This window comes from Gobius niger, assembly GCF_951799975.1.
Source record: "Gobius niger genome assembly, chromosome: 5".
Classification (NCBI taxonomy): Eukaryota; Metazoa; Chordata; class Actinopteri; order Gobiiformes; family Gobiidae; genus Gobius; species Gobius niger.
In genome coordinates this window covers 11,777,129-11,921,307 of record NC_136856.1, presented here as the reverse complement: position 1 = coordinate 11,921,307, position 144,179 = coordinate 11,777,129, and the positions used below count along the sequence as shown (strand labels likewise).

General features: G+C 41.6%; 1 protein-coding gene across 3 annotated transcripts; it reads left to right on the top strand.

Moving 5' to 3' along the window:
* The first annotated feature begins 35,390 nt into the window (after positions 1-35,390).
* gria1a (glutamate receptor, ionotropic, AMPA 1a) lies at positions 35,391-139,981 on the top strand. 3 transcript variants are annotated; one of them, XM_079556191.1, is made up of 16 exons: positions 35,391-36,044; positions 36,228-36,362; positions 58,213-58,452; positions 68,035-68,219; positions 77,699-77,752; positions 84,422-84,580; positions 86,466-86,633; positions 88,347-88,451; positions 89,767-89,874; positions 97,298-97,504; positions 97,902-98,341; positions 124,487-124,685; positions 125,723-125,970; positions 131,514-131,628; positions 134,433-134,567; positions 138,679-139,981. In XM_079556191.1, exons 1-16 carry the CDS (start codon positions 35,957-35,959, stop codon positions 138,844-138,846), a joined length of 2,754 nt encoding a protein of 917 aa, XP_079412317.1. In that variant the 5' UTR covers positions 35,391-35,956; the 3' UTR covers positions 138,847-139,981. The 3 variants fall into 3 exon arrangements, with proteins under 3 accessions (XP_079412317.1, XP_079412319.1, XP_079412318.1); XM_079556193.1 differs by having other exon boundaries at positions 134,433-134,674; positions 138,679-138,822; XM_079556192.1 differs by having other exon boundaries at positions 134,433-134,724; positions 138,679-138,819.
* The last annotated feature ends 4,198 nt before the right edge of the window (positions 139,982-144,179 follow it).

The window sequence follows — 144,179 nt, the reverse complement described above, 5'->3', positions numbered from 1 at the left end:
TAATTGTATCTATACTGCAGTAAAGTAGAAAGTTCTGAGTGAAATGGATAAATCAATAAGAAAAATAAACAACTCTCATTTGTCCCACTGGATACAAAGGTCAATGAATATGCAAGAAAACAGATCAATATTTTGTATTCTGGTTTCTTGTGGCTCATTCTTCAGCTGGACTTCCACTAGATTTCAGGATTTTTACTAGAAAATGCTGCATGTTAACAAACTCATGTCGTTTCAATCTCTTCATGAGTCAAATCACTTCTATCTGAGACTCTTGAATTGGTGGCATTGAACTGCATGCCTTGTAGTGATGCGTATTTCATTACAAAACTGCAAATGCTTGACGAAGAAACCGTTTACTGAGAGAGAGCCAGGGAAGCAGGGCATGATGGGTCTATTGCTGTAAAGCCAGTGTGAATCCTCTGTGGATCAGATAAGCACCATGGACTGAATTAAGCTGAGCCCCCGTCCTGCCCGGTGACCAGGAGCTTCTCAAGTGGTCAAGAGGGAGGAGGCCGCTGGGAGGACGGATTACTGTTGGCTTCAGTGATGGTGCCCAGGAGCAGAGCTGCAGCAGACAAAAATCATGTAGGATGATGACATAAAAATGAATGATGATGTCTCACATGTGCATGGGCCGAGCTAAAAAAGGCAATGTCATTACCACGGCAGGGTGTATTTTTATCGACTGCTTAATTTTGTTCATACAACTCACCACCATTTTGTTGCTGCATCTGTCCCGAGGCGGCCAGTGCATGGAAATGAAAAGGAGAAGCGGCGTTTGAGCCGAACATATGCAGACAGTTAGCAAGTTGGGAGACTTTTCAGAGTCCATTAGTCTGCTCAAGGTAGTTTTCCCTACAGCCGTTAGCATTAGCAAGTGTAGTGTTATCAAGTGTAGCAAATTGTGAATACAGATGTTTTCAGCTGTTGTCAACCCATTCACCAAATGTAGGTCAAAGCCTAGTTCGAAATCATTAATGAATGTACAGACCTTTTGATATTTAACTTGAGATACTGAGATAACTGCCAACTCAAATTCAAGTTTTTGCTTTTTGTGTGGTCAGATATCAAGCGGCCAAGGGACTATACAGAGTTTGAAAATGTTAAAACTAAGTATTTTCTTCCTCCTATATGTTCCAGCAATGTCCTAATGTGTAGAATGAGCCCAGATCTATTCACCACAACTGCCTCTAAAATCCTGCACTGTCGCTCAAAAAGTTGTTACTTTGGGTCCGAAGTGCCGTCATGCACAAGCTTAAAGGGATGTTTCAGGATTTTTGACATAGGGCCTCATTTCCTAATTATCCAGAGTGTTGTTGATTTCTGGAGATATTCATATTTTTTCATTCATGCCGTCCTTATATTTGAAGAGTTTAGTGGTGCTAGGCTAGTGCATGTCTATGGTAACTAGTAGCCTGCATTAACAACAATCTGACCCAAGCACAGTGCACCTGAGGCAAATCACTTATAACACCAGACTACCAATATAAATGACTGTGTTGACTGAATAATTGTTTAAATATAACCATTTTGCATTTAAAAGAACTTATATTTGAGCAGCATCAGCTTCCTGGTTGTAAGCTACACAGCGGCGGAGTGATCCGCTCGGTTACCGGATCTACAGTAGTTTGTTTTCCAGCGGCCGGCATTACTACACGTGTAGTTCACAAAGGAGCTTTCTACAAATCAGATATGGCGACATTTGGACATTTTTTTATGCAGGCTACTAGCTACCATAGACATGCACTAGCCTAGCACTAGCCTCGCACCACTTAACTCTTCAAATAAAAGGACTGCATGAATGAAAAAAAAAAAAAAAACTCCAGAAATCAACAACACTCCGGATAACTAGGAAATGGGGCCCTATGTCAAAAATCCTGAAATATTGTGTAAGACCTGAGGTGGCAGTAGTGAGCATAAAATGACCAACTTTATTTAGTCTCTTTAAACTAATGATAAATAAACCACAGAGACATTATACTGCACCAGTTTTCATCGGTACAGGGCTAGAAAGTTCAGTAATTCGAGGGCAAACAATATGTGTGCATTTGTAGGAACAGGCATTTCTATGATTTCTATATTCCTGTTTGCCAGTGAGCAAGACTAAGAAGAGAATGAATGAGTAGCAAGGTGAGGAAACACGTCTTGTTTAGAAGTTCACTATAGAAGTAGAAATACACTTCTATAATCCTGCTTGCGTAAATAGGTTGGTTGATCATGTTATAGATTTACAGTAAAGGGTTGCAAGGCATTCTATTTTAAGTGATTAAATTAATGTTATTGACTACACACACACAAAAAAAGATCTATGTCAAGAAAAAATCAATTTCAGAATACATTACTACCATTCTCTCCAACAGTGGGAGAGGAAAGACCATGCTGTCGTGATTCTCATTAAGAGCCTCATAATCCTGCTAAGTAGCAGCCTCATTAGTCTCTGTTAACCAACAAATGATTTGGTGAGGCATGCATTATTCATACTGAGGATCTTCAGCCTGAAGCAATGTGCAAAAACAAAAGACTGATACAATCACTGTTTACCCAAAAACCACCAAGGACTTTCTCAGCTGTGCTCCAAGTCCTCACCTGATCCAAAGAGAGGGGCTCTTCAAGGTCTGTGTAATTAGAAAAGCACCCCATAGCCAGACTCTCAAACCTGTTCCCAGATTTAAATTTATTCATTCATTTTTATTTTATTCAGACATGACGAAGGGTACTATCAAGCTCATGGGCATGAAGCACAGACTTATTTTTTTTCTTCTCTTATTTCTTCCTTTTTCTGCAATCACACCAGCATTTTTACACCAGAAGGATATTGCAAGAAATAATGGCTTATTCAGTAGAATCCGCGTATGCTTTCAACACTGAAATTGTAAGAGTCAAAAAATATGAACAAACTCTTTCACTCCTTCCAGCTAAAAGTTCTTCTTATACAGTACGATACATGAAGTGTCTGAGAGTGAAAATATTCTCATCTAAATGTTCCTCGAAAGTTCAAAACTTTTTTTTTTAACAGTAAATGTGGATAAAACTTGGGAGTGTCACCTTCACAAAGAGCCCAGACATTTACATAATGTTCCAGAGAACTTTAATTTGGGTACTTTTTTTTTTTCTTGCTTTTTAGGGAAAATGACTGGACTTTATTCCTTTGAGTTTTGCACTGATTACTCCACCATTGTGTGACAGTACACAATTGGAGCAAATACATTTAGCATTGAGTCACTGGTGGCACTATATTTTACCTATACCCACTCCGATGCTAAACGTCCCACTAGGTATTAATTTGAAATCAAATTGCTTCAGGGCTTTAGGGGGAAGGCTGTAATTAAACTGGCATTACTCAATATGAATTTGTCACTTTGGAAGATGATCGAGCGGCTGCACACTCTTAGGTAAATGTGCATGAAATATGGGACTCTTTTGCTGCACAATGAAAATGGAAGCATGAAAGGCTGGCGTGGGATACGGAGAATGTTATTGTAAGGATTTTATGCAGTTTTCCTGTAATTAGTTCATGAATTAGGTCAGAAAGTGAATGTTAATGAACACACAAGACATGCAATTAAACACATCACGCCAGATTGTCACCAAACGTCCGTTATCCTGCGCTCGCAAACACACTCTCATTCATCCTGACCCCAGAGGTGACCCTAGTATGTTTTTAGTTGGATATGCAAACATTAAGAGGACATGCAAAGTCAGACAGAGGGGCCCCATCTGGACCAGAACCAAAACCGGGACTTTTTTACTGTGAGGTGCTGAACGCTGCCCCTTTGTGGTCCAACCTTTCTGATCACAGTTTAAGTGTGACATAAACACTATACAAGCTACTATTGTGCTGTCAGAAATCTGTCCAAAAAAAAAAGGTAGGAACCTTTTCAGGATCATTCCCTTATGTTATGGCTTTGTGATAATTATAATATTTTTGAAAGAATCATAATAAATTGTCCAAACAGATCGTTGAGCTCACTGCTCCATTCAACACCTTCAGATTCTTCTGCAGACTTTGACTTTGTTTCAGCATCAAATTACAGCCAACAAAAGCTACCGTATAGATGGATGTCTTTCTGCCAACCGATGATGCGTTTTCTCTGATATCAAAGCAGACGCAGCATTTGTTTGTGAGTACTCCTGTTCATGCATATTCATTACCTGTTGTTGTCTCCACTGCTGCAGCAACAAATTAGAATATTATAGAAATTTGACTGAAACACATGTGTAATGTGTATAGCATATTTGATCTACACTCACAGTCTGTTGGAGGTTAACCACTGTCCTCCTTGGACCACTTTGGATGGAAGCAGACAGGAACATGCCACAGCTGCTTCTGGAGATGCTCTGCCTCTTGGGCTCGACATGAGCATCAGCGATCACATCGTGCTCTGTTCCAGCACAGATCACACATTTATACCGATTTGTTAAGCTTTGAAATTGGAGAGTATTTTGGTTCACATTAATCATCATTAATAATTTTTTTAAATAAGGACAAATATACCGAATTTTGTTCATTAAAAAGTATTCTATGCAAATGTTGGCATGACATCATAAAAAAAAATCTTCAGTTTTGATCAATTAATTTAATGGTGTTGATTACGGAAAGTGCTCTATCTTGGTTTATTTGTTGATGAATGATTGGTTGTATTTAAGGAGACATTGCCTCCTGTGGATCAAGCATGTTTGCACATTATCAGTCCAACATACAAGAGTATAAAGCCATATTGATTGTGTTCTCACACGTTAAGTGTAAAAGAAGAAGAAGAAGAAGAAGAAGATCTTTATTTATATAGCGCCTTTCACAGACATATAGTCACAAAGCGCTTTACATGAGACAATTGTACATTCACTCCACACTCGGTGGTGGTAAACTACGTTTGTAGCTTCAGTTTCCCCCGGGGGAGACTGTCAGAGGCGCTTTCACGACTACACACGTCTGCGCCAACGGACCCTCTGACCACCACCATACATTCACTCACACACATCATTCATCCTGGCCTATTGTGCATGTTTTTAGTGGTAGGGGAAACCGGAGTACCCGGAGGAAACCTACGCAGACACAGGGAGAACATGCAAACTCCACACAGAAAGGCCCGTCCAGGTGGGAATCGAACCCGCTGCGTACCGTATAAACAATAAAATGATTGCAGATGATGTTGTTGACTCCAACAGGAGATAGAATAGAAAATCTTTTTTTTCTGTTCAGTCAGCAGCACATCCGCACATCTTTTAAGACAAACACATATATATATAATACGCTATTAGTTCATTTCAGGTCATTTCAGACACAACAGCAGTTCACCTCTAACAGAAGAAGAATGGCACACTGGGCAATCAGGGGGCTATATTTTATTCAGCACCCTGATGCCTTTTGGCACAAACGAAGTCTATATCTCTGACCTGAGGAGCTCATAGAGGTGGGACAGGGACAAAGATTTGTTTTTTAATTAACAAACTAGAGTCGTTTTAGCTACTTTATGTTCAAAGCTACAGTCAGATACACACTTTTGTCCTTGTAGAGCCACTTAGGCCTGGTGCATAAATCAGCATCACCATATCTAACCTATTGTGCAAGTTTTGGGTTGATGAGGAAAACCAAGTTGCAGACATAGCATGCAAACTCCGCAGGGAAAAACCCTCATGAACCCGGGACCTGAGGTGAGAGCGCAAACCACTCGATCACAGTGCAGTATGGAAATCCAGTTGTAATTGGAGTTGTTGATTTGTTTTTAATATTGCTCCACTCGTCATATACATGTAGCCGTGGCATCATTCCTAGAGACAAAAGGTGACAAAACCTCCTCCTCCGACATCCTTTAAGAGGACCTCAGTTTCCATAGGAACAGACTTAAAAGCCATTAGATATGACTCATGCAGTGATCAGCCGTCATTCATGAATGGTCCTCAAAAGTCACTCAATGGATAATCTTATATATGAATCACTCTTCGCGCGGTAGTTTACCCCATTTTCCCTCCCCCGATTTGAGCCACACGCTGACTTTGACAACACTTTCTTCAATGCATCTCATTTTTGCAGCACCAGGGTCCTATTCATCGTGGGATCAGAAGCGCATCTCGAGAGGAGATCGATGATGCAGCACAGGTTTTCTAAAGGAAGAATGGGGAAACGAGGTTGGGTCCAAGAAGCAAACACAAAGATGAGAGAGTGAGATTAGCGAGTGGGAAACAGGTACGCAGAATTACAATGGAGGAGGAGGAAGAACGTGGGCAATCTGATTTCACTGCAGTCGCTGATGTTGTGCAAAGGCCAATGCTGTTGCTGACTGTGAGGGCCCTCAAACAATCCAGGCCAATTAAGTGGAACAAAAAGGTTTTCTCACATCTGAAAATGTGCAAAACATTTGGTTTCTTTTGTCATTGCAGATCTAACAATAATTTGTGCTTTGGAGACTTTCTCAAGTTTTCTATTTGAGTAAAGGATGTTTTGCCCTTGATAGCTTTGGAGAGCCCCCACTACAATGTACACTTGTCCACTAATGGGAGCTCAAAAGACATAATACAAACTGCAGACTTTTTACACCAAGTGCCACCTTGTAACTCTTTGACCTTCCAAGTACATGTAGGCTATATTAGATTAAACAGTTATGGGTGAATAGGGGTGAAGAGCAGTAAGAGACATTCACGTAGTTGTTGTTTGGACCCATGGGAGTCAAACCTAAATGATATTGAGAACAGAACAGTGCTCTGCCATATGCGCATTCACAAGATGTCCCCTGAATATCTGCTTTGTGGAGATCCCAGATTGTTTGCTGAAGTGAGGGCACAGCAGGTGGATGGACTGGACTGTGATGACCCGGCTTTGGGGATGTCGTTCATGCCCCATTAATACTCATTTGCATAATGTTCCTCGTGGCCTCATTAAAGATGGCACCGCCACATCTCCTCCTCTTCCTTCTGTCGAATCACTTTTCTCTCATTCCTGTTTCTCCAGTCGGCCCACCCACCCTCTGTCCACCGACCTGCGCTCACTCTGCGTATCAAAACCGCATGAGAACGATAAGGCGAATCTGACAGTCTGCGCCCTCTGCACCTCTCATCCATCATATATAAATGCTTGGCTACCCTCCATTGCTATCACAAGACGCCCCATACCCATCCTCATTTGTTGCTACATGTCCTGCCTCCCTCTCCCCCTCGCCTCTGGCATATCTCAATGTGCTGTGGGCTACAAGCATGACTTCATGTCAGCCGCAGTTTAGCAAAGTACACATCTTTCCAGGAAGGCATGAATAGATTGCGTCTGTGCTTTTTTGCCACACACTCTCCTCCGGATTCCTGCCAGACAGTGTTAAGGGCCACATGCAAGCTTGTTAAAAAGTCCTGCGGAGCCTGCCAAAAAGTTTGCACCAACAAATGTCCCTCATTATTAAGTGACTGTTCATTTTTTTCAGAGGCTATTAAGTACTTTATGTCCCACAGTTGAGTTGTCAGTGAGGGATAGCTCAGGTTAATGCTTAAAGCAGTACTAAGTAACTCATGCCCCTAGAGGCCATAAGCGCCAGTGCAGGTGTCATAGCATGTTGCACTTTTTTTTACTCATTAATTGTCCGTGAGAGTAAACACGGCGCTGACAGAAAAGACAAAGGGAGAGTGGGATATTGTACATCCAATTACACAATGGAGATCATTTTTTTCACTCAAACTTGGCTATAAATACTGTTTAAGTGGTGCTAGCCCACAGTTAGCTTTGCCCATTAGCTGTTAGCTTCTTCTTTGTGATTCTATTAGTGTGTATTGGTGGCTCCTACCCGGTAGCAGCGAAGTTGCAATTGTGGTTTTCTGGCCAGAGACACCGGGGGAGATGAAACCCCCCCAATCATCCCATTAACACTTGCATTACCCCAGAGGGACGACAAACAAGATTTATTAAGGTAAACAAGTTACTTAGTACTGCTTTAAAAATTATGGATCTGTCTGTAGATGATAGGTAGCTGATACCTTCTACAAATATCGTAGTTTTAAATATGACAAAAATTGGTTCATGTAATATAGCAAATTGATATAGAATATATAAATTGGGTCTCATTGCATTGGGTCTTATGGTTCCCGAAAGGTTAAAGCTCAATGAGTCATGTAGTAGATGCATTTTCTCATTATATTGATTTGTGTTTCATATTGTCAACTCTCTCTCCAGGCTGAATTTGTCATTTTTGTCTTCAAAGCATAAGAAGTGCTCTTACATTTTTGTCATCTAAAGTACAAGTTAAAAAGGACATCAGGTGTTCATGACTGTTGAGCCATAATCCTGTGTCCATTGTTGCATAACTAGCCATCAATCTACTAAAAGGCAGTTACGTGCGTGTAATGTGCTGCAGCATCTGACGGCAAAGACCTGTTTCAACTCAACATTTTCATCTTTTCTCTGAAAATCCCTGTCCTTGCTGAATAATGCCATGCTGAATAATCTGTAACCCACTCACTGTCCTTCAACCTTATCTCGTCTAGAATTCAGTGCCAGATTTCCAACACTGCTGCAGAACTAAACTTAGCTCTCTGCTCCTTTCTCTCCCTCTCACTTGTTGAAAACCCTGCTCATATTCTATCCAATTTTCCCCCTGCACCTTTGATTTGTTTTTACATCTCTGCCCTCGCTTCTGTCTCCCCCTGTCTCTCCTCGTCTGACAGCTGTTGTTGCTTCTCGCCGTGATGTTCCGCAGCCTACGCCTTATCTGGGCATGCATTCATTTAGCTGCCATTAGATGCCTCTCCGCAGACCCACAGCTCTTCTGAGGGTGCCAGCCCATCTAAACGGCATAATTCATATCGGGCAGAGAGCATTGCAGATGGAGACGTAATGTGCTTTAATGCTGTCATCTGTGCACAGACAAATAGCCGGTCATTAATGCCAACACCGCTGCATGGGAAAAGTGGAGGCTGTTGTTATCATTTACATGGACCACATTACAGTGTAAGCACAGTTTTTTCCCGACATCAAAGGCTTTCCCTCGGCATAACGACACTTACCATGGGATTAATGGTGAAATGCAGGGTCTTTTCAGCTCCCCATGCCTACATATGCAAATTCGACTCAACTTCTAAACCTTTTATCTGGCTTCACTGGCTGGCATGCTTATGCCATCAGCACATTTCAGCGCTCACCTATCCACTGTGATGTCCTTCAAGCTGCTGCCTACCTTTGAAATTTGAAAGAGCCTGAAGTTTTAATTTATTTCATATGTTTAAACAGACTCGACACTTAAGTTGGATTAGGTTTAAAGGTCCTATATCATGCAAAATCGACTTTTTGTTGCTTTTAGCCATGTTGTTATGCTATTTCCTTATCAAAAACACCCCCAGAGTGGTTTGTGGCTTCATTCACGCAGCTCTCAGTAATCCTCCTGAATCCTGCTCTCTGAGCAGCTGCTCCTCCCTCTCCTGGTGAACGACTGAGTGTTCAGTTGTGTCGTAACAGCGGAACGGAAGTGCTCGACGTCTGTAATGTAATGTCTTAATTCTATGCTTGCGGCCTGATTTTAATTTGTAAAACAGCGTTTTCATTATTTCTGTCGTAAGAGAGAAACAAAGAATAAAAAAAAAAAAAAAAGAAGGACGTGCCCGAAGTGCTTCCAGGTCAGCTGTGGCCAAAACAAACACACCCCTGAGCGTCTGAACAGATCAGTCATGTTTGCGCTGCAGCTGTGAAGATGGAGCTCGTTACCTACTCTTGACACACCTGTTCTTTATTCTTAACTAACGATAATGTCACGGAGAAAAAGAAGCGCGTTTGGCTACGAAGACGAGGAGTTTATTCAGCCTTTTTCAAGAAGAGGCCACTCAGCTGTTTTTTTCTCCTGGATTCAGCGACTATCACCAAAATATTGTTTTTCTGTGACTGTCTCTGATGGATGTTTGGTGAACCTTCGCCAGAATCAAAGTGGATTAACTTTTATAACCAACGCAAGTCCCATAATGTAAACAGCGATGGACCAGAGTGGTGAGTCAATCCAAACGCGGGTTAGCTTGTGTGTTAGCATATTAGCATGTGTGTTAGCCATTTATGAAGCTGTGTTGCAGATGTCAACTCCGTATAACTGCATCGTGAAGTGACTTCACTTATTGTTGTTTATTTATATTACGGTAAAGTTGTATGCGCGGAGAGAGGGGGCGGAGTTAACTGAATCGAAGCGTTGTGTCTTCCGGGTTCGAAAAATACCTCCAGAAAACACTTATAGTTATCACAACAATGAGTGCTCCATAGTGGTAGAGGTACAATATATCATATAAATGCCTATACTTAACTTTGGAATGGCTAAAATAGCATGATATAGCTCCTTTAAAGCCACCCCGCTGAACTTTCCAGGTTACACTATGTTGCTGTGTTTATTTTTTAGGTACTTTCACCAATTTCACGTCATACTTTGGGTACTCCGGTTTCCCTTCCACTAAAAACATGTGCAACAGGTGAATCCTCCTTATGCGGCGTCCCTAAGTTAATTTCTGTAACTCCAAACTGTATTTCTTCCGTGTAGAACTTATAATGCCCTTATTAACTTTGTTTTTGGGCTGGAAGATCTGTTTAGATTCATCTACCTGTGTATAAAGTAATATAGATGGGTGCAAAGTAAGGCTGCCATCTTTTTTAATCCTGCCCTCAAAGCATTTAAGCCTGACTCCAATACTTTAGATTCTGAGAACAACCGCTGACATCAGGCTGTGATGCACTGACTCAAAAGCGACTGTTATCACAAAAAGGTGATAAATATCTGCTGCTGTGCATCCAGTCATTCCATGCACTCATATAGTTTTGGCCTCTAAAGTCAGCACAGTCAGTTGGTAAACGGTGTCTATTTGGAAACTGCCAGACTACTTTTGGCACAGTCCCATCACAAGAGTAAACACTCAGTGCATCCCTTGAGCCCTTGGGTCAAAACGTTCGCCCATACTTGGCATATGCTGAAGGAAAAGAAAAAAGAACGACCGTCTTAGTTTTGCCGCTGCCATGTTGCCATTATTAGCTGGTGACTTCCTCTCTGGTGTGATGGCTTTGTCAGCTCAGCTCTGATAATGTGTCTTCATATCACCTCTCTCAGGTCCACTCATACATATTAATTGAAACTCAAATTGAAGAAGCACCTCGGCCCCCTGTCACTGTGGCAGAGGTATTAATGGAAAGTCATTAACCTGTTAAGCACGGCCATATTACGGTGCTCAATTAGCCAACATTACACATGCATTTATCCAATTTGGGTAGAGCATTCAGACCAAACAGATATACTGTGAGGTCCCACCAACCGAAGTGAATGTGCCGAGGAGGGAAGTCAGACACAATTCATATGGTAAGAAATGATGATTCAGTGACGTGGCTGCATGAAGCACTATCTGGCTGCAACATCAGGCTCAGCAACTTGTGGACCCGCTGTGTCTTTCTCCGCTTCATTCTGGCCTTTTCCGAGATAAAAAGGACGAGGAGCTCCACGTAGCGTGAACTGATTCATCACTTCACTGCAGCGCAAAAGTCGAAGAAATGAAGCGGCCTGAGAGGACATCACACGGAAACATGTGGGCAGAGCATTTCACAATAAAGCACAAGGCTCGTGTTAACATTACGCCGAAACGTAGACAAGTGTCACATGGAAGTGTGACCCGGAGGATCTGAGAACAGGGATGGGGAGTTTTATGTCTTATGAGTGCAGTTTGGGTCAGAAAAGTTGTCATTTTGTCAGCGTCATGCCACGCCCCCTTTTAGTCGACTAATCACTGCTCAGAGCATGGTTTTGGTCGACCAAGAAAACCTTGGTCATTGACAGCCCTAATTTCTATTAAGTTCTACAAGAAAGGAAAACTCACGCTACCAAATTTGTGAAATGGTTCATATTGCATGAAGAGTGATGATGCTATCTTGTTCTTTACCTCTGTTGTCCCTTTTAGCCGTTCACAATGGTTTTGGGGGCGGTAGAAGCGCTGAGTGTTCACCGAGTAGATCGATCTTGGCTCCCAGCAGTGACGTTCTTGTGTCTCTACAGTGGTGTATGAATGTGTGTGAGTGGGTGAGCGACTCCTTGAAGATGCTTGTAACTCTCTTCCTTCATCATCCTTTCATTGTAGGTGTGGAGCAGCCGAACTGTCAGCCACAGTCTTTCACTGACAACATTCTAAAACTACCGCATCGTATATTTCAGTCTCTCTTGGTTGTCATTGCAGGTACACATGGCCTTATATGGCAGCAGCAGCAGGCAAATTTATATCTAAGCCTAACTTGGTCTGGGTTTGATGCCTCCACTAATTTATTACAATTACATTTTTGAAGTAACAGTACGTTAAGAACCACTTTTAAGCACTTCAAGCAAAACGCTCTCTTTCTAAGCACTTGTTAGTCTAAGTGTGTGATGTATTTGTCCAGTGTATTCCCTAAACCTCTCCGTTTCCCTCGCTGCAGGGGGTGGGGAAGTAAATGACTCCATTCTCCTGCGAGAGTCCTCCCAGTTGCCGCTGTTGTCATCGCCCGAAACTGCCGGCTCATTACCGCGCCACAAGCAGCTCGCCTTAATGTCTTTTGACTTAGCACTAACGACTGACTCCGCATCTGCCCCTGTGGGTCGGAGCATAGCAGACGAGCGAGCGCCATCCAAAAGTCAGGCTAGGTCTCCATTTGCCACAATTAAGCCTAGAGCCATTCTCATTTCACGACCTTCTTAGAGTTGCTCCGCCAGGATTTTTGATGTTTCACTCCGCTATTACAGAGAAATAATGCCCCATTAGATGACTCAGGAGACGAGATTCGACATGACAAGTCCAATCTGGATTTGCTCTTGTGTTTTCCCCCACATCACTCCATCTTGTGCGCAGCCTATACGGGGTAGGGGAGTAGACCATGCATATTTAACATAGCAAGATCTTCAAAGCTATATTCATTAGCATTTAGAGTGCTAATGAAAGCATGCAGTGCACTAGCATCTTTCCAGTTATCCACGCCTCCTCCCGACAATCCGGCACGAAGCCACCCACTGCATTGCACTGACGTCCTGCAACACTCCTTGTATTTTTAGTGTGCGCGAAAAATTCAATTAAGTCAAATGGGCTTTTAACTTATAAAAGGAAAGCGTGTGGGTGAGGTAGCAGAGGCCCCGCGGCGCTATTCTCTCCGCCAGTCGTCATCGCCACCCGGGCACTCTCGCTTGCTCGTCTTTATAGTTCCCGTATTGAATCGTTGCTCTTGTTCGAGCCTGAATGGGGAGGTGGAGATGGTTCCCAGGGGTGGCCAAGGTGCGGTTTTCATTCCATCACACTGGCCTCGTTCTGCTGCGTCTGCCTCTGTCTGCCTCCTCTGCTCTTCCGCTTGTACGTAATCGCTTTGAACTCACAGATGAGACAGGAAGTGGCTGCCTGCCTGGCTAATTGGACGGGAAACAATGTGCCGATCCATTTAGTGCCAGAACGGAGCAAAAAAAAAGAAAAAAAAAAAGAAAGAAGTGGAGGTGTCTCTTTTTTTTTTTTGCTTGTTTCTTTCACAGCGGTCCGAGCCAAAACAACTACGATGAAAGCCAGTGCGTTTCCCCCCGCCGATGGTCTGCCCTGCACGTCTCGCTTTTGAGATGCAGCCAGTCTCTGAAGGAGGTTGACATAGTAATCGGTGCAGCTCCGGGAAAGAAAATGAAAGAGGAAGCACAGTGGCGTTTTGGCTTTGTAAATGAGCGGAAAGGAAGGAGGACAAATGTATATTCAAGAGGCGCAAGTGAGAGAGACAAGAGATCGGGACCGAGGGCAATGAGTGGGCGGCAAAAGCCATGTTTACATTGAGCTGGACTGTGCAAGTTGGAAGGAAGATGTTAGGCAAAGAACATATCCTTCTCAGCACACACTTTTGTTAGAAGATAGATCACATTGGGCTGTAACACACTGCTAGAAGGCACATTTTTGACAGCTGGAACAAATGGAATGAATGTAAAATCGTGTGGGAAGTTTGATGCATGCAAGGTTGTGTGTGCTTATCTAATTAAAGGATGCACATGTTCCAATAAAGTGGAAGAAAGATGAAGGATTCACAATGTCGGAGCAACAAATTAAAACATTTATTTCCACTTGTCTAATCAAAACCCAGGAGTTAACAAAGTAGCGGTGTCAATGGTAAGTTTGACAACTAATTTCAGTCTGGAAATTGCTCTCTCTCCCTCAAACTATGTCTAAAGTTAAAAAAAAAAAAAATACAATAATTGAAAACTTAAATTGCTTTCAGGAACATTTCTTCTCACGCTTGTTTTTCTGATGTGCTCATTATGTCCTTGTTTGGTGCTTATTTGATGTGGCCAAGGTCTCATTTTTGTTCAGAATCCCCCCCAAAAAAGGGTTCCAATTCTTTCAAGCTGAGACCAAGACCCCCCAAAAAAAACAATCTGCTTGTACCAGACTGTAGATTTGACAAACTGTCCAAGTGGGAATGGTATTGACTACAATCCAAAAATGATTCTCTTAAAAAAAAATTTTTTTTTTGCTTGTGTGTTTTTTTTAGTTTGTTTTTGTCTCACTCTGCCCCTTTTGTAAACCAGAACAGCTTCAAACGCAAAGGGGGGGACTTTCTCTTTCTCTCCACCTCCGCAGCTCCGCATTCGCCACTCTCTCCCACACACAAATACGCAGGAGCCCATCCAGGTATACAGCCTGATTGACAGCAGAGAGGCAAGAGAAAGATAGCATGCAGACGCAATGAGGGGAGAAAGCAACCGTACTGATGAGGAGGGAGGGGAAGGGATCAAGGAAAGGAAGCTGGGAGAGACAGAGAATTGAGATAGTGGGTGTCTTGTGGAGGCAAAAAAAAGAAAAAAAATATGCTGGAATGAGAGAGTTAATCTGCACATGAACAGATTGGCTTCCTCATTTGTCTCCCCTTGTCCTTCAAGGCAAAAACCATCAATTTGGCACACAAAAGAAAATTAATCGACGTGGTTTTCACTGTAGCAGGTGTGCAAAGTCAATCTACATGCAAGATTATAATAACGAATCCAACTAAAGTTTCCAATTCTGTGGCGTGTATTTATAACCATTTCCAGTCCCTGATGTTCCCCTATTTCTGGACTCTCGGAGCACATTTTGATGCAACACCGCCTTGTGTAATAACAGTTTAAAGTGTAACAAAATATTAACTTTTTTGTGCCATGAAAATGCATTTTGTGTTGAATTATTATAAAGTCTTAAGTGTTATTAATGCAAAATACATTACTAAGCAATGAAGCGAAAATCGTGTTACATTTCGAACGTTCAAGCAGTGCGATTACAAAAATGCATCTCTCTGGGGCGACCAGAGAACGAGGTTAAAAAAGATATGGGTCGATAAAACACATGGGATTTTGGGGCTCAAAGGAGCATTGATTATTTTTGTGGCTAGCAGCGACTGTGACCTTCTGTGATAAAAATAAATACGTTAAAAAAAAAAAAAAAAACACACAGCAGACTTCCTTTTCTGTGGATTTATGGGGGTTGAGGACATTTGGTTTTGGTTTGTTCCAAATTTGGCACCACTGCTGTTGCTATGGGCCGGCAGCCTTTTTTACCAGAGCGGATATGTGCACTCACCACCTTTTAAAAGAAAGAAGAGGAAAGACAAAATGTTCCCTTTGCTTATAAGAAGAGGTAGTTGCATGTTTAAGTAGATAAGAAGGTTGCACAAAAGATACAGTGTGACTAGACATTAGATGGTGCGGAGACAAAGGCACAGAGCTGCAGATGCTGAGTTACTTTACGCAGAAGATAGGAATAAACGGAGAGACCGTTGTTAAAGGGGACATATTATGCAAAATCAACTTTTTAGAGCTATGTACTGTGTTACAATGTTGCTCTCTCATCAAAAACATATCAGAGGCTATTATTAGCTCCGCAGCGACAGCTCCCAAAAACCGCCTCCTTTTCCCAAACAGCTCCACCTGAGGTCTTGCATATCAAGAAATGCTTTCCTCACCTCTCAATCCCTTGCTAAGCTTAATCCTCTAATCATGAAGTAAAAACACTCACCATAGCTCACACCAGCCGAGTGAAACAGCTGTGCAGTGAAGGGGAGCAAGAGGGGCTTATGGAGGATCAGGAAGTGAAATTATTTGACATTTTGATTTAGCTGTTTTAGATCAATATTGCATTTTATTTAAGCAACAAAGTGTAAGATAGCGATAAAGATGTGTTGACATTATTTCCAAATACTGCAAGGTTAAGGTATAGTATATTGTTCACTGAAGCGAACATGTCAGGAGCAGTGGGCTAGGTTTGGTCAGAACTATCATATCAAATTGTTGGCCAGCCCAATATTGCCTCCCCATTATTGCAGTTTTGAACAAACAGAAGAACAATTTGGAAATGTTTTAGGTTAATTTTGTATGTTTCACAAATAAAATCAGATAGGACAAGATTCAGATATACAGATGAGGGGAAGGTCATTTATGGATGTTGTGAGAAAGGGCGTGAGGTTGGTGAGACAAAACATATTTTACCAAGAAAAATCCCCTATTCTTATTTTACATGAATTTAATGTTAGCGGAAAACAAATCACCCAAAGGAATGGCTTCAGACGAACCAGAATCAATCCCTCGACCTTCTCGCTGGGAGCCAGGAGCACTAACCGGTGAGCGTCCGTGCAGAGGCGGGACAAGGGACTCCATAAAGGGCAGATGATTTGCTGTCGTCATCTCTGAAAGGATGAGACATTTTTAGTTTATTTTCCCGGCAGCCGCTTTGAAGGACAGTGATACTTTTACTGTTTTGTCATGTTCATAAAATGGACAATAGAGCATTTGATATACGTGTTAGCCTGCCACTACCTGTTAGCGTGTGTGTGTTTGTGCGTGACCTGGTTTGTTGACCCAATGATTGCGTCCCAGTAATGTTCACCTGGATTACTCACACTTGTCTGATCCACACAGCTCAGACAAACCCAAAGCACAGTGCTATCTATGGAGCCAATTGCCTCTACAACAAGCACTGCGCCACCTAAATCACAGCTCTCCAATTGAGTCGAGATACGGGTGAGAAAGGGGGGGAGGAAACCTGTACGCGGAGGAGGTAAACACTTTGGTCATGTGATCAAAGGGGGGAAGGGACATGGACAAGATAAGAATAATAGTCCCTTGCTCTGATCCAGATGTTTAAAGTTGTTTTACAAGTTCATTCATTGATTATTCACTCTCCACATTGAGTTGTTAATGTACTCCTGAAGCCAAAGCTGTCTTGGGGCAAATAGATGGAAGCGTGGCTGATCATCTATGACCTCCAAACACCATCAATCACTCTCGCATTTTCACTTGTGCATTCACAAGATGAGTGGAGTGTTTTGCCTGCAAAGACGAAACAAATACATTCACCGGTCAGAGCTGGACTCAAGCCACCTCCCTTTGGTTCCATGGACGGAAGCACTGACCACTGTGTCATTACCTCTCTGAGAAGAAGGTTGTCTGGTTATCCACCATATACCAATACATCCATTGATTGTACAATAGATCTGTCTGTATAATACAACTAAACATGGTATGACTTGATCTAGAAAAGGTGCTCAACAGTTTACAAAATCAGATCAAATAAAATAACTAATGACTTTAACTAACTGTCAAGATCTGGGGTTGCTGCAGTTGGTCGGGTCTAGGCTCAGCAACACCACAGAATGTGCCCAAACAAAGACATCAGCTTACTACCTGAACATCCTGAACATTCTTCTTCTCTGATGACACAGGGATGTGGATATCGTCGATACATCAAATAATCTGGGGAATGTGAAACTTATTTTTCGGAGCAGGACGCTATGCAGAATTTGCACAAACACAAAAGTAAACTTATTGACACAAAATTGATTTGCCACAACTATCCACTCCGCACAGCTAGCTTGCTTGTACAGAACAATGGCTACTCTCATCAGTAATACAGAAATTCTCCATCCACTCGATGTCCGTAAACTCCATCAATAAAACTCTCTCCCGCCAGTCTTTGCTTCGTACTCGCGTCCAAAGTGAGTGTCTCTGCAGCTGCAAGGATGGCTTGTTGCTCGAGGAGCGCCGTTTTAAGATCTTCATACTCTCCATAAACTTCATCATCCACCTCCTTTTCTTCATGCTCATCAGCAACCGCATAAAGTTCCTCTTCTCTCTGCACTACTTCGATAACTTGTGCAGTCATCTTCTGCAAGAACAAAGCGATCCTCCAAGTGTCAGGGTCCATTTCTCCACGAAAAGTATTATCTTCAACTTCTATTTTTTTTGTAGCAGGCGTTACGCAGGTGTGTACTTTGCTGGAAAAAGTGCGATGTGCTGACGATCTTTGAGTCAGCGGTAGATGGAAGATGGCGTGCCGAGTCGCCGCCCTCTGCTGGTCGGGAGTTGCGCCGCTCCCCTGTTGCTCCTAAAGGAGATTCAGATCAGTGGCTGTCGTGTAGACTGCAACGAGACTGGTTTGATAGGTTTTACTGGAAAAACAGATTGGTGTCGAGTCTTTCACCTAGTTGGATTAGACTTTGTAAATGTACTGACTGTGAATGATTCGTTCAATAAGAGAGAAAAAATGTTGTTTTGTGTATTAGTTCACAACATTTTCTGAAACATTGTAGCCTTCTGAACATTGATAGTTATGGCTTTCTCAAATAAAAACCTATAAAACAAAGATGGCCAAATAAAGTAAGGTAGGAAAGTTTTGTTTTAATCACTTTTTGCTATATTGTCTGTTGATCTTTATTAACTGACCTTCTGTTTCTCCAACTCCTTCCCTGACCTTTCATCTTGCACCTCTCCTCCTTCGCTCTAGACTTGATCAGAGAAATTGAGTTAGTCCAAGTGGATCAGGCTGCAGTTGAGATCATTAGAGCATCGCGTTTAGCAGGTGAAAGGCAGCTGCGGCGTCAGGGTTTATAGCGGTGAAATAAACACAAACGTAGGAGTGAAATCGACAGGCCAGCACTGATTTCCCTGGACACTTGTGGGGAATGTATCCACTGTAGTATATTAACCATGAAACTAAGTGACTAAGCGTTAGATAGTGGTCAAATGGTCATGAAAAGCAGTAAACACACGTGTTCAACAAAATGCTACAATGAATTAGAGATTTCTATGACCTATGGTTTAAAATCGAGGGTCTATATTCCTTTTTCTAGTATGGTTGTTGCTTTTTTGATATGGTAGGTTGTTGGTTAGTGCGGTGAGGCTTAGCAATCATGATCACTTACACTTCCATATAAAATTAGGAAAACGGGTACCATTATCATATGTTGTCCTTATGGTTCTGAACTTTTTTGCCAGAAAGTCTTGCCTTTGAAGACACTTCACTCTTCAGTAATTCATTCCCTTCATTCACTGTTGGTGCATATGCAGTTTTATTTTACAAGAACACACTGGTTTGCAACATTTGCACACAAACAAGTGGAATAATTCAAGGTCAGGCTGAGAGTTACAGCCATTGTTGATTCACAAAATTCAACAGAATGAATTTAGTAACAAATGTAGTCTGATAAACAGGTCCAAATCAGTCTGAGAATTACCTTTGCTTGGAAATAATATTGAACTTGCCAGAATTCTGAAAAAACAAAAATGATTTACTTATTACAAATAAGTGTGTAGAAATATAGTCTATTTCTTATACCCATAGGGAATCCACTGCCCTTTAACACTATCAATATGCACTATGTATTTAATTATAGCCCACAGTCTAAACATCTCATCTGAAAAAAAACAACAACGTGGTAATTATGCGACATAGCCATTTCCTCCATTAGCCCAGGATAATATAAGCCTGATCCCTATGAAGGCAGTTCACCGTTGCACAAACAGCACAGTGTGATTGACAGCTTACGTTCAGTTTAATAATTTATTTCTCTCTGACCGTCACCGTACCTATGAGCACGTCTGATCATTTGGGCTGACCCTGTTAGCCGCACGCACCGCTAATTTGTTTTTGATTGATTCCTAAATGCTTGATTAGCTCAGGCAGAGCATCCATACACAGTTGGTATAGATGTGTTTATCCCCGCCTTGAGTGTCGGCCAGAACACCTCTTTAAAGCCAGGACAACTGGTGTGATGGTGTGATAAGCATGGAGCAGGTGACGGCGTAGCTTTGTTTGGATTATATATTTGGTGAGAGTGTGGTTTTCTGAAACACAGTCAGATAGAAAATAATCTGACTGTGATTCATGTCACCACAAAGTTACAATCTGATACAGCTTACATTCACTTAGAACAACAGAGAGGAGAACATAGTCAGCTAGGCTCAAAGAAAGAAAGGCCTGCAGTAGCCGTTAGCTTATATAGATCAACTCACTAAGTAACCTAAGCACTAGCCTGGTCTTACCATACCCTCATAGTCTTTTCATACAGAAGGTCTGGATCCTCACAATTGAGCTCCGTTTTCATTAGCATAGCATAGCATTTGGTTGTGACATAATATGTCATTATTATGTAATGTGCCCCAGTGAGTGAAGCAAGCTCAATCATAACTTCAGTTTCAACACAGCCTTCAATTTCAGTTTCTGGATATTTGGGAGCCGATCCGAAACGGATTGAAGAGCTTCCTTTACTTTCACATCTGCTGCCATTGCCAAACTACAACCAGCAAATCCGGCTTGACGTCACCTACAACACCCGCCTCGCCCGCTCGCTGAATGGTAGGTTTAGATTCAACCGATGAGATCAGACCCAGACGTAACGTGTAGGGAAATGATATAATAATAATTGACGGGAGTTTACGGCTGACTAAGGTCAGGCTACCTAGGTACCAAAACCAAGCACCAACTCACTAAATCACATTAAAAAAAGAGGAACCACAAATTGAAAACAAAACAACTTAAGTGATCATAGACACACACTTTTCCATAGATCACACTTTGTAATGGTGCGTTCCAGGCAATTGGTGACCCACTTGGAAAAATGTGGCAAGTGGCAATTACAACTTGTAAACTCGGAGACCTCCAGACTGCTACGAGTTCAGATATCAGATGAAGACAGTAATGGGGGCCCCAGTGGAGGAGTGTAGCTATTGATAAAACTGTAACAAAACCACTGAATCAGTGATGTTACTTTTGGTCACAGCTTTCAACATAACGTTGTGTCGAATGTTTTTGATCTGGTTTGGAGAAATGTTCCTATAACGTTAGTAGCGTATGAGCTAACTGTTGTAGCATTAGCCTTTAGTGCAATCATTAATTACATTTGCATGTTTTCTAGCCATTGACGGGTTGTCTGTTCCTAAGCCTATTTATAACGTGTCAATGTGTGGCTAATGCATAAACAGTCGTGCTTTGTTTACCAACATTTAAACAGTCTACCCACAAGAATCTATAATGTCTTAAGTAAAACATCATCCGCAAAACAGGCTTACGGTTTGATTTGTCGCAATTAAAGTGTGCTTTGAATATAATTTGGCTGCCATAAACGGATTCAGATGCAGCGCGCGCGGCTCACAGAAGTAAACAAGCCATTTTATCGGGCTCTAAAACTGTCAGAGCCGGTGACAAAGGCACGAGGGAAGGCTCCAGTCTGCTTCCACATTCTCAAAGAGACGCCTCATAAGTGGATCAACTCCCTAATAGCTGCAATAGTTTGATTCATTGGTGGCCTTAGCGAAGGAGACAATCACTGTGAGGGCTGACTTTGCTTTTTAACGAAATCCTCCGCCCGATCCGTCATTCTCCTGTCTAATGGCCAGGAGTTTGTGTTGTTTGTTTGTTTTTTGTACATGAAACATTTGCAACATTTTCCTGGAGGCTTCTGCGCTTGAGGGACTATTGACATTAAGGCAGTAATGCGAAGAGGACATCAGAGTTATAGACTAACCATAATCAGGGCTGAGGCTCCATTTGTCACGAACAACAATCCAAGTACTTTTGTGAAATTGATCCCTCCGTGACCTGGGTAATCTTATTCGATGAATTGCTTCCAATCATACAGTCTGTCTTTCAATGTCTGTTCTGTTGTGGAACCACATGATAGAGAGATTTATGGTGATAAGATGGGCGCACCTCTTATATATATTAGTGCAATATGTGCATATCACAATACTGCACGAGTCCAACAAAGAGCAAAAAGAAAAAGAAACTGGATCCGACAGTCCAACACATTTCATTCGAGTCCAAAATAAATCTGTTATTTCTTATTCACTTGATTCATTTTTGATTTACGATTTCTCCCCATTGCCCCCACACGGCCCGCGCTGGAACAACCTCTGGGGCGCATTCAATTCCCAGGTGTGACATAACATCCCCCCACACTGCTGAATCCCTCAAAAGACCTGGGTTTTTCATATGAGGCGCGCAGTGTGACTAATTTCACATCATGTCACCCCAAATCGACATGTGTAATGAGGGCTATTCCTCACATCTAGAATTTCACCCAATGTCAAATGGAAAACACCGGAAATTTCCCCTTGTCAGGCTTCTTGTGCACGAGAGCAGATAGTTACAATACACTCAGAAGCACGGAGCTGGCTGCTGTTGGAGAATTTTAGTTATTGAATTTAGAACGAGTTGGTCATTTATGTAGGAAACAGTCTCAGCTATAAGATAACTAAAACTAAATAGACTACATAGAGTGGGAGGAAAAAGTGAGTATACCCTTTGGAATTCCTAAGTATTTGCCTATATTGGTCATAAAATGTGGTCTGATTTTTATTAGAATCACAAGAATGAGTAAACAGTGTCTGCTTAAACCCAACCCACCCAAATAATTACATGTTATCGTATTTTTATTGGCCATAACATGTAAACATTCACAGGACAGGGAGTGTGTTTACAAGGGCTTGAAATTCCTGGTTATTAGCAATATTCCGGTTATGGCAGTTTTCGGGATATGGTGTTTATATGTCACTGAGAAATTGGGAAACTCAAATCCAAAGAAACCCGCCTTTTCATAATTAAGCTCTGTCCGCGCAGGCGCATACATACACGTGGCTTTCTTCTTTTGAATGACCACGTTGGGCTGAATGTTTTGCTCATCCGCTGCATCCTGAGCTATGGCAAACGACAACAATGGCAGATTGTGGATAAGTCGTTACCTTTGCCTCTCCTGGATCTGTCTTTGCCGCCGACACAGACCAGGGAGCTGTGGGTGAAGTTCTGAAGCTAAGGCTGGTGTGAGAGCGTGGAGCTGATGGAGGAAAAACTTTATCTGGCTCTGTGTTGGGGTCAACGCCTCTCAGCTGCCTTGATAGTTTCGCACAAATCCACATTATGATGCTTCTTTCCATATTACATATTCACTATTTATAGCCTCCACTCCAGAAACAGGAGTTCTCCGGATATGCCACCACCATGTTTGTTTACTATGATCGGCCCATGCGCAAGAAATGGGAAGTTTGTTAAAACCGGAAAATAGCGTTTACATGCTGTTTTATCCCGATTGTTAGAGGATTAACAATGGTGTTCAAGAGGATAGATGTAAAACAGGCAGCAGTCTGGATGTCTTATACAGGAGATGTTTATTTACCATCGGTACGGGACCCGGAGACATGAACTCGAGACATTGCGCTGGTCCAACCATTAAAGTCTGTCTATGCTTCCACAGAAAAGGGATAAACACCCTCTCAGAGCGTCATACTGATATGCAAGTTAACGTTCAGTGGCTGAGAGTGGGTGCCTGAGCACCACAGTCAAAGCTATCACAGAGGTAGTATGACTGTACAGCCTGACCCACAGATATAACGACTTTACAGCTTGACCCAGTATGATAAATAGCGATTTAATGTTATCCTCTAACACCGGTTACTGACGGAAAATCCGTGTTTCTCCAAACCGGGAAACTGCTATTTTAGGGTTTTTATAATCAGGAAACTGCATTTATATGATCAAAGACAAAACCGGAATATTAAAAACTCCCGATAATAACCAGGAAACTCAAGCCCTTGTAAACATACTCAGGGAGGAATAAGTGAGTACACCCCTTAGCGTAGAATCCTCCAAGAGGTAATTTATAAATGTATGAGGACATTTAGAGTCAGGTGTAGGGCTGAAATAACTAATCGATTAAGATTAAAATAGTTGTCAACTATTTCAGTAATCGATTAATCGTTAACTAGCAAACACAGACTAAAATAGAGCAAAAAATACATGACAATTATGTATATTGGATGAAAAACTACTTGTGTTTTGTACATTATAAATTTCATAAATATCTGTCTTTGTCTCGTCCAATCAGAAAGCAGAATTAGCACAAAGAGTCTCCTGCAAACGTTTACTTTAAGTTTGCTCCATCAACATGTCCTCAAGCGGCGCCACTTTAGCTGTATGTGATTAAAATAAAAAATAAAAAATACAATTTCCATGCACCTTTCACAGCCAAGCGATTCATCGATTAATCGTAGTATATCTGTAGATTAATCGATTACCAAAATAATCGTTAGTTGCAGCCCTAGTCAGGTGTGAGCCAACCTGAAGTCCAATCACTGAAAAACACACACCTGTTCAAGTCTTTAAACAAGTCTGTACATTAAACATAAACTAGAACTGCAGAGGAACCCGAGTACCAGCTGAAGTACCACACAGGTACACAGGCCTAGATTATTAGTCTTTGAGTGGCAAATAGAAGGTCATCGGATGTGGGTTCTATGGCAAATTCAAAGACAATTTCCATTGCGACTGAGAGCATGCCTGCACAAAGCACAAGGTCAGTGTGTTTTAATATATATTTACATAAATTGGAAAAAGAACAAAACACATCATCTTCATCGGATATAACCTGCTTGCCTGTCGTCTACCAGTTCATCTGTAGTCACAACATTTACGTTTCGCCCAAAGGGAATTAATAATGACGCCGGCCATTGCAATTTGTACCCCCCCAAATTCGTCATGTCTGTGCGCACTGACGCCCGGTGTTGTGGAACCACGCGAGCGCCCACTCCATCAATCTGCATTAGCGCTGGTAACATTGTGAGCGCGTACTTCCCCCGCGGCTAGTCGAGAGGAAAGGCAATTATATGCAGGTATAGTGAAAAGGCGTTCATCTGGACAGCTCTGTAAGGATAGACATGGGGGAAAAAAACAGGTTAATTCCCAAAGCCACTTTATGTTAGTCCTTGTACTATATGCGCTTTATAATTGGTGTTTTTCTTGTCGACACTTCCTGAATTTATAAGATGGTAATAAATACAACACTTGCATCTTTCATAACTTGGTAAATTAATAATGCCTTAATTCGTTGACTGCCGGAGGTTAGGCTCATAAATTAACTGATAAAGCACTACGACAAAATTTAAAATGTGGATCGTCACGGTGTTTGCAATAAATACAAATTAGCAGCAGAAACATCAAGGTTACAAAACTTGACAAACAAGGGCGATGACTGAGGCGCTTTCTCAAAAACATTGTATGTGTAAGAACATTAGGAAGAGGCAGCAGCAGAACCATCGGCCTCCACAGTCTCTCCATTTCCAAAATCTCAAAAGGTCGCAATTAGCAGTGGTTGCGATTAGGGCTGGGCGATATGGCTAAAAAACAATGATTTTTAATGAAATAATGATTTGGATGATTAGAATTTGAATCGATTTTGTTTGAAATGAACTTTTAAAAAGTCTCCTGATCTTTCATATGAAGTAAACTGCTCAGAGTCCTGCTCATCCATATGTCATAATGTAGCTACAATTAGCCCCATTAAGATAACATAACATAACCCTTTATTTAAAAACTGTTATTTCTGTTTTAGATATTCCTTTTTTTAAATAATTTTTATCATTTTTAAACTCCGTATAGTCCCTTGGTAATTATGTATTTTCCTCCCCCTACATGTTCCAGTCAATGGCCGCTGGCTGCCCTGCTTTTTGACCACAAACGTGGGGGCCGCCATTGCGCCGCCAGTGCTGTAGTACCTCCATATCGCCGCTAGGCCCCCATTGAAAAGCATTGGACTTTAGACACGTTAAAAACTACTTTAAAGCCTGGTTTCAATTGTTTCAACACTAGACTAGGCTAAATATTCCACCTGAGATAACGCTGGGTTAATCACAATATATGAAACCAGGCTGGTTTTCGTAATATGAATTTTTGAAATCTCGTACTTAATGAGGGACGGACTGTTAGCATTGGAGCAGCGCGAGCTACACGTCACGCAAGGGCCGAGTCTACGGTGAAAATCCCGCCCGTATGTCCTTTTTAGGAACATGCTTCGTCAGAGCTGGGGAGGCGGAGTCTGTAAATCCGCCATGAATTTCCCCATGGCCGTGGTCATTCTGGTAAACGGGGAGGAGTGAGCATAAGACGTCCATTTTTTTTTACAGTCTATGGTCCAGCCATGTCCTAATATGTAGAATGAGCTCAGTTACGCATAAGACCTGAGGTGGCAGTAGTGAGTATAAAATGACTAACTTGCATCTAGCCCCTTTAATAAGCCATGGAGTTTTAGTTTTATCGTCTTCATGCCTCTGCTGTGATTGACAGCCGTCTCCATGGAGACTCAAGGGAAAGGGGCGGAGTTAAATGGTTCGCTCAGAGCAGAGTGAGAGAAAGGCACAGGAGCAGACCGGAGGAAAGTGGGAAACTTTGTTTTAGCGGAAGAAAACTCCACCGCGTTCTCTTTAAACACAACCCGCGGCCTTTGTGAAGCAGCAGAGATCGTCAGAAAGTCTCTGGTTTCTCTGTTGGTGTCATTTTGCTACGGAGAGTCTAAAACGCTGCTAAATTGGCCGCACGTTGGGGGGACATGGAGCGATTTTACGATTCAGCCATTTTCCAAATCGTCTGTTTTTAACAGCATGAATTAATTGAATTGATTTGATTTATCTCCCAGCCCTATGAAGTGTTTAGAAAGTTTTGTATCATCTGCAACAAAGCACCCTGTCTCCTTGGAGTTTCTACTGCTGTCTCTACAATTTAGACCTCTACAAACTTGTTCTCTCAAATACGAATGCTCCTGGACACGCTTAAGATTTGCATAGTTAACTGGGGAGGATCTCAGGATTTTACAGTAAAGTGATTCTCATCATCAAAATCTCTGTTGTATTTTTGCCAAATTGCTCAGCACTACAACTGGGGTCAAGGCAATCCACTTTTATATGACTTTATAAACAAAACTGTTTCTAAAAGTGCAGCAATTTTTTTTTAAATGGTGGGAAAACAATAGATAACCCACTATCCTCATTAAAACATCACTTTCACGTTTATTTTATTTTTTTCCACAAACAGCAGCTCACTAATGTGTCTTTGACTCTCCTTGAATTGCATTTACTATCCATGTGCTTAAATGTGCAGGAGCCCTATGTATATCCCCTGCAGTTTAACTCAGGGAACTATGAACAGTGCGTCACAAAAATCAGCCACATTTTTAACAACATTTTCTGCACTTAAGCTGTTGAAAGATGTTTTTTTGTTTTTTTGCAACATCCATTTGAAGAACTGCATTGTTTGAGCTGTTGTTTTCGAATCCACATTTTATCTGTCACTGCTGTGGCGTCTCTACTGACTCCCAGAACTGCAGCTGCCCCAGACCAGTCATTATACACACACTCCACACAAACACTCCTCCATACCGCGGCACTTCAAAATCCACCCATCAAACAGACAGCTTATGAACCTACAGACTCAAAGTCACAATCTCTGCTACTTCTAAACATGTGGATAATGCACCAGGATGCACTGCAGGCAAAACTTAAACTTTCAGATTTTGGATCCGTTCACTCTCGTAACATATCCACTTTCTCTTACCTAATATTCACAATGATTAAATACTGCACTGAGTCATTGTTTCTTCTTCGATTTGCTTCGTTTAAAGTCATCACAGCTTGTGGACAGAAACTGTTTCAAAGGCGATCAGTAGAACATTTGACAGAGCGATACCTTTTCTCTGAAAGAAGCATTTCAAAAATGGCCCTAGCAGGGTGGCCTGAGGCGTCATTAACAATTTGTGAAGCTCGATTTAAGAGTCTGTCTTTATATGTGGCTTCCAGGAGCGGCAAAGTGCAGCCAATGGTCCTGCTGGCTGAGCGAATCACTTGTTCAAAGTTGTTCTTCTTTTCTTTCAGAGTGAGATTGCCAAAGCACACAATATTACAACTGGTGAAGACACTCTCAATTACGCAATAGTAAAAGTTTAGAAGAATCGTATTTTGAGTAAATTCTCAAAGCTTGTGTAAAAAGAAATGGTGCTTTCTCGCTTTCTTAGCAATGTTAGTAGTGTTAGAGCTCCAATTCAAGTTATGAGAAAGAGTAACACAAAAGAATTTACATTTCTCATCAATCTGCACATCAGAATCATGCATAGTAATGAGAAACACGCTCCTATGTGACACAAATCAATAACAAGTTCACATGTTTTTGATGTGTGCAAATGCAAGTTGTCTTCTTTACTCCATTGGACAACATTCTCTTTCTCCTCACGATACTGAGACTCATCGTTTGAACTGATAAGCCCAAAGATGGTTGTATCACACACCGTTCCAAAGTTTGGGGTCACCCAGGCAAGTTCTATAGATTTTTTTCTATAGTTTTCAGCAGTGCTAGCATCATTGCACGAAGGTTTTCTAATCATCAATGACCCTCTAACACAATTAGCTATAGCCATTATAACACTGGAGGGATGGTTTCTAGAAATGCACCTCTGCACATGTAGGTATTCCGTTAAAAGTCACCTGTTTCCAGCTAGAATAGGCATTTATAACATTAACAATGTCTAGACTATATTTCTAATTAATTTAATATATCCTCATTGAAAAAGGTAGTGCTTTTCTTTCAAAAATAAGGACATTTTAAGTGACCCCAAAATGTTAAATGGTAGTGTATGTTAGGGGCTGAAACAACCAATCGATTAATCAACAACGAATCGATTGCTGAAATAGTTGTCAACTATTTTAGTAATCGATTAATTGTTTTCTGCTTTACAAAGACTCAAATACAGAAAAAATGACATTTAGTATTTTTATGAAAAAATATGTTATTTTCAAACTGTGGGTGTGTAGAGTGTTTTGTACATGAATGATCTGTCTGTGCGAAAATTATCCAATCAGAAAGCAGAATTAACTCCAGTCTTATTGTTGCCAGATCCTATCGTTGTAAAACAGTTTGGAAACAAACTTCCACAATTCCAGCTTTGTCCCATATAAAGTCCATTTAGTGCCAGTGCCTCCAGTCGTTAAAGCTTTGAACTCTAGATGTTCTTAGCTTTCAAATGAGGAATTCTCTGTTCACAGAAACTTATGCTTGTGCTCATGTGAAGCTTTGAGCAAACCAAGTTCAGCTGTAGTGACTTTTTCAAAGCGATAAGAACGTTCACTTTAAAGGTCCTATATCATGCAAAATCGACTTTTTAGAGCTTTTAGCCATGTTGTTATGCTATTTCCTTATCAAAAACACCCCCAGAGTGGTTTGTGGCTTCATTCACGCAGCTCTCAGTAATCCTCCTGAATCCTGCTCTCTGAGCAGCTGCTCCGCCCTCTCCTGGTGAACGACTGAGTGTTCAGTTGTGTCGTAACAGCGGAACGGAAGTGCTCGACGTCTGTAATGTAATGTCTTAATTCTATGCTTACGGACGGATTTTAATTTGTAAAACAGCTTTTTCATTATTTCTGTCGTAAGAGAGAAACAAAGAGAAAAAAAAAGGAAAAAAAAGGAAAAAAAAAAAAAAAAAAAGGATGTGCCCAGGTTTTTCCAGGTCAGCTGTGTCCAAAACAAACCCTGAGCGTCTGAACAGATCAGTCATGTTTGCGCTGCAGCTGTGAAGATGGAGCTCGTTATAACTGGACACACCTGTTCTTTATTCTTACCAAACGATCATGTCACGGAGAAAAAGAAGCGCGTTTGGCTACGAGGACGGGAGTTTGTTCAACTTTTTTCAAGAAGAGGCCAATCGAAGTTGTTTTTTTCTCCGGGATTCAGCGACTATCACCAAAATGGTGTTTTTCTGTGACTGTCTCTGATGGATGTTTGGGGAACCTTCGCCAGAACCAAAGTGGATTAACTTTTATAACCAACGCGAGTCCCATAATGTAAACAGCGATGGACCAGAGTGGTGAGTCAATCCAAACGCGGGTTAGCTTGTGTGTTAGCATATTAGCATGTGTGTTAGCCATTTATGAAGCTGTGTTGCAGATGTCAACTCCGTATAACTGCATCGTGAAGCAATTTCACTTATTGCTGTTTATTTATATTACGGTAAAGTTGTATGCGCGGAGAGAGGGGGCGGAGTTAACTGAATCGAAGCGTTGTGTCTTCCGGGTTCGAAAAATACCTCCAGAAAACACTTATTATATATTATATATATTTATCACAAAAATGAGTGCTCCATAGTGGTAGAGGTACAATATATCATATAAATGCCTATACTTAACTTTGGAATGGCTAAAATAGCATGATATAGCTCCTTTAATTTGACTCCAACACATCCTCAAATCTACAAAAAAGAACTTTCAAGTACCTTTCACAGCCAAGCGATTAATTGCAAAAAAAAAATAGGCAGCTGCAACTCCCGATTACCAAAGTAATCGTGAGTTGCAGCCCCAGTGTATATTATTCTCACATTGTGGCAGTGATATGTTTACTGAAAGTACCACAGACTACACAAACAACAGTTTAGTACAACACAATGTTCGGATTTAGACACGTATAACACCTTTAACAAATTCTGGAAGTCAATTTAAAATAATGCAACCCGACTCAGTGGATATTTACCGGTGCAATGACATTAATCCAATAAAATCATCCAAATGGGGCTAAGAGGTGGCAGTGTTGCGTGGGGCGAGTGTTCATCCGCCTACTGTCTGTAACTTCTGAAAGGGCCGCCCTCACTCTGGACAGACCAATTATAGATCCCCACTAATTATGCCACATGTCAATACTTCATCCCAATTACAGGACGAGAGAGCACATCAAGCATGCGCCGAGTCTGCGCAGGGCAGCCTCGGCTTCCCATCGATCCTCCGCTAATGCCAAACATTTCTCCTGCAGCGGTGACTATAGCTGCTCCCACAATGCCTGTCAGTCAGTCAACAAGTGGCATAATCAGCTCGGCGAGATTATGCCCGAGCTGAGCCAAACGCATCGGCCCCAGTGTCCGCAGAGAATTGATCAAAGATGTGCAACTTCTACACGGCGCTGAGAACAGGACAATTTTCAGATCTATGGGTAAATGGATTGGGTCTCGGGAAAGTCTCTTAGGAACAGAACCAGAGACAAAAGCGTGTCCAATTGGTGTACTGGCGTCGCGGCTGAGCTGTGAGCCAATCGCACAATGATTTTTGGAGGGCTGTCAGGACTTCCTCTCGCTTAACACTTTGTATATTTTGTGTTCTGTTGCCTTGGTTTTCAGTACTTACAAAGCAGCACTGTCTGGAGGGGAAGCTAGACAATTTACTTTAGTGAGTTGGCCCTATATCTGGTTTACAATCAATAACAGCGGGAGCGTGTGAATTGCTAGTTGTGGTCCAAGGTCATCTCCTACTTTCTTAACACAGTTCCTGAATCCAAATTCTTCTAAGAAACTAGTTTATAAGGATGGTGCAGGGAGCAAGAGTAAACAACAACTGTCTGCTAGTTCATTGAAAAAAGCTTTGTAATTAGAAACACAGAGAATAAAGGTCTGATTTGTACAGCTCTGATCAACAGGTTGCATTTGGACAACAATATGCATTTAAAGGTTCTGGAGTGTGCGTCTGATTCTCTACAATGGCCTCAATCTGTGTCACTGAGTGGAAAACTTTGTCAAAAGAGTCTCTAACTTTTAGTTCTTATCACCATAATTTATGTATGGAGCGGCTGCATGTGATTAATTTATGGTCTCCGTGCGTGCCCTAAAAATGAGTTGTGGTAATGCACCATCACTGTGCAGCCATGTGGGTCTCTGGGGAGCTCTGTGACAGGTCGACTTGATTCTCTGATACAAAGGCACTGCTTAGCCTCACTGTGTTTCCTCTGTCACTCCCACAACAACAACAAGACGCGTTTATAGTTTTATGAAGACACAGATACTACTAGAGAACACAGGTGACTCAGAATGGGTAAAAGATGGATCATGCATAATGCAGGATGACTTTCTTTGTCATTCTTTGTTCAAAATGTTGTGAATTTAAGCAAGCTGCAGCCTCAGTAGACCACTGATCTTTAGACAGTACAATGTGCCTTTCAAGCATTAAAATATCCTGTAGTTTAGACATCAAACATCTGTTCTAAAATCAGTGTTGTTTTTGTTCTCGTTCAGATTTAAGTCTTTCCTCAAATGTTAAAGCAGTACTATGTAACTTCTTAACCTTAATATATCCTTTCCGTAGTGTGTTAATGGGATGCTTTCATCCCCCCCTGGTTTCTCTGGCCAGAAAACCACAATTGCAGCTTTCCCTGCTCCGACCTGGAGGCCCCAATACACACTAATGGAATCAAGAAGAAGAAGAAGCTAACAGGCTCACCACTTAAACAGTATTTACAGCCAGGTTTGAATGAAAAAAATTATCTCCATCGTGTAATTGGATGTACAATATCCCTTTGTCATCTTTTCTGTCAGCGTAGTATTTACTGTCACGGACAATTAACGACAAACAAAACGTAACATGCTACGACACCTGCAGTGGCGCTTATGGCCTCTAGGGGCATGAGTTATCTAGTAGTGCTTTAAAATGGCTGTCAAAATCCCAAAACCTGATCAGAAAAATTACAATAATAAATCATAAGATAATAAAAATCATGCTGCCTGATTGAGACAAAATCCATATTTAAAGGCACATTGCGCAATATTTTGGACTACACTGTCGCCAACAGTACACCACATGCTCCCGATGCCCAGCTCAGCACAGAAAGTGCTATTACTGCAGTGGGTAATCAAAGAATGGATTTGGATGAGAACCTAACTTGTTTAGATCTCATATTTTACTGACTTTAGTCACATCTCCATGGAGACGAGCTAGACACGTACCCACTCCTGGTAAAGTCATGTCTTAGGAGAAATGAGCCGCTGTCAGCAAAAGCACATGTCTGTATTTATGAGGTATTTTTCAGTGACACTCACATCTGTACAAAGGGGTGCTTGTCTTTGGGCTGCCATTTGGTGGTTCAGTTGGCGGGGAAGCAATTTGTAACCTCTGACATATACTGTAGTTTCAGATGTGTCCTTGAGCAAGACACTTTACTCACTGGCTGTATGAATGCAGTGTGTGAGTGAGTAGGTAGGTGGTGGTCGGAGTGGCTGATAGCGCTGATTGGCTGCTTTGCTTCTTTGCTTACTTCAGTCTACCCCAGAGCAGCTGTGGGTGCCGCCTTTGAGAAACTTGTCAACACTGTTTGATGATGCCTGGGATCAGAAGGTACAGTGGAATTCAATTATTCCCATATGACTCAATCCAATAAGAACCGTCTGTGTTGAAAGAAATTGAAAGAGGGCATATGCTTCCTTTCTGGACTGAAAAGTTTAGATTGAGCAGTATGACAGCTAATTAGCTGTGTCATGATACACTTCAAACAACTGCACAAAACAACTGAAATAAATCTCTATTTTTTGTGTGCAAAGAACTACTAAATGTTGCATATTGTTAATTGCTAAATGTCTTTGGACACATTTCTTTGCACTGATCCACACTGGTGACTGGAACAAAGGCTGATGGAAAACAAAAGCACACACTTCTAAATCTACTGTGTGCACCGTTTACATGATGATCAATAAGAACCCTATGGGGCAAAAGAAACATTAGAACACTTCAAATGCAGAACAACAAGCCGCTGCATCTCCCTCGCATCTTCATTCCTCGTGCCCCTCGGAATTGCGATCCATTGTTAATGCTATTCTCAGATCTATTTGCATTAATCAGGGTATTGCACGATGCTCATTACATGCGCACGGCACAGCCAAACACAAGGCAAAACCAAGCCACACAAATAAATGCACCGCAGAAAATATGAGTATATCAACAGTTTTCTTTGCTCGGATAAATTGGGGAAACATCCTCCATTAGATAATGAAAGGCGGACACAACAAATCCGTTGTATTGGTCATCTTAACCTTTATCCTCCACTTATCGCTCAAGTGAAGTGCCTCGGACAGCGGCTGCAGCCAGTGTTTTAATCAGCTCGATTGGAAAACAAAATCTAATTTAGCATAATCCTCTAATCTCGCCGAATTTCCTTTTGTGTAAGAGAGTGCCGGCGCGAAACAATACCTGAGAAGTGATTTGGAGTTTAATAAGCCTTGGTCTGATAAACAGGCTCATCCGTATAAGCCTGATTGTGTCAAAAGCAGGATTTACGGTCCATTTTCCAAACAAGAGCCGGGGCATAACTCTGCAGCTCCCGCCGCAATCAATCTCACGTGAATATCTCTGCAGAGCTGCTTCGTTTCACAATATGTACAAAAGCTCAGAGCCATGTACCTTTATTCAGGATATAATTGCCTGCAGCCATGGCTTAAATCATCCACTCCCCTTATCAGCTACTTGCCAGTCCTTGCGCTCTGAGAGAGGAATGGAATGAGGGTTATGAAATACATTTTTATTCCTATTTGGAATTAGGGGACTTCATAATAAACCGAGAGAGGGTTCTGACTGGATTAAGCCTATTTTCTCGAGAGCGCTTCATCACGATTCTCTCCCATGCGTTGTCAAGTGACCACATGTTTTTGTTTTTTTTTAGCTCCTATCAAAACAACAGATTCAGAGCAAAAATTTAGCACCCGCGGGAAGATGTTACAAGCCGTGTTTTGCTTATCCGCTTTAACGCTTGGCACACATTTCAGAAATTTGCTGGCAAGGCGGCACAACAGTTTATACATTGGAGCTGTACAAGGATGTTAGTCTCTGAAATATAAATGTTGAGCTGGAAACGCTCTATGCGAAATCTGACAAAACACATTAAAAAGTCAATTTTCTTATGCAAATATCTCCCAAAACCAGAGTAGCCAGAAGTATCCAATTAGCAACCCACTGTCAGTTGCAACTAAACCAAAAAATGGCCAATACACAAACAAACTTTTGACTTTACTTCATTGGCCATGACTATTGTGAATTTGTTTGTGGAGGTAAAAACAGGACATTTGCCTCTCTCAGGAGGTGTTTCAGGCATGTCCCACCTGAAGGGAGGAAGACCTAGGGCACGCTGGAGGGACGATGTCTCTCGGCTGGCCTGGGTACGCCTTGTATTCTTCCTGGAGGAGCTGGTGGAAGTGTCAGGGGTGAGGTAAGTCGTGGAAGTCTCTGCTTCAACTGCTGCCTCTGTGACCTGGTTCTGGATATGTGGATGAAATATTCACATGCAATTTCACACGCAACAAGGGAGGGGTATAGTTTCACAATGACTTGAACAAAAATATTCACTAAATGAACTTGCCTACTAACTATCTACACAATTCCAGTCGAAAGAGGGAAACAAAATGATTCCGTCCAAATAAACTGTGCTGTTCTGGTGCGCGCAGATCTTCAAACACAAGTGAGGATTTGACAGTGACTAATGTGATAACGGTCTTATTGTCATCGGATGTGAAGTCATGCTTAGAGCCGCCACACTCTGATCACCATTGCGCAAAAACCCAGTGCTTCTGTGTGCGCGCTATTCTGCCCTGTTACAGTGACACCTGTGCCTCGCTGGTCTTTAAGAAGGAAAAAAAAAACAAAAAAAACCAAGCATTAAACCGATCAACGCCAAGTGCGCTTCGGTACCTGTCTGGTGGTGGCGCGTGGTGCTCTCGAAGATTTTTTTTTTGCGTAAATGCCGTGAGCTCACAATGGTTTGGAGAGGGGCATGGTCTCTGCCGCGCGGCTAATGCTCCCTTTCATACGGCACAACAGCAGCCAAGGACAAGAGAGCATCATCATCATCAGCAGCAGCAGCAGCAGCGGAGGAAACGCAGAGGAGCGAGTGGAGAGGAAGGTGCCTCCTCTCGCCATTGCGATAATTGTCTCGCCGCTGAATCGATGTCGCTGTGAACGCCGCTCTGACTGGAGGTGTTGGGAGTTGAGGCGGACATAAAGAGAAAAGAGCGACTGGGGAGAGGATTTCTTTTCGGGAAGCGGGGCTGGGAACACTACAGGACACACACACTAACAAAAAAAAAACCTATGCTTGGATTTCGACTCTTTCCCCCTTCGCCAATGCAAAAGGAAATATGTTGCGAAGCTTCGCCATCCTCTATACCAGTTTTCTGGGGATGTGCTTGGGTCAAGGCTCAAGTTTTCCAAGCAACATCAATATAGGTAAGACAAAAGCCCGCCGGATTGTGTGTTTCCCCCAACTTCATTGTACCTGTTGTCCCCCCTCGTCGCACACAGCATAGGCAATGTGTGTGTGTGTGTGTGCGCGCGCGCGTGTGTGCGTGCACCTCGCTGAACCCTCGTGTCCAGCGCTAACTCGTGCCTTTTTCTTTTGCTGCTCAACAGGAGGATTGTTCCCGACAGAATCGCACGAATATGAGGTCTTTCGGTTCGCACTGTCCCACCACCAGGACATCCCCAAACTGGTGCCGCAGGTGGATATGGTCAAGATGGGAAACAGTTTCTCAATGACGTACGCCTGTAAGTCATGCTCAGATAACATTTCGGTGACCCTTTTGTCTCAGTGCGTTGTTTGACTTTGGGGAAACTCTAGCCACGAGGCGCAGCGCGTGTTGTAACATTATCACGACCATATATATATATAGCAACGATGTGCCTTGATAACTGTTGAGTGTGAGCGTGATGGTGGACTGTCTTCCACCGCTTTTTCCTCAACATGATTGCCTATGCATAGATTTTCCTCTGTGGGGGATTTAGAAAGCAACCTCTGCAACAACAGCAGCCCCCCCCCCCCCCAGCTTCAGCCTCAGTGATCCCACCGTCATATGGCATCAGGTTTTTACATCCATACCAATTTGAACGCGGCTGCTCTCTGTGCTGATCCCAGTGCGCTCCTCTCTCTTCTCCTCTCTTCTCCCCGAAAACAAAAGAAGCACTGCGAGCAGATCAGGGGCTTTTTTTTTTTTTTTTTTTTTTTTTGACGAGGCGCACAACGAAGGAGAAAACAACTCCAAATGCATTTCTAATTAGGCGCGGATCACAATCGGATTAGGGTTTTTCTTTTCTTTTTTTCCCCTCCTCTGGCACGCCGTTATCAAACCTTTACTTAGAGGCACGCGCACTGCCACACGCGCGCACTCCGGATAAATATTTCCAACTTGTAGCACGCAGTTAGAAGCAGCCACAAGCTTCAGAGTTGATTAGATGTGTGCGTAATGCATCAAATGAATGCCTTATAATGAGTTGCAGCGTGGTCGCCATTCCAGTATACCTAATCATGTCCGTCCAAGTTGTCACACATGTTTTTTTTTTTGTTTTTTTTCCTTCCTTTTGTGAACCTTATCTCTCCGTCCTAATAGGAACATTTCTCAGCGCCCTTGAGGCTTTTATGTCCCTGTCACTGTCCTCTCATTATGATTTCTGAATCCGCCCGTGGCTCTTATTCTGACTGGAGTATAGAAAGTAGTGATGTTTCCGGCTCCAAGACACTTTTGTGACAACTGCAGGTTTTTTGGCGCCAGGTGTGACATTTGATTACTTCTTTCAGGCATTGATTGCATGCCTTCCCTCTCCTTAAGCCTGTCTGAAAAATCAAATCTGCTGCTTATAAGCATCCTCTTGCCCGGGGTGAGGCTGTCAAAAATACATGTGAAAGTTATGATCAGAGTTTAGAAGTCTAGAAGTTTAGATTAAAGTGCAGCAGTAGTTGGGATTTCAGTGACGCTGCCTTCCTTGTATCTAAACACTTTTAAAGGTTATCTTGTTTAGGTCTGCACAATATAAAACCAATTCTCATCATTGCGGTGTTAGTTGATGCAATATAAGAAGCCACAGAGTGCTTATACAATTTTAGTCTAAATAGTCTGGAATGTAGTGTGTGGAAATTGTTTAGTCAAAGATAGAGTATCGCAACTTCTTTCTCATATTGTCCGGTCCTAATTGATTTGGTTTGCAACACAGTCACTCGACTTACTGATTTGTCATTTGCGGTATCAGCTACACATTTTGATGATTATTATGTCGCATTGTCTTGTAGCCTTAGGTGGCAGCAGCAGGTCAGTGGATGTTCAGTGGCTCCATACGCGCCTTGCTCAATTCATGTCGCTGTTGTTGTCGTTCGGGCGGCATGGTGGGCACAGCTAGAAGGTCATGTAAATGTTACCGCTCGTGCTTCACAGCTAGAAGGTCCCGGGTTGGATCCCCGGGTCAGACAGGGCCTTTCTGTGCGGAGTTTGCATGCTCTCCCCGTGTCTGTGTAGGTTTTCTCTGGGTGCTCTGGTGTCCTCTACCTCTAAAAACATGTGCAATAGGTCAGGATGAATGAGAGCGTGTTTGTCCTGGTTATTAGTCCATGAATACAAGCTGGTGAGGATTGTAGCTTTAACGTGTACTGTTCCAAAAAAAACGAAACAAACAAATTTAGAGCCCTGGACTGTGTCGTCAAAACCTTTAAGAATAACCGGATGGCTGGCACATTCCACGCTACATGCTACACTAACAGTTTTCCCACAGCTCTTTTGTGTTTTTCTAGTTAGTTTATAGACAATGTTTGCTTTGTTTCTATGGTAACATTCGATCCCGAAGTCTATTTTGTTGACTAGTAATGGCTATACTTATAGAGATGTGCATTCAGGTACCCTCCTAACAACGCTTTGCATTTATCTGGGCATAGAAGACGGCGCACAGGGTTCAAATTACTAGCGTGCTATCCAAAAGACAAAACAAAACTTCAAATATTGAGAGACCACGAGGCAGTGCGGTGAATTGCAAACATGCTGGAGATGCCCCCGTTAATGAGACGGTCCTCTCCTCTAGCGGGACTGTGCCGCACTGAACGAATGGGACGCGTTCAACATGAGGCTACAGCAGCAGGGGGAGCGCGGGGCCGCATACATTAATGCCACAGTCCCAGCAGGCGCCCAGAGGAGAAGAGGGCACGCACTGTTAGTTAATTGGAATATAATTACTTCTAAAACACAATAACAAGTTTAATAGATCTTGGGAGTGTTCGTTTCATGATTCTCTTAAAGGTTTTTATTAGTTGTCCTTCTCCACAATGCATGGATAATAACTGTCCGCATTTGCATAAACTTCAGGAAGGCCGCAAACTAAATTGAAATGATCAAAGCCAACTTGTCTGACTTTGCTGCAAAACTTCTTCTTATGTTGGTTGTTTTTCTTGTTTCTTTGTCTGTTGAAAGTTGAAGTCAGATTTTGATGAAAAAGACCATGAACGGGGAAAGAGACAAGTGCTGATGTTAGTGGATCCATATAATCATTGTCAATAAGGCCTTTTTTTTTTTTTTTTTTTAAAGTCGAAGCACCTTCATGCCTTTAGAGACAGCATCACAAACGTCTCCTTCAGACAAAAATGTGCTTATTGGCCTTCGACGTAAGATATCTTGAGAAGTAGTTCAAGTGTTTTTAATGGAGACATTTTATGAAACCTTAAAGGAGGTGGCAGTAGCTCAGCTGGTCGAGCGTTTGCCCACTGATCCAAAAGGTTTGGAGTTTGATCCCAGCTTCTGCAAGTGCATACTGCTGTAGTGCTTTGAGTCTCCAATGAGGAATAGCGTATAGAAATATGCCATGCAGCTTGACTGAGTTTATGCTTCCCCACTGTAGTTAATAGTTAATAGCGAGAAGTCGATGCTACACCTTTCTTTCATAAGCTTGAGCACATCATTTTTAGCATTTACTGCGCCAGAGCTGTAACGTCCAAGTCACTTTATTTCTTATAGTGAAATCCCCTTATTCTTTTTGCACGCATCCGTCGCTCTTGAATACCCTATCAAACGCTACACTCATCATATCACCGCAACGCATGTCGCTGATGTTGGGGCCGTGGTGTGAGCGTGTCAGAAAGATTCACGGCGCGGGGGAAGTCGGCAGAAAAATGAAAATGACACCTCTCCGTTGCTGCGTGTCACTCGTTTTGATGCAGCGGTGGCGCCGGTGTGGCTCAGAGAAACGCGGTTGAAAGAGAATGAGCATCCTCCAGGGCGCTGTTTATAATGAGTCAGATGGAGAGAGAAAGCGGAGGCCTATTTCGGTGCCTTCTGCGGAGGAGTTGGGGAGATTGTACTGTACGATCGCATCTGGTGATCTTGTTCTTATTGAAGGCTGCTCTCTCCGGAGTGAGTGACAGTTTGCCCCTGTGTTGGTGCCCCCGGGGGCCTCTCGGGGGTCTGCCGGTGTGAAAAGCAGGCAGTGAATCAGGCCCTTGTGCATAAGGATGAATGGGTATCCGGAAGAGGGTGACGCCGATCAGCTGGCTCTTATGACTGGCCACTTCCTCACTGCAATCTCTCTCTCACACACACACACACACACACACGCACATACACAGCGATGGCACATGCAACAACACCTGCCCCAAAACCACAGGGGGGAGGGGGAAAGGGGCAGGGTGCACTGGGGCAGGGGTGAAAGAGAAAAGGAAGAGAGACCACCACAATAAATGGTATCTTGATGAGTCAAACATAACTCAAATTAAGAATATTTTTCCTTGATTTGAGTAATTTTGACTTGCCATGTAAAAATATAGGCATTTTTAGCCTAAAATTAGAAAAACATGTGCAGAAATACTTGAACCCCTTGCAGATTTCCTAGTATGTATTTGTATTAGAGTGCTCTGTAAAAAAATGAATCTGGAAATAGCATCAGAAAAGGCATCACCCAGTATCAACAGCAATATTTCAGTTTACAAGACCCTATGTTGGCGGTCAGTTTGGTATGTTAGCTATACGCAGTTGCACATGGCTGAAACACTGATGACGAAGCACTAAAATTGGCTTTAGTTTTTTTTTGCCTTGTGACAGCTATAGCAAGTGAATTTCCCAAGAAGCATGTGAGCAGCATAAAATCCAGCCCCCTTTACAATGCACATCCCCATTAGTAACAGTACCTGCACGTGTCACCTTTATGTGATCCCTCCCCCCTGAAGCTCTGACTCACTTTACATGTCTTCCGGTTAAAAATAACTCCTTAGCGCTGCTTTGCTGGGTGTGTATTTGTAGTGTATTAGTCCCTCGCTTAGATTTCACATTACCATAATCCACTATTGACTTGGTTTATAACAAGTACTTCAGAGAAATGCTAACTTCATGTCAAATCCCCTGCAGGCTAACACCTCTATTATCTCCTCCCCTCTCTGATATGCACGTGTGGGGTAAGATTTCACGCTAAGCTCCAGCTATGTATGGCAAGACGCTTCAAGCAAGAACACAGGCAGCACTTTTAGATTTCCTCTTCTTTTTTTTTTAAGTGTGATTTTAGCTCTGTCTTAGTAATACACCTTTCATTACTGCTAATTAGCGCTCATGGGGAAGACAATTGGAGTCGTCAGAGCTGCGAAGGTAGCAGTATTTTCTAAGGTCTCTAAGGGTCTTCTCAAGTGCACTGGAAGACTATCTGTGAGGCATCCATGATCAATGAGCTAAGCAGCGCACGGAGGCTTTCCCACCGGATCGATGCGGCGCAGATGAGAAGGGAAGCCAGGGAGACCGTACGCTCTTACCCCAAAGACACTTATGACTAACTATGGGCTGATGCGAGGAAGGGTTTTGGAGGTGACGTTCAGAGGTGTTGCCGGTAAATCAGCTCGGGTGTTGTTGCGTTTGACCTTTAATATAAATAATGTCAACAAGATACACTGGAGCTGTTGTTGCATTTTACAATAGGGGTGTGTAATTCATTATGCTTATTGGATGAAGAGGAAAGCTTTGGATCAAAAGCATACAGTTGTACGGCACGGGCAAAGAACGTGTTTACGGTTTAGATCGGGAAAATCATTATGCGTTCCTGGAAGATATCTGCGGCCTGTGATCATAACAGATATGCAGTATAATGTAATTTTATGCTTGTTAAAAAACATCTAATTATGTGTTTGCATAACGCTGAAAAGGTTTGCGATGGAAAGATGTGGTTCAAGAGCAAAACAGACATTTGTTTTCCTTTTTTCCCCTGTAGTTAGCATTTCTTGATCTATTGTATGTATATTGCCAAACCTTGAATGGGAAAGGATTCAGATTAGATCACTAAGAAGGCGCAGTAAATGTGTCTAGCCTGTATAGTGCGGTGGCTTGCACAAACTAAACCAAAAAAATAATCAAAGCTTCATGTGCCATTGGCCTGTGTTACATTGTAGCACCTCTGGCACTACTCTCTTGGACCAACTGTACGTTTGATGTAACATTCACATTTGATGAGTTTTTAGCATTGTGGAAGTGCTCTGCCTCGTCTTCTAAAGAGAGCCACGAGCGCACGATATCCGTGGCCTCACACTTTCACACTTTCACAATAGCGAGCGAGAGACAGCACTCCAACAGATGCATTTAATGTATTATTCAATGTGGTACATCCAAAGCTATCGGTCTGTGGAGATATATACATAAATATATAATAATGACCCAGTAGAATAAAAGGAATCGGACTGGCTTTATTTTATGAAGCTAGTATATCGCTGTAAAAACAGAAATCTCAGTCATGGCGGCTCCCCCGGAGGACCGTCTCAGCTGGGTGAAGGTGTGAAGAGGGGCCTGGTGGGGGCAGGGTCACACTGACAGTCCAGACCTCAGTGGGTTTCATAAAACCTCCAGGGTATTGTAATTGTATCAGTCAGAGAGGTGCCGTGTTCTAGTCAGACTTCAGCTCCTCCATGGACTTTTTGAGATGCAGTGGACAGCCAATATTGAGTCACAACGTTCTTTAGATTAGTTGATGGGAGGACAAATGATCTTGCTTTCTCTTGTGGTTTTGTTTTTATTCCTTTTCAGCCGTGCTCTCAAATATTACTTGTTAAATCCAGCTAGTCTTGTTTATTTTAGTTGGACTTTAAAGTGTGTAAGTTGGAGGCACAGTGGCTGAGAGGTTGCTTTCTAAACAGCAACCTCTTGGGGAAATGTATTATTCTGTATTAGTATTTTTATGACTTTGTTGACATCAGTCTGCCCAGGGACTACAGGTGGAAATTAGCACAAGTGCTATAACCTGGTACAATGCATCTCTCCCTTTGAGGTTAATGTATATTGTACACTGTCCCTGTCCAAATAAATAAATAAAATAAATAAATAAATAAACCTTTGCATATAATTAACAAAATTACATCAGCAAAAAATAGTATTGGTAATTCAGAAACTTTTTTAACTCTGCTGATGATTCTTGTACATTCACATTCCATTGATCTTTCTTTTCTATTCAAGGTTTGCTTGTAAATCAAGTTGCCTTCTGAAACTGACCAAAGACAGTATCCAATACGGTGTAAGAGTTTAGCCCTCAAATCGTTATACGTGTCGCCGATCCCATCAGGCTTCCGAGCGACATGACCGTTGTTTGCGGAGTAGAAAACAAAGCAAGCAGGTAGGACCTCGACACAGCGGCTGACAGTGGCTCTCTTGGGCTTGACTCTGGCAGGTGCAAGTTTTGATGAATGAGAAGGCTTGGATTTTTCTCTTTTTCTTGCTCCCGAGCGCCAGGGATGGAGAATGGCCCATAGCAATCAATGTAGATCAGCCGAAAGCGCTCCCAAACCAGCGGCGTGATAGAGCGCGGAGCAGAGAGGCGAGTGGAATTGTTTCTCTGAGTTTGGCCAGTGTTGTTTGTGGAGGAAAAGGCAAAGGCGAAAGAGGAGGGAAAATAGGCATTGTTTAATCTCCTCACCTTCAGATATGACTATTTCCTGAGAGCCACACGCCATGAAATCTCCAGTGCCTTTGCAATGCCTTGAGAATTGATAATGGCTACCCACTTTTTCACAGATATATTTTTTCATCTGAAAACACCGCCTTCTAAGGACCCATGCTGTGACCGTGATATTGCTTTTTGTGAATAAAAGAAATCACTTTATAGTTAGTATCTCTACAATTATTGAGGCTGTTGACAGCAAACAAAAAGGAGATTGATCCGTCATCGGTATATTGGCATGTCTGTGTGCAGCTACAATGATTTATACACTGCCTGACCAACAATAAAAGCTACCACAAAAGAAAAGGTCACTCCAAAGGATTATTATTTCTTGGACCGCATTGAGCTTTGATTATAGCACGCATTCGCCGCGGCATTGTTTCAATAAGCTTCTGTAATGTCGAAAGATCCAGGTGTTGCATTAATTTTCACCATGATCTTATGTTGATGATGGGTACTGATTGGTGATTGATTGTTTTGAATAATAGTTACTATGGACATTGCTGCCTGTTGCATTCACAATATAGAATTCTATTTGAGTTGGAGGTGCCAACACAACTCTATAGGAGAGAGACAATTTTTCAAAGAAATCTCCAGAAAGGCAATGTCCAAATGTTTTCCCTCATTCATCATTTGATAGTAATTGGATTCACAGTCCTTACTGGCCAACATCACACACATTGCACACTTACCCCGATGAAGACCACGAGTCGAAACGCGGAGGCGACTCTACAATAAAAAAGCCTTTTTTGTTATCTAGAGTCCCTCGGCTCCATTCCTTTTTCCTCATCACACACATGTTTTTGAATATTGTCACCACTTTGGTTTGGTTGGTTGGTTTATTTGGAAGCCACACCGGATTGTAGCCTTGGCTAATTTCCATCCGTCGTCCCCCATGCACACTCCCAAACACACCCTCATTCATCCTGGCCTCTAGACCCTTTAAAGACACCTTTATGAAGAAATAATTACACCATAGTTCATATTTGCTGGAAGAAAGGACTTTAAACTTTGTAACAGTTTTTGATTTGTGTGAATTGGCCCATAATTACCAAGAAAATAACAATAAACTAAGACTTGAAATCTGCATTTTGATAGACTGACGTTTTTTGCCCATAATGTAAAATTTTTAGTATGATCCTGATCTCTATATATCATTTTGAAATAATGACATCACCATCAACAGAGAGGGCAGTATTTACCCAATCGCTTATTGTCTTTTTGCGTATTTCTTACCTACATTGTATTCCTCATGACTTCTCCAAAAATGTATCCCAAATCTCCGGAGGTAGAGCTGGCCGGGACGCGATGTGCGCTGGGACGTATGTGGGGCAACTCATTAGAAAACAATATGGCATGGGGGAGGTAGTGGGTGGTTGATGGAGGAGCGAGTGTTGGCAGCTGTCATGTTTTTTACCACAAAGACAGAAGCTGGAGTCCTCTTGTTGTCAGCGCGTGCATCTGAGCAGCCCTGTGTACTTTAATGAGGAACAAAGCTCTCAGGCATTTTAAACAGTGTGACATAGTGCGGCGCTGTTGTCATCCACTCACAAACACAGATGCTGCCACTACTAACTCACTGTCACATTTTCACGTTAGTCAAGAGGCAGCGGTTGGCAAACAATAATAAAACAATTTCGGGATTTGGGTTGAACAGATTGTACTTCCACCGTGGTCGGAAACGCGAAAATGTCTTCAACAATCACCTCCTTGTTCATTGACTGTGATTCTGGATCATGCGTTGCTATAACTTTGAATAGATGTTTATCTATTGGTAGCTTGTAATCGAAGAACTTTGCTCTTCCACATTTGACCCATCCTTCAGTGCCTCAGGGTGCAGCAGTAACCACAGTTCATGCTCACCTCTTGAGCCGTGATCTTGGTCCTGACTCAAATACCCTACCCAGCCAGGAGTTTTATGCAATGTCCATACGAAGTCAAGCTGAGGACCAAACGCAAATATATTTTATCAATCCAGTGTATCGTCCATACGAGCCCGGCGTTTTGGGGGTCTGTAAAAGAACATTTTCCAAACTAGGTCCCAGAGTGGAAAGATCTCAAAACGACGTCTACGCAACTTTTATTAAAACGATGACATCACAGCGCTAGAGTGGTGTCTGTGATGCATCGTCTATTGACCTTATGAGTTTTACTCCATTCCTCTTTGCTCCACTGCAGTCCGTAAGCCACAGGTGACAAGAAGAAAAGTCCGGTCACTGACAGGTTTTTCTGCTTTAGTCCTGTTACGTCTGAGGAATAAGCTCGCCTCCTCATCTCTGTAGATCGTAAATCCTTGAATCAGTTTCATTTTCACTGTTTACGTTCCACAAAAGCTTGTTCTATTATCTGTGTTGGCGTCACAGCGCCTCACACAGGCCTGGAAGATGAATTGCGCCGTTTTCACAGAGTCGACCCATATGGACGCACACATTTCCTAAGCTGGCTTCATGGTTACAAAGAAAGTTTCTGAAAATATTGTGTTTTGTCTTGGTGTGGATATAGTCTCAATCTAGAGTGAATGTTTTTGGCTGACGGGTGAAACCGGAGCGCATTAAGGAAACTCATCCAGACTCAGGAGTCTGCACTGTGCCACCATGCCCTCTTAACTGTGTTGGCCAATGGATGACGCTTCCATTAAACGAGTTTCATTCTTGAAAGTTTAACCACTTGTATTGTTGGTTGGGTTTTTGAAGTGTCAAGCTATATCGAATTAGATTTTTGAACAAGAATACCAAGCTGCAGTCCGACGCTACTGTGGATATTTTGTATTGACGTGGGAAACTGGATCCGAGAGTGAATGTTTACAAATCCACAGAAAGGCCTCACTTGACCTTGGACTCAAACCTGCGACCTTATTGCAATAAGTCAGGGATGCCACCCACTCATCCATGCCTTTCTTTGCTCTCTAAAACTCCAACGAATGGAGCAGTAACCATACTATAAAAAGTTTTTGTTGCTGTCAAAAAGGTAGGCCACAAGTACGCTGTCCTCCAAGGTCATACTTGAAGTTGGTGAAATTGGGTTACAAAGACATGGCTGCACATCATTTAGTCAGTAAATCCTTTTGAAATTATAAAATGGCTCGGTGAAATTGTTTCTCCCATCGCTATCTCATAATGGGAGAATCAGCGCTGCCTCTCTTTCATAGATTCACTTCGGATCAATTTCCCAAAGGCTCTGGTGGAATTTGCAGAGGAATTTTGCTCATTTTCGTGCTTGCATCCCAAAATATTAGCCGTGTTTGCTTTAGTCCGGCTTTGCGGACGGTCCCCGTGCACCTGTTGACACCGGCTCGCAGATGGAGGGATAATTGCGAAGGGGGTTGGGGTGGGGCGAGAGGGGGGAGATTGTTAAGGAGGTAATTGGACTTTTTGTACCCCCTGACAGGAACCGGTCTGGGCTCGCTTTCTGACCCGCTGCCCAGGTAAGCATTTATTCAGCGGTGGGGAAATGATAGTCGAGAACGGGAGGAGGGTCCGATGCGCTTTTTGGCTTGGCGTAAGGTCGAGGGACAGAGAGAGACAAGAGAGGGGAGAGATATGTTGGGAGCTACAGGGAGCGCTCTCAAGCATCCTCCATTACCCGTTTAATGAGCCGATACGCTGCCATTGTTTTATTACTTAGAAGGAGATAGGAGAGATCTGGGTTTCTCTGTGTGGAGCCGTATGTGCCCCACTGCTAGGCTGGCATCTGTTCAGTCTCCTCACAGCAGTTTCTTATCATCTCTTCTTTAATGCTTCTGTTTCTTCTGCTCCTAAGCAACCAGCCCCGCCGTCTGCTTGTCCTTATACCTACATTTGTGCAACATGTTTGTCGATTGGCTCGTCCCCGGCACCAATCTGTTTGCCCGGCTTCAGCTCACAACACGAATCATAATGTAATGGCAGAACACAAACTGATAGCTGTAATAAAGCTATGGTTGGGTTGTATTATGAGGATATTGATTTGATGAGCACATTTGGTGTTCTTTCATCATGACTGCTTGTAGGCTAATCAAACCACTCAACTTTTTGGACATTGCTGTTTCCCTTCAGCTGTAGCAAAGTGGCTCCTCTGGTCTTGACATGTTTTCCTGCACTCTTCCAACAAAGTATCTTAACTTTTAGTGTCTTTTCTCAGCAATAGATATGGCTTCCTGTGATAATATTTTACTCACATAGTTTGTGAAGTGAATAAAGCATAAAACATAGAAACTCGAGGCCCAGAAACCAAGAATTGACCCCAAGGCTGCAGTTTGCCAAGACCTTTTAAAGCCAGGCACTAATCCTGATGTAGTGTGGCTTATATGGAGCAACTAACTATTATTCAAACTGCACTGAAAACGGCTTCATTAAAGGATTGGCTGTTAAGCACTGAATAACTGTTTACAGATGAGACTTGCTCTTCTGTTCACAGCCGCTGGAGATGAAATATTCTGTCACTTTTTTTTTTTTTTTCTTTCCCTGCCCGTTTTTTACCTATTACTGTGTGTCAGTTCCTGTGTCTCTGCCACACTCCTTGCCCAGCAGTGACATAAACACTTTTTATTGCTCATGCCCGGGTAGTAAATCTTTCTGAGCTCAGGGCGCTAAAGCTGTTTATACCGGGAAAAGCCAGCACTGCCCTCCAGAGCGCCACACTTCTCCGCTGTAGGTACAGGCGAGAGCAGGCAGCCAAGCAAAGCCACTTAAAGTCACACTCCGCTGTACATCATCGGTTCGATTAAGCCGCGTTCAATCTGGTTATTGCACAGTACATACAACTATTTTCTCCAGGTAGATAGAGTAAACTAGTGTATTGAGCATAAACTATCACAGTCTCAAATATGCTGTTATTTGGTAACATTAATATCCTCTGAAATTCATCAAAACTTTGGGATTTATCAAGTAAAAAATGTAAGGAAAATCCTCCAGTTATGACATAGTATGTGATTCTTGCAGGTCATATCTGAGCCACCGTTTTGACTTTGTTCTTACCTGAGCTTAGATGTGGTAGCTTCCAACTTCAACCCCGTTTGGAGCTATAGGAATACATTGGGAGAGGCCAAATGCTAACAACATCTTTGGTCGTTTTTTATGACTGAGGGCACACACAAAGACCAGACAGGTACGCATCAACTCGTCTAAGCTCAGGCAAGAACATATCTCAGTATGTAAAAATGATGGCCTGTTCCTTGAAATACTGCATCAATGCTTCTGGGGGTAAAACCTCGGTGAATTGAGTTGTGACTTTAAAACATATCTATCATATCTACAGTAAGTGCAGTCTCAATACGAGTCAGAAAAATCGTAATTAGGTATTAAATTCCCCAAATCCCATCAAGCTGAAAGTGCTTTAGTATGTTATTACTCATACTGGTGTATGAGTGTGAATGGGTGAGTGGTTTGTTGATGTAAGCCTAATGTACGTGGAAAAGTGCTCTATAAATTGAGCCCATTTGTCAAGAGATTCTGTCCCATCCCAGATGCCAACCAAATGATCACAAAGTCATCGTCTGGGCACTGGTTGATTAAGGTGAAGGTACTTTTATCTTTTAGCTGGAGTATTTAGTCTATATCCTACATATTTTTTGAGTTTCCATGGTTCTCATAAGGGGCTCCTGAACCGCTCTTTGTCTGACCTGTCACCTAGGACCAGTTTGCCATGGGAAGACCCTACCAGGGGCATGAAGCCCCCTACATAGTCCCCAGGATCATTTGGGCACTCAAACCCCTCCACCACATTAAGGTGGCGGTTCCAGGAGGGGCCATGGTTTAACCAGTGGCTTTTCTCAATGACTTGTATCACATAATCCCATATAAACTGTTTCAAATCATTTACAGTAGATGGCAGTCCAGTGTATGTGCTGCAACACTACCTACCGCGCCAATAGAGACGTTCAGATCTTGACTACTCGTTTGCGTCCCACTGGTCCCTGTCCTCATCACTGGAGATTGATCGCACTTTGTGATTCACGCTGAGCTGCAGCAACCCTCCCACTGCAAACCCATCACCTCATCGACGTTCTGCACTGGCACCTGCCCTGAGCGAGACACTTTTCCTGTCAAAACTGGTGAGACAGTGTGTATTCTTTGAAAAGAGGCCGAACAAGACGCGTGTATTGACTTCCTTTGTAGGCCCTCTCATTACCATACCTGATGAGCCAGTGGAGTAAGATGGATGGCACCAGTGGGACAGCAGTATGGTCCCAGTTTTATTACGCATGTCACCTGACAGTTATTAGCTCTGGGTGGCTGAGCGGGGGTTCATTGAGGGTGTCTTTCATGGTGTCACATGTGTTTATCTGTGTCCAAGTGCTTGATTGAGTGGCCTTTGAACTCCACGGAGGTGCTCTAAATATTGCAGCCTGATGAGCTCTCCCTGCTTGTGATGGGATTTACGGCTCTTTACGAGGAGCCGAATCTTTAGGATCTGTTCATTTCATACATCTCTTGAAAAGACCAATTTTTATTTTGATTAACCTAAGAACTCATCCTTGTAACTTATCTGACAACATGAAACAAAAAGTTGTCTAGATATAAGTAAAATTTGGCTGACTTCAATAAATCTGTCCATTGAGCAAGTTTTTTGCACACTTAAAGCAGCACTAAGTAACGTAAGTAAGTGTTTACCTTAACAAATCCTACTCATAGTGTTATTAGGTCGATTGGGGGGTATTTCATCTCCCCCTAGTGTTTCATGGCCAGAAAACCATGCTTGCAACTTCCCTGCACCAGGTCGGAGTCACCAATACACACTAATGGAATCACGAAGAAAAAGCTAACAGGCTAACGGGCAAAGCTAGCTGTGGGCTTGCGCCACTGAAACAGTATTTACAACCAAGTTTGAGCAAAAAAAAAAAAAATCTCCATTGTGTAATTAGATGAACAATATCCCTCTCTCCCTTTGTCTTTTCTGTCAGCGTAGTATTTACTCTCACAGACAATTAATGAGTAAAAAAAACGCAACATGCTACGACGCCTGCAGTGGCGCATATGGCCTCAATGGGGCACAAGTTACTTAGTTCTGCTTTAAGAAAAGAGGGTTTTATATATATACATATATATACTAAAATTAGATTAAAAAAACCCTCATGGACAGATTTCTTCAAATTAGTTACTTAAATTGAAGATAAATTTACTTATTTTAAGATGAATGTACTTATTTCTAGCTTACTTTTTCCTGCCATTGGAAAAATGCCATCATGTTTTTGATAAAAATGACTTAAAAGCGCTTGAACTGAATGGAACGAGAATGATTTATCTTGCCTTTGACTTTTTTGTCTCATTTCAAATTGTTTTCTAGTGTGGTAGGATGATATGGTGCAAGAAAAAAATAGAGATATTTTCTTGTTGAAAGTGAGCACATGTCCCTGAAGAGTATTAGATAAATTACTTTCCCAATCCTTCCATAAAATGTCATTATTTTGCTTCCCAGAAAAATGTATGTATTCAGTGTATTTTGTTCATAGAAAGAACGGAATAAAAATAACCCTGACACTGGCTGGACAACATAACCCCGGCGCTATTGTCCAGGACTGAGGCTCAGTGAATCCAGGTGGTGTGTGACAGAGTGGCTCGGATTGGGACGGGGTTACTCTGTGGTAAAGCAAAGCTGCCCAGGATTTGGCTGCTGTCTCTTCCGTTCAGGCAACATCTTCAGAAAGGGGAGATTATGTGATACCGTGAACCTCTGCTTTACCGAAACGGACAAATAAAACATAGAAAATCGGGACATTTTATACATAATAACGTGATGTGTTTTGTGGATTCACCTGCCATGTCGGTGAAAGTCTTTATTGGAAAGGTCTGTTATGGTTGGCTGAGCAAAATCCCCCAATCTCGCTCCAGCTGAACCCGGCTCCCTACTGCACGGCTGACCTTAATGTTGCATAGGATAATAGCATGCAAGTCCCAAGAGAGGAGGGGAGTATGTAACGCGTGATAACCTTATTAGTTGTTTACACATGATGGGAACGCATGCGCTGACCTCCTCGTTCCAGCGGGGAATGCATTATGGAGGCACGCTCGAGGACCTTCCTGAACATCGATCCCCACAGTGCTCGTGGGTTGCCCAAAATACATTTTAAAAATTGCTTTACGACTGCTGCCGGGACAATTCAATTCAAACGCATTGATTTTTTTGGACATATCGAGCCGTGCGGAGCTATTGAGGAAAAAGAAAAGAAAATATCACCCACACTTACGGTCTTGGCTTTGTAATGTCTTTGGCATGGCACGGGAAAGAGAGAGATAGTCAGCCGTTTGCCAATATCTCCAATGAAATCTGGCGCTGAATTAAATATTCATGAGTAAAACAATATCAAAGTCTTTTCTCATAAGATGTGCAAATGTGCATAGCTTTACATTGTTCAATTTGCTTAATAAGTTGTGCTGACATGTGTGTAATGTGGTGCTGCAGTATGTTTCAAATGACAGATTCTCTGCATCATAGCATCTGTTGGTGGGTGGAATATTTTTAGCAGCATGTGAACATTTTGTCCTCAAACTTGTTGTGTTAGAAGAAGTAAGGATTCGAGAGTGTTTTGACGAGACAAGACAAAAAAAAAAGTGGCATCTGAGCAACTGGATTGCATCATCTCCAAAAGGGCAGCTCTATGTGTTGCTCACAGTCTGCAGTTGCTAATGTTTATCAAACGTGTAATATTACGAAGACATGTACTGCAGTCCGGTGGCGCAGCAGACAAGTGGGGCCTTTCCCTGTGTACAGGTTCTCCATGTGTAAAAAGGTCACCTCATAGCCTGCTAGCCAACTATTCCTGGATATCAGTGAATTGTTACTGCTTTGTAAACTTCTCTTGACTGTATTTAGTGGTTTTGGTCGTCTCTGTTTCTAATTCTCATCCATGTCTTTGCACTCGGGTAAAGCCGCCATGTTTGTTTTGGTGCAGACAGACCATGCCTTTCGCTGATTGGTTATAAGCAATGCTAGATACTCTGGGGCCTGGACTCATATTGCAGCCTGATGAGTTCTCCCTGCTTGTGATGGGATTTACGGCTCTTTACGAGGAGCCAAATCTTTAGGATCATTTCATACATCTCTTGAAAAGACCAATTTTTATTTTTATTTACCTAAGAACTCATCCTTATAACTTACGCCTTAGAACATAAAGCAAAAAGTTGTCTAGATATAAGTAAAATGTGGCTGATTTCAATAAATCTGTCCATTGAGCAAGTTTTTTGTACACTTAAAGCAGCACTAAGTAACGTGTTTACCTTAATAAATCCTTCTCATACTGTTATTAGGTCGATTGGGTGGTCTTTCATCTCCCCCTAGTGTTTCATGGCCAGAAAACCAACTTCCCTGCACCGGTTCGGAGTCACCAATACACACTAATGGAATCATGAAGAAGAAGCTAACAGGCTAACGGGCAAAGCTAACTGTGGGCTTAACAGTATTTACAACCAAGTTTGAGCAACAAAAAAATAAATAAATGCCTTTCGCTGATTGGTTATAAGCAATGCTAGATACTCTGGGGCCTTGACTCCCCTGAGATTCTGAAGTTTACTAGAGGAGAAGAGGCGGAGTGCCGCATTAGAAGCAGCGTGGATGCTGGTGAAATGGCAAAACGTACAATTCCGACTTACTTTCTGAATTTTTGAATTTTTGAACTTTTCTGGTCAAACGGGGAGAAAATAAAACAAAACAGGGAGAGTCTGTGCCAACCCTGAAGATGCTAAAGTTGGCTTTGACGTAGAAATAACATTCATATAAGCTTCATAACACAAAGCATGATGATTAAGATAATACTCCACATTGTGAGATGAATCTTACATGCCAGACACTGATGACACTGTTTTCACCCCCAGACTGTATCGTATTGTGTGGTTTTAAACATTTATGGCCTGTGCCGCTGCAACCCTGCCTCGCCGCCGCCCCATCATGCCTTGCTTCAGATGGAGGAGCTGTCACCCACACGCCCTCTCGTGCAGCGGGCTCGGACACGTCTGTCATTTAGTATTTGGCTCATGTTAAGCAGAGTAACAGCTGCGGGCCACTGGAAACAGAGAACCAGAGGGAGACATGAGGCGCGTGAGTTGTTTCTGACAGCTCCTCCTGTTTTGACAGTAACAAAACCCCCTTTAGGATTTCATTTTTTTTTTTTTTTTGTACTTTGTGGCGCTGTTCGGCCACATCAGATGTAAATTTCCTGTTCAAAAAAGTTTCTTTGAATCAGGCAAAGGTTCAGGAAAGCCTTGGTGATATTCACTCGCTATTGGATTGAGAGCTTTGGTCATCACAGCAGTAGCTCAGTCGATTGAGCATCTTCAGCTGAACGCATTCTATCATTCTGAGTACATTCGGAATGCTGCTGGTTGAGTCCTGACTAACAAGGAAATACGACCACATTAGTCCAGTGCTCAGGTGCCCACCAATGCACAAGTCTCTGCATCGTCTCGCATCAAAGTACATCTCTGACATGTTAGAGCCATATGAACCATCTCAGGCTATGTGAACCTTGATGAGTGGTCAGGACTAAACACTGTGAGGCTGCATTTCACATTCATGCTGCTATAAGATGAAATAGTTTTCCTCAAGGTGTTAGAAAGGCTTCAACTCTGACTGAAAACAGTTTTATTTGGCTCTGCTTATGACCACTGCATTATCTTATCTGCATTTTTCTCTCAATGTTATTCATTTGTGACAGCATTCATGTTTTATAGATTTATTTTTGATCATCCTGTAATTTGATGTAGCCGTATAGCACTTTGAATTGACTTGTATATAGGGGAAGGGAAGCCCTGACATTGACTCCTTATGTTCATATTTCCCCTTATTTTGTGTCCTTGTATTTCTTATTCAATGCTCTTTACAAAGTGTTAATTGTTTTGCTTATTCAATGACTTCACTTTCACTTGAATACAAGTTTTATTTTAGAACAAAATACAGACAGGAAACCGTTGTTACCCTAAGAAGTTAGCGTCATTTAAAGGGAGTCAGCATCAAGAGTAGAAACAATGCAACAATCAATGACAAGCATTGAATTAAAATTGCTCTGGTGTGGCAACCCAGAAAGGCAGGGGAATTAGCGTGTCAAAAAATGTCCATAATACAGCACTTTCTCTGTCTCGCATAAGTCCTTTAGCGGCTCGTTGCTAAGTCTAATCGCTGCCAGAGAAACAGACCGTTGCCTGGGTAACCTTGGTCCCGCCGTCATGGCAGCTGTAACCGTGGCGAACAGACTCCGAGTGCCAGAGCGGACAGGTGTTACCGAGGTCTTCGAGTCCTCCTCCAGGTCCGGGCGCCGCGTACTCCGTTGTCGTTGCACATGTGGAGCAACGCTAACAAGCCTCTCCCGACAGCACGGTCAATATGGCGCCTCCGCATCCCTCTCTGTCCAAATCAGAGCCGTGACTGCTGCGCTACGCTAATGGCCGGTTGTTGAATCTGAAAAAGCACTCGCCGCTCTGTTCTCCTCTTGCCAGTTCTGAGCGGGAGGTCCGTGCCACATGGCTTTTTTTTTCTTTTTCCGCCCTCCCTTAGACCTACTGTAGAAATGCAAAATGAGTCATCTTCACTGAAACATGCTCACCTGCTGCAGGCCGCGGAGTAATAGGCCGCCGCGGCACAAGAAGTCAAACAAGCTCATTACCTTTTTATCCGGCACACCTGCAAAATTGGAGCCTGAAAATTGTTAGGGGAAGTATAATAATAACGCAGGGGATGGCAGCGGGTAAGAGGTGAGAGCGTGTCCATTTAGAACCAGAGAGGGGGAGAGAGCGCAGGCCATGAACGAAAGATAGTTCTGTTGGTGAGTTGGTGTGGAAAAGCGCATAATGTCTATTTCAGGGCTTGCTTTAAGTAGGGTGAGTCACCAGGCGTTCGGATCACTGGGGGCTGCATACATGACGACTCTCTTTTTGCTCCCTTTTCACTGAAGGCTCTTCAAGGGGCCATGATGTTTTGCAAATGTATCCGTACTGTGATACTGATGAGTATGAGCGAGCGTGCATTATTCTGCATAAAAGCTTGGATTCCTGCTGCACGTTTCTATGATTACTTTGCCTTTATACCATTGATCCCACACTCTATCGCAATAATTAAATGGCTTGAAGTCTTGGATCAAAACATGATTTGTATCCTTAACTTTCTGTTTGGGTTTTTGGAGTTTTTTCTTGCAAAGAAGGAGGGTCAAAGGACAGGAGACGCCCCAGGACAATCAACCATCTGCTGCTACACTGTCGACTGTTGGACATTTCCCATCTGGTTTTCATTGTTTGATATCCGTCTCATTGTTGAATTCAAACTGTTGAGCAATCTTTGTTAAGCTCCTTTTGTGATACTGGTCTCGAAAAGATAGAACTGAATTGTTTACGGTGTGACAACAAGGGATGTTTATTCAGTGTCTCAGCAATGGTAAATTATACTTAGAGGGCAAATAAGACAAATCATAAATAATTGTTGTGAAATGAAATTAACAGTGAAGTGAGAATAATGTTGTTTTTTTAGCCTGAACATTGTCAGAGTTGTAGCCTAGGCTACCTCACATCTACAGTCCGACTGTTCCAGATTATAGCTGCATAAAACTGAGACGCAGCCTCACTGTGCCTGACTTTAGGCACCTGCAGGAGACCATAGGCTTTGGAGAGACTTGTACACAAGCAGAGCCGCTTTGAAGTCTACTCTCTTAGCGATAGGAAGCCTCAGCACTGGACTACCAGCTGAGTCAAAGACACACCCTGAAATGTACATACAAATATTGCTAAAAATAGTCAGTAGAGTACAAAAGACAGTCTCCGCTTAAACATGTTTTTTTGTGTGTTTTTTTTGCGTTGCCCTCTCTTTCTCCTCTTCCTCCGTCACCACATCCACGTGGCTGCTCGGCGGGGGCACGTCTGTGGCAGGTTAGGCGTTTTGGAACGAGCCCGTACTCACTGTCATCCCAGGGCCGAGCTGGCTCTTAACATGGGCACAGACAGAGACCTCAATCTGCTTGGTAAATACTGGGATAAGTATGGCTCACAGCAGAAAATAGCCCACACCCGACCAAAGCCTGACGAGGATGCACCTTCCAAATAGGAGGCAGTGGACGTATCAGCTATTTTAGGATATGAGAACAGAGCAAGATCACCTTTTTTGAATATATAATTGCAAATATGAGTAGAATATAATGTATTTCTGCTAAAAACATTGTGGTATGACAGTGTAGTATATGTGTATTCAATTATTGTGAGACGTATTGCCTTTCTGCGTCCCTAGATATGAAGTGAACATGTATTACTTAAGTTTATTGGACATAGAACAACCCCGGTTCAAAACTACCAGCATCGTCCATCTGACTCAAAGCAGAAATAGTCTGTAGAGATGGCTGAAAGCATGACGAGGATATACCGTTCTGAATAGCAGGCTGTGAACATAAATTAGCTATTTTAGGACAAGAAAGGTGTGAGAAAAAGGCTGAGTGACAGGCAAGACAATGGAAGGTGAGAAAACGCATTTGGAGAGAGACAGGCAGAAAGGCAAATGAGGGATGTAAACCGCCTCCCACTGCCGCTAAAATGTCAATGGAGCCCTGGGGAGGCATTGATTAACCTCCCCAGCCCTAATCTTCCCCGAGTCCTCCTCCGCCTGTGACACGGCGCACATGAGCAGATGGACAGGGCACCCGTCTTTGCATAATTGTCTTGGGATATAGTTGGATGAGCAAGACCCTCGAAGTGGACATACACTACGGGAAGAGGTGCTAAAAAGGGGCTATTTTTGGTTTGCTGCTCCGATTTGGCGACAACCAAAAGGGAGACAAAAGACTGACAAACTTTGCTGTGGCTGTGCATGTCTGAATAAATAGTAAGTCGTCAAGACAATCAGTCACTGAGTCTATCCCAAGATATTTTGCAAATACCTGCTGTGGAAACTGACTCCTTCCGGTACAATTATTGTAAAAAAAAAAATATATGTATCATTTATTAGTTAGTTTGTTTTTTCCAATATAAAAGAGAGGGGACACACACCAAAAAACCCACATCATGTCAGAAATGCAGATGAGGAAAAGCACAATCGCACACTCAAGTAGCCCATGTCCAAAGGTGTATTCATTTTTATGATTAAGTGTCGACAGATCCTTCTTTTTTGTTCTTTGAACCACAGTTTGTCTGTGTTAGAGGATAACATTAAATCGCTATTTATCATACTGGGTCAGGCTGTACAGTCGAACTATCTCTGTCATAGCCTTGACTGTGGTGCTCAGACTCTTGCATATCAGTATGACGCTCTGAGAGGGTATTTATCCCTCTTCTGTGGAAGCATAGACAGACTTGAATAGTAGGACTAGCAATGTCTTGAGTTCATGTCTCCGGGTCCTGCACCGATGGTAAATAAACTTCTCCTGTATAAGACATCCAGACTGCTGCCTGTTTTTCATCTGTCCTCTCGAACACCATTGTTACTTCTCTAGCAGTCTGTCCAGCTCAGTAGTTCCAGTTGTCTTTGTGGAACGGCCTGTTGTGGGTCAAAAAAGTACAATAGATGGTGCAAATTTGAGATTGAGATACAGAATCAGGATCAAGCATAATACTAGTGCTAAAAGCTGCAGCACAGAGTCACTCATTTGCATTTGTGAATGGCTTATATAGCGCCGTCGTCAATGACTGAATTATGCAGGAGTATGTGTTGTAAATACCATTGCTTTGAATTGAACAACATCTTGCGTAACCACTGTCTGCTGTTCTGACATTTCTCTTTTTTTCCCCCCCTCTCTCTCCCACAGTTTGCTCTCAGTTCTCCAAAGGGGTGTACGCCATCATCGGCCTGTACGACAGGAAGACGGTGAACATGCTCATGTCCTTCTGCGGGGCCCTCCATGTTTGTTTCGTCACTCCGTCGTTTCCCATCGAAACGGCCAACCAGTTTGTGATCCAGCTGAGGCCCGAGCTGCAGGACGCGCTGGTGGGGGTCATCGGTCACTACAGATGGAACAAGTTTGTTTACATGTACAGCTCTGACTCAGGTATGACCCACCAAAAAGAACTATCATACTTTTTTTTTGTTATCCATCCAGCATCCAAGAAAGTACATAAACAAACTCTGACAAATTGACACAGTGAGATGTTTGTACATTATTACAGTATTTCATCGGATGAGAAGAGTTCTTAGCTTTCAAGTGAGGAATGGCATGTCCACTATTGTGAAATTTGTGTGCAGCTTAAGGCAACCAAAAGTTCAATTGTAGTTGTATAGCGCCTGTACCGCAGAAACGCTTTCCATTTGCAAGATAAGGTCAATGCATCTTCTCTAATTCAACTGCTGGTAGCATTTTACTGTACGTTCTGCAGTTATGTTGCACAGTGGAGTAATTATTTACCTAAATGGTCAACAAAAGCCTCATTCATCTTTGTATATGCGCCTCGAACGAGCTTCTCTGTGACATTTTATCTCAATCGGCAATCCACCCATACACCCACCCACTCGCCCACCTCCGCAGACTGAGAAAGCAGCCGCGGTCGTTTAGCCAAGTGCTATTAGTTGTCTTTATGTCTTCATGACGACAGCAATGGGGTCAACTGTAGCCGTTGTCTTTGAATGAGCTGCATGTGAACGTTTATATATCCACAATAGAGCGATGCACCTGTCTCGTCCTCCCAAGAGCGCCTTTCCGCCACATCTGCTTCCCAATCTTCCCATCATGCCATCTGTACCAGGTGTTTGTGGAGCCTAAAGACTATATTTTGCATGTAGAGATTGCTCAGCTTACAATGTCAGATTTGAAAGGTCAGATAAACATCTCAAGTCAGACTTACAAGATGTAATTTTGTAGTAATTTTTACCCTCCTTCTTTACATGTTTCGTTCAAGCTGGGTTCATTGTTGTCCTTTTTATGTGTGTGACTCAGTTATTAGTCTGCCTCTTGAAGCCCTAATCCCTCCATCTCCATGTCACACCAACTAACTTCATTTTCTTTCCTGAATATGGGGATATTTGGGTATTTTACAATATCGGCTATCGGTCGATATAGTGCTGATAAAGGCCAACATCTTCGGAAGCGTGATAACTGATAGACCTCCCGTTTTTAGCACTGGAAAGAGCTCGGCCTTGGGAGACCTGAGAAACATTGCATTAAAAATCAGTCAAGTTTGTACATCTCTGATTGTATTTTATGTGTTTTATGTGGCAGACTTTTGCTTATACTTAAGAAACCAGAGATAGAAACTTAGCGTTTTTTTGTTTGTTTTCATAAATCAGCCCTAATCCTCTAATAAAGCCCCCTGCTGTCACAGTTCAACACTGACACATTTTACAGTTTAGAAGCATCATTCACCATATAGATACAAATTCCCAAAAATCGGCCTTAGAAAAACCCATACTGGTCGACCTCTACTAAGGACTGCTCTTTTTTGCATCTTGTGTGTTGTTTAGAACATCATCCGCTGGCAGCAAGGGATACTAACTGCACTATATACAAAGCACAAGCCACCATTTTTATCCACTGGCAGGCTAACAAAGAAGATGTTGTGCAGTTGACAGTTTGACTGCAGAATGACTCCGATGATGGTTGAAAGGCTTTGGAAATGTGGATGGCACTTGGAGAATCTATTATCTATCAGCAGTAAAATGTTTCAATTTTGCACGATACTGTATGTCCCCTTGAGTAAAAGACAAGCATTCCTAATGTTATGATTGATGATGCGTTAGACGCTAAGGTCAGGTTTAAAAAGCTGATGTGGAGGAGTGACGAGAGGTGGTTTAGCCGTGCCTTTTAGTCCTTTAGATGAGCGATGGTTGGAGTGACACATGTACAGCTGATTTTTTTTTTTCTCATGTGATTGCTTCATTATGGACTCTGTTGCATGGTGCTTCACATGTGTGTGTGTGTCTATGTGTGTGTGTGTGTGTGTGTGTGTGTGTGTGGGTGTGTGTGTGTCTGTGTGTGTGTGAGAAAGAGGCAGTGACCCCAAAGTGATGGAGTGGTGGGATGGAGTCAGTTCAATCTATAACGGCTGGTCCTCTGTTGCCTGGATACTAAGCTGCAGTCACCCTTCCCACTGGGTTATTTTAAGCCTTTAAGGAAACACTAATATTTGCTTGGGAGGAATTTTACGGCTATTTGATGGTGTCCGCCTGCTGAAAAGAAAGGAATCAATGTGCAATTAGCGGTTATAGTCCCACAGCTGTAAAAAGACAAAAGATTTCCGCCTTTACAGTGTATGGAGGGCATGCACATACATATATTTTATTCTAAACAGATCTTAGTAGTGCAATAGTTTAGCTAAATTCAACCCAACCTCACTGTTACAAGCTACACCAATACTTGTGGAGATGGTTGTGTCATCTGAAGGGAAAGAAAGAAAGACAGAAAAAGGAAAGAGGTGGCCGTGGATAAATAAAAGAAACAGGGATAGACAACGTCAGAACTATTATACACACATTAGAGATCAATTCCTTTGAAATCTCCGCGAGGATGCCCTGTGTTCGGTCATTTATGATGACCTAACACATGATTTGGAGACTCGGCCCCTAATCTTTTCCTTTTGATAAGGAAGAAAATCGTCCCATCACAAAACAAACTTGCCTACCTTTGCCGTAGTGGTTAGGACTCAGCAGAAGCTTATGTCTATAGGACTGTATGTCGACTGAAATGATAAATAATACAGCAAACATAATATGATTTGTTCAATACCAGACTTCTCCTATTTTATATTTACTGAACAACTAAATTGCCCTTTTTTGCAACCAGGAAATGTAATTTATCCGAATGCTGCCCCATTAATTAAACCAATTGTCTAAATGGAATGAGGCAAACCTTGCATAGAAAGCGGAAATGAATGCTATTAAGATGGTGGTTGCTTCTGAGTTTAATTACAGTTTTATGGTGATACTCTGACCAAGGCAGAGGGCATGCAAACAGTCCAATTACTTGACAAGAGCTTTTTCTCTGGAATGTAAAGTAATTGGAAATGTTTGAGGAGTGGTGCGCCTCAGGAGACAATGACAGAAGTGGCTTTACTGCAATTGTATTCTTTTGAAACCACCCCTTCGCGAAGCCATAGGAAGACTGTGTAGATTTGGTGAGTGTTGTGTGAGTGAGTACTTGGGAGGGGTGCCAAAAGAGTGCCAATAAGTAAGAAAAAGTGCTATTCCAATAACGTTCCCTTCCTTAAATTTGCAAATGGTTGTGTCTTGTATGTGGTAACTCCTTAAGAAATGCCTTGCACATTGAGGGGCTGTCACAGGTGCACAAAATAGCAAATTGAGGTTTGCTTATGTTTGTTTGTTTGTATACTTTATTGTCCCCATAGGAAAATTTGTCCTCTGCATTTAACCCATCCTTCGATGCCGCTGGGGCAACCCGTAAGGAGCAGTGGTCGACGGCAGTGCCGTGCCCAGGGACCCATCTCCATGATGTGGAGCCAGGCTGATGGTCAGAATCACCTGTCTGGAGGATTCACTTATTGTGCATGTTTTTAGTGGTAGGGGAAACCGGAGTACCCGGAGGAAATCTACGCAGACACGGAGAGAACATGCAAACTCCACACAGAAAGGCCCCGTCCAGGAGGGAATCGAACCCGGGACATTCTAGCTGTGAAGCCGAGGCGCTAACCGCTGCTCTACCCTGCGCCCTATTATTGAAAAATAGCTAATAGGCAGCAGCAATTGTTTGAGCTGTGTGCTTCACTTCCCTCTTTGCTAATAAATAGATGGTCATGCCATTTTGTGTCCTCAGCTTTTTCGTTCTGAATTCTAAATTACAAAATGGAGTAATTTAACCTCTAAATGACAGTGATTTAAGTTGCTAAACGTGAAATACCAATGCTAAAAGTGAAAAGCGAAAGTTAAAAAAGCCAGAATCAAGGATACATTAACCAAAACAAGCGTTCCTTTTTAAAGTCCATTACCTTTCATAAACAATGTTCAAAATGGCCTCTCCCGGTGTTATTTTCTTCACTCTCATTTGCCCGGGCGGCTTGTATTGCCTCCGGCCAGGGTTGCTTATGACAGTCACTTCCCATTATGACATTATTCTCTCACAGGATGCCTTTGAAGCGGAAATATTCTTAGCCCTGTACCAACTACCTGTTATTTCTAAGGAACAAAGACGTGTTTTAAAGCAGGCGGCGGAGTATTTGGTGTAAACAGGGGATCGGGAGCTTATATGGATAGAAGATATGAATAGATAAGTTTAATGTAAAAAGGCCAGGCGTGCAGATAACACTGAGCGCACTTGACTTTACGTCCTCCCATATTTTATGCACCAGAACAGAACATCCTCAGAGATAATAATGAGATTCAAAACACTAAATTTAGCCCATAGTCATTGCAAGCAAGTATCTAGACTGTGCACCCGCATACATAATACTGAGACATTACAAGATTACTAATAAGCAATTAAGATGCGAGGGAAAGTTGGACTGGGATTGTTACGGCCGTATACATAATCATAAACATACAAAAGAGTGAAATCAAAGCTGCTTTATTGGGGCCAGTGCTTCTTTAACTGCAGTGTCAGGGTTTATGCGTAGGAGCTGTCCGTGGTGCTGAAACTTCACAGAGAACTTGACTTTCCTTCTTCTCCTACACTTCGCAATTGGAGTTATGAGTAATATTATTTTGAATCCTCATCATTGTAGTGATTGCATCTTTTTGTGATTTTAAAGTCATGGGTCGGGCAAATCTCTGCACCCAATAATCAGCTGCAGTGATCTGCACAGTGGTGCAGCGTTGAGCGGTTAGTTCCGGATTCGATTCCCACCTGGACGATGCCTTTCGGTGTGGAGTTTGCATGTTTTCCCCATGTCTGCGTAGGTTTCCTCTGGGCACTCCGGTTTCCCCACCTCTAAAAACAGGTTGTGTTTGAGTGTGCGAGTGTGGGACAATGGATGGAAATTAGCCTCCAACTAGAGCAATCCAGAGTGCCGTGTTTGCTTGCATGAGTCCCATGTATGTTCACATGCACTGTCCTGACCAGATAAACAAATAAACAAACATGTATTTATTCATTCAAGTTTGACACCAGCTTTTGTTCCAGATACCACATGAACACATTGATTTTTTTTTTCTTCAGCCTGTAGTGAATGTTGATATTTTTAGCTTGTTTTCTTCCTTCACATTTTACTTTTAATGTCGGAGTATAAAAAAGACAACACTTACTCTTTATGATGCTTATTTTATGAAGTTTTCTCTGCATGCGAGCTGGAGATTTTCAAGACATACAGTAACTACAGCATTGTGCTGCAACAGCCGGTTTCCCACGCATATTCATTCACAAATATTGACATATTTTGTATCCACGTGTAACACGAGAGATCACATATGGTCATGTCCTTTCTGGGAAACGAGAAGATGAGAGACAAATCGTTATAAACTTTTATGTTTTTTTACTCATATTGATATCAGTAATGCATAGCAAAAGTCTCAAATATAGTTCACCTGTGTCTCGTCTTAAACTACTTGGCTGGATTTTGGACACTACTCTCCAAGGCACTGCTTTACAAATACTTGCCTATCAGTTGTCTCTTACCACCAGTCCTTTAAACTGCATTGTCAGCTTTTGGTCACTGGCGCTCTCTTTGGCACTAAAACTCCCCTGACAACACCCAAAGCCACAGAGCTCTATTTTCACAACTTCAGCAGCGGCTGTTGGTCCATCCGACCTCGGGGCCCGCTGGCCTTATTCATCTATGATTAACTGCTGCAAGTGTTCCCATGCGTATCACTAGCTTCAGAGCTACTACTAAATCTGCCACCACCAAGGACCACGGTTATTCACTCATGGGCAACTAAAGAAAGGGAAAAAATACACCGCAAAAAGATACCGCGCCTTGCCACATAATTCTTATTGAGGGGAGCCGTCTCTTATTATTTATGCACCCGCTATGTGTACGCCGGTCATTTGCGGAGGTGGGACGCCATCCATCTTTTTATGGCGTAATGACCCGGTGTCGAATAGGCGCAGTGGATTGCCTGGAGAGCAGCTGGCGTGCATTCTAATATAGCCGCACAATCATCTCTCACAGACATACCTTGTTGTGTCTACGCGGAAAGCCATTTAACATTTGATCTATTTGCATGGACAAACAAGGATGAAAGACGTCAGAAAACATCGCATTTAGGCGCACAATGGAGGCGCAATAAAAATAAATGGGGTTGCTCGCGTGTTAGCGTCTGTTGTCTGATTGGTACGCACGATCGAAGGGAAAGCATTCTCTGAGGCAGGACAAATCATGGACAGATTCATGGATAATTTTTAGCAGCAGACAATTGCCTGCACTGTATTATTGGTAAATTGGGGGTAGAGGGGAGGGCTACTGTTCTTTGGTTAACGGGGGTTAGAAAAAAACTCATTATGAAAAGGAAAGGAAAAAAATCACATGCCACTAGCGAGAGTGATTAAAGTGCTGAACAATATAAGCAGAACGATTATATACTATGAGGTTTTCATTTCACAAAGTGCCACCAAATTTAAGCGACAAAACCTCTCCTGAATATACAGTATATTTCTTATATTCAGTGTTAAGCTAAATCGACTTTTTAGAGCTTTTAACCATACTACAAAGTCTCTAAGAAAACATACCTGGAGTTGTGCTTATGTGGAGCTCATTTGAAAATCAGGAAGTGAAACTACAGGATGTATTTTTTTAGCTGTTTTATATCAACATGACATTTTCCATACAAGATAGTGTTGTGATAAAGATGTGTTTGGCATTATTATCAAACTTGCCAACAGCATAATAACCCACTCTTTTAGTCTATTGAACGGGGGCAGGCCCATGATGGAGTGAAACTCAAGGGGCAGGTCCACAATGGAGAATTTGGGACAGGCCACTGCAAAGGAACTATCTCTCTACTGATGGCACCATCCTGTTCACGTTGGTGTCTTTTTTATACTTTATTGTAGATGCTCATTTAAAATAAGATGAGGTTAGACTTTATGAAGTGACTACCAACATAAAAAAAAACAGCATTATTTGGGTGGGATTTGGTTCACATGGGACTGTAATGCTTTGGAATGTGTTTGTCAAGTCTTCTTCTGTAGCTTCTTCAAACTCAGAACCACTGTAGGTCACAAGACAATTTAAGTTTATATGGAATGACAATATTAGACCCGCTGCCCCCTTTGTACATGTTTCATAACTGGCAGATATGGTGAACTTCTAGTTTAGTTTAGTTTTTTCACAACTTCACACATACAATCAGGAAATTCAACTTATAAACCATCAAGCAATGCTACATTGTGAAAATAGACACCCAAAAAGCTACAAGCTTATCAACAGGGGTCCATAACCCACCACCCTGGGCAAAGATACTTAGTATATAATCAAGCAAAGAACTAACTGGCTTGCTTTATCTTCCAAAAGGTGAAGGCGGACAATATCACTACAAAACAGGTGGCATGACGATATATAATATTCATTTATATATACGTTTATATACTTTTTGGGGGGCTTTTTGACAGTCCAACTTATTATTTTTTAAATCAGTACTTAAAAAGAAATTTTGAATAGATTTGTTAACTAGTCTTGTCCTAATTACCATCCAAACAATTAAACAATTGCGTTACCTTTTATCAGTGTAATGTAAAAATGTTTCCATGCACAGAGAGAAACCAGCAGAACCCTGGGAGTCCTAGGCCGAAGCTAACCAGTCTCATGGAACAAAACTGTGACTTTTGATGCTTGTTTGTACTGACAAAATATTCAAAGTGTCAGTGTAGGTAATTAAATAAATAAAGTTGCTTCTGGGAGGGCATCTGGCACGGTTCTGTGACTAATCACTCCTACAAGTCATGGAAGTCCCGGACAGAATAACACACAAAGAAGGGATACCCTCTAAATCACAATGCTTTATATTGCGTTACAAAACATATTATCCCCTTCTCCGGGTTATTAGTTTACATTTTTACAATCGCTGTAATTCATTTGGGTAATGTCTGCCGTCCTTGCTGTGGGAGAAATTACCCTATTTTCTCTGTGAAGCGACTGAGGCTGCCAACTTGTGAGCGGGCGATCTGATTGGTGGTTTGCCAGCAGCGGCAGCAGCAGAGGCAAATGAGTGGCGGAGTGAGTCAGGATGTAAATCTGAGCTGCAGATCAATGTGTTCTCTAATCGCCTTTTATTTCCTGTCTGCACACGAGCCCCGAGCCCATTGGCCACCGCGCGCTCTTCTTGTTCGTCTTCTTGTTATGCCGGAGTGAGCAGTGACAAAGTAATTGAGTCACACCACCTGTAATTGGTGCTGGGAGAGATAGACGTTATCATGTTGTAAGCAATGATGCTGCTTGCGGGGGATGTCCTGGTCTGATCCTGTGTTCACTCCTGTTTAGTCCTCACCGAGGGGGTGCAACACTTTTTATTGTTTTATAGATTTACGTTTCCCCAGAAGGAATTGGACATCTTATTGCAAGTCTGATTTATTGTGCTTTTAACTCCAAAAGTCACAGTTTTGTCCCATGAGACCGGTTTAGTACAGCCTTTGTAGCTTAATGTGTGATTGTTGGATAAAGACCATTTTAAATCTCGGTTTAGCTTTGAATAAGTCTGGTTTAGGGGTGGTTTAGAAAGGTTTTTGTTGTGGATCAGAGCTGGCTTAGTCCTTCTTCTGATTGGTCCTGCATTGTTGCTCGTGGCAAACATTTCTTTGTCTTATTACAGAAGAGTTTTTTTGATAGACCACAGGACAACCAAAAGATTTTTGTTTGTTATCCATTTTTGTGAACGTGAAGATGATTTAATCCGCCGGTACTAAATCTAAATCTGTACTAGCACATCACATAATGAACACTTTTACTCATTACACTTTATCACTGGAACTGCAGGGGCAGGTTCTGATGGATTTTGTTGTCGGATAGAGTTTGGCTTTTGGCACAGCTTTGGTCTTGTTCGAAATTATTCTCATTCATTTTTATCTTCCCAGCCGTGGTAGAGCACTAAAAGCTATGAAATTAAGCTGTTTTTAATTTGCCTCTCATTCTAACACAGTTTTAGGACCATAATTTGGGCAGTGGATAAAGACTTTTTCAAGTCACTGTCCATAACTGGTACATGGTGTGCTGTGGCAGGGCTCGAGCAATTTGATTTGCTTCTCAAGAAAGAAAACCGAGTACATTTATGCAACATCATTTTAGTTAAAGTACTTTGTCCATGTTTATCATGAGTGTCAGACAATACAAAATATCCTAATTTTAATCACGAGGGACAAGAGGAGTGGATTTGAATGACTTGGACATGGGACTAGAGAAGACTGGATGCTTCTCATCAACAATACAGTAAATCGTACTTGTGAACACTTCTCATTGCTGCATAAACCAAACTGTAGCATCACCATCACCAAATCTTCAGCAGGAGGAAGAAAATACATCAATCTGAATGTACCGACATTTGAAAGTACATGAAGTTCAAAGCATAAGACTTGGACCATGGACAGAGGGAATGATAGCAGTCTCATTAGAACCCTTACCCTTTAAACCTTGTGTTGCGCTCTGTCCATTGTAATGAATTTCATTTTCACACATATGAACTCACTTTCCCTCCACCTATGTCTCAGTTCGCATTACATTTGTAGTCCTGTATTGATTCCCATGCCCCGCTCTCCCCTCAGGCCTGTCGGTGCTGCAGAAGGTCTTGGACACGGCTGCGGAGAGGAAATGGCTGGTGACATCAGTGAACGTGGAGACCATGACTGAGGCGTCCTTCCTCAAAGTGTTTCAGGACCTGGACAAGAGGAAGGAGGGACAGATCATCATCGACTGTGAGACCGACCGGCTCACGGGGATCCTCAAGAAGGTAATGAGCTCCCGACAGGTTGGATTGTGCAATAATCGCTGCATTGATGTTGGTGAAAGTTGTTAGGTCCTTGTTTGATCCAGGTTTTGTGGTAGTTTTCCTCTGAGCTGGGAGATTTAGCCTATTGTGCTGAGCATACTTGTCCTTGTTCGGATTCAATATAGACCCACTTTAGGATTGATTTAGAACTAGTTCGGTACTTCTTACGTTTTTGTTCTGGTTCTGGCTCAGACCTCATTAAGCCCTGGTTTCGATTGACCGGCTCAGGGGGATACTTATGAAGGTAAAGAGCTCCAAACTGTTTGGACACCCACAGGGCCTTATGCAATCCCGCTGCAATCATGAGTGCTGTTTCGTCAGATGCGCCGCAGCCGGATAACTGAATGAAAACGTAATGCTTGTTGAGGATTTGATTTGAATTGGATTAATGCAAGATGGGATTTCGTTTCTAAAATCTTTTATTATTCATGCCAGAATTTAAACAATTCTCTTTGCTTTGGCTCTCGCCACTGGCTAGATAGTACACTCAAATACAGACAACCCTTCCCTCATTCATCTATTGAAGCGGTTTTACCGAGGACAAGCATGTCTTGAATATATGGACTTGAATACACTTAGAGGGCCCGATCTTGTGCATCAAAACGGAGACGATAGCGTGACATTTTGCGCTCAGTCGGGGCGCACTTTGTGATCTTGCCACTCCAGACTTGGCGCATTTAAGTGGGTTGAGACACACACATTTTCCTCCAACCAGATCGACTCCGCGTCCAGGAGAGTGGTTGTGTGGGAGTGGGGGGTGAACATGTGCTTTTGTTTTGCTTCGCGTTCACGCCAAGCGCGGCCGATCCGCGCCACAGCGGACGCTGTAGCTCTTTTTCTCTCGAGACGTGAACATCGTTTAGCTCACGATGGGGTAAATAAAGTTTTTAGTTTGACCTGTGAGAGCCTAAGGCTTAAGAAAGAACGCAAGCCAGCGCAATGTAAACGAGGAAGTGAATGTCAGCCGTGTTTCCATCAGTGCAGTCACCTCCTCTTGTGACGCCCCCTCACAGGTGGCGAAGGCGAATGGCACAGATAGCTCCGCCACTCGGAAAATAATTCGCCAAGAGCCTGCGCCGCCCCGTGCGCCGCCACAAGATCTGGCCCAGAGACTGTGATGTGGAAAAGGAGCCAGCTGAGGTGGCTAGGGCATCTGTTCCGGATGCCTCCTGGTCGCCTCCCGCAGACCAGGAGGCATCCGGAACAGATGCCCTTTTCCAGGCATGTCCTAGTGGGACAAGGCCTCATAGAAGACCCAGGACACAGTGGTGGGACTATGTCTCCGAGCTGGCCTGGTGTCGCCGCGGGGTCCCCCCAGAACAGCTGGAGGAAGTGTGTGTGGACCGGGAAGTTTGGTCTGCTGAGACTGCTGCCGCCGCGACCCGGCCCCGGATAAAGCGGAAGAAAATGGATGGATGGAGGCTTTAGCGCTAACCAATATGCCAGTGTGTGTATGTGTGTCTCTAAATACCATGTCCTGTCTATTGGAGTTTTCCTTCAGAGCTGCCATACGTACAATCAAACCAATATACACTGCCTGACCAAAAAATAATGTCGCCACAGAAAACCGGCCACACACTCAAACCTTTAGCTTTAATTACATCATTACTGTGTCTTTACTTTCTGCAATGTCCAAAGATCTTGTGTTACTTTAATTGTTCACCAAGATCCTGTATTGATGATGGGGGAGTGTGACCACTGCGCAAAGCCTTCTCAAGCACACCCAAAGATTCTCAATGGGGTGAAGATCTGGACTCTGTGGTGGCCAATCCATCTGGAAATGATGTCTCGTGCTACCTGACCTGCTCTTTCACAATGTGAGCCTGATGAATCCAGGCATTGTCATCTTGGAACACGCCCGTGCCATCAGGGAAGAAGAAATCTGGATGTACAGGTTGTCAGCTGATCGCATTCTTTGAGTTTTGCCAAACCAACTGCAGCAACCCCAGACCCTAAAACTTCAATGTAGATGCAGACTTGTTTGTATATGTTCTATGTACATTTTATTAAATTGGCCCAATCAGAGCCTCTTCTGCGGACATTAGGCTTGAGGTGCGGTAAATAGAAAACAAATCATTCACTGGCAGTTAGTTGCCATGGCTCCCCTGCCCCCTTCATGTGATTTTGATAAGTATACAAAGACAATATTTTTGACACACATTTCAGCCTTAATGGGATATTTCAGGATTTTTGACATAGGGTCTAATTTTCTGGTTATCCAGAGTGTTGCTGATTTCTTTTATTATTATTATTGTTATTTTATTCATGCAGACCTTATAATTGAAGAGTTTAGTGGTGCTAGGCTAGTGCTTGGCTAGTGCATGTCTATGGTAACTAGTAGCCTGCATTAAAACCCTCTTCAAAATCATGGGGTGCCGGCCGCAGGTAAACAAACTACTGTAGATCCGGTAACCGAGCAGATCACTCCGCCGCTGCGTAGATTAAGTTCTTTAAATGCAAAATGGTTATATTTCAAAAATGTATTACAAAAAGTAAGTATGGGTGCTCTTGGGAAAGGAATCCAACTTGAAAAAAACAGCAAATACAGACATTTATATCGGCAGTCTGGTGTTATAAGAGATTTGCCTCAGGTGCACTGTGCGTGGGTCAGACTGTTTTTAATGCAGGCTACTAGTTACCATAGACATGCGCTAGCCTAGCACTAGCGTAGCAACACTAAACTCTTCAAATATAAGGACTGCATGAACAAAAAACAACAACAAAAATCTCCAGAAATAAACAACACTCTGGATAACTAGGAAATGAGGCTCTATGTCAAAAATTCTGAAATATCACTTTAAAGGTCCAGTCATCAAAAAAATGCCTTGTTTTTTAGTCATTCACACTTGCTCGAGTTATCTGCCTGTCCCTCCTTAATCCAAATGACAAAAGAAAACTAAAAAAAATGTAAACATCTTAACTATATATAAATAAAAAAGTGGGGCTCTATTTATTCGTTAAGTAACTTTAAAGCTCTAGCACATATTTATTGTCACAAGGCAAAGAAGACAAGCCCAATAAGCAGTAAACAGACAGTGGGGGCTGGTGGCTGGTTGTTCAGTCTGGAGCATCAAGGACAAGGAAGATTAATAACGCAATAATATTGGCATTTGGGGCCTGCAATTATTCTGTGACAGCATCAAAAAATTACCCAGTGTTGCAATGTCGGAGAAACCACAAGGATTCCAGCTTTGAAATTTTTGTCATTGTCAATGAGTTCAATTTATGCCTAGTGCACAAACACCTGAGGATTACTTTTGTAAATGTAATATGTGTGATTTATGATTCATTTGTTTTGTCATACTTGACTTTATGTGGACTTTGTGAGAGCCAAATGACATTAAGAAGTCATGGCTTAATTTTGAGTTAGCGCTTGTTTAGTACATTTTTAATCCTCGTTGTGTATATGCTTGTTGTTCTCCTATAAATAAAATTACACATAAAAGGCACATAAAAAAAACAATACAAAAAAAACATAAAGCATCATTATATAATTAAATTAAAAGCAAATAGTGCTGACAAAATTATTTCTGTTGTCATATGCACAGCTAAATAAAACAGCCTTGAACATTGTCAGAGTTGAGGCCTGTCTCCAGATTTTAGCTTCATAAAACTGAAACCATGACTCTGGGAATCAGCAGGAGATGACTCCCAGAGGTTTTCAGAGCCCGAGATAGTTCAAATGGCACAAACATATAAGAGATTTACTTTCGTGCTCGGCCATGGAGAGGCTTGAACACAAGCAGCCCCGGAGTCTGAGCAGTGGACTTAAAAGAACAAGACGAACCTTGGTTTATAAGATTAAGTTAAGACATGGTTTTACATGAAAAAGCCTTTCATTATTAGTGGGAATTGTCTTGGTTTGGCTTAGACCAGCCTTTGTCCAAAAGTAGTCCTATTTTTTATTAACATTTTTTTCAATTAGTTAAAGGACTTTTGGCCTGTATGCTTTGTTGGATCGGGCAGTTCAGGGTGAAAGAGGGTGAAGAGCAGGGAGTGACGTCCAGCATGTTGTCAGAGTAAGAGTCGGGACTTGAACTCACAACACTGAGATTGAAGCAGCATTCTATGCACATGGCAGCTAGCCTGGCTAACGACAGACTGCTATGTGCACTCGAATCATTTCAAATTGCACAACAGTCTGGGGACCATGGCTTTAGCTCGAAAGTTTACAGCGGGTACGTCATACATCATCGGATACAATTGATTCGATTGACTATAGCTACGTGCAGACACATATGATCGACATGTAGCACCCAATAAATGGATATGGACAATCGTAAACCACACCTCTCTTACAAGAAAATGAGTTGGTGGTCCCCAGACTAAATATCACTTGTGATTTTACATTATTCACTAAACTAACAGCTGTGGCAGAAGTAGTTATTTTATGGATTTATTTACTGTACATGCTGTCTTCATTTTGCTTAGTCCAGGTTAAAACTGATTTCAGCCCAGTTTTTTTAAATCCTCTTCTGTGTGGAGTTTGCATGTTCTCCACGTGTCTGCGTAGGTTTCCCCCAGGTACTGGGGTTTCCCCTACTACTAAAAACCTGTACAATATGAATGAGAGTGTGTTTAAGAGTGCGCCTGGGGGACAACAGATGCAAATTAGCCCAAGGCTACAGTCGAACATGTTGACATGCATGAGACCCATGTGTGTTCATTAACATGCAGTGTCCCAACCATAATGAACAAAAATAAATAAATAAAAGTACTTTGCATTGTGTATGACACTTTGGTCGACAGGGTTGTTTATCTGTCCAGCACAAATCAATTCTTCACATGAATTTGTTAGATGTTTTTGATGGCAAAAAATTGTAGTATGTGCAAACAATATCCATGGACAGTTTGATAAATTCCATATTTGGTTCATTTTCTAGACATGGTTTAGGTCCAATTCATGACAAAAATAACTGTATTTGGACTATTCCTTTGTAGATGTCACTTGTTTGATTTACGATTCTCTTGTCTTATTATAATCGTGTTTATAAAAAGAAACTGCATGTCGCACTATCAGCGTCCACTTGTGAGTGTTGTGCCTCAAACATTATTGATGGCTTGTTGTCTACAGTTAAGGTTATTGCATCAGCTCTCGCCTTATTTTTTACTCCACCCGCGGCTGAGAAGTTCTCCGGTCGGGACAGCCCCCCCATCCATCACCCCCACAGTCTGTCTGCTACAGCCCTCTGCCCACACTCCTGCGCTGGGCCAAACAAACACCTCTGCTGGCCTTTCAGCTCGCCCTCCTCCGCTCAAATCATTCATCTTTACAGTACACAGATGTGTGCAGATAATGTCACTTTCCTGAGGCTGACTGGCTCATGTACGCCGCCTGCATAGAAGTAGGATGTGTAATAGTGCCCCTGGTAACATAGGTTTTAAAATAGTTACCTGTGCACTGTTGCTTCGTGACTTATTAACAAAAACATAAGCCTAGTTTCATTCTTACTCCGTCCCTCAGAAATATATTCTGTTCCGATTTGACATACCTAGTCTTGATTGTTCCTTTTTAAAACAGTGTGTTAAAGATCAGTTCTGAACATTGCAGTCCCTGTTTTTAGACTTGCAGCTGTCCTGGTTTGAACCGCTAATCTGTCAGTTGTAGTATAGGCTAGACACAGTATTTATGAGGAGGTCGGGCTGGCCGATATGGCCAAAAAATAGAACCTCTTTTTACTCAGTTTGGACAATTGCGATTTTAATCGATTTTATTTGAAATAAACTTTAAAAAGTCTCCTGATCTTTGAGTCCTGCTCATTAAGATTTCATAATGTAGCTACAATTAGGCCCATTAAGATAACATAACCCTTTATTTAAAAATGGTTGTTTCTGTTTTAGATATTCCTTGTCTGCTCTCAAAAGTAAAACCTCTTAATAAGCCATGGAGTTTTCAAAAGTGTTTTAGTTTTATCGTCTTCATGCCTCTGCTGTGATTGACAGCCATCTCCATGGAGACTCAAGGGAAAGGGGCGGAGTTAAATGGTTCGCTCAGAGCAGAGTGAGAGAAAGGCACGGGAGCAGACCGGAGGAAAGTGGGAAACTCTGTTTTAGGGGAAGAAAACTCCACCGCGTCCTCTTAAAACACAACCTGCGGCCTTTGTGAAGCAGCAGAGATCGTCAGAAAGTCGCTGCTTCTCCGCTGGTGTCATTTAGCTACGTAGCGTCTAAAACGCTGCTAAATTGGCCTCATGTTGGATGGACGGTGGACTCAATTTTACGATTTAGCCATTTCCCAAATCGTCTGTTTTTATTAGCATGAATTAATTCGATTTATCGCCCAGCCCTATGATGAGGTGTTTGTTTATGTTTGGTTTGTGCTTTGTCTACTCTAATTTACACCTTGATTCTTCAAAATATGCTTAATTACATCATAGTTTTTTGTGGTTTAATTTCGGCGAGGACCTTATGCTGCATGCTTAATGAATCAGGTTTGCATCACATTTACGCAAGAGCCAGTTTAGACCTGGCTAAGCCCTGATTTAGCATTGGTTAACTTCTTGTTTAGCGATCCTTTGTGTCTATTTCAACCTTACTTGTTATATTTTTCTGAAAGTCTTTCTCTCGGCCCAGCTTCCATTTGCTCTTTATGCAGTGATTGATTATACACCTCTGATATACTTACATTAAACTGTGTTTACTGTGCGCGCTCTCATTCATCTTTTACACTACAGATCCTCACTGGATAATGTCACAGGCCGCGGCAGTGTCCCGGGGGTGCTGGCTCATACACGTCGCATGCGGATGGAGTTGATGTAGCTGATGTCGTAGTGCCCCACGGAGAGCATTTAGCGACACAGAAGGAGACGGCGGGAAGAGGAGGGGGGGGAAAAATGACCTGCTTCTCCTGGGGCTGAACTCTGAGTGACTTCTCAAATCTACATGCATAATTAAAAAGCCGCTCTTTCTCCGTTTCCATTTGGCAGAGCCTCTGTTTTCCCTCCAGTGCGTGGTTCAAATGCACAATCCATCGCACATTTTATTGCTTTCCTTATTGTCTTGATTTGTCAACTTTAGCTCTGGATTAGCCTTGGTTTTCTGCTAGTTTGGTTGAGAACTGGATGGCAAAAAAAAGAGAAGTCCTAAGTTTGGTTTGAATTGAATTGTCCAAAGATGTCCCACACATTGCGTTTTACTGCATCTCTATCCTAATAATTAGTGCACATTGTGTTCTTTTGTTCCAGCTCTTGTATGCTGCGTGTTTGTGTGTTTGTCCTCCTCTTTCCCTCTAGTTTTCCTTGCCCAGGGCAGGTCTGGGGGGCTGCGCGTTACACAGGGGTCACCATTAATAACAAATGCCACCTTCTGTCATGACCTGCGGCGTCATTAGACAGACCCACGCACAAACAAGTAGTTTCATTTGCCCCCAGTTTACACAAAGGGCAGTCACGGTCCACTGAGGCCGTGCAATGACAATACGTTATTAAACCTACTAGTTAGATGAGACGTGGGTGGAGCATCGCGCACGTATACTAGTGAATTACAGTAGTGCAGTTATTTATAGATGAGTCAGCATTAACTCATATTACTACAAATATACTTTCCGCCTCTGGCACTGGAGGGAACTTGCGTGTACGCTGTGGTGACAGGCTTTTGATGTAATAGTACACAAAGTGCTATTTTGGGGAAGGCAGGCAGTTGCCACGAGCTATAGGTGATTTTGTTCCATCTAAATGTCAGGTCTTATAAGAAGCAGTGTGCTGTAAGTCAAAGCTGTGCCTGTTTTTTTTTATGCCCATGGATTGCAGCACGGATTTTTGGTACAGACTCGAGCAGGCCATAGACCGACTACATGACATTTCAACAAGGGTTTGAACTACTTTCCCAATGGCTACGATAAACAAAGACGTGCCACTATTGTTTTGCGTCCCATACAGTATAGCCCTCTTATGGACATTATTCACAAGATTTGTACTTGCATGTTACTGTATAATGTCAGAGCTTTCAAGTTTAGTGAGTCCATACATCCATTTCCAAGATAACAAAATGCTCTGTTCTGTAAAAAGAAAAGTCATTTCATCACAAGAAACTACTCCAGTAAATACAAACTGGTTGGCAAATTATTCAAATTGTCCAAATATTATTTTCCATGTGAAGAATGGGCAGCAGTCTGGATTTCTTATGCAGGAGAAGTTTATTTACCATCGGTGCTGGACCAGGAGACATGAACTCGAGACATTGCACTAGTCCTACCATTCAAATCTGCCTATGCTTCCACAGAAGGGGGATAGATACCCTCTGTTGAGCGTCATACTGATATGCAAGCAAAACAGTCAGTGGCTGAGGGCAGGCGCCAGAGCACCACAGTCAAGGCTACGACAGAGATATAGTATGACCGTACAGCATGACCCAGTATGATATATAGTGATTTTATCCTCTAACAATTATTGCTATCTTGTATAATTATTCCCTTTTTTGTATGATGCTCTCTTATTTGTGTGTCCTCCCTCCCTCCAGTTTGGGGACCCCTGGGTGGAAATCACTGGTCAAGTTTCAGCTTCAAGTTCAAGCCTTTATAGGACAAAATGTTCTATAGGTTCAACTCTCAAGAATACCTCATCAAAAGCAATGGACTGAGGGTTTGTGGCGTCCCCAGTGCTATTGAAGCACGTTCATGCTAGCAATTATTGGAGCCAGCTCTAGAGAGAGAAAAGAGAAATAAAAATGGCTAAAGGAAAAATAAATGATGTTTCGCATGTGTAGACAAACACTTGGAGGTAGAATGACAAGCCTGCGTTCAGTAATGAGTTAAAGAGAGGCATTTCATTGTCGAGTCCAATAGAGCTGGGGACTTCCGGTCCATGCTCTCACTTTCTTATGGTTTAATGAGGCTATAATTAGTCATTAGTCCTTCATAATTGATGGTGTATGCTCTCAGGTCAGACTGCACGTCATACAAAATCTCAATCCAATGTAAAAATATCCACATTTCCAAAAGCAAGCAAAGCTCTGATCGATGCTGCTTGTGTTTGCTGCTCTTTGAATAAGGCTCTCCACCCGCGGGCTTATAGTGGCGCACTCAAACTGGCCCTCAGTGTTAAAGGCCGACCTATTATCCCATAGTTTGAGAAGGACGACAGAGATAGATGAAGGGTACACTTTCCCAACAGATAAAACCTATCAGTGTGTGGATCTTTTTCATTTCATATTCAACGCGCTTTAATTTCTCGCCGCCGCGCGTTGTGTCTGTCCTGAACAAGGTCAAGTGCTGCTCACTGTACAAAGAGCACAATTGGGATGTGACATTGCCAGAGCAGACTTGTAAACAACAGTAGAACACACAAAGACACACACACACACACACACACACACACACACACACACACACACACCCACACACACACACGCACACACACACACACTATTAAAAAAATGGGGCAACCTTCTGCTGCTGATGAGAGATGCTGATTTCTGTCTCCTTTCTGTCCTTGTCTTTGCAGATCGTTGAACAAGGCAAGAATGCAAAGAGCTACCACTACATCCTGGCTAACCTGGTAAGACGCACAAGATGGAGCTTGCTTAAATGAAGTGTATGTGTGTTTTTATATGTTTGTTTTACACTGGTTTTAGCCAGCAGATGTGGCAACGTGAAGAGGGTCTTATGCAGCTTTCTACTCTAGAACCAAAGCAAAGAATGCAAACTTCACTTCAAAATAGAGTGAAATATTCCTGATTGAGCAAGGAAAGAGGTTGATCCAAGGCAAATGCTGAAACTTTCTGGCTTTCACCCTCCCACAGATAAAAAATAAAAACCTGAATGACAACCGCTGAGGAGAGGGACCGGGAAGTATTCATAGGACAGACCTGAAAGGGCATGTGTGGTGTGGTCCTGCTCCTAAGGTTAAAGGAACAGGCCACTGTATTTCCATTCTGTGATGTGTTCTTACCTAAGCTTATACGAGTTGATATGGACCTGTCTAGTCGTTGAGAGTGCCCGTGGAAAAGCTTGGTCGCTTCTAGCTTCACCCCGTTTGGAGCTATAGGAATATGTTGGGAGAGGCCAATTTCTAACAACATCTTTGGTCGTTTTGCGTGACTGAGGGCACACAGTTCTTCCATACTGTGATTTGTTCTTACCTGAGCTTAGACGAGTTGATACGTACCTGTCTGGTCTTTGTGTGTGCCCGTTGACGAGCGTGGTAGCTTCCGACTTCACCCCCGTTTGGAGCTATAGGAATATGTTGGGAGAGGCCAAATGCTAACAACATCTTTGGTCGTTTTGCGTGACTGAGGGCACACACAAAGACCAGACAGGTACGCATCAACTCGTCTAAGCACAGGTAAGAACATATCTCAGTGTGTAAAAAGGGTGGCCTGTTCCATGAAAGCCGTCCTCAGCTATTTCATTTTGCCGGCCTGGAATGGGTGCATTCCCATATTGCATTGCTAGATGAGCCACCTTCGAAACAGCGAGTTTACTTTGACCCGCAGAAGCAGACGAGAGACATCTCCTCCGCCCTCACACCATGTCAACACAAACACTTGCTTGCAGGGATCGCAAATGTTTGAAGCAGCAGACACAGCAACAGTTAGTGGCTAACACAGACAGAGTTAAGCTTTATGACTTATGAGTTTCAAGCCTGATGAAGGTCCTTTGACCGAAACGTTGCAGTAATAAATGTCAAAAAGAGTGAGACGGTGTGCGGGAGCTTTAATTCAATTTTGCATCAATTTCCCGGTCTTCTACGTACCTGTCGCCTCCTGGTTGTGCTGTGTCATCCTCAGTTCCAGTTCAGCTATACCCACATGTAAAAGTAGTTTTGTTGCTTCGTTGTCACTTTTTTTTTTCACTTTGCTATTTGGTTTTCATCCTTGTTCTTGTCGCTATTTTGACGCTATTTTTCAAGAAGCTTTTGGGCTAAAAAAATTAAAAAGCAGGGTTCACAACCCCACCTACTGACAAAAAAATGTTTGTATAATAATAATGTATAGACGAGGGCAGCTTTAAGCTCAATTATCTTAATAATGTGTTAGAATTTTGTCATCAGTATCATCAATATGTTCTTCTAAATGTTCTCTTAATTTCATTTGGTATGTTTTATGAAATAAAAAAAATATAATATTCACGTTTTTACAGCCTCTACTATTACTACACTGTCAACATTATGTCAGAATAAAGCAGTATTGTAAGGAATTTCAAAATCATACAGTAAAGTCAAAATTTAATTAAAACTTTATTACAAATCTATTATTCTATGACACATTTAAGTACAGTGAGTGAAAGTGCCGAGTTACACCTGCTTTTTACCGCAGCGTATTTTCAGCCATTTCAAGTTTAATGGACAGTAATAAACCTATTCATGTCTTTTATGGCGTTGCCCCGGTTCATGCACAGGGCTCAAAGGGGCACAGGGCAGGGCTGGATCAAAAGTGTGCATCAAAGCACAGTTAAATTTAGAGACTGAAAGGCCATGAGTGCTGAAAACCGCTGTGTGGGCTGTGGATGATATTTGTGAATGGAGCTGACAGCATTAAAGAGTTCAAAATAATCATGCATAATTGTTTTTTAGCTGTCAGAATGTTCTCAGTGCTGTTTAGTGCTTGATCTTCACACTCGTTGTTGTTGCATTATCGGCCCGTCTTCAATGAATTCATTAATTTTTAAACTGAGAGTAGTTTTTTCTTTGATGTTGGACAGGTGAGCATTTCTGTCTCTTTACATCATTTCTGTATAATGTTTTATTTTCTCGTCTTGAAATTGAGTTGGATGGAGCAATAATCTAAAAAAAGAATTCATAAACTGAGAAAAGAACAACTCATCTAGAAAGTGTGTATAACCAAAACATTAGTTTGGTATACAGATTATTATTGTTGTTATGCTTTCCATTTTTCCATTTCCCATTTTTTTTTTTTTTTTTAAATCAAAATCCTAGGGCAAAATGTCATAGAATTGAAAACAAACAGATACATATTCAAATGGTATGCTTTTCGTTACTTGAAATGATTGTTAATTTCTGCTGAGTGCTTTTGTACGCCTGTACCTTAGATTGGGAAACACGGCATAGAGTCAACTTGTTTCTCAAACCTTTCACACCAAGTAAAATATGTGACCTTTAAAGTACCATGAGACCTACATCTAGATATCGTCAGGACAAAAATGGACAACGTCAAGTCTTAGCTGAGTGTAAACAAAGAAGAAGAAGATGATCTTTATTTATATAGCGCCTTTCACAGACATATAGTCACAAAGCGCTTTACATGAGACAGTTGTACATTCACTCCATACTCGGTGGTGGAAAGCTATGTTTGTAGCTTCAGTTTCCCCTGGGGGAGACTGTCAGAAGCGCTTTCGCGACTACACACGTCTGCGCCAACGGACCCTCTGACCACCACCATTCATTACACACATCATTCATCCTGGCCTATTGTGCATGTTTTTAGTGTTAGGGGAAACAGGAGTGCCCGGAGGAAACCTATGCAGACACAGGGAGAACATGCAAACTCCACACCCTGTGCAGGTGGGAATCGAACCCGGACCTTCTAGCTGTGAAGCGAGAGCACTAACCGCTGTGCTACCGTGCCGCCCAAACAATGTCTAGTCTCTATTCTGTCTCACAATTGCAGCTTTCCCTGCTCTGACCCAGAGCACCAATACACACTAATGGAATCACGAAGAAGAAGCTAACAGGCTAACGGCAAAGCTAACTGTGAGCTAGCACCACTTTAGCAGTATTTACAGTTAAGTTTGAGTGAAAAAAAATAATTTCCATTGTGTAATTGGACGTTCAAAATCCCTCTCTCCCTCTGTCTTTTTTGTCAGTGTAATATTTAATCTCACAGACAATTAATGAGTAAAAAAACACAACATGCTACGACACCTGCAGTGGTGCTTAAGGCCTCTAGGGGCAAGAGTTGCTTAGTACTGCTTTAAAGCATAAATGAAATTATCTCTGTTTAAACTTGAATGCAGTCTAAAATTGCAGATCACTCTGCGCAACGACAAGCTACAGCCCACACAACACCCATTGCTGTATCGTAATAGCTTTTCTGTAAAATATGCACATAATTTTACTGAGAGCATATTTGAAATTAGTGAATAACAGATGTTTTACCCATTACATCTCTTTTGTTGGCAGCCATTTTTATTCACCATGCTCAAATGCCCCTCAGCTCGGTTCAGACTCACTAAACCTACCCAAATGAAGAGAAAATTGACATCAACATGGGCTGTAGTAATAACGATATTAATATGCAGCTTGTAGCCCCAAACGCTGTCTCTCCAGCGGGGTTTTAGATTAGCTCAATCTCTCTTGTCTGGCCGGTTTGCTAGATTTAATTTTAAACGATAAAGCTTTGACGTTAATAACAGCTGATACGCAAAGTGACTGCGGTTCATAATGGGACGATTAAATGTCTCGCTCCGAAAGATGACTTTTTCTGTGTCCCCGCACCTTTCCATATAGTTTTTCTAATTTACTGTGCTTTGTGTTGGAAATGCCCCTCTCATCCTGATGCTCTCCATCCCTCCCTCCCCCCCTCCCTCCCTCCCTCCCTCGTAAGCATAGGGCCAGTTTCTATAGTAACCTCTCCAGCTCAGTGCACTGCATTAGCTCATACATGAAGCAGAAAAAGACACTGAATCCGTGGAGCTGAGGGACATGGGCAGCTGCAGCAACTGGTGCATTAGACATATACGGACAATAGAGAGAAATGACAAGATTCGCCTGCAGTTTTTCACATGGTTGAATGTTGCAACACTCGTACAATTGTAATACACTGCACTGATGGGTTAAGCATTCGTTTATTAACCGGAGGATGGCCACTTTGATATCCACATGGAAACACTGTCATGGTTAACTGGACACTTTACCCCTTGTTGATCTAGTCATAGTGATGGGGCTGGTTACAGGTTTGGCTCCACAATATGAGAACAAAAAATGTTATATTCATTTGCTGGCTTGAAAATTGCCAAAACAATTCATCATATTGCAATATTTGAATAAACCATTTCAACACATGCGTAGGTCCCATTAAAGTGATAGTCTGTAAGATTGTGCGATTAGGAGAGAGAGAATTACATTAAACAATCAAATTCCCTCCCCCTTCCCTCCAGATTGGACGTTCACAGGAAAGTTCGACTCATTGGTCAGTGTTATGCAATCAGGGTTTATGATTAGTTGCTGAGATCTGCAAAGGGAAGGAACTTAAGAAAAAAATATTATAATTGTTGATGTGACGTCATATTGCAGACCCAAGCGATCCATTATATGCATTCTATTAAATTTGCTCTACATTTAAACGTAGGCTAATATGAGGCTAAAAATGCCACCTTAGGGTTTGGGTTAGGGTCAACAATTATTTACATTCAAATCTCAAAGTGTATTGACTGGAGAGCGTGCAGCCAATATGCCAGTGTGATACTTAATTTGAAAGCCAAGACCTTCTACTTTCTAAAAATATGTGTGAGATCTGTGTTAGTGACTACTTTGCTTTTTCGCGTAGCATACTACTCGAGCACATGAGCAAAGATTTTGTAATATACCCTTCGTGTTTTTGTTTTCAGTTGTGTAAAGACATGTGCAAATATCAGTCAGATGGAAGACATCAGTGACTTTGTGATAGTATTGTGGTTTCCTGCAATATGGATACAGCGTCTCGTAATATTGTGGTGACGATAACTATAATGCTTTATTAAGCAGCCCTTGGTGCAAGTGCAATAACATACTTGTACAGTGAGGTTGCAAGTGGTGGTTATTATGGTGTTCAGTCTATTATCCACATTCTTCATGTCCAACTGTGTAAATGTAACTTGTCAATTATAGACACGATATTTTTCATGTACATAATGTTGCCTAGTGGTAGTCACAGAAGCACAACCATGATATTCCACATTTCTTTTGTATTTTGCACCACTTATCATATATACAGCAATCAAGCAGAGTATCCTGATGACTGTTCTGACAGGTTTGTGTCTATGTTGAATACCGGAAGTGCAGAGTACAGGAAGTTAGCATAAAAGTGAACTTGTCTTTGTGCGAATATTCCCCATAAAGACCTACTCAATATCGAATATTCCTAGAGCATGTGCTTATTAGGAATCACTAAACACTTGCTTGTTATGGGGCAGTGAAATGAAATCCACCATGTTAACTCTTCACAGGGAGGCCGCGACCTGCTCATCTGTACCACACATCTTCCCGTAATGACCAATTAACACCAGCTCCTGTAAGAGGCAATAATTAAAGACCTCTTTGGAAAACCGCAAACCTCTCGAGTGCCTTCGCTTTGACTGTTCGCGTGGAGCCAAAGAAATAAACAAAACATATGAAGAAATGCATCTTTTTGCCAATTATGTCTGCGGTCTCACATGAACTAAATTGATTGAAGGAGCAGAAGCGGGACTTGAACAGGCCTGTGTATCTTGAAGCCAATTATTTCAATCTCTAAAAAAAAGAGCTACAGTGACACACGCTTGAGTAAAGATGCCACGGGATCACTTCTCTTTCTCATCATTCAAATCCGTGCCTTTTTAGACAAATCTCAGACAAATCGTCCCTTTCGCCGCGTGCTGCTCAGTCTCTACTCCCACTTGTCTGTAGACGCTGTTCCGACAGGCTGCACCCACTCCTCTGCCTTTCACCCAAAAATCTGTCTTCTTCTCCCACACATAAGACTTCAGGGAAAAAATAACAAGTAGAAAGACACCATTACGGCAAATCACTTCCCGCTCGGCGCCTGGAGGGCTCCCCTGTTCATCGCGGACCATAAGGTTTTTGATCCTTCCCATTGTTAAGAGTAGCCTGCGAGGGCTCCGTCTAGCACAGATTAGCTTTGGACTTCTTGCTCGCCGTGAAATGAGGTTTTCTATTTTACTTTTTTTTCCCCCTCCAAGTTGTCCCAGAGGAAAGATGGGGGTGAGGTCTGTACAATGGGATAACCCCCTCTAAGTGAATACAAAGAATGGGCTTTTTCATTATGCAATTAACCCCTCGCTCTGTAGCGCAGAAGGTACAATATAGATAACCGGCACTGAGGGAGTTTGCAACGGGCTTAGAAAAATAGACTTTTACTCTGAGCTTTTTGTTACATTTTAATGCGACGCCAGCCAAGAACTACCTCTGACAGATTTACGTTGAAAAGCCTGAAGCCTTACATTGAGGTTACATGTTTCTATTTATTAACATTCTGTTCCCCCTAATCTGTATCCATCTCTTCTTTTCCAGGGTTTTCTGGACATCGACCTGACAGACCTGAGGAAAGGCGGAGCGAACATCACGGGCTTCCAGCTTGTGAACAACTCCGAGCCCGATGTCAGCCGCGTCGTCCAGCAGTGGATGGAGTTCGACATCAAGGATTCGAAAATGTCCAAAACTGTACTCAAAGTATGGATTCCTAAATTGTCCCGGAATATTGTTATTGTCAAGTAGATGATAGGCAAGACCAAACCGACTCAGGGCTAGTTCAGGCTGGTTTTACCAAAAAGGGAGAAACTGCCAGCCCCAGAAGAGCTTCTCCTGATGTACTAAAGCCAACATAGTAAAGGAGTGGCAGCATATGTTTAAAGGGACTATACGGAGTTTAAAAATGTTAAAATTATGTATTTTCCTCCACCTACATGTTCCAGCCATGTCCTAATGTGTAGAATGAGCCCAGATCTGTTCACCACAACTGCCTCTAAAACCCTGCACTGTCACTCAAAAGGGTGTTACCTCAGGTCCGAATTGCCGTCATGCACAAGCTTAATATAGAAGGTGCAGTTACATGTATGACCTGAGGTGGCAGTAGTGAGTATAAAATGGCGAACTTGCATCTAGCCCCTTTAAGCTTCACATATCAAAATCAAGAAAAAATGTGGCATGTAAGATGTAAGGAAAAGAATATGTTCCCCTTTTCGATGCAATTTAGGTTTATAATTGGTTGCTGATTGTAAATGGCTGGTCCCAAGTTCAAATATGGACATTCATTTGAATGTGATGTACTGTACATGAAGGAATTTAGATTTCAAATATGTTTTTGTTATTGAATTGAATTGAATATTTTGAGCCATACAAACATAAATATACAGTGTACAAGAACAAATACTGAGACCAAGGTACAGGCTGAATATGTCCAAAATCTTTAAATATCTTTGAAAAAGGGTTAGGGTAGCAATTTGGCTCGAAAAGGAGTGGGAAGAAGATACACTCCCATCCCATATTCACACATTTATATAATGTGGTTGCTACAATCACTGAGTTTAGTCCTTGGTGTCTTATAGTAATATAACAATAAAGTGGCTTAAAAGTGGCATTGTTACCGTAGTGTCACGTTTTTGTTGAATTTTGTCACTTTTTTCTTGCATTTTTGTTCCTTTTTTGCCAAGTTTTTATTCCGTTTTGCCTCATTTCCCTTGCTATTTTGGTGCTTGTTTTCAAGAATCTTTTAGAAAAAGCCAAACTTAAGAGGTACATTAACCGCGTAACTCCCACCTGAACCAAGCACATTTTCTCCTGTTTGGCTTCTTCTAAAAGATTCTTGAAAATAAGCACCAAAATAGCAATGGAAACGAGGCAAAACGGAACAAAAACTAAACATTTTTACAAAAATTCAACAAAAAAGTAACACTACGCTAACAATGCAGTCTTAGCTTACAGATGAGGCATATTGGCACATAGGCTGTGAACTCTCCACTCAAGAATCTTTTAGATTTGGGTAAAGGTGAACATGGAGACAATGTGCTCGGTTAAGGCGGGGGAGGTTACATACAAAATATGCTACACGCTATAACAAGTGTATAATGTTTCACTTCCTATACCCAGTACATCTTACCATGTCAGCATTACTGTTATTTTTCATTATAGGATCATCATCATCACATATCCATATAGCATTCATACATTATTTATAACTGTTTAATTGATATATAATATAATCTGTCTGGGCATTGTTTCAATCTTTAATACTTGCAAGCGAAAAAGAAAGAAACTTCTTCTGTGACCTGTACACTGTTTTTGACTTAGGACAAAGGCAAAACTTGATTTAGAGACAAGACCTTCTCAAAGTTGTCCCAGATCGTATTTCTACATGACAAATTTAAAGTAAATCACCCGTGGACTGATTTTGTACCCAGAGCATGTGTTCTCAGGGTAACAAGCTAACATTGAAATGAACCCGATGGTTTTAACAGCCCATTTGGAAATTGTTCAAATACGCTTGACTTCTTAAAGTGAGGCCAAGTTGAAAGTTGTAGCATTGATTCTTTTTTATTATGTGCCTTGTCTTTCGCAGTACACTGGCGCTCTGACATACGACGGGGTGAAGGTTATGGCTACGGCTTTTCAAAACTTGAGGAAGCAGAGGATAGACATCTCCAGACGGGGTAACGCCGGAGAGTGTCTGGCCAACCCGCCGGCTCCCTGGGGCCAAGGCATAGACATCCAGAGAGCCCTGCAGCAGGTTGGTGCACACACTGAACACATATAGAGTAAACGCAACCCGCCAATGCATGAGTGGCACGTCAGCTAACCGCTCCTGAGATGGGCCCGGCTGCACAAATGAGGTCTTATTGTGTCGTGTAAAGTTCACATTAAGTCGTAGGAGAGCGCCGCAGTATCAGATGTGACACAGTGGCTAGTAAACAAACGCTACGGGCGATAACGCTCGCCAGTGACGGTCATGCGTTATGACAACGGCAATTGAGTTTAGAAATGTAATATTCGAAGACTCCGCGCCGGCCGGACTTCTCGCGGGCACAAACGGACACAGTCATTCAGGCAAAAAACAAAACAAAGAAACAAAAGCGAAAACATGAAACGAGGGGTATTTGAGGGGAAGTGACTTTCAGATGAGAAGTGGCTATGGTTTGGGGGCTGGGAGCGATGTTTTGTGCCATTTTTATCTGGGAACATTAATTAAAAACAAATCAAAATAATGTGTTCCTGTTTATGAATTTGGTGAAGCTCATTTTGAATTAAAAGCACCCTTGATCTCAATCAGTTCCATTTAAAGTTATCTTTAAAGTAGGATTTGTGGTGATTGATAACATCTGTGCAGACACTGGCAAACTTCTATAGCACGATTTTTCAGTGTCTACTTGTCCAGCACAACAAAGAAATTGTCCACCGATGTCTTCAGCTTATTTGTTATAGCTTAAGGTAAGAGCAACAGTGGTGCTGCTCGAGAGTTGCTGATGGAGGGGCTCCTATTTTTCTTCTGTCAAGCAGGGGCAGGGCAAAAAGACAACAAAAAAAGTTATCCCCGCAGTCACTGGCCTCCTCAACAAACTGCAGCGGAAACACTTTTGCTGCACTTAACTTTCTTTATCCAGTATTATTGTTTGTGCAATGGTTTGTTGTGTGTGCACATGAAATTCCCCTCAGGGAGAAGGTCTGCTGGTTTGCCCGCTACCACTTTCAAGTTGCACCTTTGACACTGAAGGATGTCAAAACAATTGTTCATAATTTCCCAGATTTGTATCTTATGAGGCTGATTCATCCATGTATTGAAGTAATTTGGCACTTTGTGTTTTGTGCAACAACATTAATTGGTTATACAGTATCTGTAGTTGTCAAGCTTCGGATCATACCTAAGACTCACCACAATACAAATAAAGACAATGGCAGAAAATAGCATTGTACAGTTACATGAAAATAAAGATTAAAATCAAAAAGCAAGGATCTGCAACACACAGGCAATTGTTCTACATCCTACTTGATTGTCCCAAACTGATTTAAAAAGAGGTGTGAGTGAAATTACGGTTTTACAGCCACATTACCTATAATTGCATGTGTGTGTGTGTGTGCATGTCAGTGCTGTCTGCTGCGGGGCCTGCTCCGAGTCAGGCTCACCATCTGCCTGGAGATAGACTGGAGATTGAAGCACTGTGCGCTCAATTAACTCCATCACAGGGCCAAGACAAACACGCTGCACTGTACACATGCACCCGCGTCTGCCACTCACCTCCTCTGGGACTGCCGATTCTCGCTATCTAAACACTCACGGGCTTTACTTAACATGCAGCTCGTGTATGCAATGGCATGCAAATCCTGCCTGCCAGCGCGCAGACAAGGAGGAAAATGGCCTGGATATTACAAGCTTCATGTTTTCTTTGACAGACGTTATTTACCCGGAGGTCTCCCATTCATTCGAGTTGTTTGACTCCCATTACAGGTTCGAATAGACGGGCTGACTGGGCACATTCAGTTCAACGAGAAGGGACAGCGAACCAACTATACAGTCAGTGTCATGGAGCTGGCGCCGTCTGGGCCTAAAAAGGTGAATTGAGTAACAAATTACACATGAACGTACAAGTATCTAATATAAGATTAGAGTTTATTGAGGTCACACTGAAGAAATTCACATGTTACAACAGCTGAGTGAACTTTAATATATCTAGCCTTTTATTACGGATACTGAAGCAAATATCACAGGTTAGTCTACATTCACTTCACATACTGTATCAGCTGTAGGCTAAGATAGTATAAGCATGTGAACATTTTGATCTGTAAAGTTACAAGCGGGAAAAATGGACAAGCGTAGGAATGTTCCAACAGTGGTCCAGTTGTTGATGGCTGACAGCTGGGTGATAGCATTTCCAAAAACTACTGCATGGGGCGTATCCTCTCTGCTGTGGTGTGTATCGATCAAAAGTGGGATGAAGAACGAAAGAAATAGAGCACTTGTGGGGAGTGAGGACCAGCATATGAGGTCTGCACCGATCCGATACTGGTATTGGATATCGGAGCCGATACTGGAAAAAAATACAATATCGAGTATCGGCAACAAGTATCTGATACTGAACCCATACCAGTTTGCGCTCTAAACGCCTTAAAAACGCAGTGTGAGTGAATATGGACATGCTGTATGTCATTGTTACGCGAAGAACCTGATGAATCCAACCGCTTAGTAAGTTTAACCTTTGTAAATGTGTTTTTGACCACCGCGCAAAACTCTGTGGTTAGCAATAGCATGCTAAAGCTAGTGGGATTATGCTAGTTCTAATGAAAACTCATCAAGACTGGGTCAGAAACTATTATGGAAATACCTAAAGTGGTCAAATAACATAAAATAACTTTTGCTGAAGCCAAGAGTGTGTATTTTAGTAAAGTAATAACTGATCTCATATATTTGTAATGATCAGATCACTTAATGTGTGTTGTTTATATTAATGTAACCTAAAGCCTGTCATATACCCAAGGATATTTAGTGTAGAAAAGTAATCCTTGTTAAATGTTTATCCAAGAGTTTATCGATAGATATAATTGATCATTGATCTGTAACATGACAATAAAATATTACTTTATTGACATTACAATGGAGAAGAGTCAATAAAACCTTTCACTCTGAGAAAGTTTCTCTTGGTATCGGTAAATATCGGATATCAGCAGATACTCCAACCCCAGAATCGGTATCTGTAGCAAAAAAGTTGGATCGGTGCATCTCTAGTTAGGTTACATGTTGTTGTTTTTTTTCATCCATAAGGTATTCGTTACGTCATTAGTTAGTAGTGTCAGTTCATGAAACACTTGAAACAATAACAGTTTTAAATATGCCAATGTGAGGATTTTGTGGTATGTGCTTCACTTTTAAGGTCGGCTACTGGAACGAAGACGAGAAGTACGTCACCACCGCTAGCTTTTTGCGCGGCAATGAAACTTACGGCCTACAGAACCGGACCTACATTGTCACCACGATCCTGGTGAGTGCAGGTGTAAACATATTGAGATTGAAGAATGGGGAACAATGGGAGGCAGAGCTGGGTAACATTTTTCATTTTCTCCTGTGATAGAGTTCCTAAGGGTTCAGGCTCGGTGAGGTCTGTGGATATCTGTGATTGTGTCTGTCACCTCCTTTTCCCTCTCTAACTCTATTTGGCAAACTTTCTCTCCATCCGGCCGCGCACTCGGAATGACAATGATTTGATTTTGGAAGTGCTGTGTTTGCCTCGGAAACTTGTCTGACTTACAAAACTGATTAGGCCCTATCAGAAACATCAAGAGCTCTCTGAGTTTATACATACAGCTCATACTGTATGAGCTGTTTAAGTGCATAATGTTTTGTTTACATTTCTTTGAAAGAGCATTGGCTAATCCACCATATGTTATATTGCCTCTTGCAATTTTGTCATATACAAATATGGATATGGCCTACATCTAAGAGCACATAAACAACTATGATTATCTGCCTCATTTTCCTTTTTTTTTTTTTATGTTACTCCAGCCAGATTATTAAAAGTATGCCAGCGTGCTAACCTTCTATAAGTTTAATGAGTGCTCTATTCTAGTAAGTACGGCTAGTAGGTACTATACAAATAACGGGTATTTGGGAATCCCCATTGTATTGTACCCCAAACCCCAAATTTGTTGAGTTCATCCATAGTAGTTGCTTTAGTAGTAACTTAGTAAATTGTTTTAATAGTTTTTCATTGTCAGTTTCAACAGATCTTTGTGTGCTTGTAGTGATCTGTAGAAGGTGGGTCCCGATAAGGGCTGAAACAACTAATCGATTAATCAACAACTAATCGATTATTGACATAGTTGACAACTATTTTAGTAATCGATTAATCGTTTTCTAGTAAACACAGACTTAAATAGAGCATTTTAGATGGAAACCTACTTTGTTTTGTCATAAATATCTGTCTGTGTCTCATCCAATCAGAAAGCAGAATTGAAAGCAGAAAGAGCCTCCTACAAACATTCACTTTAAGTTTATTCCATCAACATGTCCTAAAGTGGCGCCACTTTAGCTTTATGTGATAAAAAAAAAAAGAAAAGATACAATTTTCATACACAATTCACAGCCAAGCGATTAATTGATTAATCGTGAAAATAATCGGTAGATTAATCGATTACCAAAATAATCGTTAGTTGCAACCCGAGTCTCGATAACTTGATACCGAGCCTGGCATGAAGCCAGACTGACTTTATTTATGTATTTATAAAAACATATAGCAGACAGTCTGGAATTGTGGTAATAAGACACAATTTCCAAATCAAGACTGGAGGCGGGGCTAACGATCGCCGTTTGAACGAGAGCGAATCAAGCACATGATTGGCACTCCGCCATGATTGTTTGTTGTGTCGCGGCCGCCATCTTCACTGTTTTGGTTACGGCACGAAGGAGCACTGGTGTTTGATGGGAAATCCTAGCGCGGAAGATGATGCACCGTTAACTCCCGTGCTATGATTGGCTGGTTTTGCCGGAGTCAGCGAAATCAAAATCGCACAATTCCAGACTGTTTCCCCATGTATCTCTTAACATGGAGGATGAGTCTGGCTCGTGCCAGGCTAGTTGATACCTACTTCCCTGAATCGAGAGAGGATATTTCCTCGGTAGAAGATATTACACTATTTCATAGAGGAACTAACCACTCTTTAACCTTGCACAATATTGTTTTCTTTTTCCAGTCATAGGCATTGTATAGTCGTCTGCTATACTGATAACAGACCGTCTGCAGGTGAATAGTTGGTTAAGTGCTTTGACCTACATAAAGAAAAAGGGCCTACTGGCTTCACTCCAGTGTTCCACTTTGAAAATGGGGCATTTAAGGGTCATCTCACCTGCTCTCCATGCTCGCCTGTCATTCTTCAAAGACTGCGTTTATGCTTCAAAATCCCACACAGAATATATAAAAGGTAATATGGGGGAAGGCGCTTTCCCCCGCCACGTACAACATGTTCTTAGCGTCTTGCACTATCATCTCGAAAATGTAATAAAAGATACTGCTTTTCCAAAAGTGCCTGAAGCTTGGCGTGGCTTTTTCAAGTGGGAATGTCTTTTATCTATGGGTCTCAGTGCTGCAATGTAATTTTTATGGACTTGTCTGAGATGAGGCTATATTGCATATGCCTGAAATGTGTAAGAAAATAACAGGCTGTTCCATCTTATGCATTCAGCGGCGAGATGGTGGTCCAGGAGGCCAGTCTTTAAGTGCGAGAGTGTGGCGGGGATCCACTTTGAGGGTTAATGGGTTCAAAGGACTCGACTGGATGATCCTCTGAAGTTGAAATTATCCTCTCACCTGATAAAAGCTCCCGGGAAGCTATTGAGAATGAAAGAAAAAAATAGACCGGCACAGGCTCTAAGGTGTGTGACTGTACGGCCATTTTGATGGGCTTTATGGCCTGGGTTCTGGAGCACCAATTGAAATGTATAAAGGAACAAGCTGTATAGAAATTAAGTGGAGAAAAGAAGCTTTGTGTCGATGCTTTTTTACAAACCATTTGATTTTGTAACTGAACAGGTGCCCGTGCTTTTGCTCAATGCACGTAATGTTTCTAACTCAGGGATATAGACATTTTGTTTGTTTGTCTTTTGTCCAAAACTGGGCGAAAGCAAAGGACAAATGGTAGCAATTATAGTATTAGCACGTCTAGCAATACAACTAGGGTTATGGTACTGAAGGAAGTTCTAGTTTGCATACAGAAATAATTGATGGTGGACTTTGTAAATACATCCTTTCTTTTTGTTGTTGATGTCAGATGGATTCACATAGTTTTAAAAACTTGTACTTAGCACCACAGTCATGAGATGTGTACTTATAACTACAATTACAAATCTAAAATAGTGCAAACATGTTCATTTTAATACTGTTACACTTATTGCTGAACCCTTATTTGAACTTGTTAGATCCACCTTCTCAGGAGAACGTGCCTAAAATAACTCTATTTGACATATCTCCTATCAGTGTCCCCTTTTCCAACAAGATAAATTGGTCTTCCGTCGGTGAACCCAAGAAAAGAGATAAGGTGTGAACAATTATAAGCCTGCGAGATTCCTCCCTCCATCATTTTTTATCCACAGTGTGCATATGTTTAGGAAGCAAGGTGAACCGCAGGATTTAAGTTGAGAGGATAGTTATCTTCTTGACAATAACAGAGAGATAAAGTTGGCATCTGCCCTCAAAAGTCTAGTTGAATACTTTTCAAACATAGAAGTTAGAAAATAACCAACAATGACTTAGAATTTGCATCGTTTTACATAGATTCATATTAAGTCACTAATACAAGTTTCTCAGTGATAATTTGCCAGATAAAAAAGCACCATCATAATGGGCCATAATGGCACAAGTTCAAAGTGTATGGATCCTCATATACATTATTCATGGCATTAGCAGTTCATTAGATGAGTACTTTACAAGGTAGAAGCATTACGTTGATGCGAGGGCTGCCACTTTCAGAAGACAATTACTAAACTAGAGCTGCTATGGGAAGCCAAATTGGAGACGTGCCCAGTAGCTGTAAAATATTCTGCTTCTAAATTACACTATAACATACACAGACAGACGGCCAAATGTGATCTTCACAAATCAGTAAGCAAGCTCATGCATGGGTAAAGAGAGGCTTTGACAGAGCACGACAACAAGTGAGAAGCACAAAATACATACAGCAGCAATTGTTTCTTCCAGATCTCAAAGCCGAGTCTGAATAGGGATTGATAATGTCAGGATTGGCTTAGGGCAGTGGTCTAGGACTTGTGGGGCTTCTTCTGGCGGTACTCAGGGCCATGTGCTGTACTAGTTCAGAAATCTCATGTGGCCCACTTTGCCTTAGAAAAATACTGGGAAACCACTTGGACATGTTTCATTTCATTTCAATGCATTTTTTGACAGTTATCTTTTGGCCGTCCATGTGTGTTTTGTATTCAACATGGCCGACTGACAGGCAGATCCCCTCGGAGCTGTTCTCGGTCAATGAGACTTGTCCTGGCAGACCTTCAGCTTGTCTTATTGAACACATTGGTGTAGCCGTCTGTGCGTGTGTAGCTTTAGCCATTGCCGATAGTGTGTGTCTGTGAATATCCGTCAGATCCAACCTTTCACTGCACTGTCTCCCTCGGGTGCTGTTGCGCGAGCACTAGCCCCCGAGTTTTCATGTGTAACAATGATTACCTTCACCTCAAGCATAAAGAGCAATGGAAGTCAGATAACTGTGGCACCAGGAGGAAAGCCCTGTCGTTAGAGTCGGATGAAATATGGAGGGGGCTGGGTCCATGTAGCTTTGTGCAGTCTCAGCCGGACACGGCTTCATAACAACCGGTGGGAATAGCAGAGGCCAGTCGGAACAATTCAAGAGACTAGACTCTATTTTTTCGTTGGAAAGGTGGTCCCAGCAGAGGTGGAAGAGGTACTGAACATGTCAACACCAGGTTTCTCATAAATTACGAAAGCTTGTGGAATTATTTTATAGACTTATTGAGCAAATGAGCAATAATCACCAAAAAAATTATTAGCTACTTAGATACTTTATTTTACACTACCTTGATATATTGTACCTAACACATTTACTACTATGTAATGTGTTATAGCACAACATTGTGGGCCCTAAACCCTCTTGGAGGAAACAAATCACATATTTTGATATGATTTTAAGCTGTAAAGAGGCTTTTTAAGCTACTGTGATGCTCCTGTTGGGTGGTAGCTTCCAGGTAGCCCAGAAGGAGGGGAGTGACCTTGCCTGGCTCTGCCATACTCTTCCCTGTCCATTCCATGCAGGGAATTAGTCTGGTCACGGAGCAATTGGAGCAGTTTGAACGGGCGGGCCTAACGCGCACAGATTGTCAGTGAAATAAACCAATTAGCGATTAGCGAACGTGACGATAGCTGTAGTCCAATTAAAACAATACGAAGTGAATATAAACTCACGCGGAGAACGCGAGGCAAAATCCTCGAGTACTTCATCCATGATTAGTTTTGGCTAATGTTAACGTTAATTGAACTAAAAACATAGAGGTGCAGCGAGTGACGTAACCTTCTCATTTCTCTGTGACGGTCGTGATTGGTTCGGCTAGGCTTCAGCCGCCAATCAACAACTTGTTTACCGTGCGTGGCCAGACCCACTTTCTTTCGTGCAGAAAGAAGGTGGGTGTGGTTTATCAGGCTAGGAGCGATCCAGTCAGGACTTGATTATGGACCAGTCATGACTCAATCATAATTAGAGCAACAACACCCTCCATGATTTGAAGGGACTTAAAATACTTAAAACGTAAAAAGTATTTTCCTCCCCCTACATCAGGGGTGGCTAACTAGTCAGAGACCAAGAGCCGAAATTTTCAACCTTGATCCTGTGAAGAGCCACAAAGGCACCGACCATTTGCGAGATCCAGGGGTGGTACTTTATTGTGATTAAATATAATGTGACTGTTATATTTAATCACAATAAACTATTACTTTATGCATGGCCTTTTTTCAATAATTGTATTAGATGTATTGGTTTTACTCCTAACCAAGATTGAAATAAATATATATTAAATAAACTGACATTTTGTTCTGTTCTGACTGGGACAGAACTAGATTTTTTATTTTTTTTAATGCTGGGGTGTGTTTGTATGTGGGGGGCCCTGCCCACTGAGCCCCCTCCTCTGATTCGCCCCTGGCCCGTGCGCTCATTGCCTGCAGCTTGGTCCATTTGTTACAGTTACTGTCACATGTGAAAGAAAAGTCATGACTTTGCGTATTTCCGCGACACGCGATGTCGCGCTTCGCATCATTTGCTTCATAAGAGCTCCGCTTTTTTCCATTTCCTAATTTTGATCTTTTTCTGTGAATATGAGGCCAAATTTCATCAAATAAAGAATAGGCTGATCAGAAATCTGAAAAGCATAGAAGCTGATCCCAGTGCCACGATCTGCCTGCCTGTTGTTTAACCTACATCCTGCTTTGAGTGAGGCTGCACGGGCTCCTTTTCACGCCGCCTCGAAAACGAGGGTGATACGGGCTCTCATTCATGTGTGTAGAGAAGGAAACAGGGTCTGTAGGACTATGGTTGGATTTCTGGTCAAGATTCTTAAAGACTGTTTATGTGAAATATGTACCAATACTCTTGTAAAGAGCAGCATTGTATTATCCAGTCATGCAAAGAGCCGCACTCTGATTGGCCAAGAGCCGCATGCGGCTCGAGAGCCGCGTGTTCGCCACCCCTGCCCTACATGTTCCAGCCATGTCCTAATGTGTAGAATGAGCCCAGACCAATATTCACCACAACTGCCTGTAAAATCCTGCCTGTCACTCAAAAAAGTGTTAATTCGGGTCCGACTCAGGTTCGGCAAGAGTTTAATATAGAACCATCAGTTACACGGAAGACCTGAGGTGGCAGTAGTGAGTATATAATGACTGTTGACTATTAAACTTGTGAAAAATGAATCTTTAATTTTAACTTTTTCTTAACCTAATTAATTTCATATGTCAAATCAAAACAAGTTTATTCATCCCAATGGGCAATTCTGTTCACTGCTCTCTGGTTATATGTTGATATATATGTTGATGATATGTTTCTGTTCCAAATTGTCAATTGCAATCTTATTCAAAAGCTTGAAGTCCCTACACTTGTCAGAAAACTTAACTCACTACTTTGCAGTTCGGACACCGGGTTTCATGTGGGCTGCTATTCCTCTGTACAGGCACACAGATCCGGCGGTGCTTCTGCTGGTGAGATGTAACAGAGGTCACAGAGACAAAACACATCGCTCCTTCTGTGTCTTCGCCTCTAATAATAGTGTCCGATTCCGCCATTTCCTCACAAGCTACACCATGTTATCAATGCGCCACAGAGCTGTCATAATGATCACGCTTTATCACCTTTGTGTTTAAATTACACACCATACCTCCACAGAACAAAGACAAAATAATACCTGGTAATTTCCTACAATCATCTTTTCTCCAGCGCCTTGCTCACACCGCCAATTATAATTGCAAGGCCGGTCAGGTTTTGTTACGTGAGAGCCACCAAGGAGCATCAAGCTATATTTTTCCGTTGGATCTTTGATTGTGACGTTAAATCTCATTAAAATGTTATTGTTCCCTGTAATATAATAGTCATTTCTAAACCGTGGCATACTGTAGTTCTACTCATCATGAGGTTATTGCAGTTGAAAGAAAGTCAAATAGTTTTGTTGTTCAGACCTGGTTTACAGTTGAATCCAAGCTTAATCCTAGTTTGTGTATTTGGTTTAAGGCATGTTCATACTTTTTGGTTGGCCAGACTTGGTTCACTTGGGCAGTATCCATCAGTAACTGGTCTGGATCGCATTCACGTGGTGGAGAAGAAGGTTGCTCATTTAAAAAAAAAGATCAGTGGAGATTTATTTGTTCTGTGCAATTTAAATCTCCCAATTTCGCTTTGCAGGAGTCTCCGTACGTGATGCTGAAGAAGAACCACGAGCAGCTGGCGGGGAATGACAGGTACGAGGGCTACATCGTGGAGCTGGCCGCGGAGATCGCCAAACACGTGGGATACCAGTACAAGCTCAAGATCGTGTCCGATGGGAAGTACGGGGCCAGGGACCCAGAATCAAAGATGTGGAACGGGATGGTCGGGGAACTGGTCTATGGGGTAAGCAGTTTGTACATGTCCAGCAGCCTTCCCGACATGGCTATCGAGGCGCTTGTCTTTGCGTTTCTAAAGAAATTTTACATATTAGTTAAGTTATTAATGTGTAGTATAAGGGAGAAAAAAGGGATGTTTCTTCTTTGCCATCCATGTTCAAAAGTTGACAGACATTACTTTCAAAATGCAAACTGATTCAATTTCTCTAGCATCGCTTTGTTTTATGAAAATGCCGCGTGACCTATGTCGAACTCTATTTTAACAACCAAATCAAATCAGTCCATTACAATTTAAAGGGCAGGACAGAGTGTAACTAAATTGAATACAAAATGGGAACAAATGTGATCGCTGATGGTTTATGCCAACGCTACATAACATTACCTCTTTTGTTTTTGTCGTACAGAAAGCAGACGTGGCCGTAGCTCCTCTGACCATCACTCTTGTTCGTGAGGAGGTCATCGACTTCTCCAAACCCTTCATGTCTCTGGGCATCTCCATCATGATCAAGAAACCCACCAAGTCCAAACCGGGCGTCTTCTCCTTCCTGGACCCGTTGGCCTACGAGATCTGGATGTGCATCGTTTTTGCCTACATCGGCGTGAGCGTTGTCCTGTTCCTCGTCAGCCGCTTCAGCCCGTACGAGTGGCATTCAGAGGACTACGAGGAGGGGGCTGAGCCGCAGACGCCCACCCAAACGTCCAACGGGGTGCAGCAGACGCCCACTGCCCCACAGCCGAACATGGTGCAGCAGAGCCAGGAGCAGACCAACGAGTTTGGGATCTTTAACTCGCTCTGGTTCTCACTGGGGGCCTTTATGCAGCAGGGGTGTGACATCTCACCAAGGTAAGGCAATCAATCTTTGTGGTGCTAGTAGTACTTATTTTCTTCTTCTTATCTGCTCTCTTCTACCTGAAATGTTTAGCCCCATTTTTGTAATTGGCAATACTTTTCTTAACTCTCCTGGTTGGGACATATTTACAAAGGGAAAAAAAACAGTAAGGACTGGCCTGTTCAGGGTTTCAGATCTCCCTCTGCAGGCGGTTGTGGGAATTACGTGTTCTGAAACCTATTGGCATGCCAGAACATCCATGGCACTGTGAAGAACACACTCTGAGCATAGAATGGGTCCAGCGATGGATTATGGGCTGTAAATATGTGGAGTCGGTTTTGTGTTGTATCTATGATGTGACAAAATTAAGGCAATACATATCGGAGCATTTAAATTAAGAAAACAACAAACAAAGTGAATCTGATTTCTTCAACAAGCATGAATGGCAAGAAATATTACTGATGGATTGTTTTTAACAAGAGAACTACCATGTCATAAAATAGTTAAAAGTAAAAAAAAAAAAAAGGTGATTCTGCGTGATATGTCTCTAAGGCAGGGCTGTCCAAACGTTTTTCATGATGAGATGCACAGCAGAGCATATACGGCATAGAAAGCCACAGAAGGTGGTCAGTGCAGTGCTTCTGAGGTCTTCACAGTTCAATTTAGGCTTGGAACCTTAATCCAGCTGTGTTTCATCCTAAAATATTCGTTATTGACGTTATAAATGTGTAAGATCATTGAACTTGCAGTGAAAAGCGCCACCTCTGGGAAGCTGTGCCCCTGATTTAAGGTGTTTGGTATTCAGTGTGACATAACAACTGCCTAATAAACTCCCAAGTTGTTAAAAATGTAATTCCACATTTACAGACCTGTCCATCAAGCCCAAGTCCAATCAATCCTCAGTAAAATGCTCGACTGTTGAAGCTCTGTTATGAAGGACCCGGCAGCGCATTGCATGCTGCGCTCAGACCCCCCTCGAGTGTTCTTATGTGCCTGGTATGAAACTGTTCTCCAAAGGTCACCAATTAAAAATCTCATTAAGTGCCTGAAATTAGAGACACTGGGGTCGACTTTCTGAGGTTCCAGCGGGACCTGCAGGAGGAGAGGTAGAGGAGATAATGTCAGTGTTAATACTCGAGCCGTGAGCCGGTGGAGACAGGTTAGGTCGTGTGCAGACTCTCCAGCACTGTGTCTTTTAAACATTAAGTAACATGCATTATGTAGTAAATGCAGGTGGTTCACATGTGCTATACATAATACATGGAGTGGGGAGATACTCCTGAGGCAACAGTGTCAAGAGTATAGATTGTAAATCTCCGATGGAAGGAAAGGAACTGCATCTGATTTGTGGAGGAAAGAGCATTCAAATAAAAAGAAATGCGTGGTCAGAAATCACTCAGTTTAAAGCTCCTTTATACAACTAGGTAACACTACAATATGGTCCGGTAAGTCTATGTCTTTACTGTAGTACATCCTAGACAACTACAGTGATACATCTACCTATCGTGGTACTGAAAACTATTGTATTTTCCAAACTATAAGTAGATTTTTTTTTCATAGTTTGGCTGGGGGTGCGTCTTATACTCCGGAGCGACTAACATGTGATTTATTTTATTTTTTTCTGAACTGTTTAGGTGACGTTAACATACCAGACAAATACTTAGTTTGTTGTTTATGCTTCATGTGGCTAACCATCAATGTTTTACGTACCGTACGTTCCAGCCTGTTGTTTTTTCTTCATTAGGCGTTTTGTGGCTACTGCGTCTTATACTTCGGAGTGACGTATAGTCCGGAAAATACGGTAACTGTAAAGTACCACTTTAGGTACCATGATAGGTACCATAGATGTACCACTGTAGATGTCTTGGAGGTACTATAGTAACTACATAGATTTACTGGGCCGTATTGCAAAGTGTTAGGCACAATTGTTATTCTTGTAGCAGATTAAGTATATAAATGTATGTAAATAGCTATGCATGGAAGCCAAGAGGCCAATGTGTGCAGTTTGCATCATGATACAAACCATTTTTTATAGATCTGGTACCTATAAGTTTTCACAGATGCACTGGAGGTTGTTGGTGTTGCTGAGTCTGAAAGTTGTAAAACATCCATATGCATGAGAAGAATTGAGATGTGAGGATTTATTGGAGCAAGAATAGTTTGACTTCCTCAAGAACTGAGAGCTGATTGAGGGTTGTTGAGCCAGGTTGACACATAAACTTGTGAAGCACATGAGAAACTTAAGTGTGGAGAAGCAGAACATGCTAACTTTAAGGAAACAAACTGGCAACTTGCTTTGAGACAACACACTTTTATGTTCTTTCTATGACGCAATGAAATCCAGAAAATCCAGATTGAGTTGCAGAAGAAGAAACGACCAAAGTGAACTGGATTACTCTAAAACTATGGGCTGTACATATGTGGAGTCGGCTTTGTGTTGTATCTTTGTGTGACAAAATAAAGGCAATAGATATCAGAGCATTTAAATGATGAGGAAATAGCCGTGTGAATGAAGCAAAATGTTTTAATATGGTTAGAAGCTCAAAAAGTTGATTTTGGATCATATGATCATTTTAATTTAAAAGAAGGAATGAAATCCAGTAATTGTAATAATTATTTTAATGAACTTCCACTTCCATCTTTGCTGCTGATAGCGCTAATTAAAGTTTGCTTGCTAGCTGTCCCATTGCTTGCATAATCAATATCTAATCAGCTATAAATGTCTTTGGAGTTGCTGGGCTTGCAGGTATGAAAGTAATTATTAGTTTAAAAGGTTGTTGCAGAGAAACACGAGTGTGCCCAGTCAGCCGCTCTTTTTGCCGCCTGAAGGTTGAAGAAATTACCGCCACGTGCGAGTCTCTCTTCATATTTAGTTTCAATCTTGTGACATTTTCGAAAACCTATTTCCACTCCACTTTGAGCTTATCATGAATATCAGCGAGAGAAATACTGCACACACCGACAGTGTACTGTGACACATAGGGTCTCAGCGCTGCACGATGTACAGTACACGCGGGATCCCAACACCCACGGGTGCTCACTTGACATTTACAATTTTCTACCTGGACTGTGCAGCGCAGGATAAAGTCCATTATAACGACCAGTGTTTTTGATAACAGCCAGAAAATGCATTTATCGATTTTTATGTGCGCTTTACAAAGAGAATAATGGTTTAAAGAAAAATGACTGGATTCGCAGCGTTTTAGTTTGAATGCCAAGCCATACATTCAGTCTTTCAATGATTCAGTCACAGATTATGGAAATGTGTGTGTTTCGTTTTGTCGATGAAAAACGTGCAGATCCTCGAGGGTTCTTGACATTGTGCTTTTCTACTTTTTTCTTCTGGTGTTTTTGCTTCGTATCATTCCATATTTTGGTGATGAAGGCTTTATTGTGATCAGGGCCTATCGAAATTTATAATTTAGTTGTTTTTTGAAGTTTTATTTCTGGTGGCGCTCTACGCTTAGGATCTACATAGATTCATAGAGAAGCAGCATTAAAACGACAACAAGAGAAATTGCTCTCATCATAAAAATGTAAGGCTGCTGATTCAAATCCAGCGCTCTCAATTTATCATGTTGATTTTCCTGCTGTTAGTTTGGTCCAAACTCATTTCTAACAAACCAATTCTTCACAGGAGCTGTCACAGCAAAGTAAACAACAACAGTTACAAGTAGTCCATGATCAATAAAAAGGCTTTATCATTAGATACACAGCACGCAAAGGCCTTTCCCACAAATATCTGATTTTACAATACAAAACAATTTGTTTCCTTTAATGCATATGAGCTACATGTTATAGTTAGCTTAGTGATTGAGACTTTGGATATACTACAGTACAATGATCAACTATCAGTCTATTGAACAAGAGGCATCTTGCCACTGCCTCTGTTAGAATAGATTTCCAGTCGGTACATGTATTGGGTTGTAAAAGGCAGGTGGTTCACATGTGTGATACATAGTACATGGAGAGGGGAGAAACTCCTGAGGCAGTAGTGTGAAGATTCCTGGAGTATAGATTTTATATCTATAAGTTGGAAGAAAAGTAAAAATGCTGTAATGTGGTCAGAAATCCATTCATCCATTTTCTTCCACTTTTCTGTTGCTGGGTTTTGGGGGCAGTCGTTGGAGCTGCCCAAATCATATTGAACAAGCCCCTATGGCTCCTCCTGCAGGTGGTGGGTCCATGGAAAGACGGCTTCACCATTCTAACTGGGCCTGTTGGTCTCTCATGAGAGGCTTCTGAACCTCTCTTTGTCTGACCCGTCACCTTGGACCTGTTTGCCAGGTGACACTCTACCAGGGCACAAAGCCCCCGACAACATAGTCCCCAGGATCATTCTGGTGCTCAAACTCCTCCCCCCCCTCCTGGAACCACCACCTTAACGTGGCGGTTCAGAAATCACTCAATTTAACCTCTTAAACGCCAAAGATTGTTGTTATAGAACCTGCTTTACTAGTTTGGATCACTTCCTGTGATCTTCCACAGAAGTGTCACCTGGTGGTGGTTGTCTGACTTTTCAAAGAAAAGCCTAATTTTGAAAGATCAAAAAGGATCTTTTTTGTCGCTTTGTTGCCATGTAGACTACACCTTCTTTTACATTTTTTCATTGCTTTTTTGCTACATTTCTGTCACATTTTCACCACATTTTCACCCTATTTGTCACTTTTTCCATTGCTTTTTTTTTTTACGTTTTTGTCACTCTTTGTTCAAGAAGCTTTAGATTTGGGGAAAGCCAATCTGGAGACAGATTGCTTGGTTGTTTGTATTTATCCGGCTTTTATGCGAAGTCAGTTGTGTAGTTGGGCTGTATTCATCTGTGTGGCTGTAGCTTTAAGAGATTCACCCAGTCTTGTAAGTCCAACACAGTGCTCCTCACACCTCCCTGATGGTGCCCTCAAGGAGACATGATACCCCTGAAGATTTGGGTGACCTAGATGCGGCAGTTGGCACACAAACTGAGGCGACGTGTCTCCTAAAACGTGTGATATCTTGATGGTAGACGTGAAAAGGACATGCTCGCCTTACAGTCACAAACAAGGGAAGGCAGAAAAATCATTTGCATTTGTTTTGTGGTTGGTATCATCCTCTGCACATGCTTCACAATATCCTCGCCAAATGTTTCGTACGCACGCATGACACATTCACGCTTTGAGGGATAAAGTATGCAGTGATTATGTATATGTCCCGGCAGTGATGGCTTTTTATGGAAAGTTAAAGAGGAAAAATCGGAGGCAGTTCTCAGCAGGTGGCTGCATGCGGCTCATCCACAAGACTTAATCACGGCAAAGTGAGAACACAGTGTCGCGGCTTCGAGGTAGGCAGCACTTTTTATACTTATCATCTTAATCAGATATACAAAAGGCCAAGGAGCCACAGCGATGATCCACTCTGGTCTGCGTTTAATCATGAGCGAGTTTAATTTCCCTGCCTGGCCATATCTGCAAGTCCACCCTCCAGTTTGGTCTATAAAAAGCAGGCTATTTTATTTTTGTGGAAGTGGAGGTGGTTTGTTGTGCATGTTTGCGTGATACTCAATTGAGAGACCGTTTGATTTCCCCGTGTTGCTGACAGACCGGAAATATTCTTAATGTAACCGCGTCAACGATGTGGTTGCACAGTTTTCAAAGTTTGGTTTTGATCCACTCTTGACCGGCCAAATTTGACCGTATCGTTTCCTAATAAATTTCCAAATCAAAATATGTTCATGGCCAGTCGCTGCTACTGGAGACGGCCTTATTTGCAGTCTGATTATTGGCCTGCACATAAGCTAATAACGCCAATACTTTAGTTTACTTTGACTCTTCATACAGCCAAAATGTGTCCAAAGTATTACCTAAAAAGGGCCTCTTAGTTGGTAAAATCTCACGTTAACAATTTTATCTATTGACGTCATTTTCCTCTGTCCATTTTTGTCCAAGAATCCCTCAGACAAACAACACATACTCGAGCATGACTGAACCAGCTGGTCTCAAAGTGTACAGTCGCCAGACTCTTCTCGTAAATTTCTACCCTTTAGGCGCAGACCTATGACATCACAATGAGCCGCCTGCTCCTCCTGCTCCTGGATGCTCCTGAAATGTCATCTTCTGCCCGTGAAAAAGAGCTGGTCCCTCATTTAGCGTCATATGTATGCAAACACTGATGAGATGTGTTAATTTCTACAGTAAGTTTGTTGGACATTTTGCTCCCGGTGCTATTTATTCTGCGCGGGGTCTTGTTTACTGTGCTCTTTGGAAATGTCAGCACTGTCAGTCAGAGGCGCTCGTATACGCCTGAGTCCACGCTACGGGCCCCTCCCCATACGTTTATCTCGGCAGACAGGTGCACTCTGAGCCCAAAGCACCCCCCCGTTTCACCAAACTCTCCATCTATCTATTTCCCCGTAGCATCATCCTTTCTGCCTGCTCTCCATCCCTTTGGCTCATTGTGTTTGGTTGAACATTTTTCATACGTGGCATCCCCCCTCGTGCAAATGGATCCCGCAGCTCCGCAGATGCTTCCTGCCCGCGCTGTCTGTCAGAAAGAGGCAGATTTAATGTGGACGGTGGCACAATATGACGGCAATTTCGTGTATAAATCTTTTTCATACCACGTATGTGTAAGTGACGCATACGGAAACAACCTTCTTTCGAACTGGCTTGTGTAAGGCGTGGAGTTGCTATTTCAAGTTGGACTAATGACCAATATCGTGTGGCGTTTCGAAGGAAATGTTATCAATTCAACGTTATCATAGAAATCCGCCATGTTCAGGGTTGCAAACATTGTCTCCTAGACTAAGGCTGTGTCCAAAATGATCAAATTATAGCCTCTATGTCCTAATCCTAACTTCTAATCCTTAACCTTTCATGGGGTCAACTGTTCTCTATGCAGTTAGTGAATTAGAGCTTCAGCAGCATTTGCCCAATTCAACCGTCCTTACCCAGGGCAGAAAACACAGGGGAAGTGACATCACCAAGAGCTGTTCTTCTTTAAGGTTATTCGCGGACTGCAGGCAAACAAAAGCGCATGTCGCCACCTACTGTATTGCAACATAGTGTCCAATTAAAGAAAAAAAAAAGAAGAATCCAGACGACATCGCCATCACATTTCGCTTTGCAAATTAGCCATGCGTCTTAAGTTTCTACTAAATGAAGGCAAATGCACAAAAAGCACAAACTGCCTTCATTTAAGCCATTTACTGAGGTGGCTTTTTAACACACTGACATGTGACTGAGCTGTGGTGACAACAACATGTATTTTTTCACTTTTATAAAATTTGGCTTGTGCAGAATCTTATTATTATTATATATTATGGTGGCTTATGGGATGGCACACAGCTCCTAATCACCGATTAGTTAGCACCAGAGGTCCCTATGGTAAAGCAGCTATGATAGTTAGCATTGAGACTCCTTTCCCTAACTCCTTCCTAACTGACAGCCCAATTCAGAGGCTTCTCATCATGGCGGACCCTGACGAACATCCTATTTGGCGTTAGACCTCTTACCAAATTACTGCGTTCGGATGGGGCAAAACATTCGGCAAAAACAATATCAAAAGTGCCAGAAAAAACAGTGAAACAAATCCGTTGGGACACTAGTAAATACATCTAGCGCACTGTAGTGTCCAAATCACCACTTTTACGTGAACAATACCTTTAGTATTTTGCGTTTAACATCTCTGTTGCTTTATTATTAGGGCGGCACGGTGGCACAGAAGGTCCCGGGTTCAATTCCCACCTGGACAGGGCCTTTCTGTGTGGAGTTTGCATGTTCTCCCCGTGTCTGCGTAGGTTTCCTCTGGGTGCTGCGGTTTCCCCTACCACTAAAAGCAAAATCTACAACAGGTTCCCACGGCGGCCAGGACCCCCATGAAAAAGAGATTTTTAATCTCAGTGAGATTTCCTGGTTAAATAAAGGTCAAAAATAAATAATTATTATGGAATTGACAGATTTTCCAGAAGTCGAAGCTGTTTTCCCATGATTTTTTTATTCTCTGCTCAGATCCTATTGCAGGCCTATGGGAATTTAGCTGATTTATGTGTTACTTTATTTGACAGGGACCGTACACATAAATGAACTAGTTTTCAACTGTTGTCCCTGGGCATGGTGTACTGTTGTCAACAACAATTATAAAACACACACACCATCATCATCATCATCTCAAGCAAATGAATGTTTTCTTTTAAAGATGTGAAAGCTCCAGAAAAAGTTTGAAACCCACTGTCTTTGAAGATATCAAAGCTTGGAAGTAGAAAACAGTAAAGAAAGACATCTGTTTGGTGTGTGATGATCTGACAACATGATGGCAACAAAATAAAACAATATTGAACTTCTTCTAAAGCAAATGCTCAGTGTGTCCTCTGCTAATTGGACACTAACTTCACTACAGTTTAATGCCCTGCTGTGGTAAGCTTTACATCCAATACTTTACATGCTGGCACACTGAAAACATTGCCGTTCAGAGAGTTACAATCCAGCCTGTTATTTCTCTGCCCATGGTGTTGTTTCTTATTTGATACAGTCACAAACCCAGTGGATTTAAACTTTGCCACAAGGTTAAATAAAAAAACAAAAACACATTTGGTATTACTGCAGTTTTTATCTCATGTTGACGGCTCCATCCCGCCGCTCATCCTCCAGGCTTTTTCACATCTTCGCAAAAAAAACAAAAACAAAACATTCAGGCTCACATAGATTTTCTTCACTTGTGACATTTTGGCTTCGAAAACTGCCGGAATGCCCAAAGGAGAACCGCTACGTTTTGCAGAGCTTTTCGACAACTTTTTCCTTATATATTATTTATCCTCTTGTGTGTGTTGTGCATGCAGCAGCACCAAATTTAACCGGTTTTGGATTGGACTGCATAGACTCTGAGATGTGGTTGAGATGTTAGACGGCAACAGAATATTTATCCTCAAAGTCATGTTTGTATTGGAACAAGAGGTCGACCAATATGGGTTTTTCAGATGCAGATTATTTTGGATTTTAACTGGCCGATGCTGATATGCACGGGCAATATTTTTGAGCGATATTTGTGGCCAATTATTCCAAATTTCTTGATTCCTGTATATGAAGCTTCTGGCTTTTTCTGAGTTAAAACGTGAATGGCCTTCTTTTCTCCAGTGTGGCATCAATACAGTCTTCTTTTTTTTTCTTGCAAACAAGATGTTAAAGGTCATTTATCAATTATATCAATGAATAAACTAAGGTAAAACGGGGATCACTAGACTTTCCAACATGAAATATCCTTGGATTTTAGGTTGCATTAATATGAACACTACACAAAGTGATGTGATCATTACAAATATGCTCCAACAGTGGCTTATTATTTCTTTAAGTGATCCAGTCACAGTTTCTGTCCCAGTCTTAATTAGTTTCCGTTAGCATTAGCATCCTGCCGCTAGCTTTAGCATACTGTACTAACCGCGGCTTTTGGTAGTCGTGCCTACATAAGATACCACTGTTTACTATTTAATTTTTTGTTCACATTTCCTGCCTATTTGCACACCCTGACAAGTAAATTTATCCATTGTGAGATCAATAAAGGCTTATCTTATCTTACCTTATCTTATGTTGTGCTGCAATCAAAAATGTGGAGGTTAAAACTAACGATTGGATTCTCCAGGTTCTGTGCTTCAAAATGAGGTGCAGCCTGTCCATATTGACTGAGGTTTAACAAACATGTAACCAATTTTTATTGCAATGTTTCTCTGTCCCCTTAAGGCCTAAGAAGTTGTGGAAGTTGTATTAAAGCTCCGACTGAGCCCTGAAGGACTGAAAACATGGGAAGCCCATTTCGGTTCCTGCGTTTATCAGCGTTAGATCAGCCGATAAACTCCGATGTCGAAAAATCCCAAATATCGGCCTGATGTCGACCTCTAACTTGTACTCTACGGTCCTTAAAGGAAAATGTGTCTCCTGCATTTGACCCATCCTTCAACCTGTGCCTCATGTGAACCTGTCAGGACCAGTGGCCGACCATAATGCTCTGCCACCAGACAGACCCAGGTCTAGGTCTTGAGACACTAAATTAGTCAGGATTACATAACTAGCTGGATTAGCCGTACTGTGCATGTTTTGGATTGATGGGGGAAACCACACATAAGGCAAGCATGAAAACTCACAGGAATCAAACGCATCCACCTTGATGTCGCTGATTTGGTAGAAGCCCCAAATGCAATGTGGTGTTTTGAACGGGGACTAAACTAGCTAGACATGGTAGCTGACTGGTTAATGCTCTTGCTTCACAACCAAATGGTCTTTGAGTTTGTTTCTCGGACCGTGTGGGGCTTTGTGATTCGCATTTTCATAGGTTTCCTCCAGGTGTTCCTGTTTTCTCCTTCAACCAAAATCATGCACACCCTCCAGTTATTCTGACCATCTTAAAATCTGGATATACGTCTCTGGGCACTGCTCCTGACAGATTGCCCCAGCGACACCGAAGGAAGGAACAGTGCAACATGGAATTGTCTAAGGCTTTTGTGGTGAAATACTATAGACGTGACTGTAACATTGGATCTGGAAGCACCTGCAATTGATTTAATGGCGGTGAATAACAGGCAGCAGACAGGTAGTGATTTTGCTATCTGATCCTTGTGTTTTTGTCGTTTCCTCTGCACAAGTGGATGGACCGATCTATATGTCTATAGTCGCTTTAAAAGACATCCTTGCGAAAGAGAGACATTTCCAAAGCCGTCCAGCTCTCAGTTTGAGTCTGTAATGTAGGGATATGGCATGTTCGGTTTCCAGCTGCGGCTTTATCTTCTTTGACCTTGTGGATTCTGTTTTCGGAGGCGCCTGCTGGGTGGGAGGTCCTGGCTGTGTGTCTCGGCGAGCATGTGTGTGTGTGTATGTGTGTGCAAAGGTGTGCGTTGATTCGTGAACAGTGTGCGAACTACATGGCCCCCTCGGAGTTGTCTCCTCTGCTCAGTGCTTGTGCCTCTGCCGCTACATGATTGTAGACTGAAATAAATCGGCTCTGTCACTCACTCCCTGCCAGCCACAACAGCAATTTCTCAGGCCGGCACTCAAAATCATTCGATAACGGATTGGGCTCGGGCGCTTTCTATGTAACGCGTCGAAGGGGCTCCATTTCTCTTTTATAGCTACAGTATGTGGTCTTTGCCTGTTTTTTACTTCTAAAAGAACAAAAGGAAAGATCAAGATAGCTGAACAATGGTTGTAGTTTCACTTGCTTGAGTTGCAAAATATAACAACTATTTACATATTTTGACAACTGTCTTATTACAAGAATTAAGCTTCTTTTTTATCAAATTGCATCAAATACAACTAAATTTGGAAAAGAATGACTTAAACTTTTGCAGATTTGAAAGCTACCAAGCATTTTTGTTAGCATAAAATGAAAAAATGAAGAAAGAGATATTTGTTGGTCCAGAACACTATTTGATGCATTGTCCAAGAAGTTAACCACAATCTTGATTAGCTTCAGCCACAGGTTCAGTTAACAAACTACTGAAGATTCTCTATCAAAGTTAGCTTTAATGGTTTGCATGCCTGGTTTATACAGCCTCTGTTTGTCTTAACTGGGCCACACAATGGCAAAGGTCTGCTTCTAGTTTTAAATATAGATATCACACTGCTGGCATTTAAATTGCATTTGCATGTACACAGTACAATTTGGATAAATATTTCATCCCCCCAGGATCCATTTGTGACCGTATGGTAATGTGAGCATGAACTGAGAGAGACCATTTGAAACGGTGTATTTTCCCGATGTCAGTGTGTCCTTGAATTCAACACCAATGGAAAGGTTTTTTTTTTCCAAATGGGCCTTTCTCACAGATGTGGTCACAGCGGGGGATAATAGACCTGAGACGAATAAAGAAATGTTTACAGGGATTTATTTTTTCCCCTGTGAGTCTGTGTGGCGTTACATGTTTTCACCCACACAAAAGAAGTCACTGGCTGCAGGAATAATAATGTGTGTGCACTGCATGTTTCTATAGCATTGGGACAGTGACTCATGGTTTGTCTGAGGCTTTTGAGAAAACCACAAACCCAGGTCAAATGATGGCTTATTTGTACCTTAACTATACAATGTGGAACTTGAGGTCTTCAAATCTGAAGTCATTTAGCACATTCAGTGTGGTCCATCTACAACAACCAGCTCGCATTCTGATGCATTGGCTAAAAAAGGTGAACAATTGCTTTTGATGACCAAAGAAAAGGTAATGCATGACTGCTGTGTTGTTGTTGTTGTTGTTGTTGTTGTTGTTGTTGTTGTTGTTATATAGTTTAGGAAATCACATATTGTCTGAGACTTGTTTGACACATCCTCCAAACTACAACCAGACCATCCCCTGGTGACTGCAGAAACCCAGTGTGGCCAACAGTAGCCAAAACTGTTGTCCACATAGTCACGTATCTAACTAAATTTACTTCATCTCTAAACCAGCGTATGGATTAATTGTAGATTATTTTGTTAATTAATGTTAAAAATGTTATTCCAAATGAGGGCTAATACCAATGGGCGCGGAAAGCCCTTCTCGTTGGTTCTCATGGCGGGGATCTGACACTGCTGTAATACCACCCCCTGGTGGCCAGGGGTGACTCCAAAAAACGCTTGGTAAACAGAATTCTTATGTAGCTTTGGGCCTCATTTAAACTGCTTAAAAGCCTGGCTCCAAAGGGCTCTGTATCATGTTTTTAAAAAGTAGAAGTATTAAGCCCCATGAGCGTGCAACTTCCCGTATTTTTTCCCTTTTAACCATCTAAGGACTAACCCTAATCCTAATAGTATTTAAATAGTATCGGAGTTAGGGTTGTATCTGCGGCGACATCATAGGAGGAGATTAAGCAGCCATGTTAATTTCACAGACAACTCAGGATCTTTTCTATGAATGGGGCTGAATGGGATCCGCTGATCTCTATTATTTAGATCTATGGCTAATACAAAGGCACCATGAGCTTGAAAACATATACTGACAATTACAACCAGAAAAGAGGAGCAGCCATCACAATTTGGACCATTGGACAAAACAAAACAAAACACACAAAAACTGGAGCATTATCTTTGATTATATATGGCAATTCATCCTTCTCATCACAATCAAATTTTTTGCACTGAAGCATATAATCCTACCAAGCTGGGAAACTAGTTTAAAACTCCAAAAGATGCCTGACCCTAAAGCGTCTGCTCCGGCTGTAAACTCCACTAGTGTGAAATCATCATAACTCTTTTGAGCGGGTGGGCAAAACTGCCCAAGGGCACCCAACTGCTCCCTAAAATCACCCAGTGGTGGCGTCATTTACTCATGTTGAATCAAGAAGTAACCCGTCCCATCCGGCAGGTGATACTGAGGCCTCTGCTCCCCTCGCAAATATAAGATCACACACACACACACACGCACACGCACTCACACACACACACCTGTTCAGTCACAACATAACAGCTCCCCAAATTTGATATGGATGCACTCTGAGATACCTGCAGCTACTTTGCGCAAACGTTTTGCTAATTATGTGCACATTACTGGTAATAAGGTTTATCTACTTCATCTTACTGTAATAGAAATGATCTGAGGCAAAGTTTATTGCAACAGATGAGGGTGGAAAGACATGACATCATTTTCAAAAATAATACAACAGTATTAATAGTTTTTTGTCAAAATCTTGATCATAACACTGGCTGTGAATGACAAGAAAACATGGTTTGTATTGTTTATTTGTTTTTTTAATATAGAAACAGAGCTGTAAAAATGCATTATCCCTAGTTACCACACTGGTCCATGTTATTAAAGTACTGTAAAGTAAAGTCTGACCCAAATACCTATATTTCATAACAGACTCAGCTCCTGCCTCATCCGTCTCTCCCAGCCTCCTCCTGAACTCCTATAGCTTACTAACTTGCTTTATTTCTTCAGGAGACATTTGTCATTTTTGTGTGCACAAGTAAATAAATCCACTTTTTCCAGACAAAAATGACTGTATTTTGCCCAGATCAAAGTGTTATTGCTAAAATGTTCCCTTTAGAAGTTAATTCTATTCATTTTAGCCCTTACCGCAAAACCTGACGCATCACAGTTCCTGAATATAATATTTCAGCACAAACCAAAACATAACCCTGTGGTAAACCTGTATTTTCATTTTAGCGCGTACGCTGGAATCACATCCTGCATTTCTTGCATTATTTATTGGGGAAATCATCCAAGCTTGTGGGGGTAATCTGTGATCAAAAGGAAGAGGATGTGCGCAGCTTAGCAGGTCCTCAGCCAGAAGTTTTCTGATCAAGGAAGTTATCGAACAGCCCGCACAAATCAATGCCTACATCGTGTTGTTGCAATCGTGTGCATTAATTACTTCGCAACAGGATCAAATTAATCCTCTGCAAGTTGCGTAATAATCATGAATTTGAGAACTGCTGTCAGAGCTGTAAAAAAAAAAAGACTTGGGAAAGAGGGGGAAGTCGAAAAAAAATAATGATTTATTCATAAGGGATGGTTCAGGCAAGTTCCCAGCAACAGTTATGTTTTATTTATCTGCAAATCACATGAAGGCGACTTTTGATCATACATGCATAGGGGGGCCCACAAACAGAATGAGAGAGGCACCGGTACACACGTGCACAACCTCTCCGGGACGTCCCCATGTGCAGCAGACAAAGACACCTGCTCCTCCGAGACTGGCTGTCACAAACCGGCAAACGCAGCACCACATATGTTTGCATTACATCACTCCTTGGATGTAATCAAGCTGCGAGATGAATAGGATGGGGATGGCGGCGCTGCTCGCAAAGCCTCATGGGAAATCTACCTGGACTTGGCGAGAGGGTAAACACAAGCTTGTCTGATTGCACTGAGGAGATCTGTGGAGCGATCGTCAGTGGCAGGTCGGGCAAATATCAATAATGTTTTCTCAAGTTGTCAGATGCTTTCTTCTCATTGGTGAAATGACTTAAAAGTGCTTGAATTATATGAATTTTGTAGGTTTTTTAGTAGGTTTGGACTTTATTATTGCCACTTGAACGAGGATGATTTATCTTTCCTTTGACTTTTTCATCTCATTTCAAGGGCTCTTATGTTATGAATGAATGCTTGTTCCATTGGCAATCGTGTTTCAATACAAACCCGAACCTACTCAAAATGAGCATAGTAGTTTGATCTCCAGTTTTGTTTGAATAGTAATCAGATCAACCATAAGATAATTTAAGAGTTCAATTCTGGAGTACGTACAGTATCATCCCAAATAAACTTAAATGTTTTCCTTGGTCAATACTATTCCCTGCCTGGAATAGTTTACTCAATTGTATAGAGTTATAGAAGAAACACAGTCCTCTTAATCCATCACCTGTGCACATCCCGGCGCTAGAACCCCGTTAACTCGAAGTGAACTGTTGTTTTTGCTGTTCCATAATGTGTAACTCCCACTATTGCCAACAGAGGCTGCTCAAAGTGTTTCTTTTTGATATTATTTTAAATGTTGAAATGTTAACAGGCCACCGTTTTTACATACTGAGATATGTTCTTACCTGAGCTTAGACGAGTTGACATGCACCTGTCTGGTCTCTGTGTGTGCCCAATTTTACCCCCGTTTGGAGCTATAGGAATATACTGGGAGAGGCAAAATTCTAAGAACATCTTTGGTCATTTTGCATGACTGAGAGCACGCACAAAGACCAGACAGGTACGCATCAACTCATTTAAGTAAGAACATATCTCATTATGTAAAAACGGTGGCCTGTTCCTTTAAATATCAATGAGGTACGACACTCTTATACTTGATCAGTGTTGGGGAGTAACTTAAAACATGTCTTTAGATTACACATTTAGAATACTCATTTTCAGTAACTGTATTCTGGTTTAAGTTACACTGCCATGTGAGAGTATTTAGAAGTATTTACAGCTACTTTCCAAATATCAAGGAAATACATCACTGTATCAGTCATTACATTTTAGCTCCATACTGCACAACATTATTAAGAAAGAACTTTTAATAATGAGTTGTTTTTCCTAAGAGAGTTTCTGAGTTCTTATTAATGGTAATTGAGTCTAGACAGGTGTTCCAACAATCGTAGTCTTCATGTTTGTAATTATACGCCATATTTATACAGAAATATAATGACTATCCACGTGAAAGTATTCTAAAAGTATTCAGAAAACAGTATTCTGATTAGAAAAAGTGCTTGATAAGCCCACTTTAATCGGTTTACAAAACGAAGTGGGTCTGTACAGTTTCCATGTCAACACTTGAGCACCATCAGTCGGTTACCACCAGTTACAGATGGCTCCCCTCTCGTCGTCAGCTCGTGTGTCATGAGGCTGTGAGCGAAAAGGGAGACCTAATGAGTGCATTCCCCAAAGCAATGATAAATCCATGCCACTGTATAGGGTTCCCCAGCCCTATAGGCCCATAGGGGAGAAGTAGAAGGAAAGGGAGATGTGCGCGACGGAAACCTCAGCTGTTTGAACCATCGAGGATGTTTCCACGGTAACGATAAAGAGGCTAATTTTTTGCTTCGAATGTTTCTTCTGCTAACATGCCACTTCGGGATCCAGGCATGTCCCAAACGTGTTACTTACATAATCTATCTCTTTTGCAGTCCTATATAGAGCAAGAGTTTGAAGTTATAGAAATACTTCAGACAGACCAATTAAAAAGCATGTTTTTTCCTGTCATTCTTATAGTACATCCCGATATTATGTTGTCAAAACTGTGTGTTCTATAATAATAATTAAACCAATGCAGACTTCAGTGTATAAAACTATTGGAGTTATAGTTTACATGAATTATTACTTTTTAACTTTGTTTTGTATTTGGATGTTGCTCACTGGCCTTTGAAATGTTGACTCAAAGGCACAATGAAAAGTGAATCTCTCCCTCTCTCTCTCTCTCTCTCTCTCTTTCTTTGATTTCCAAAATAAATATGTAATACTGTTCGAACTCTTGTGAAACATGAGAAATAACTTGAGAATCTTTCAACTCCTAAGAAGTAACTTGACACTTTTCACACAAACATTGGCACAAAAAACATCCAGGCACATCCCTTTGTCTCCATTCTATATCCCTGTTTCAACTCTGTTAATATATTGGCTCAGGGGTGTTAGGATTTTTAGCAGTTGTGGATATATTTGTAGTTTATTTTCCCATGTTTTTTTGTGTGTGTGTTTGTGTGTGTGTGTGTGTTGGGGTGACTAAGAGCTGGAGCGTATGTGAGTGGGCGCAGTTTGCGAGCAGCACTCTCGGCTCCGCAGCTCCGGCTCATAGCAGGTTACATGAGGCTGAGGCCGCGGCGGCGATAGCCCTCAGCCAGAAAACTGTTAGCAACACTGCACACATTTTTCATCATTACATGTGGCTTCATGTGTGCGCCACCAGCAAAAGAGCGTGTGGAATGATAATGGAAAGAAATGGTGCATTCGTATTTCTTACTTACCACTTAAAAGAATCATTTGGTGACAGATATTATTTCAGAAGTGCAGCTTTTTAGTCACACGGCATCACACTCTTATGTTTTGAAAAATGTACCCATATGCATTCTTAAATCACATCCACAACGCCCTTAAAATTCAGTCATGTGGCTTCACTCATTCCTAGACTCCAATGATCTTATTTAGTGTTCCTTTAATCAATTACACAGCAGAGTGAACAATAATATATGTGGTGCAGATTCCCGAGACATGGCGGGATTAGCGTAATTAGAAGTTTTGGGTTGCAGTTGCCGGAGGCGAGGAAGGCCATTATCATAACATTCTCCTTTGAACGTGATGCCATGCAAATACTGACCTTTAGAGGAGAGGCAGATGGAGGCGGGAGAGGGAGAGGGAGAGAGATGTTTTTAATAAATGATTATTTCAGCTCCCAGCCTAAAGCACAAGCACATTACATCGGCCTTGGAGATGAAAGCGCTTTGAAAATGCACATTTGAAAATCATAAAAACCATCAAAACAGCAACAGTCGCTGAGCAAATGGCAGAAAGAAACCTCACACTCTGAGACAGAACGAGCCGAAATGCGGTCACATCTCCCAGCGCCGCATTTAACAATATCAAGCGACACAGCCTTAAATAAGAGTATAGTTGAAGGGCCCATTTTCTGCTTAACTGGCTGTAAATGATGTCCCTTTTTTGGCAATGGCGGGGCCACATGGAGTTGTGTGTTTGTTGTGGCTTTGTTTTGACAGCTTCGAAAGACTCTTATCATTTCACTTCTCAAATGTCATCCACAGCAGATAAATCAGTGCTAAAAGCCGACAGGGTCACTCACACTTGTACCAGGAGTCCAGATGTTTCCTATGCCCAGAAATTATGCTTGAATTTGAACTTGTAACGCTTAAAGGGATATTTCTGGATTTTTGACATAAGGCCTCATTTCCTAGTTATCCAGAGTGTTGCTGATTGATATTTTTTTGTAATTCCTGCAGTTCTTATATTTGAAGAGTGAAAGTGGTGTGGCAGGGGAAAAGTGGCGCTAGGCTAGTGCAAGGCTAGCGCATTTCGACGGTATCAGCTAACCTACATTAAAAACAGTCTGACACACTCCACAGTGGACCTGAGGTAAATCACTTATAACTCCAGACTAACCATATAAATGCATGTGTCGATAGAATAATTTTTGGAATATAACTGACCTTGCATCACACGAATGATCGCATTTTAAAGGGGCTATTTTCTCGCAGATCACTCCGCCGCTGCATAGCTTACAGCCACAAAGCTGATGCTGCTCAGATATAAGTTATTTTAAATGCAAAATGGTTAAGATTACTCTATCGACACAGATATTTATATCGTTAGTCTGGTGTTATAAGTGATTTGCCTCAGGTGCACTGTGGAGTGCATATGACTGTTTTTAATGCAGGCTAGCTGATACCATAGAAATGTGCTAGCCTTGCACTAGCCTAGCACCACGTAACTCTTCAAATTATGAGAACTGCATGAATTTAAAAAAAAATATCTCCAGAAATCAACAACACTCTGGATAACGAGGAAATGAGGCCCTATGTCAAAAATCCTGAAATATCCCTTAAGTATGTAAAAGCTTTCAGTCTAAAGGTTTTTGTGGACAGACCAGCATGCAAGAGTAAAAGCAATACTGATGTCAAATTATCTGTCGTCTTATTCTATATAAAGACTTATAGACTGGGATCTGCAAATTCAGGTGATCGAAGGGTCTCATTCATGGCCCACCTAAAGTATAATACAAGACTTGTTGGCATTTTTTCTTCACTACAAGTATTGTTTTGCTTTTTTGTTGTTCTCATTCTTAGCTGCGGCAGATGGCCAAACTACCTTGTCAACGTTCAGCGCCGACCCAGAGAGAACTTTATAGCGTTACATAAAATTGTAATGGCGTTGATAAATACTTGATGCATCTAAATTATCCTTGCTCAAATTATGGTGCCCAATTAAGCCTTTTCAGCAGTTCATTACACCCCCATGCAGATGAGTTATTGAGAAAACGAGACAAGCAACAGAATTGGCAGGTGCAAAAGAAAATGCACACTTTCAGACAGAAGCCAAAGTACGGTATTATTCACTGCATAGCCTTACGCGGAGGTGACTGGTCTTTTATGGCAGAAAAAACTTGCGATATTAAAAAAAAGAGATGACAGTATTTCATATTGAAGCCTCTTGTGTGTTGTGAAAAGCCAAATGTTTACTGTTACTTTTAGTGTAGGGATGGAGCCCTCTGACTTGTAACTGTGCGCTTTGGGATTACGCCGTTTGTTGTGTTTTGACCTTTAGAGAAGTTCACTGAGCCCATGGGTGTAGCCCTGTATATGTGCTCCGGCGAATCGCCTCCTCTGCAGTTAAAAAGCTTGTGTGTTTCCTTCAAGCTGCAAGTACAAAATTGCTCTAGGTTTATTAGTTTGGATATTAGCATGGGCTCAAATATCGGATATTTGTGAATCAACTGTGGTTGCGCTAAAAGAGTGTTTGCGTAGAAAATCTTCTCTGTCATAATTGCGACAGTTTAATTTTGTAATTACGTGGGTAATGCACAAATACGAGCCAATAAACACAGGCAGACACAGTCAGATTGTGAACGGCTTCCTGTAATCTGGCAACAATACGTCGAGAAAAAATGACTTAAGACCTAAAGCAAGTCATGGCTGTTTGCTAAATTCTCCAGTCTGTATCTGTAAATGCGTCTTCCTTGTCTCGCCGCCGTCACTTTATCCTCCATTGATCCCCTCATAAATCGTGTCTTGTCAGCCCCGGACGCCCCGGGAGTGGCTGTGCTCAGTCAATGTGAACGTACAGCTGTCGGACTAATATGTGTTTTTGAATACTGGAGCGAGATCAGTGTTGCAGAGGAGTATTTAATTTGTCTTAAAATCGTCGCACAATTAGCGTCCATTTTCTCTCGTTTAGAAACCTCTGTAATTCCTAATCCATTGTAATGTGGCTATTACTGGCTAATTTTTTACACTCGCTAAAGTCATTAGTCATTGCTAATTACCATATCGAATAGAAGGGACCAGCCAAGGGAATTCTAATGAGACTTCAGTGCGACTCTTGGATCTTGAGCTGTGGGTCGAGATCATATATCTGAGGATTAACTGCTGAATGTTTTCATGAGGAAAAGCTCAGTTTGCTTAGCTGTCTGTCACAAGGAGCATATCCCATATCCTTACGTGACGCATGTTCAGAATCAAATATTGTCATTGGTGTCATTAGTAAATAATTTTTTGGTAACAGCTATTTCTGGAGGTGTAAAGCTTCTACCTGTTGCTATATTTATAATCAGTGGAAGAAAATAATATGAGTGGTATTGCTATGGATTTCAAGGCAAAGAGTTGGTCAAGAAGCTGAAACTCAATCCAGAGAGAGACAGTCATGCTTTCAGAAATGATATTGGAAGAATGTCGAGAATGCAACTATTGCTTCATGTTTATGACCTGGGTTTGAGTGAGACACTGAATGCACATTTTTTGGACCTTTGTTCTCTGTTTTGTGGTAAAAGGGATCAGATTGAGTTCATAAGTGCTGTGTTTGTGTTGCAATGGAAAAGGCCCAAATTTCAGATCAGTTTGACAAGAAGACGGCGACATCGTTGAGCCACTCCGTCCAATCAGAGAACATCTTCCTGTGACCTTTTATCCTTGGGGGAGACGTCTATAAGAGCTGCTGAAGCGACTGTGACAGCAGCACAGTGTCGGCAGAACTTTGGTTGTGTCTGTATCGAGCTCCTCTGAGTATTTGAATTATTAAACTACTCAAATGGAGATCTGCCTGTTGTTAACCTCTTACCACACACCCTAACCAAGTGCTTTTTTCTCCAGTTTGGCTTTGCACAAATCTTAAAGCTGTATTTGAAAGCTAAGACCTCCAAAACTGATCTGAATTGATCTTTTTTCTTGCGTTGTTGCCGTGACTTTTTACACATCCTTTCTCATTGATCTTTTGCCACGTTTTTGTAACTCTTTAGTTGCTTTTTTTGTTGCACTTTCATTGCTTTATTTGTTCATCTTTTGTTACCTTTTTGTTGGTCTTTTGTGGCTTTGTTTGACATTTTTTCACACTATTTTGTGGCATTTTCACCCTTGTTTTCTTCTCGTGTTTGACGCTGTTTTGAGTTTGCGTATATATATTTTTTTCAAGAAGCCTTTAGATTTGGGTAATGCCAATTTGGAGAAAATTGACGTACTAAAATTTGTCATACCAAACAATAATGATCATGCGTCTGCCTTTGACATTTGATTTTTGATGAAGAGAGCTGACGGTGTTCACAGGCCGTTTAAGGTGCAATTTAAATGTGGCGTGGGATGGAATTTGTCCTATAGTTAGTCGGAGGCTTTTCCGATACTCTATCCCTGCGGCGCATCCCTTCCACAGTCTTATATAGTGGCTCGTCTCTGGTTAAATCTATTATAATTATAGCACAATATCCTGGTGCTGCCGTTCCTCTTCTCCATAGATCTTATGAGTGCCGCCGCAGCTCATACATTACCATTACTCCCATTGTAAAACAGTTAAGACAGACTGAATAATTGATTAATCCTTGCTTTAACAAGTCGTGGAAATTACAGTGCTACTTGGACGATTTCCCATCCTGTAAAAAGTAATAAGACAGCTCTCCTAATGTGGTGCGAGGGATTGGGGTTGTGTAATAATGTATGAGTGTACGGATCAAAAGAAAACCAGTTCAAAGCGAAACAAGCTGAGACAAAATAGGTCTGAGTTTACCAACCGAGAAATCTGTCAAACCCAAGACCACCTCAACAGATATGGCTTTCAAGTACTGGAGTGTAATGAACTAAATGATCGCTGGTGAAAAACTAGATTTTACTTGATGTGTGTGCTAGGGTTTGGCGGTGGTTGGAGGGGCTATTGGCAAGGACTGAAATGAATTTTAGTGGTTGTTTATGCACTTCCCCTCCTGGAACCGCCATCTTATCGTGGTGGAGGGGTTTGAGCGCCCGAATGATCCTCTGTTGTTGGGGGCTTCGTGCCCCTGATAGGGTTTCCCAGGACAAACAGGTCCTAGGTGATGGATGGATGGATGGATGGATGGATGGATGGATGGATGGATGGATGGATGGACGGATGGATGGATGGATGTTTATGCACTTGACAAAACCCTGCTTGTGCCATAATAAACAAGAACTCCATGTGGACTTAATCGAGACTTGAACCATGGAAGATGGAGAGATGTCTTGTCCGAATGCTTGTGTTTGGTTTCAAGGTGAAGGCCATCGTTGACGTGGCCCTCGCTGAACCTCTTGCCAGCGCCTGCAGCACAAGGAAGGAATTGCCAGACAGCGAACAGAGAGGAGGAGCGAGAAATAAGGACAAAAAAAAAAAGAGCCCATTGAAGGAGGAGGATTAGACAGCTGTTTACTGCTTCTCCAGGGGGCAGTCGCGCTGAAGCTGAGGAGTTTGTCAGCCCCGGGTCGGGATATCCACCCCAGTTTTTAAATCTGTCGTTGCCCCTTTTCTCCTTCGCAGCTCGAATATGAAATGTCACGGTTGTTTGTGCGCATAACGTAGACGTATTCTGCACAGAAAACTATTCTTAAAGTCAGCAGTGCTAGCCAAAGGAAGAAAATATCGAAAGTTTTGCCAAGACTTGCTTTTACTTTATTTTTTATATAGAGAAAGTCTCCTCGGAAATAAAACAATCAGCTGTGCAACCATTTTCAGGGCCGGGGACTGATTTAACCATTCATTTTTGACGTTTTGGACAAAGTGCATGTCATTTGTGTTTTGTGCTGAAGGCAAGACTAAAAATGAAGGGCTCACAGCGTTGCCATAGAAACTCTGTTACATTTTTCCAAACACCTTGAACAACTTTTTATGCCTCCCACTAAATTTGGTGATACATTGTTTATTTGATTTTCAGCTGATCAAACGAAAATGGCACAGGCGTTTTAAGAATTGATTGTCTCTGAAAGGAACTCTATCCTTTCTGTTTTTTTCTTAATTGTGTGGTTTCCTGCCACATTTTGTGTTGTTTTTCAGTTTATTATTCAAATGTTGACATTTATTTAGAAAATTAATAATGCACACACACTCCCCAATGTTGTTTTGGATAACAGACCGCCTCCTCTCAGAGTAGTGGCACCAATGGAGGATGAGTCTTGGTGAAGAGGATACGCACAAACACAATAAAAGTCACCACAAAAAAGGTCACACGCTCTAATATTTTGTTTGACAACCTTAACCTTACAGCGCACATTCTCTGTGGCATTGTTTCAATAAGCCTCTGCAATGATAAAAGATCCAGTGTTGTGTTCATTTTTTTTTGTACTAAGATCTTGCATTGATGATGGGAGAGCGTGGCCACTGCGCAAAGCCTTCTCCAGCACATCCCACAGATTCTCACTGGGGTTAAGATCTGGACTTTGTGGTGGCCAATCCATGTGTGAAAATAAAGTCTCATGCTCCTCTTTCCCAATGTGAGCCCAATGTCATTTTGGAATATGCCATCAGGAAAGAAGAAATCTGTTGAACCTAGTCACGCAAGGTGTTCAGGTTGTCAGCTGATCTCATTCTTTGGGCACGAAGTATTGAAGTTGAATCTGGACCTGGTCAACTGCAGCAACCCCAGATCATAACAGTCAGGTGCCGTTTTTGTTGTTGTTGGTCATGCAGTATATTTCATGTTTTTTACTTCCTAGAGCTGTCCCTGTTTGGAGTTTTAGGGCCTATAGTTGACATGAAATCAGCCTTTTTTGTTCATAGAATCAATGACACTGGGAGAACATTCAAACCGGCCTCTTGAATCTAACTTGGGACCTTCCTGGGGTGAAGCAAGGGCGTTCTCCACTCATAGTGTCACCATTGAAGATCATAAAAAAAACTGTATTAACCCAGACAGGAATATACACTATTCAAGGATCAGACTTTACAAACGATGCATCAATGATATCCACCTATTTTGGCAAATAAAAGAAGATTATTTGAAGGATTTATGACATATATAAATGACAGTTCTGAGTATCTTAAATGTACCTGTGATTGCAGTGCTCATCAAATCAGCTATCTGGATTTGAATACAAAGGAGGATGACAGTGAGAACATCCAAACGTCAATCTACAGAAAAGAAATGGAACATTCATTACTCCATGCAACAATCAATCAATCAATCAGTCAATCAATCTTGATATACAGTATATAGCGCTTTTCATACATTTCATGTAACACAAAGTGCTTTACAGATTTAAAAACATTCTCTCACACCCACGTCCTCCCACATATACAAACACATTGTCGAATTCACACTCTGACGCCCATGTCATTTATATGCTTCTCTGCCTATGTGGTTTGGTGCATGTTAGTCAGACAAAAAAACAATTGAAACAAAGGATCTCAGAACACAAGACTATTTGAACAGACAATTTTGACAATGCTATTGCCAAACATTACAAGGAAGCAAATCATCTTTGAGATTCTTTTGAATTGAAAGGGTTTCTGTGTCCACAAGAGGGGGCAATATCCTTAAAAGTTGTCTCATAGAGAAATGTTTTGGATTCATACTCTGAATACTATGGCACCTCATGGACTCAATGATGATTTTAGTTTAAAATGTTTTCTGGGTTAAATATGCACTGTGAGTTGATCGGTTCATTTGTAATTGGGTCCCATGTCCACCTGGTAAAGAAATAATAATGTGAGTATCTCTGTCTGGATTTATGAATCACATCGATGTGCTACCCTTCATGTGTTTTCTAAAATAGCACTAAGTTTGTATGGAAAGCCCAGCCCTCTCATTTGAATAGGATATCAGTAAACCCCCCTTAGTTGAGTCCCAAAGCCTATGTATTTGCTCTGCTCTATGGTTGCCTCTCTTTCATCATCCTCCCGCTAAGTGAAAAGCATCTTAAATGACACTGTTTTAGGGTTTCGTCTTTCCCCAATCCCTCCGCCATGTCCGCACTCCACTCGGCTCAGTGTGCACACAAAGGTGAATTAGGATGAAAGGGTTTTGTTTTTTTTTGTCTTAAGATTTATGTCACTTTGATTGCATAAGCCTTACTTCCTCCATGCTGGAAGATGTATCTCAACGAGACTTTTGCTTTTTTTTTTTTTTCGTTCAGCTCGGATTCTTTCAAACAGAGCCTTGGAAAAAAGTTCAGAGAAGAAGCCACAGTGATATTTTCCTTAATAATGGATGATTGTGAAACTTCTTCAGTAGATTCCCTTTTTGTGTAGCTTTACTATGAATTCTTATTTTGCTCCAAGGGTTTCACTGACAGAAAAAAGACCTCCAGTTTTAAGATTTAATAATAAATCAGTTATGTGCACATTGTGATACGAAGCTGACGTTTTTGTTGTGGTAAACCCAAAAGAAATATGTGAATTTGGATGTGAAACTGCCACTAAATTGACCTGTCGTGTTTTAGCTCGATGCTAGATTTAACAAGAATGTGGTCCGATGATTATCCCCATTCAAGTGCGATTAAAGCAAGTGTTCTGTATGGCTTATTAACAATTAACACACATGTAACCATGAAACACACTGGCAGCTCCAATCGGCAGAAGGTCCTTTGTAGAGCCGGTTATCTTGTCTTAGCACATTTGGCTAAGCTCTTGCAGCCTGCTGGAGCTGAGTGCGTGCCCAGGGAGTGATGCGATGTAGGTCAATGTGCTTCTTAGATTGCCTTTGTTGATTGTATGCTTCATTTGCCCGAAGAGGAAAATGCCTTCACTGCAAATAAAAAATAAATTGTACCGTAAACATGCTGATGTTTTCTTGGTTTTCTTTTTTCTTTTTTAGGTCTCTGTCAGGACGGATTGTGGGGGGTGTCTGGTGGTTCTTCACCCTTATAATCATCTCATCCTATACCGCCAACTTGGCCGCCTTCCTGACAGTGGAGAGGATGGTTTCGCCTATAGAAAGCGCGGAGGATTTGGCCAAGCAAACTGAAATCGCATATGGGACGCTAGATGCCGGATCAACCAAAGAGTTTTTCAGGGTAAAATGCTTAAATGTTTTGCAAGAAAAAATAGGGGAACAGAGCAATTTTGCACATTGAAACATCACTTACTCTTCTCGCAATAATACATTTATTGTGTACTTAAAGTAATTGGAAAGATCCTTTTCTCTCAAAATGATTCACTCTCTGAGTCAGCTTACTCCACTTCAGTAGCCCCGACAAACACAATTTTCCAATTATAATTTTGCATATTGTTGCCAAAAACATTGCAATATTTCAAAAAGGCTTCTTGCAGTCCAACAAACATTTTCACATTTCTTTCTGTAAAAGTTACTAATGTCAACAGAACTTATCCAACATTGCTAAGTATGGCAACATTGGCATACATTTCTTTATTGCGAATTTCACGCTGTTCAGAAGTGTGATATTTGCTATATTAATTTGCTGATCCATTGTAGATGATTTTCAGTGTGATGAATCCCACGAAAAAAAGATGGAGAGAGAGATATATGGAGAGAGATACTTAGACAGATAGACAGAGAGAGAGATACATAGAGAGAGAGTGATACTTAGAGAGAGAGATACATAGACAGATAGAGAGTAATACATAGAGAGAGAGAGAGGGATATGTAGACAGATAGAGAGAGAGATACATAGAGAGAGAGTGATACCTAGAGAGAGAGAGATACATAGACAGAGAGAGAGAGTGATATGTAGACAGAGAGAGAGTGATACCTAGAGAGAGAGAGAGATACATAGACAGAGAGAGAGAGTGATACGTAGACATAGAGAGAGAGGAATACGTAGACAGAGAGAGAGAAAGAGTGATACATAGACAGAGGGGGGAGAGAGAAAGAGTGAGAGAGATACGTAGACAGATAGAGAGAGAGAGAAAGAGTGAGAGAGATACGTAGACAGATAGAGAGAGAGAGTGATACGTAGACAGAGAGAGAAAGCGAGAGAGAGAGAGAGCGAGAAACAGAGAGAGAGATACATAGATAGACAGAAAGACAGACAGATAGATTTTGGATGAGCCTTTCAATGACCCTGAGCTTGACTTCTCCTGTGAATTGCAGAGGTCAAAGATTGCAGTCTTTGAGAAAATGTGGTCGTACATGAAGGCGGCGGACCCCTCAGTGTTTGTGAAGACGACAGATGAAGGCGTGATGAGGGTCAGGAAGTCCAAAGGGAAGTACGCATACCTCCTGGAGTCCACTATGAACGAGTACATTGAGCAGAGGAAGCCCTGTGACACCATGAAGGTGGGAGGGAACCTGGACTCCAAAGGCTACGGTATCGCCACGCCCAAGGGCTCCCCCCTCAGGTATACATCTGCCACTGCAGTGTGGCCTGATAAAAGCGACAGGCTTTTATCAATTTGTCATCGAGCTTTTAAAAAACCACTGCACACATTTCACTCATGACTTTGTGGATTAATTGTTTCATGAACATCACAATTATCGTATTTACCCGGTTTAGTGGGTGTTGTTTGGTGATTACGTTTGCTACATTTCACTTGCAGTCATACAGTATTCATAAAATGTTTGTCCATTTCCACAGCCCACTCCTTTACATTTTTGTTATGCTTGCATGCAGCATGAGAACTGAGTCAGCGCCATTTGTTATGAAACTTATGACACTCGCTGGGTTGAGATTATTAAATATAAATATAAATTGGCCTTTATTATTTCTTGCTCCCCTTCTACCTGCCATTTATATCTATGGTTATCAAACTTTCCCTACCAAGTACAACTGAAGAACTTATTAAGCTGTCCCAGTATTTGCATGTCTGAACGAGGTCTATAACCCTATCTGGGGCTAAGCCAAAAGAGAAATAACTCTTCATAAATTTGTAATACAATTGGAATTGATTTTATTGCTGTTGTCGGTGCAATGGTGCAACATGAAACGTAACGTAGATAATGACTTTATGAAGCTACAGTGTAAGGGCATGTGTTTATTTGTATTATACAGGTGAAACTCGGAATATTAGAATATCGTTCAAAAGTTAATTTGATTCTGTAATTCAACTTAACATTTGAAACCAATATATGATAGACTCAATTCCGTATTTTCCGGACCTCATTTTTGTGAACTCGTTCCTCTAGCTGTGGCTATCTAGCTTTTAGCCCGTGATTAGCTTTGTTTTGTTTTGTTCTCTAAGACTAACCTCCGCTTCTTGCTTGTTCCAAACTTTCTTTCTGCTCCTCGGATAGCCAGCAGTGCCCTGTAGCGGCATGTCAAATTATATATTTGAATTTTTTTTTTAAATCACATATTAGTCACTCCTGTTGCCAAACTATGTGAAAGTGAGACGTATAGTCCAGAAAATACAGTACAAGAAAAGTGAGATATGTATAGCCTTTATTTGTTATAATTTTGATAATTATGGCTCACAGCTTGAAAAAAAAAACAAATAAAAAATCAGAGAAAATTAGAATTTTGTGAAAATGGACTGTAAACCATAATCATCAAAATTATAACAAAGGGTTGACATTTGTCACTTTGCATGTATTGAGTCTATATGATACATTACTTTCACATTTTAAATTAGGGTTAGGGTTATAGAAATAAATGAACTTTTGAACAATATTCAAATTTTCAGGGTTTTGCCTGTATGTGATAAAAATAGAATAAGATAAAACTAGTTAGCTAAACTCTGAATATTCCAATGTAAAGCAACTGCAAAAATGGGTGGATTTAAAAATGTACAGTAAGCAGCAAATGTAATGTGAATTTAACCAAGTAGTGCAAAGACTAAACCTAAAGTGCCACCAGAGGGAGCCCAGTGATACATGCGGTACTGAAACAGTTCATGGTCTAAGTGCACAATGTTAGAGTTAGTGTAATCCAACTAACTGTGCACTACCCAAAAAAAATGTTTCCAGAAGGGCCGTGTTAAGTAGTTTCAACCGTGCAATACCTGATGTAATGAAAATGGCCTCAACGAGTGACATAACTTTCATTCTAATGTACATTACTGTATTGTCAGTGCAGTTAACATGAGCTGTTGTAGAGAACTGGCCAGTGTTTCGCTCAACATTTATTTCCAGCTAAAGTGTAATGAGGTTGTTCTTTTTTCCTTCTTTTCGGTAATTGATATGGCTTTGAACTACAAATACCCCGTTCAAAGCAAAAACTCAATATGCAAATGTGCCTCTTGAAAAAGGATTAGAGCTCAAAGCACGCATCCCATATGGCCACTTCTCCACTTCAGTCCAGCCTCGCACCTTGAAACCAGCTGAGTTACATTGGTACTTGGCACACGCACTGTAATAATTAATGAAATGAATGATTTTTGGATGTTTTCCTTCCACCAACGGCCAAAGACAGCAGCTGCCTTTTTCATACGACATTAACACCAAGTTCCCACTCGTAATAGTTTTTACTACCAATGCTCAGAGAGAGAGAGAGAGAAAGCTTCAGAGAGAGTGAGAGGTGGTGGTGGTGGCATCTCAAGCCTTTAATGTATCTGTAATAAGCCTCATTCATTTTAATGACTGGAATGAAGGAACCATATGGAGGGACTCACTGAGGATTCATTCGGGATTGCACATTGGGTGACAGCCAAAGGTTGCCGCATAACTAGGACTGTTTCTGCTTCAGTCAAGTGGTCTATTTAATATTTAATTCAATCCACACTATAAACATGGAGAGGCCTCGAGTCCAAAGGTGCATTTTAATGTTAGGGTTTCACTGAATATCAATTGCCATGTTAATAAAAGACATTATTGTGGTAGAAGCTAGGGATGGACTATTCAAAACTGGTGCTTCTATTGAAAATATGAAGGCCAAAGATTTATTGTTTTTACTGCTCATGTTCAAAAGTTACAGCTGTAGTTTATATGGGAAAAAACGTTCCTTTAGAGAATGACCTTGCCAAGTTACAATGGATCATTATGTAAAAAGCATTTGAATTTGATCCAAAAATATGAAGTATCAGTGAAGAGCCACTGCCAAGAAGACTGCCCGTGTATTGTTTGGTATTGTATCGAAACAAAAATCAGTAGTACCGGCCATCCTTAGTAGCAACTCTTCTTAAAGTAAAGAGCTGGACTAATAGTACGTAGTAGTATATACATATATGAAATTATTTGTTTAGTGCCTTTCACAGACATGGTCACAAAGCCCTTTACATGGGACAATTTACATGCATACTCGGTGGTGGTAAGCCCCTCCAGCCACCACCACACGGGATCGAACATGGGCCCTTTTGACATGTGTGTACAACATTAGACAGTGTGCACAGTTTGTAAAAGGCTTAAGTAACTCTGTACAGACGACTTCTCAAAACTCTGGAAATCAATCTAATTCCGATCAGCTTCAATAGAACATGTTGTAAAAACTAACAACACAAAAAGCTAGGATACAATTATTCTCTCTCTCTCTCTCTGAGTTAATAACAACTTGGGTGACGTGTGTTCGTTCCAGGTTGCCACTCTGGCCATTCACAGATGTCTGATGATAGATTTATAAGAGTTTAAAAAAAAAATTACAATTAGAATGTATCGAGTGAATAAAGCAGCAATAATGCTCCGCCCACTCCTCTTGTCAGACATAAGTGAATGTGCTACTAATGTGAAAAGTTAACCTCAATCCAACCTTCACTGCATTGATAGTATGCTTCCTCTTATGCTGGACTTGCGATATTGAACGTTTCAGAGATTTGCAGAGGTGCAGTGGATTTAGTGACGTCTATAACACTAAGAAAACCATTTTGAAACCCTTTATGCACAAACTAAGCATAATAACATGAGGAAATGGCAGATTAACTTTACATTTATGTGTGGGATACTTTAGGCTGCAAGTTAAAAGAACTGGGGGGGAAAGAAACATAAGACAGAAGAGTTCTATACAGCAAAGCATTGTGCAACAGGTGAAATGAGGAAGTGAGGCTGCTTCACTCTGGGTAACAAAAAGCCAAATTGCACTCTGCATCTGACCAATCCTACAATGCCACTTGGGAAACCTGCAGCTCCAGGGGTGCCATGTTCAGAGTTTCAGCTAGGTCAAGTACCTAGCTGGAGTGTTTAGTCTAGGAACCTTCTCTAACTACCGTGTCTATATTTTATTTACGATTGGTGTAACTTCATGGCCAGATAGAGAAAATTTAGCCCTTGGAAAAGTTAAAGCAGTGTTTCAAAGTGAGCCCTTTTACAAATGGATCTCATCTTTGAAAAGTGCGAGGACTTAATGATGCTTTATTTTAGTACTTCTGAAGGACACCTATTTATCTAAAGTTACATAACCCTCAGCCTTCGCTCACGGATTTCAATAAAAGCCATTACACAACTTCATACCTTTAGCTTTCATGAAAAAAGCCTGGGTGCTTGACGGTGATGTTATTTACCTTTCAGGGAAAAAACTCTTGTCCTGACAACAGAATCAAATGTTATATAAGCAAATCACTCTGCCATTAGAGTTACACAAGACACACTTTGTTTAAAAATATGGATTGCTGGCTTTGTAATGTTTCTCCTCATTTTATGCAACTGGACAACAAAATATACAGCATTTGAGATGTGGGTTCACTTGTGCAACTGCAAAACTGCTGTAAAACCACGTAGATTCATATGGATACTAATGTACCATACTGTATGCTTAAATGTTTGCAGATTGTGCTGAAACCTATCCAAACGCACAGATGAATGTGTTTTGATACACATGAGTTGTTTCACCTGGATTGTAAATCAATTAGACTCATCAAGCTTATACTGTATGTCCATATGTAGTGAGGCTTTGGGGAGCAACTTGGAAAAAGGAGGTAGCTCCTGAGCAACAGATTGGAGGCTCATGAGGAAAAGGCTATCAGAGCCTTTCACTCTTACAGTAGATTTTGTACTTTTTGCAGGGTGGAATTTAGTATTAAATAAATTGTGCATTAACAAAGATGTCCCTAAATCCACATACTGCACCTTTGAAAAAACGAACTCCTCGTTTTACAGGATGCACTGATTGCCTGCCTTTTAGACAGTTCCCTCCTCTGCCTGCTGCCTGCCTGACTGGAATGCCTCATCAGTCTATACTTACACTAACAGTTCATCCATAATTTCTTTCTTTTAGACTGTCTCAACTAAGAGGTTTTACCAGCTCTGAGGATACCTACAGCTGTGTTGTGAAGTTTTGGCTGTGGACAGAGGCTCTTTGCAACTACTTTCACAAAGAAAGGCAGAATATGCTCACTGAAAGTGCAGGCAAGGAGAGGAGAATGGGTGCTGATTGGAAAGAAGACCAAATTATGCAAATCTGATGCAGATTCTGCCTTGCTTTGAAGCGTAGATGGAGAGGGTCTTTGTCCACAGCTAGTCAGCTCTAGGAGAAGCCAGAGAGAGAGCGAGTTAGAGGAGGATGCCTTGGATATGACAGTTCATGCACTTTTGACTTTCAGTGGCACAAGCCGCGAGAGAAACCCAGTCTGTAGCTTTACAAAAGAGAAGTGGGAATGTAACTACTATCATGCATTTGCGTTGGCACTTTTAATTCATTCTTGTTGACAGTAGCCCAATTTCCTGGAGTACAGTTATGCTAAAAATAGCAATTGACATTAACATCTGACTGATCTGGTCACAGTGCCGCCACAAGTATTTTGTTTTTTGCTTTGCAGACAAACTGTTCCATCCAAGGCATGTGTCTCCATGTGTGGTCTCTCCTCACTCTGAGGCCCCTGCTTGGTAAAACCTATTGGCTCCCAGCTCTGAAGCCTATTTCTCCAGTACTAACTCATGAACATGCATCCAGAGTCTCCTGCCTCATTTCAATAGCATGAGGTTTTATTAACACAAAGTCAATGTTGTCATGATCACCACCATGAGATCAACCAATCTCTATATATCTGTTTCCTAATTATGATTTTATATTATTTTAAAGAAACCCCGTAAACCTGGCAGTCTTAAAACTGAACGAGCAGGGCCTCTTGGACAAATTGAAAAACAAGTGGTGGTACGACAAGGGAGAGTGCGGCAGCGGGGGCGGGGACTCCAAGGTCAGAGCCACTTTGCTAAACCCTGCGGGTACCCCACCACCACACACCCTGTGAGTGTGTAGTGGGTGGGCAGGGCACGAGAGGGGGAACCGGCCCACGCTGAGCTGCCCACCAGGCAGCACAAGGGAACTGCCTCAGGACGGGGTGAGCGATTGGCCATGGGAGAAAACACGACCTAAAACTGAACTAAAGTAAATCACTGTTGTGTAATTAAACCAGAAGGACTTTTTCTTTCCAAATTTGAGAGTTCCCTGTTGCACGGGAGTGAGCCGTGTGCCGGTTGCCCACTGTGATATAATACACATCTATGATGGAGTATTAAACATCACTGAATCTAATGTTTAACCTGTTTGTCAGTGATGTGTGGTGTGACTTTCTTTCACAAAGCGAGCTGTTTGTTCCACTGTATCTGCTGCACTTTGTTTTTCTACTTCAATAACATAAAATAACATGGCTGATGTTATTTATGTTATTTCCTTATGGTTGGAAGAATCCCGGTAAACCTAGCGGTGTTGAAACTCAATGAACAAGCCATCTTAGACAAACTGAAAAACAAATGGTGGTACGATAAAGGGGAGTGTGGAGACTTGGACTCTGGACGAAAGGTTAGTCTGCGGGACTGTCCCGTCACCTCATACGTCCCGTCATCTCAACCGCTCAGCGTATCTTCAAAACCATTGACCTGACATAGACCTAGAGCAGTCCCAGGACAGAACAGACCTGACAAGGACCAGACATGACTTCATCCAGGCAAAACAGAACACATTCACGTGATAAAGCATCAGTTAATTTCATCCATATTAGGCCACAGTATATGAGTTTTTATGACTTCACCCCTGAGATGGTTCTCCAGCGATTAAGCATAATGTCCCTGAAGCTGTGGAGAAACTTGTGGGACAATCATCTTAATCAAAGCGCCACTGAAAAGATTTACCAGGCGTTTGCTCATGTGCAAAACGAGTAGCATGTGCAAAAGTGGATCAGCAGAGTCTTTGCTCATGCAGCATTTCTCATAATAATAATAATAATAATAATAATAATCTCATTTACATATCAGATTTGTGGCCCTAATACTGTAATACAGGGCATATGAACAGGAAAGTATATTATATTTCTACATCATGCGATAATATCCTCATACATTTTTGCCATTGCATACTTGTGAATGGCCTAAAAAGTTCCATAGCACATAGTATATAGCCTCAGCTTTAGATAATAGGATCATTTTTGGCCAAACACTGGATTATTCGTGTAAATATGCCCCCGGGAGCTGGGTAAACAACGTAGTAATGCAAAAAACAAAGTAATAGGCCCACAGTAAATGTGAGACCTATAATGAAAGGAAAGTGTTTTCAGCAGCGTCAGGGAAACTCTTAAACCTAATTGTTCGGGTTCATTGTAGACTTATTATGTTTTAGACTAAATACGTTTATGCACATTTTGAAAAGAGGCATTAAGTGCTGGTGTCACATAAGCAGTTTTTGTTGTAATTACGTATGTGTTTTTTTTAATTTTTTTGCTAAAATAGATTAAAAGTAAGCTGATATTGGTGGTGAAATGCTATTGACAGAATTACTGTTTAGAAAGCAGTGCAGAGTGCAAGTTTGAGTCTGATACATTACGATCTATCTCAAAAAGCAAACGAGTGGAAGTGATTCAGGCTGGTCATGATTTCACGGCTGGTATGTGGGAACCAATAAGATATGGCAGGCTCTCATTCATCCAGGTGTCTTAAATAGTCATAACTATTTGGACTAGAACCTTTGTTGAATGAAATACTGTTAAAATTTCATCAAATAACTTCTAATTACAATTGTAACTTTGTAACATTGAAAACACTGACACCATGGATTCTGCTTAACATATGCATAGTATAAAGCTATGTAGGAAAAGAAAATATATTTCTGGGAGAGTTATTGCCCGAAAACTCCACTCTTCCAAATCCAAATGTCTGCCGCTGTTTTTAATGAGGACACAAATCAATGACCCTTTCTTTATGTGACTAATGTGAGTGCTTTAATTTATTCCCTCTAATCATTTCATAAGTATGAGCAACATTAAAATCCCAATTAACACAGCCTGAATTGCTTACATCCTATCTTAGTGACTGCAATAAACATATTAACAGTGTCAGTGATTTGCAATAGTTTCACATTTTTATTTAATGGTCAAATCCAACTGTGGGACTTTGCTTTGTGAGATAAATTTTATGTGTTCTCTGTTCTATACATGTGTCTATGCAGGTAGTGTTCTCTGAATGTTTTGTAATTTTATGTTGTTACGTCTTTGATTGTTTGTGTGTGTCTGTGGCAGTGGTTCTCAAACTGTGGTACTTGGGCTTCTGAACATCAATACTCAGGAATTAGAATTATAATATTTTGAGCTATGTTGTAATCCAATGGAACTACAGTAGAATAGATTGTTTTTTTCCCTAGATTTATCCAGGGTTAGAATGGCTTTAATTCATGGTTTTGTCTTGGAGCTCTTAGTATTATAAGTTTTCGTTCTCTTTGTGTTAAAGGGGAGTGGGTGGAGATGTTCAGCAAACTGTGAGAGCTGGTACACAAACCCACAACACTTAGATACAACCTTGAGATGCAGCGTGTGCCTGTTCATTCCAGTTTTAGTGTTATAGTTCTATGTGTAGTCCAGATTCATGTTGATTTAGATACTATATGTTGTGTAAAATCAGAAGTTTGAGAACCACCTGCCCTCATACGTGTTCCTGTGTCTTTATATCTGTCTCCTGTATGTCTTTATGAACTGCTCTCCCCCCTCTCTCCCCTTCATCTCTCCTGTCACAGGACAAGACGAGCGCTCTGAGCCTCAGTAATGTGGCTGGAGTCTTCTACATCCTGATTGGAGGACTGGGCTTGGCCATGCTGGTGGCTCTGGTGGAGTTCTGCTACAAGTCGCGGACCGAGTCACGTCGAATGAAGGTGTCAACAGCGAGAGCCGCGGCCGCCACAGCCGCTCAGGCCTTTCACTGCTCAGCCTTAGACAGTGGTGCTAGCGCCCCCTACACAGAGCTGCAGAGCTACGGCCTGTACGCCAACAACACTGTTAAGATATAAGGGCAGAGCTTACAGCGATGGGGTAGGAAACGCTGTGTTCAAGCCTTCATGATGATGATGATGATGATGATGCTACTGCTGCTCACCCGTCCATCTAACCGTGCAGAGCCAAAATGGCGTCCACCGCAAGCAACGCTCTCCTGTTCCTCTCTGTCACCGCTCGTCCACGTCACTGACCTCGTCGTCTTGTCCATCACTTGATTTGAAATTGCCCTTAGGCCATTGAGACTTATTTAGTTTTTTGGATGTTACTTACAAACACTTTGAGAAAATGACTAACTTTCAAGAGTTTGGGTCCTTCTTCTTTGTAAGCTTCTTATCTTTAAATGCAGTGATCAGTATGTTGATACTTACTGGTATCTTTGAATATACGAATATATGCTGACAATATCCAAAGTGTGGAATGTATAAGTAGATAAGTAGTAAACCTTCCCAGTGCACATACAACACATTTAGCACACCTAATGTAGTTGCAAGCCTCTAATGAACAATAACCTCGCATAATAAAAAGGTTATCAAGGTCCCGGTGCTGGTGTAAGGGCAATTTGAATCACAGTGGTACATATCTCTCCCGCTCTCTCTTTTCGCTGACTGTCTTTGCAAAGCAGGGCCATTGTGGTGAACATCCTTTATCTGTCTCTCATAAGACTGGGGCCTGGCATGGCTCCTGTGTCATCGCTGCTTTAACAAAGTCTAGTCTAACCCCAACTATTGCCTTTGCAGAAGAACAAACCTAGTTCTGAAAAAGTTGGGATAATGTGTCTGTTAAATGTAAATGAAACAATGCAAAAACTATAACTATACTAACTGCACATCATTTGCAATAGATCATTAGGACATGGATGTTTCAATTCTCCTCAGTAGATGAATGTGAGGGTAAGGCGTAAAGTCGAGACATACAGCATGACTCTCATTTGATTAGTTACTAAAGTTATATATGCGTTTCCAATGACATCACACATAGTTCCAGCCACCATTTTGAATACCGAAGTAGAATTATGCAGCATATACTACAACATGCAACAATATCTCTACTGAAAATGAAAGACAACTGATTGAAAAATTAACACATCAAAGAGGAAGGCAGAAAACCTTTATCTGGGATTTTTACGGTTTGTCATGTCAACAGAGTCTGAGTCAGAGTCACTCAGAGTCAGTGTTTAAGCTGCTCAACACGTTGGCATGCTATCGGTTAGCAAATGTCAACACAATAAACACGTGTGGCTCACATCTATGAACACTGAGGAAATACTACAGCAACAGCTCAGCTCTGACCTCTGTCACATGTTGTATCCATCTGGGAGAGGTCGGAGCTGAGCTTTTGAAGATAAATGCTAACCGGTAGCATGCTAACATCATGAGCAGCTTAAACACTGACTCGTTGGTTTCTTCACATAAACGTGCGTCTCTGGGGCCGTGTTTTTACTGTTACCTTCTTGAGCAATGATTACGAGTGCATAAAAATTCCACTGTCAATCCATTGTCTTTCTTTTATATCCTGAGTAGAGATATTGTTACATGTTGTAGTTCTGCATAATTATACTTCGGTATTCAAAATGGTCACCATAACAACAAAAGTCATATGACTGAAAGGCATGTATAAGCTGGTGTGAACTTTTTGCAAAAGTTAAATGCCCTGTAGCTGATCTTTCTAGGGGTTGTATGAAATCTGGTTGGTCCTTATACAAGCAAACATTTGAGGGGGACAAATAAAACATTTATGCACTGTTTGTCTGATTATAAAGCTTTTTATCAATAGCAATGTGGAAGGCTAATTGCTGGTTGTAGCATAAACATTGTTCCCTGAAAGTTGTGAAATGTGCTTGACCCCAACTTAGCATTTAAGGTTTATATATTCTCTCTGTCACTGTTTGGAAACCCCTAAAAAAAATATATCAGGTATAGGAGCTTTATTTTGCAGCATTCCAGCAAACTATTAACTACCAACCAGAAACCTGTTGCCAGAACTTAAAATTCAGTGCGTAGTTTGATTTATTGTGAATGAGAAAGTATATTTAAAGTGATTTGCAAACCATTGTGTCATGTTTTAATTTGCATTATACACACTGTCCCAACTTTTTCTGAATTTGTCTGTCTCTTATAAATGTATCAGAGGATTGAAACGCTCCTCCAACACCTGACCTCCGCATTCGCCGTTTGATTTGAGAGATCACTTCACCGGCCAATTTAGATTTTCTCTTTCCACATCAAAGACCCACTTGATGGCCCCCGCCTGAACAGACAAAAGAGCAAAGACATGGAAATACTCGTACACGAAAACCTCCTATGTCTTAATCAGCTCGCTAAGATCAAGATGCACCTGGTTTCCCTGTATGCGGCTCGGCTGGAAAGGGAAAAAACATCGCACAAATATGGGCGGGTGTGATAGTCCCATCCCAGTGCAACCGCTCACCAGTTGCTCCACATCACGCTACGCTTTGCCCAATTTAGCCGGCCCAAATTGGCAGGCCAATACAGAAAAACCCACACAAACAAGTGCGTATGCCAGTCGTTAAAGTGGTTTCTTCAGCTCGGAGCCTGTTATGGCGAGGGGAGTGACACCACCTGCATCCAGCTGCATCGTTTACACGCGGGGATCATTGTTAGGAATTGGTCAGTGCACCAATCGAACGGGCTGAAATAACAATTTAGTTGTTATCTCGTCGTATAATAAGCAATTTGGCCACTGGGTTAGCTTGTCTCATTGTGATGCTGAAACCACCCCAGAGTCCAGTCCTATCCGATTCCTTTCCACAATATTTGCCACATTTAGTTCGCAACTAGACGGAGGGACTGTTGGATAACTTAACCTCTTAACCCCGCCTTAACCAAGCACATGTAGCGCCTCATTTGAAAGCTAAGACCTACAAAACTGATCTAAGATTTTTCCTCTTGTTGTCACTTTATGGACACATTTTTTTTAATTTTTTTTATTTCCTATCACTTTAGTCACTTTTTTTAATGCCCTTTTGTCACTTGTATTGTCTTTTCTTTTGTGTGTGTGTTTTGATGCCTTTTTGTCACATTTGTCACTTCTTTTGCGCTTTGTTGTGTTCTTGGAGCTTTTTTCGTCTCATTTTTGTCGTTGTTTTGTTGCTTTGTTCAAGAGGCTCTTAGATTTGTGTAAAGCCAAACTGGAGAAAATGTGCTTGGTTCAGGTGGGGGTTAAGAGGTAATATTTGTCGGATTTGCTTAAAGAAAGAAGAAATAAAGAAAAAGGCACTGCAGCTGAACCCGATGCAAATGCGGACGCAAAACAAGTTTCACTACAGGAGTGATTATTGGGTCGTCCCGTCCGAGGCTCTGGTGGACAACACAAATGTATTAAATCTATAAAAATAGTTCTATGGTGGGTCAAAACAACATTCATACAGAGCATTGCATCTGTAAAAAGATCTGCTTCTGTAAAAAGACCTGTGATTTAGACAGCGCTTCACGCCTGGATGAATCAGCCGTTTGCCCGCCATTCATCATTCACCAAAACACCCGGTGAAAATCGCCGAAATCAGCAACAACAACAGCGATCCTTCCTAGCTAGAACTCCTGAAGGCTGCACTGGCACGTACCAGCAGTATCGTGGAACTCAAATATGTGATGTTTCCGAAATAGCTACAAAAAGTCGTACATACCCAACCTTTAATTGCAAAACCAACGTGTATGAAAGCCATTTTTGGAAATGAATGAAAGGAAGTCTTCTTAATGGAAAGAAAGACAAAAAAAACTAGACAGGATCTTTTACATGAAATAACTTGGCGTACAAGCACCACAAACAGTTAGTTAGCACAAATCGGATTATTACACTTATGCAAAAGACAAAATACCAAAAATATTTCCTTAGATATTTGACTTTAGCTGTAATGTTTTCTGTTCCTGATCAAACTTAACTATTCTTGATCAGAAACACGAAAGCCACTGTCCAAAGTCTGGCAACAATGTTAACCTCTTTTCTTTCTTCCTTTTGCTTTTCTCCCGCCAGCAATCCATAAACGATGCCATGCGCTGCTCCACACTGTCCAGGATGAGCGGGAACGGGAACGGGGGCGAGAACGGCCGCATCCTCGCCCACGACTTCCCCAAAACTGTCCAGACCCTGCCCTGTATGAGCCACACAGCCAGCATGGGACTAGGGGCGTCCGGCATGTGATGATGTGCGCCCTCCCGCGGAACTAAACGGGGCGGGGAGAAAACGGCGAGGAGACTTTACTAAACGACCTCGGGAAACAAACGCGCCCTGCCCCGTTCTTCTTCTTTATTCCGGCCCACGTCTGGCTGTCCGAGCTCTCGCCCCCTCCCACTCTCCCCCCCCCCCCCCCCCCCTTCGACTTGTAAGACTTGTACTGCCAAAATGCATTCTTAAAAACCACTCCCCCTATGACAAACTATACAACGGAAAACTTGCACCATTTTTCTAAGAGGAAAAAGAGTTGATGAAAAAAAAAAGAAAGCAGAAGAGTGTCGCAATAAAGAAGCCGCTATCCGAGGTTTTTGAAATTTTCTACGGTGTTCGTACGTGTGACAAAATAGACTGCTGTTTCTTTGGTGTGTCGCCTGCGAAGGTACCATGGCAACAGAGCTATAGTTGTTAGTCCGTGTGTGCAATACGTCCAACTCCACTGCTGACTTTTGACTACCTAGATGCTGTCCAATATGGCCGAAGGATCTTTGCACAGACGCTACGCAAAGGAGGAGGACCAACTACTTACATTTTGTGACTGCTAATTCTGTTGGATATGGTTTCCGGACTCTTCTTTCACCCACCACGCCACCGCTGCAGAAGGATGCTTCGTGTGGCGGACAGTTTGAAATCCATCGGTTTGCTTGCACTGGTCGATTTTGCGCAACGGTCGGAGGCGGCGGTGTGTGAATACATCAACCATGGATTGCTGCTACCACCTCATTCAACACGTCATGCCTTGTCCCTGTGCCATATCATTGTAACTTGCACATAGACATGCATTGTCGCTACCGTGTTGAGATTATCGAGATTATTTGTGATTAAGGGACGGAAGGAGGGAGAAACAAGTGTGGCACATGGATTTGTACAGTACTGACCATACACTGTTTCCCACTGTTGTGACTCATTGCATTTTCATTGATTGATTCTTTTTTGAAGGCGTTAGTTAAAGGGATGTCGTCTACTTCAAGTCTAACTGTGAGAAAGTCGGAACAATGTGTAAAATATGAATAAAAAATACAGGGTGCAAAATTGTCCATAGAATGTAGAGTATTGAATAGCCTACATAAAGCAACTTTTAACACAGTATTCCTTTTTGTTTTACATTTTTCACTTGGTTGTCGTGGTTTGGTTGAAATGCAAATGAGTATCTCAGCTCTACAGAAGTATTTTATCAAAAGATGTTCTGCTAGAGTCATAGAAGGGGACGTGGCCTCGCCAAGGTGGAAAACACAATCTTTTGGGAAACACAATCTTTTCACTCTTTTTAGCCATTTTCTGGCGAAATATACAGTTATTTATCACATACAAATAAAGCCAAGTCTAAATCGGGTCCATATGGATGTTTATTCACAGCAGATTGTTCAGTAGAAGCGGAAAAAAAAACAATGCAGTTGCTAGCCAGCGCTAGCTAGCATTAGCACGATGCTAACATGAAGCATCATGTTAGCGTTCTCCGTTATTTATGTATTTATGGGCTGTTGAACTTTGCTCCTCCCCATGTCTCTGTATCTTTATTGAGTAGAACACTACATTAAAAACTTAGCATTTGTTAAAGTAGTTTTTGAATAATTAGATAAAGATTTTTCTCCAAATTGTTTCCCCCCAATTGTTTTCAAACATGACCATATATGGGCGGTTCCAGCCCAGAGATGCCGTCTGTATCTATTGCGTTATTTGGTCATATTTCAAATTACCTACATAGACATAAAAGACGGTGCATCATTGAAGGGATTTTTTTGAGTAGTAAAGTCATTATTATGGATTGAAAATACTTCCAAAAGTATTTGTCTGAGCACAGTTTATGTCTGTGGTGAATAACAGTCCAGTGATGCCAACATTACTTTTGAACATGACTGTTTTATTCGTATTTTACACAGCGTTCCAACTTTTTTTTTCAATCATTTTTACTCCAGACTTATATTGAGATGAATTTTGTTTTAATAGGCAGAGTGGCACACATTTTATGGAGGGTGCCATATCTCCAGCAGATTGTGGGCGACCTATAAAAGCGAACTTGGCCTCTTTTCTCCGTTGCTGCCTCGCTCCAGTAAAGACGCTGGCTCTATGTGACTGGCAGATTCAATGTCTATAATATTTGTGTTTATGGGGGAGAGGTGAAACTGTGGTCAGCTGCACGGGGCTCCCCTGTACAGATCACAGCAAACTCAATGAAATGGTACTTCCAGGCCCTGGAAGGCAGGGCTGTGAGAGAAATATTTTTAGAATGTATTTCATTTGTGTTTGCATTGGTTTGGATGATGTGCATTTCAGGGACATTTCTGTCAGGCAAAAGGGGGAGAAAAACTTAAAGTGACATCCTATTTGCAGTTGGCAAAGGTAAACTGCATTACCAAGGATATGTAGAGACAGGAAAAACATCAAGACTTTTAAAATAGTTCTGCTGCAGAAAATAGCAAAACTGTCTTCTTTTCACGACAATATTTTTGCGAAGACCGCCCGTTATCTTCTTCGTAAATGTCAGAGATTTTACATCAATTTGAAACTTTTGAATGTTGTTTTCGGTCTTTGGTCGCACTAAACTACTTTGACATTCCAGGATTTGACATTAGGGACAATGTGAATCAATGTCCATTCAATGCTAGGTCACTTTATTTACATTATCTTAAGCTTGAAGCAGTATTAAGTAACTTGTGCCCCTAGAGGCCATAAGCGCCACTGCAGTTGTCGTAGCATGTTACGTTTTTTAACTTATTAATTGTCCGTGAGAGTAAATACTACGCTGACAGAAAAGACAAAGGGAGAGAGGGATATTGTACATCCAATTACAAAATGTAGATTTTTTTTTTTCACTCAAACTTGGCTGTAATTACAGTGACGCAGTTAGCTTTGCCCGTTAGCCTGTTAGCTTCTTCATGTTTCCATTGGTGTGTATCAGAGCTCCAGGTCAGAGACAGGGAAAGCTGCAATTGTAGTTTTCTGACGAGAAACACCGGGGGAGATGAAAGACCCCCCCAATCATCTCATCAACACTTGCATAACCCTCAGAGGGTCTACGAAAAGGATTTATTAAGGTAGACAAGTTAGTTAGTACTGCTTTAAAGGGAAATCGACCAGCTGAACCCCCAGTCGAGAAAGGCTGCTATAAAACATAAGTAGAAGTTTAACTTAACTAAATCATCTTCGCAACAATGACAGTAAATAATCCCAATATTAAATGCACATCATGCCAAGATTACTATTTAGAAAGTGTTGATTTTGAAGTGTGTTGCTTTGCTCTGTTGCTAGAGTCTCATTACCTGCTTAAAAGTTTGGTTTTGTCCTATGATTTGCATTAAAGCATTAACAAATTATACAATAAGAAACTGCGGTCCAGGTTTACTGAAGCAAACATATACCACGAAGATGTATATATAACATGCGTTTCCACAGTAAAATGTTGGTTCTTCCTGCGACCATGCTCCTCCTCCTCCTCTGGTGTCCTTAGTTTCTTTCCTTGCTGCCTAACTGCGTGTCTCCTACTTCCTTCACTTGCTCTGCGTCTTCTCAGCTGATGTTGTAACAAAAGTAGGACGAACAGCACAGCGAAATTCAGTGGAGGCTTTACCTTTGAAATGATATGTTTTATAATGCCATAACTGATTTGTAAAAATGGACTTAATGTTTGTAATATAAAGAAGAGCTGGGGGACCAGAACATTGTTATTGTTACACTTTGAATAGTGTAAAAAATAATAATAAAAAAATACACTTGCAGAGAGACTGGCGTTGACATGCTGATGTTGTTTTAACACAGACTTCTGGGTTCATTTTGGAAAAAAATAACAAATTCTTGGTGTTTTTTAGTGGTTGCATTTTAACCCCATTTGAGTATTTCTTTGTCAGTTTATTTTCTTTGTTTACATATTGGTCTTTTTTTTTATTTTTAGAATTGATTACGTTTTGAAATGATAGACCATAAATAGCTATTAGGAAATTTGAGAAATAAATATTTGTTTTCTAACCAAAGTGTCCTGGAAGGAAGTCATCATACTTTTGTAACAGAATAAAAGAATAAACTATCCAGCTTTGCTCCACTTTGTTTCTGTGAATTGAGTCCAAAGACAAAGCACTTCACTTTTGCCGGACATCACATGAACCAAAATTGTTTGAAGGGGGCCTAACCTGCCAACTTCACTCACTTTATGCAGGGACGTTCTGGTTCAGGGGTGTTTCATGTCTTACATTGGACATATCAGAGCTTTACGCCATGTTTTAACATCATCAAAGACGGACCTGGAGTAGTATATGACTATATTCACACAGGTTTGAGTACTCCTCGGCTATTTCTGATTAATTTAGTTGCTTCTTCTTCTGCGGGAGTGGTGTCCAAAGTGCTGCCCTTAGACCAATTTTTGGTGACCTTCAAGCTTCTTAATGAATTGGCACACATCGCCAGGGATGCTACTTTTATTCAGATTCAGACTTTATTCATCCCACATGGGGCAACTCCTTCAAAGCGGAAAAAAAACCACACAATATAAAAACAGCCACACAAACAAGCATGTGGAGCTCACTCATAGATTACCATCTACAAAGCCTGAATAACAGGCAAGAGACAACCTCAATTTAAAGAGAGTTCAGGAGTCATATATCCTCAGCGATAAAAGATTAGTCTTCCCGTATGGCAAGGCATAGCGACATCCTGAAGGCAAACAAGGAAAATTCACCATTTAGGACATGCTCTGGTCAAGCTAGAATTGTGTTGGCTTTTCTAGAGATCTGCTGGTCATAAAGCAGACAGGTCCCTTAATTGATCTCCAAATTTAATGCAAATGTAATAATTCTACTTCTACTATTTACTACTGTAGCCTCAAAAAGTAAAATGTTTCAGTGAGGCTGAGCTTCATTTACCGTCTTGGTCTAAATTAAGGCGTAGGACAGTTAATACCTCTCTTAAATGCATCCAGGTGAATGTTTCCTTGTGTTGAACACCGCTGTTCTTCGGTGTGTGCTGCAAGAAGTTTTGAAATTTGAATAAGGAAAATTAACAGTTTGATTTATCTTAAGATGAATAGCAGGTAAATAGGTTCAATAAGTTAGCATAACAAGAGAATTTTGATCCTAAATTGTTGGTTGCTAAACATAAACATATTTTTTTGTAATGACTTAATACTATCGTCTTTTGAGTTTAAAGTCCACTGCACCCATTTAGTTACATTTTATCTCTACCTGTTGTCATATCCACTTGGAGAGATTCAGAGGGCACCTCGTGCACCTGTCTCTCCAAAAAATAAATGAAAACTACTCATAGACCCCTCACGATTATACAGTCAAGACATTTTAAAGATATTATATTCTAGT

Excerpts from the sequence above, each read along its gene's own strand:
- gria1a (XM_079556191.1), top strand. The coding sequence starts at position 35,957 with ATGTTGCGAAGCTTCGCCATCCTCTATACCAGTTTTCTGGGGATGTGC. Across the intron at positions 68,220-77,698 it reads TCACGGGGATCCTCAAGAAG|ATCGTTGAACAAGGCAAGAA; the intron begins GTAATGAGCTCC and ends TTGTCTTTGCAG. Across the intron at positions 125,971-131,513 it reads CCCAAGGGCTCCCCCCTCAG|AAACCCCGTAAACCTGGCAG; the intron begins GTATACATCTGC and ends ATTATTTTAAAG.